At 40.6% G+C, this 144,179-nt stretch overlaps 1 protein-coding gene and 1 long non-coding RNA gene across 6 annotated transcripts; both read right to left on the bottom strand.

Moving 5' to 3' along the window:
- Positions 1-70,522: 70,522 nt before the first annotated feature.
- SAMD5 (sterile alpha motif domain containing 5) lies at positions 70,523-127,757 on the bottom strand. Its single transcript, XM_025422520.3, has 2 exons — positions 127,094-127,757; positions 70,523-75,479 (listed from the first exon to the last, which is right to left on the bottom strand). The coding sequence occupies exons 1-2, from the start codon at positions 127,538-127,540 to the stop codon at positions 75,417-75,419; spliced, it is 510 nt and encodes a 169-aa protein (XP_025278305.1). The 5' UTR covers positions 127,541-127,757; the 3' UTR covers positions 70,523-75,416.
- An 8,675-nt stretch (positions 127,758-136,432) lies between these two features.
- Positions 136,433-142,678, bottom strand: LOC112644272 (uncharacterized). Of its 5 annotated transcripts, XR_007412661.1 has the most exons (6): positions 142,459-142,614; positions 141,934-142,053; positions 141,386-141,486; positions 140,834-140,973; positions 140,273-140,330; positions 136,433-136,966 (listed from the first exon to the last, which is right to left on the bottom strand). It is a non-coding gene; the product is annotated as an uncharacterized LOC112644272 (long non-coding RNA). The 5 variants fall into 5 exon arrangements; XR_003126263.2 differs by lacking the exon at positions 142,459-142,614 and adding an exon at positions 142,621-142,678 and having other exon boundaries at positions 140,273-140,973; XR_003126264.2 differs by having other exon boundaries at positions 140,273-140,973.
- Between the last annotated feature and the right edge of the window lie 1,501 nt (positions 142,679-144,179).

Genomic DNA, 144,179 nt, shown 5'->3' with positions numbered 1-144,179 from the left:
AGTCTCATGATTTGCCTCTTCTCTTTTATCCCTAAATATACACAATTTTTGTCAGTCAAACCTCAGTAAAGCTGGAAAAAAGGAAAACTATATGCCCCTTGCCTTATCTCTCTAGTTTTACCTCTTCTTGCCCTTCTCCATTCTATCTTGAGCTCTATTTTCACTTCATATCACTTCATAGGTTTCTCCTCCTCCCTTATTTCTGGGATTCCTGCCACTTACTTATTCCTAGACCATACATCCCATCACTACCTTCTTCACTTGGTCAACTCCTATTCATCCCTCAAGCCCCAGATCATGTTACTTCCTGGAAGCCTCCTCCTCTTATATATTCCAAAAGCATCTTACCCTCACTCTCATCTCCTATATTTACATAGACTATATGCATTCCACATTTGTCTCATTCCCTATTGGCCTGCCAAGTCCCTGGAAAACATTATGTATTTAATAAACGTTCGCTAACTCAAAGTCTGAACTTGGGATCCTTTTCTTCCTATATAATAGTTACTAAATCCTATGCAAGTTACCTAACTACATCGAAATTCCAGTATCCTTTTAGTAAAACAGGATAATAACACCTATCTCACAAGGTTACACTGAAGGTTAAAGAGCTCACATACGCAGAACACTTGGCACAGAGCTTGACATGGATAATGATCCTATTGTTCTCCAAACTGATGACCCAAGGGTCAGTTCTGGCCTGGTAGATGTATTTCATTAAGCTCAAACTGTTATTTAACTTTGAATGGTTTCATATAAAAGCTTGAAGTTTTACTTTATTATGAAACAAGTCTAAGAGCTGACAGCCCTGGGTCTGTATTTCTCATGTGACATTCAGCCAGGGCCAATAAAACACCGCCCCTTCCTGAACAAAACACAGGGTTCAGTTTGCCACAGGCCTCACTAATCCTTATGATCTTATCCCTGACCTGCTTCTCAGCTTAAGATCATCTGTGCATAAGACCTTTTCAGCACAAAATTATGGAAAACACTTTGAGATGAAAAATACTAGCACACATGTACAAGATTATACCTTGTATACTGGAATTCAATGCAACTGGCTCTCTTTCTCCAGATGGTATACATGTTTAAGCTGCAGTAAATTTATAAACATTTTCAGCTATAGAAAAATTCTCTGATTCTAACCTGGGGGAGGGGGGTCAGCATTATCAACTCAAGCAGAGCAAGGGACAATGTTCCTTTTGTTTCAGAAACAGACTGTATGAACTTAGAGAAATGAACCTGGAGAGTGCTTCTTTGAAAACAATTTCCAAACCAGCTTCCACAGGTGGTGCTGACTGGCAAGCTGACCTTGCATAGCCCAGGGGAGCTGGCCTTTGCTCAATTTCTTAAAAGAAAGATGTCAGGCCCAGTGAGCCCCAAGGGGGAGATCAGTGTTCCTCCTTGCACTTGCCATCAGCAGCGAGTGGCATTTCTTCAAATCATCCAGGCATCCTGTTGTGTGGGGTGGGGGTGAGGGGTGCCCCAGCCTAGCAGCCCACAGAGCCTCTGATTGTGGCATCTCCTTCTGAAAGTCCTGGGACGCTGGTGTTCCATACCATATGAAGGGTGCTTCCCATGTGGTCTCTGATGTTTGGTTTTGTTGTGTCTCTTCACAGAGTACAGAAACCTGTGTGAGCAGCCTGATCTCAGCTTCTCTGCAGATCAAACTACACCCAGCATGCTTCAGTAACAAGCTCAAAATTCAGGATTGCTGGTCAACGCTAATTCTGACTCTGATCCTAATTTATGATTTGACCAAGGGCTAATCAAGGGGTTTTTTTTGAATCCCCTTTCTCTTTGAGGTTTTGGACAATTCCTGAGTTAAAATACATGATTCACATACACGCAAATGTATGCACATAAGAGGGTTTATAAACACACGCACTATAAAATCATGCTTTAGCTATAATCTAGGTGAATGTAAGGATTAGGAAGCACAGTGGCCTTGAAAAAAGCAATGGATGTATTTGATAATATTTCCACCAAAAAATTAAGAAATGTATTTATCGTTCTGACCAAGTTCTAAAACTCCCTAAGTCTTGAAGAGATACTGAGGCTATCTAGAAAAAAAATCTTCTCCTTCAAAAATCTCCTTCACAGACTCATAGTTGAGGGTGCACAGAAGCATTAACTTTATAAATAAAACACATTAGATCAATAAAGAAATGTTAATAATAAGAATGAATCTAATTTATTCTAAAGACTTCAAAATATTTCCTAAAGAATGCGAGTGAAATGTCTTTGTCCACTAATCTCTAATGCTTCTTGGAATATAGTACCCCACTCCCCTCTCATCGCTCCCAAACAAAGACACATTAAGGGAAGTCTTAATCTCAAAAGGGCGCAATTCCAAGTCTCCTTGTCTCCTCTGGGTTTAAAAAAACAGTTTTCTAATAGGAGCAGCATTTCAGGAGCAAAGACTTCTGGGTTTGGTGTCTACATTTTACAGTCAATAAGAAATATTGTTTATAATTTCACGGAAGGTAAAACATTTCACCAAGGGCAAACATTCATCACGCAATGAATCAACATCCAGTCACCTTTATCCCCATTCACATGCAAATAATGTCCCAATTTTCCTACTTGTCATTATATGTGACATTTAAACCGAGCTACTTTGGACCTACAACACTAGTTAACCCCAGGCAAGTTAAGATCCCAAACAAACCCCTGCTAATACATCAGGCACTCATAATCTTTTTCTTTCTTTCCTTTTAGCAAAGCCTGCCAAAAAAGTATATCAAATACTGTGTGACAAAATGCTTCAGAGTATATGCTTTACCCACGCAGAAACACACAACTTAAAATTGCTTCTTATTGGTAAGATAAGTCACAAGTCTAATGGATTTGGGATGATCTTCCAATTGGAGATTTTATTCTCTTCCCTAGAAATGTTCCCCCACTGTAAGAGAAGTAAAATTCAAGTCAGGGCAAGTGGTCTTTTCAAAACTATATCAAAGTCAAATGAAGGATTGGAATAACAACTACATAGTTGGATAAAATTTGCTTCTTTACTGTGTTTTTTAGTTGATCTTGTCCTCATTACCTTAAATAATTAAGAAACAAAATCTATCTACAAAATTAAAAGGGCTGTAAAAGACTCATCTAATTACCAAGCAAATATTTAATTCCTTTTAAAAGATGGATGGAATGCTGAAGCCCATGAAAATATATTTAGAAAAAATATATCAAGTATAGAGAAAAATATAGTGTATATACAAAGTATAGAACATATATTAAAATATCAAATATATAGGGTATATTTGAGTTAACTATAAACAAAAAATGCATTCTTAATTTTTAAAAACGGCATTAAGAAATGGAATGAGGGACGCCTGGGTGGCTCAGTGGTTGAGCGTCTGCCTTTGGCCCAGGGCATGATCCTGGGGTCTTGGGATCGAGTTCCGCATCGGGCTTCCTGCAGGGAGCCTGCTTCTCCCTCTGCCTATGTCTCTGTCTCTCTCGCTGTGTCCCTCATGGATAAATAAATAAAATCTTTAAAAAAAAAAGAAAAGAAATGGAATGAACAGTCTTTTCCATGTACCAATAATTTTCAGGAGCTCTCAATATATTACAGTTTAAACTATTACTCAGGCTTTGTTGCCTATACTCCTCAAGTATAATTATGTCACTTGAACATTTTGCTGACTACCTTTCACTGAGCACCTTTCACTTAAAATGCCTCTATTCCATACTTTCTATAAAGATGTTTTCTGGTCATTTGATTATGCATCCTCCCTCCAGCACCTGCTGCCCTATTTAAATCACCTGGTTTTATGTTTTTATGTCCTGGTCCCGTGCAAACAGAAAACTGTGATCTTCTGCTACAGAAGCATATGGATATTTTTGCTGAATACATACTATTTACTCATGAACACTGCACGAGTTATTATATTCTTTTCTTTCCCCATTTGTAGGCTCTAGTTCATGGGTAGAATTATCCATTGGTCTCATGTCTTATAAAAAAGCACACAGACTTGTTATGGCTTATGTGGCACCAGTGGTGACAAAGTTTGTGATCCCACACCCTCAAGCTATTTCTCAGTTAACCACAAATCTGGTATAGCTAATTATATGGAGGGAACAACATGTGTTCATTTGTCCCTTCATGAAACCTAGGATCTTTTCTTTAGTCCAGCTACATTATTCTCTCTTTTGACAGCTTAAAAAAAAAACAAAAACAAATATTTGAGAATCTATGAAAACCCTATTCTCAAGGGTACGAGTCTGAACAGACCTCTTTCCCTGTACACACAACAAAATTTAGCATTCAATTTAGGGCAAGTGTCATCATAGATGTTGCGCTGTTTGACGTCATCCTGAAATCCCACACAGGTCCCATTGCAAAAGACCATTTAAGCAACTTCAGGTTGCTGCAAGTCTGGCAGCAACGTTGTACTTCAGCCACCAAGGCTCTGGGTAAATGCCATCAAATAAAATGGGATGGTGTCTTCGACACTGTAGGAAAATGGAATGTTATGATGGTGGGAAGATTTTATTATTGTTTTTATCCCCTCTATTCCAACTGGAGGGATCTAGGAGACTAGGAATATCTCTGGAATCTGAATAAAGCTTGTGAAGATTGAGTTCTGGGTTTAGAACGAAAGCTCCTCCTCTTGCCCAACCCACTTCGGGGGCCCTCCCTGCTGACCTAGGTCCTGAAAGCAAAGTCAACTCCACAGGCAAAACTAGTGCTAACGATGAAAAACTGCTTCCATGATCAGTTTCCTGACTTAGCAGGCTTGCACTCACTGGTGTAAAGTGAGGGTCTCGGAAAGAAAGAGGAATGACAGAAATCTGACCCTTCCCTGCACTCTCATCTTCGGCCAGATTTCCCCGTCACGGCTTCATTTCTCACACCAAGCAATTCCGTCCTTCCAAAGTATTCTTGAGCTTAGCCAGGGATGAAGCACAGAGCACTGCATGCAAAATATAAATCCCCTGCATGTGCACTAAATATCTCAGTCTCCTTAAAAAGGTGAGCAAATGATTATTCACGTGTCCCTCGACATAAGGATTTGCAATATCAAATAGAATGTCAAAGCAGAGAGCGTGAAATAGGTAGGAGACAGCTAAGTGTTCTTCACAGAATAATGAATACATTTGTTATGACGTCACGATGCGTTTACTTGCTAAGTTTCCTGTATCTGGGCAAGTAATAAAGATCTTCACAGAGTTGGGTACACCTAAGTGGTATGTGCTTTCTGTTTCTCTTCAACGACTCAGTCTGGGGTGACAAAAGTGCAGATGGCAACCAGCTAACCCCTGGGATGCTGCTCACAATAGCGCTGAGCTCCTCCACTCCTAAACGGCCAAGAGAGGTGGCCCTGGGGGAAGCAGGTTTCGACCTTCAACTGAAATGTTTTACAGAATTAGCTCTGAGGTTTTGCCAGCCTCAGTTTGGGATCATTTATAGTAAGACTGGGGTTGCAGAGCTATTAGAAAGAAAAGAGAAAGTCAGTTTCTTTGCTCTCACATTGATGTCTCAATAAAACACGGCTTTGTTTTTCTTATCTGTAAAATGAAAGGGTTGGGCTGCATGACCACGGCCTTGGTGCTGGTAGACGCCTCTCAGACAGAATGTCTTTCAGGGAACATGCAAGACAGGACCTTGCGGCTTGAATGTAAAGGTCACGTCTTAAAAACGCAGTGCATGAATCAGGTAATTTTGCCATTGAAGAAGTGACTTAATAACCTTGAGCATTGCCATGATCACATTGCCATCTAACTTGGACTTTAAAAGACTTTTGGAATCATCTAGGTTAAGTCTCCCATTTCACAGCTGAGGAATCTGAGGCCCAGAGAGGTGACATTCCTACTAATAAGGCCTTTCTTCAGGGCCTTTTCACAGCTCACATATAGAGTTAAGTGCACCAAGAAGGACAATGAGTAGCATGAGAAAAGCTGCAAACTAAAATCTTTTGTCAGCTCTTTAAAGCGAGAGGGTTTAAAAACAAATGAATTTTTTTTAATCAAGAAATAATTACAAGTGCCACATACATTCTTACAGTGGGCTGCTATCTAGCTCATTATTTTCCTACAAAGAAGAAGAAAAAACATTGTGCGATGTGTGTGTAATAACCTCATTGTTCACGTTACAGAAAACAAAAAGGAAAGTTTTAACAAAAGGTATAATTCATTATTTCCGAATCCATACGAATTAAAACAACAATAAAATAGGAAAATAAATCAAACATCTTCATGTTAGACTGTCACTATTAGAATAAAAAACAAGTATCCTAAGAATATGACTTTCTTCTCAGCATCTTAAAACTGAATTAAGTGAAAAATAATTTTAGTAAACATATCATGAATTCAAACTCCAGTGAAACAAATAAGAATTTTACTGCAAAACTCTAAAACTTATTCAAAGTTAATAGGTAAGATGAATAGATTCTGTATTGCAAACCTCCCATCAAACACTATAAATGTAACCACAAAAGTCTTGCAACAGCATGCAGGAAAGAATACCAAAGAAAGCTCACAGCAGGGTTTTGAGACAGCTGGATGTTAATCATGTACAAAACTCTTAAAAATTTAGGATCTGAATCATCATTTTAAAACACACACACACTCTTTATAGACATTTTGAAATTTTATGATGAGAGTCTAATCATCCAACCATTAAATTTTTGAGCAAAAAATTTTAAAAAGGCAGGGAGAGGAAAAGTGTTAGAGAGTTTGCATAAGGAAATAACCAAGTTGGAGAAGCAGCCTGACATGTGGAAGTCCCAAAATCTGTTCCAAAGCATACTTCTCTCCTGAACACTGACTGTACTTTACCATGTCTAGAAGGTCCACCTTCCCAATGGGGGTGACTTGCTTGATCACACTCATTGAACACATTCACTGCAGCCAGGGTCAGCTCTAGCAACAATCCAGGGGATTGTATCATGTGCTGCTACTGCCTATTTTCATGGGAAAATGTGGGAAAGGAAATTCTTGGGGGGAATCTCCCAATGTTGGGCCTCCAAGTTTGAACCAAATAGGTTAGCTGTAAGAGCTGAGCATTGAGCAGGCTGTTCCAAGCAGAAAACTTGAGAGCTCATGTTAAAAATCAAGATTTCCCAGATGCTTTGTCCAAAAATACTCATCTATCACTGTCCGGCTATTATTAATGTCTACTGGATGTTAAAGCAGGCTTACAGAGGATTAAGGAGCCCAAACTTAGTATTACACAATTTTTAAGTTTCAACAGGAGTTCAATGAATCTTCAAAGGGATATTTGAGGAGTTGGGGAAGCAGAACAAGAGAAGCTAACATTAAATTAAAAAATACTTAATTGCTAAGCAACAAGATAAGCATCTGAGTGATCTTCTTAAAGACAAAGTCCCCAGGTCTAACTTTGGAGGTCATGGCCCTGATAGAAAATTTTGCAAAGCCGGTGGCCATTTGGCTCAGCAACTTTTCTAGGTGATCTTCCACTTTGGTATTAAGGAAATAACATCCTAAAAGTCCATTTCTTGTATAATAAGAATACTTCCCACTGAACCTGTTTTAAAGGGGAAGAACAAAATTATACTGGTTTATTTGGGTAAATGTTTAAGTTAAATGTGTTTTTCTTTAATTTGTGAGGAAGACTTTAGCATTTTAAAAATTTATTTATTTATTTATTTATTTATTTTTATTTATTTATTTGAGAAACAGAGAGGCAGAGACACAGGAAGAGGGAGAAGCAGGCTCCATGCAGGGAACCCGATGCAGGACTCGATCCCAGGTCTCCAGGATCACGCCCTGGGCTGAAGGTGGCACTAAACCGCTGAGCCACCTGGGCTCCCTGACTTTAGCATTTTAAACATATGTTAGGGTTCCTCCTTGAAACTTGGCTAGATTTTGCAGAGCTCTGCTTCATTTTACATTTATCATGTCTTACCATTAAGCCTTTTTAGCTGTAATATGTGTGGTCTCCACCCAACAATTCAGATTGCAAGCTCTTCTTTTCCCCATCTCTACCTTATGAAAGAACCTACAATATTCTTGGCCTTTACTATCAAGCAGCAACCTTTCCTAATAAAAATAAATCAGTAAGTAACTATCTCAACTGGAAGTTGTCCCTGTTTCTAAATGGTTATTAAAGATTACCTAATACCGTAACAAAACAAAACAAACAAAAAAAAGCAATGAATGGAACAATGAGAGTGTGTGAAGAAGCAATCATATGTAAAAAAAAACAATCATGGGTACCCAAAATTGGAAATAAATGTAAAAGTAAATAATTGCAGTCAGTTCTGAAGACACAGAATACATGGAAGGAGAGAGATGAATTTGAGATTTAATTCTGGCCCTACCATTTTACAGCTTTATGACTGTGGGCAAGTCATCTCACTTTCTTCCATTTGTGAAAAGGGGATGAGGATATTCACTTGCCTCGTTAAACATTTCTAATTGTAAAAATATTCAAATACATAAAATAGGATAGTATAATGAATACTATAAACTCATCATCCAGAATCAACAACTTTCTAAATAACACACTTGCTTCACCTATTTCTTCCCTCCTGGAATATCGTAAAAGCTCCTGACATTGTAGTTTGTTTTTATCTGTGTATACTTTAGCATGCCTTGATTAAAAATATGGAAACTTTCTTATAGACCCACATAAAATTAATAATTCCTTTACAATTATTATATATTAAAACTACAATTCAAATATCTTTGTCTCAAAATTTACTTTTATAGTTAGGGGGAGAAAAAGATTACCTATACTTAACTTTTTAGGGTATGGGCTGCCAATCCAAACAGAATGGATGTTCAAACTGATAAATCTCTGAATAACTATTATCTCGTGATGTTCCAAGAGTGAACATATATAAATCCTTCCAAAGAAAGATGCAAAGAAAACATTCACAAGCACATTTTTCAACCCTTCTTAGTCAGAAAGAAGGTAGCTGAGAGGGAATGCAAGCCTTATGCTAGCCTCTACTATGCCCTAGAGGAAGCACAACAAGCCAGGAGGCCTCTGGTTTACAGAATTTGGAAGAGGCTGTAGCACCCCACCTTGCTCAAGGAGCCCACTAAGATGAAGATGAGTCACGGATAACTCCCCTAGGGCCCCCAGAACAGAAGCTCCATTCTTCCTGACTAGTGTGGGCATACTTTTGAAATGTACAGGAAGCCTAGGGAGAAACAGGTCTTACTGAAAATGCCATTCACACTCATAAATATATACATTGGCTGTATGGAATAAAACTTTAATATCCCTATCTTGAAAATACATGTGTTTTCATAGACTCACATACTGGATAGTGTTCAGCATTTTTAAAATTAGAAACTTCATTAATTGCTCTTTTGTATTCTGTTAATAATTCATGTAACTACAGTATGATACTTAGAATCGTAACCACCTTAGAGTTAGAAATTCTGGCTTCCCGGCATGGATTCCAACACTATAAAACTTCAAAAAAAGGTTAGAAACTGAATAACTTTCATTTGCCAAGTACTTGCAATTTACATCTCAAATAATTAACTTTGTCTCGTTTATCTTTACAGCCAGAATACAAAGCACCCTGCCTGCACAGAACTTGTCCACGTCAGTGGATGTTTACATATTTGTGCTAACCACTCTATCCTACTGGGAAAAATCAGCTGGTATTTGGTCTGACACCAATAAATTAATAACCATATTTTAAACCATTGTTCTATCAAATCATCAGATAAAAAAATTTACTAATATATTTGTTTTCTATCAAGATGCATATACAAGTAACACAAAATAAATTTAACAGCACTATCCCTGAATTCTAGAAGGTCACCATCTAAAGCAGAACATACTAAAGTTGACAGTCTCATGAAGAATAAATGTGCATATAATTTACTTCATAATAGGCTATAAAAATGTCTGACATCAAGGACTGAAGCACCCCATATTTATTTGCCCAAAGATGACTTGGCCAACCTGCTCCCTTGGGCCCACATGTCGCAAAATAATGCTGCACAGCTTAAGAGAAGCCCTGCTGGGCAGAGCTAAATTTTAAACCAAGCTTGGGAGACAGGTGAACACCAACACCAACACATATCAGGCACTCATGTCTCACATTCCTAATCAAGTTTTTCAAAGAAATTCCCTGTGGCTGTGATTTATAGAATGGATGAAGAAAATGTAATTATGCTACTTTAAAACAAAATCAAATTGCCAAAGTCTATGTCTAGGCAGAAAAATATCTTTATGTAATTCCTTTGAAGCCTTTGGTGAACAAATGGAAAAATTTCAGTAGTGTAGATAAATGGACTAATGTTCCTAACTGACATATAATAAGTTACATGTGCTATAACCATCCTGTGTCTTAGCAAGAAGCAAAGCATTTTCAGAAAGTCATTTTTTAAAACAGCATCAAAAGTGATTTTTTTCTTTGCTTTACACCATTTTTTTTTTTCAAATATCTGGTGGAAAGAGAGAGAGACAGCATATGAGCAAGCAGGTATAAATGGTAATGCTTTTCTCTGTAGTCCCCATTACCATTACTAAATGTAATTGAATGTATTAGCAGGTCTCTGTAGGAATGTGATATGCTAACACACTCTAATTTTCATTAGTTTCTCAAAACTGTCATGTGAGGAATTTAAAATATGTGCATGAGAGAAATTAATAATGACTGGTACTGAACAAAAGTATTAAACTGGCTTAAGAGAGAAAAAAAAAAAGAACTTGCCTATGAAAAGGAAGACACTTAAATCATCCACAGGAAAGCCTCCTGATGACGGGCCACCATTCATTTTTCTGAAACAGCTGCACTGCTAAAGAGTGATAATGAACCAAGAAGTCTTCATGTCCCCATCATGGTGAACAACCACCCCCTTCCCTTTTTTTTTTTTTCTTTCACACGGTTAGATTTAGGAGACCTAAAAATGTTGATGAGATTAAGGGCTTCTCTTTGTTTTTTCAAAATGAAAATGTCTACAAACCTGAGTGGTTCTTCACTTAGCCTGCATTTCTGTTTAAGAAGATAATCAATGAAAAAACCACCTCTGCTAAGGTGTTAATACCTGAGCATTTTGGTGAGTTGCAAGATGGCAGCCACCTTCTGGTCCTTCATCTCTTATAACTAACAAGCACATTAGGATTTAAGTAGGCTTATAGGCAGTGTTTCATTCTATCCCTGAAATGACCCCAAGGGAGATAGGTGGGTATTATCCACTGTATAGGTAGGAAAGCTGTGGTTCTGAGACATTAAGTCATACCTGCCCATGATGACATAGGTTCAACAGGGATCTGGAGCTGAAATGTGTTTACTCCATTCTGTGTAAGGTTTATGGAGAGCCTTTTATGTCCCAGACTCTATGGCCTTGAGCTGAACACAGCGGGACACCCCTCCTCCTTCCCAGACTCCCACTGTTACAGCTGTGGGATTTCCCTTCCGTTTAAGATGAGGACGGCCTGGCAGATGGAGCCCTGTTGCCTGGAGAGTCTTGTCTGGCCCCAGACAATGGTGGCTGTCCAGGGCTTGGGCTGCTCTTTGCCAGATGAACCATGGGCTTCCAGCAACCAGATTTCAACCTACTGCTCAACCACTTCTCTCTTCTCACATGGCTAGAGGATTATTGCCTAGGATGAGTATCTCTAAGCTATATTTCTCTATTCACCCAAGACAGTGTTGTGGTTGTTGTTGTTGGTGGTGGTGATGGTGTGTGTGTGTGTGTGTGTGTGTGTTCTTCACTTAATCCATTGTTTGGCTTGAATTAAAGGTATATTTGAAATTAATCTGCTGACCATAGCATAACATTAGGTAGCAGCAGGAGACCATGGGTCCCAGAGGTTGTTCATCAAGAATTTACATCATACTGTGAACAATAGTATTTAATTTTTTTAATAATACTTAATATTTGGTAGTGGTCTGCCATATGACTGATACTTTCTGAGGATTATTAGGTATAGAAAATTTAAATAGCTTGAGAAGCTAGATCTTCACCCGGGTCTATCAGACCCTAGAGCCCAAACAACCACTGGGCAGCATCACCCTCAGCCACCATGTCAAGCCTTGGCCATAAAAGTAAACAAAATTGATAAAAAGTGAGAGACACAGGAATATCATGACAAGGTATCTTATTTTTTTTTATAATCTAGGCCAGCTGACATTAAAAAAATGAGAGCATTTTGTAATTTCATTCCTATAGTTTCCATGCAAGTATCTTGACCACATCCTCATACCAATGAAGAACTCAGGAGATATTCTAATTTTTCAACTTTTGATGATAGATATCAAATTTCTCAAGTCTTGATTTTAAAGATGTCGTCTCTATTTGCTTAAAACATAACCAAAAGCATCCTGAAGAGGCACATTTCTTGGTGTTCAAGGGAGTTAAATCTTACTTTTTATTATAAACATTTTCTTACATTCTCATAACTCCTCGGCTTTTCTAGATACACCCATCATGCTATCCTCTTCTCAGAATACCCAGAGCACAGATGCAGCCACCTGCTGGGCACCTTACCAGCCTTCTTCCTGTCTTCTAACAATGTATGGACGTGTCATTTTTCCCAACTAAACACCAAACTTCAGACAACAAAGACTTTATTCTATGCATCTGTGTGCCCAGACCTATTCCAGTGGCAGGTACATGGTAGGCAATAAAATTAGTCTTGGTTGAATTAATTACTATATGAGTAAAAGCATACATAGAATCTACTGTAATAATATTGCCAAAAATAAGTTTGTGTAACAAAGGACCCCAACCCAGTGGCTTGCAAGGTCAAACATTTATTCTCGTGCTCATAGATCTGCATAGCTGAGCAGATCTGAGTGGGCTTCAGGTTGCAGGTCAGCTGGGCTTGGCCTCAGGCAGGTTGGCTCTGCTCTGCTCCATATGTATTCATTCTAGGTCCCAGACTGAAGGGGCAGTGGCTATGTGGGCATCCTCTTTTCGTGGTAGATCATTAGTGCGTGAAAGGCAAGTCAGAGTGCAAGCACATTTAAGGCCTCTGCTTACGTTAGGTCTCTAAATACTCCACTGGTTAAGGCCAATCACATAAGCCCAAATTAATGGGGTGGGAAGCACACACCACCCACAGGGAGTGCAGCTGGGTCAGCAGTGGGGGGTGGGGAGGGCACAGGGTGGGTTTATTTGCTAACAATCTTCAAAACCATCACAACTATAAAATAATCTCAAAGTCAAAATGGATTGAAGCAGAATTAAGACTAAAAGTTTAGGAGCTGCAACTAGAAATTACTTTATAAGAATATAAGGACATCAAAGTAGGTTCCATCCTAGTTCAAATTCCAACCTCACACCTCACTTTTCTCATATGTAAAACCAAGGATATGAATAGGTCCTACTTCACAAAATTGTTAGGAAGACTGATAAAATAATCTACATAAAATGTGCTAGCATAGTATCCCAAACACCAAGAAATACCCATTTTTGGTACATTTTAACACACATTTGATAAATGTTCAGATGATGATGGTGGTGGTGGTATTAATGGAGTGAGGAGGAGAATGGTGACAATCACAAAAAAATTCAGTTATTCCTTAATGAACTACATTTAAATTTCAACAATTTAGGATATTTATACAAACCAACCAAACATAACTATGTACATGGTTGTCTTTGCCAAAATTCTCAATATAATACGTGGGGAGTACTGTAAAATATTTTGGCTCCTAAATTAGTTCTGTGTGTCTCTCCATTTGGCTACTCCCACTCTATTTCTGAGCTGCCTTCTTTCCAAGGTCCTATGCATCCCGCTGTGGGGTTTAGCTCCTTTTCTTTATTTTATCCTTTTTTTATTTCATACTCATTCAATTTACTACATGAAACCATTTCTCTCACTTTCCTTTTCATATCTTTCCTACATAACCTCCCCTCTGGCAAAGCTAAAAAGATGCCAAACTTATTTTTTCTACATTTACTTCTATTTAGAATTAATTCAACAATATCATATTTGTATCATGTGGTAGAAGACCTAAGTCTAGTTAGGAAAGAAATCCATCTTCTTAAAATACATCTAACCAAGGGGCGCCTGGTTAAGCTTCTGACTCTTGATAGCTCAGGTTGAGATTCTCTCTATCCCCCGCTCCTCTTTTTTTTTTTTTAAAGATTTTATTTATTTATTCATGAGACAGAGAGAGAGGCAGAGACATAGAGGGAGAAGCAGGCTCCTCACAGAGAGTCCAATGTGGGACTCGATCCCTGGACCCCGGGATCATGCCCTGAGTCAAAGGCAGATGCTTAACCACTAAGCCACCCAGGCATCCCTCCCCCACTCACTTTCAAAAAAAAATACTTATAATCCAATAGACGAGATAAAACTTCAGTGATTCCAAAAAATGAAAGAATGGAAATGCAGTATATCCACACAATGGAATATTAGTGAGCTATATATAGAGGAATGAAATACTGATTTAGACTACGACATAGATAGCCCTTGAAAACATTATGCCAAGTGAAAGAAACACATCATAAAAAAACATATATTGATCTAAAAGACCCTTCTAGTCAATGTCTAGAATAGGCAAATCTCAGAGAGAAAAAGTAGAACAGTAGTTGCCAAGCACTGGCAGGGATGGGAGTTGGGGAGAAAGGGGAGTGAATGCTAATAGACACAGGGTTTATTTATGAGGTGATAAAAATGTGCCAGGATTGATTGTGATGGTGGTTACACAACTCTGGATATACTAATAATTATTGAACTGTATAGTTTAAATGTTTGAATTGTACGGTATGGATTAGAACTTAAACTTTCTTTAAGAAGGAAAATGGACACAGTTTTTTGCACACACAAAAAAGAAAATTCGTGAAAGGAATGGAGGAATTAGAATAAAAAGCAGATCTTGCTGTAAGGCTATAAAAAAATCATTATCTGAAAATTGTTAATTATATATAAATTGCCAGATCAAGTTCAGTGCTTTGCATAGAGGCCTTGCATGTTGGCCTCCAGGGGAAATTATTTCCACACCAATACCAGTATTTTCCTTTTCTTGGGAAAATAGCAGTTGTCAGCCTATGGGGGGGTATATGCTTCCTCCCTAAGGCTACCTCCACAAAATGCCAGATTGCACTATGTGAGCAGAAGATGTCCCCAGTCACTCCCACTCCATTCAGCAACCAGCAAAGCTAATAATGTCGCTGGCTATTTTGCCCTGGGTGACAAAGGAATAAGAAACTATAGGCCTGAGGCCAGGAAACCTCACAGAGAAGTGATAGCGGATGGTGCCAGCTGGAATTGCCCATCTTTTCAAACCAAGTAGCATGTAACTCTGGTGAAAGTCTATCTACAATAATTACCACAGTTTTATTTATTTTTTTTAAGGTTTTATTTATTTATTTATTTATTTATTTATTTATTTATTTATTTGAGACACAGAGAGAGGCAGAGACATAGGCAGAGGGAGAAGCAGGCTCCCTGCCAGGATCCCGGCGCAGGACCCCAAGATCATGACCTGAGCAGAAGGCAGACACACAACCACTGAGCCACCCAGGTACCCCTTAATTACCACAGTTTTAAAGTAAGCAATAGGGCACTTTGCCTCAAAAATGCTGTATTTGGCACTTTTTGGAAGAAACTTCATGTAGCCTTAATAAGATGGATGCTTATTTTTCTTAAGGATTTATTTACTTAGAAAGAGAGCATGAACCAGTGTGAGTGGGGGGAGCGGCAGAAGGGAGAGGGGGAGAGAGAGAGAGCATCTCAAGCTGACTCTGCACTGAGCACAGAGCCCAACAAGGGGCTTGCCCACCACCCCAAGATCGTGACCCCAGCTGAAATCAAGAGTCCAACGCTGACTAACTGAGCCACTCAGGCACCCCAAGATGGTCTCTTTTTGTATATTTTTTTATTGGAGTTCAATTTGCCAACATATAGCATAACACCCAGTGCTCATCCTGTCAAGTGCCCCCTTAGTGCCCATCACCCTATCCCCCCACCCACCTCCTCTTCCACTACCCCTTGTTCGTTTCCCAGAGTTAGGAGTCTCTCATGTTCTGTCCCCCTTACTGATATTTCCCACTCATTTTCTCTCCTTTCCCCTTTAATCCCTTTCACTATTTTTTATATTTCCCAAATGAATAAAACCATCTAATGATTGTCCTTCTCCGGTTGACTTACTTCACTCAGCATAATACCCTCCAGTACCATCCATGTCGAAGCAAATGGTGGATATTCGTCGTTTCTAATGGCTAATATTCCATTGTATACATAGACCACAGCTTCTTTATCCATTCTTCTGTCAATGAACACCGAGGCTCCTTCCACAGTTTGGCTATTGTGGACATTGCTGCTATAAACATTGGGATGCAGATGTCTTTCACTGCATCTGAATCTTTGGGGTAAATCCCCAGCAGTGCAATTGCTGGGTCGTAGGGCAGCTCTATTTTTAACTCTTGAGGAACCTCCACACAGTTTTCCAGAGTGGCTGCACCAGTTCACATTCCCACCAACAGTGCAAGAGGGTTCCCCTTTCTCCACATCCTCTCCAACATTTGTGGTTTCCTGTCCTGTTAATTCCTGTCTTGTAAATTTCACTGGTGTGAGGTGGTATCTCGTAAGATGGTCTCTTTCAAAAAGGGCATCATAAAACCAGGAGTTCCTGTACTTTTGTCATTTCATTCAATTTCCTGCTTCATCCAAGGGTTACATATGAACACTGGGTTTTTATTCTTTTCATTCCACAGTACCTGTGGTGTAGAAAGTACTTACTAGGTATTAGAAGAATGAAGGAGGAGGAAGGTTAAAATGGTGGGATAGGAAGAGTGTAAAAGACGGAAGAATTTATGTTAACTATAAGACATTTTAATTAGTATTAAACATGCTATTAAAATTTTAAAGCATGATGGTCCCATAGGGGAACTAATCTAATATCTGTCACAGCATCCATTTGCAAAGAATATTATTTCTAGGCCTATTATTTTTAAAACAACTTTAGCCATTCACACACTTGCAAATTCTATTACTCAGTACCAAGTGAGAAGTGAACAACTAGCCCAAAACAGTCTGTTGAAACTGGACACTTGCCACACCTGCAGTCTGAATCCTCCTGACCCTTTGATTCCTCTTTTATAATGAATAGGTAGAAAACGGGGGCAATTTTACCTTAAGAAAACCCCAGGATCATGATTCACTAAAAACCCTTCAGTGGATGGGACTTGGACATTGGTATTTCAGAGCACATCATTGCTCATGGTAAAAATGGAGGAGAGGTGGCATAGAGAGGAGATTCTTGATGTACCCCCATGAAGAAACCATGTAGTCAGAAACAGGGATAACAGTCCACACAAAGCAAAAGTAGAAAACACCAGGATACAGAGCAAATGCTAACAACTGTCATTATCATGATGAACACCATAGTTCATGTTGGCTCTGACCATCAAAAAATATGGGATCATATGTTGCCCCTGTCCTAGATATACTTTTACTACTCTTCACTTCTATTCACTTTAAAATCAACTGGAACCTCAAACCTTCCTCATACTTGCTGCTAAATTATATCCTCTGTCTTGCACATATATGACTGGTTTTAATAAACTAAATGCAAGGCTTTTCATCTATTCCCATTAAATTTCATCCTATTGGACTTCCTTGTCATTCTACCCCTTTGAGACCCAATTAGAGTCCGATTTTGCCTTTCATCACATTAATATTTTCCCTAGTTTCATATTCAGGAATATGATCATCACCCATATCTTTATCTTCACCCAAGAAATTTATAAAATGAAAAACATGAGAAGCAGAGGCAAAAGCTCTGTGACATTCCACTGGAGAATGCACTCCAGAATGTCATCAATAGAATAATGAGCACCATTGAGTATGTCATTCAATCATTAATGAACCCAATCAAAGATGTTATCAGTTTTCCACCTATTCTCCAAAGAGAGTTCTGAGTTCTATGGGCTACAGGGGGCCAGAGAGCAAAGGGAGGGTGCTCTCTCCTTTCCCTAAGCCAACTCTGTCTTTCTTCTCTTTTTCTTGCATATTGCATTTTCTCATGATCTTCTGTTTGAAAAAAAAAATCTTCCATGTTCAAATGAACCTTTGAAAATCAATGATTTAGATCAAATTTCTCTATTTCCTATAAGTACATCATGAGATCCTTTGACAAACATCTTTTGAAATTCAGATAGATTGTACTGACCTTCCCTCACTAGCATTCCTGTAATCCTACCATAAAAGCAAATAATCTTAGCAAATCCGTGTTCATTCCTAATCATCCACTGCTTTTCCTTTTCCTTTTTCAATTCTCAAAATACGTTTGTTTAAGAAACTATCTTATAGTGGGCTGGAAGGAGAGCTAAGCTTATTATTCTTGAAAATGAGTGCCATACTCGCTAAATGACAGAACTTTAGAAATTATCACTTTTCCCCACAAATCCTTAGAAATGATCAATAATGGTCTATAAATTGGATTTACATTTGTTCTGTATGTTAAAGTGTAATTAATTCATACCAAGGAATTAGAGTCATTTAAAGGAACCAAAAGCTCTCTTCTAAACTTATATTTGGAACTTTTTTCTCCCTTACCTAAGGTTTGTGAGTAGATTCAAGAAATTCTATCGACATTCAGGAAACAAACAACAAGCAAGTCTATCAGCAATATCTCCTGGTCCTCAATATTTTCCTTCATAAAGAACTGTATGTTTTCACCGACTACACGTATTTTTTCTAGGCTTCTCATTTAGTATTCAGCAACTATTTTGAACAAATCCTAGACATTAGGATATGGTGGCTACTACTATTAACCCTTCTGCACTTATCAAAGATGTAGAACAATGACCTGGTGGCAAGGGACATCTGTACAGAAAAGAAGTAAAACAGATGAATGTGGATAGTGGCTTTAAAACTCTAATAAAATTTCATTTTTGCCAATAGCTTGCTTTCATTTGAGCCAAATTTCATTCAGGTATGAGGCTGGCAATACTTTAGGCTGTCATCCAAATACAAAGAAATTTTCACGCAGATTTACTAGATAGCACTGCAAAAATCTAGACCGGGCATCATAAAGAGCACAGGAAAAAGGAAGGATAATTATGTAAAGCCAACATTTGAATGCATTGTGTGTGGCTGGCAGGCTTCTCCTGACTCACATTAATATTCACATCGGGCACTGTTTAATGATGCCATTCAGAATGGGGATATGGAGCAGGAAGAGGTATAGAGGCAATCAAAAAATAATTTATTGCAATAGAAATATTCCTCCTTTTGAAGCATCATTTTAAAAAGAGGCATTTTTCCCTGTCCCTAATTTTACTAAAAAGATTCTCTTCCCTGTCAAACCCCCAAGGATTCTTTATGAGAAATATAAATTGGTATGATAAAAAATTCCTACACAAAATGTATATCACTCAGGTGACATACTACACAGATCCTTTCAAATCATCAAACCGTGTTAAACATAAGCAAGAGCCTTTGGTTGGTCATAAGGTGCATTTCTAAATGTTGTCATCCAGTTTATCCAGGTAACTTTTGAAGGCTAAAAGAAAAAGAAATCCCCCTGCTATTTTCTGTACTCCAAATCAGTCCAATATTGATAATTAAAATTACATCCAAGAATGAAAAATCTTTAGGTTATTTCCAACATTAAATTTCAAGTTGAAGTCTCTCCTCCTCAGGTAAATATTTCCTGACCGTTCTAAGTCCATTGCCTTTATACCATTAGTAAAAGGAAGAAGTTCCATACATAACTTAAAATGCCTTTAGTAGAAATCCAGAGAAGGAAGAGGAAGACCAAATGGAATTACAACAAAACAAGAACAGCAACTCACATTTTTCAGTGCAAGTTATGTACCAAACCCTCTGCTAAGTGCTTTACATGCATTATTTTTTTTTTATTCCCCCAAAGGACTTTATGAGGTAGGTGCCATTATTATTCCTGTTCTAAAAATCTGGAAACTGAAAGGGCAATTTTCCAAGGTTAGATAGCTTATCTAAAATGCATAAAAGCAACACTAATTTAAAAAGCTAAATCTATGTCAGAATAATTAATAAGGAGGTGGGACAATTATGAATGAAAATCCTCAGAAGACATCCAGTAACTCTTGGTTGAGTAGAAATACTTCCAGGGCACCTGGGTGGCTCAGTGGTTGAGCATCTGCCTCTGGCTCAGGTCGTGATCCCAGGGTCCTGGGATCAAGTGTGACTTCAGACTCCCTATGGGGAGCCTGCTTCTCCTCCTGCCTGTGTCTCTGCCTCTCTCTGTGTGTCTCTTATGAATAAATAAATAAATAAAATCTTTAAAAAGGAAAATACTTCCTAGAATAAAAAGAAGCAATTGAAATTTGAGAGGCTGGATAGTACCTCTATCAATAGGAAGATATTGGACTACAAGTAACAAAACAATTGCAGTAGCTTCAGTAAACATGGGTTTCATTTTCTTAAATGTAGGAAAACATCTTGAGAGAGTTGGTTGCTGATATTGTTCAATGTTAAGGCCAATGACAGTGCAGTCCTCTTGGCTATCTCCCTGTGGTAACAATAGAGCTGCTGCAACTCCAGCCATCACATCACAAAGAGGGTGCTGTTAAATATGTCTGAAAGCGAAAGATTTCCCAAAACCGCTACCGTTTTCCTAGTCAGAAGACTTCAGGTCTCAGGTCAGAGCTAAGTCACATGGTTACTTTTAACTGTAAAACAGGCTAGGGAATATAAACAGGGTTGTGGTGAATGGTTTGACCATTTGTGACCATCTGGAGCTGAGTACCCTGCTGCCTGTAACTGAAGTGGGGTTCCATGAGCAAGTTGGGACCGGATTTGGGGTCCCTTTGGTTGGTCACCATGCCTTAGGGAATATGCAAATGTTTTTAGTAAAGAACCAAGAGTAAACATTTCAAACTTTGAAGGCCACATATAATCTTTGCCACGTGTCCATCTTCGTTTTTGTTTTTTAAATCTAAAAATCAGCTATGAGCAAGGCTGTAGTTTGTCAGAGGTTTGGGATAAGGCTCCGTATATGAAGAAACTCTAAGTAGGTAAGGCTGTTTATGTGTCTTAACATTTACCTCTATGTTTAATTTTATTTTCTCATAAGAATTAAGACTGGGGGAATCCCTGGGTGGCTCAGTGGTAATTTAGCGCCTGCCTTTGGCCCAGCGCGTGATCCTGGAGTCCCGGGATCAAGTCCCACATCAGGCTCCCTGCATGGAGCCTGCTTCTCCCTCTGCCTGTGTCTCTGCCTCTCTCTCTCTCTCTGTGTGACTATCATAAATTAAAAAAAAAAAAAAAAAAAAAAAAAAAAAGACTGGGAGTTAGGGAAAACAGATTCTCAGACTAATAAATAATTTAATAAATAAATCTCTTAATTAATCACTAAGGCAAGTTATTTCAATAACTCCCCTATTAAATTTAGTTCTTTCAGCCAGGCTGAGTGAAAGGAAAGTTCTTTCTGCAGAGTGAAAGAAAGGATAATTTGATGAGCCACAAGCCCCTTTCAGCTTTAATACTGAGTGATTTGAACCTCAGGAAAGCATAGACAGGAAAACAGCAGCACTTATGGGAATGACTAAAAGCCCAAACAGTGGCCACACTGCATCCTTGGCAACCACAGAGTATCAGCGACTTGAGCCTATAGTCCTAGGAAATGCCTAGTCCTGGGCAGGAGGGGTAGTCAACAACAGTCATGTGGACCCTCCAGCCCTCACCTAAAAGCCTCGCCAATGGAATAACTGGTCTGGAAAGAAGTTACCCACCTCTCTTGGTCTCCCTACTTGATCTTCGCTCTAATTGTCCTTCAATACCACCCCACCCCCGTCGCCACAATGACTAGATGTCCAGCCAGAGGAGAACTGCCCTAAACAGGCAGTTTTTAATTAAAACAACAAACCAACAAACAAAACCCCCAAAACCTAATTAGTTAAAAAAATCCAGCTCTTCTTGAATTCTTTCCATAATCTTCTCCGTTTGCTTTAACATAAATATAATGTTTTTAATTACTTCACATTAAGCAAAACTGATGCTCCAGGAAGATGAGCCATGGTTCCCGTGGCCTGTGTTCCCAGAGAACTTCCATGCATTCTGGGGGGGTGGGGGGTGGGGAGGCATGCACAGCCCAGCCAGGACTCACTGCTGGGCCTGCTGGCCAAGCTCCACATTTAGGTTTCTTAAGAGCCTAACTGGGTTTAGACTTTCTCCCTTTGATTTCAGAATTATAGAAATTTGGAATGTAAAATAAGTATACTCAGGAAAGAAATACAATAAAAAACAAATGTATATGCCCTTGGTTAAATTATAGTCTAATTGAAACATCTTAACTGGCATTGACCATTTGCCAATTCTTCATTTCTTTAATGTGTTCAATCTTACTTAAATTTAATGGCCCTTTGAGATCTTAAATTTTCAGATACACTGGGCATAGTGCAGTTAGAGTTACAATGAGCATAAGCTTATTTTTTCACAATATGCTCTGTTTTGAGGAAGAACTATTCCAAGTAGCTGCTGAGTTATATTATTTTCTTCATTGAAAAATGTTCTAACAGAAAAATATATCATGGAAATGGCAAAGATAATACCAGATTATTCTCTCTACCCTGTTTCTTCCTATTCCACCTTTTACAATGCTAATTTAATATTTGCTACAGTTCAATAGCATAGCAGATGTCCTCAAACATGGGCAAATGATTTTTGTGTCAAAGTCCTTCAGTATTCAAATGATTTTTAACATTAATTTGTCCTATGTGGCTAACTATTCATTAATCCTATTGTGTTTGAGGACTTATTGGAATAAGCAATAAGAGTAGTAGGCATGTTCTGGAGTCTATGTAATTCATAAGGGACCCCTCTTGATTGCATCCTGACCCCTCTCTCTACATCCACACACACAGCTGTCATGTTTGTAAACCATAAGCTCACAAACCTGGGCAACTAATTAAACCAGACCAGCCTGTCCACTCAAGAATGTGAGATTGTGACCAAGTGATCATATTCATTTCTAGGTTAGTCTCCCAAACAAGAGATGTTACTGGGTCACTTTCCTGCTATATGGCCTCAGATGTGAAGAAAGCCAATCTACACCAGGGAGGAGAAAGAGAAAAACATTCCTGGTGCCTTCAACAATTCACTTTTCCTTATTTCTTGGATAAAGATTTAAAAACCTTTCCCTAGGACTCCTTATCTCCAGCCTCCCTCCGCCCCCCCCCCTTTAAACCCAAGTACATAAGAAACCTATTTCAGTAGCCTGGAATATAATATCCTGTGTGATGACTCTTGATCCATCTTTACAGCCTTTTTGCTAATGGGCTCCCCCCCAACATACACAGACCCACAAACACATGCAAACACAGAAATATACATGGTTCCTTCTTCTAACTTTGTATCCCCTTGAATTCCCCACTCACACACATAGTCCCAATGTCCAAATCTTACCCATCTTTAACAAAGTGTACTCGTTGTCTTCATGTCAGGACACATGAGAAATGATGCTATTTGCACGGCCCATGAGGCGAACAGAGCCACTGGTGACCTCTGGCTGGCCACTTCCCCCAGCCAGCTGATGGCTAAGAGGATGGTGGCTTAGTTCAGCAGCATCCTATCCCCAGCACGCCAGTAAGGAATCCCCGCTGCAGGAACACAGTCTCCTTCATGGAGCCTCTCTGGGTCCTGCTGGAAGAACCTTATGGCTCCTACGACATTTAATACTTCTGCCTTGAAGCTGAATTAATTATGCCTGTGTCTCATTTCCCCCATACTGTGAATTCCTTGCAGGTGGAATTCCTGCCCAGGCTTTGCCCATAATTTGTGCAGAGGAAATCCTGTGAACTGTGCTCTTCGTTCTGAGAGCAGAGCTAAGTAGAGAAGTGGTCAAAGTTGGTGGCGAAGGTGTCCTACAGGGGGAAGGCTCAGGCTGGAATTTGGGGGGGCATTACATGTGCAGAAGGGCCATGAAAGACACAGACAAGGGAAAGAGCAAGCGAACGGTGCAGGATGGTGCTCTGATTTGCTTAAGTGGAAGAAGGAAGGAATGAGATCCATGGGGCTGCCTGGAGAAGAGGAAGACCTGCGCCCTTGCTCTTCGCAGTCAGGGTTATAATGGTTCCAAGGACGAAACACCCATATTCCACTGATTTTGATGAAATGCTTTATACGTCATATACAATCTGTAACAGCTCAAATGGTAATAATGTATCACTAGACCATTACCAGCAAACAACACAGTTGAAGCTTCCCTCTGTCTACTAGGACTCCACCAGTCCTTGTGTAATAGATTTACCAGGCACATCTGCAGGGACCCATGGACCCCTAAGGACCTGGGCGTCAGTCATTTAAGGGTGATCGCCACTAGACGGCATCTTCCTTTGTCAGGCAGCCAAACTCCACTGTGGAAGGAAGGCCTCTGTAGACACAGGGTCACAATGACTCTGTGAGTGTTGAGTCCAAACACTCTTGAGACCCCCTTCTACATCCTGATGCTGCCAACAGGCTTCTCCTGACCATTGGCTGTTGTTTCTTCAAGTTCTGAAGTGGCAATTCTCACTCTTAGAAATCACAGTTAAGCATAAATGGTACAAATGCCCCCCTCCGGTTCATTTATTTAGAGACAGTGATCAAGGATCTCTTCTTGAATTAATTTTTGATTTTGGGAATAGCAAGGAACATCTTAACTATCTCCTTAGGAGTAAAACATGTGCCATGTACAGAGGTCAGGAAAGTTTCTCTCCAAATCAAAGTGTGTGCTTCTTTTCCATCAGGCTATCAGAACTGAATAACTCCGTGCATTTCCTTTTTTAGCCTGGCTCCTAGGAAGTTCAGATATAAACTCAGCATTCATTGAAGTACTTCATTTCAAGTCCATGGTGTTACCCTATCATTTCTTTTTTCACTTTAGATTTCCTATTTCTTTTGAATAAGGATGGAGAGGGTGTTATTTCTGAATGGTTTGAAAGTCTATCTCTCATTTTATTATTCTTCCTGCTAAGACTTTCAACTTCCCAGGTAGAGACACATTCTCCTCAAAAGATGAAGTAACTTAAAAACATCAGTGAACCATCAGAATGTACCAAAGGGACACAATCCTACAAAGAGATGAATCCCATAGGCAGATATGTGTTGTTCAAATGACCTAGTAAAAAATGCAATGCTCCTAAAAACAAGCTTGGATGGTTTCTTTAAATATCCTTTCTATACTCAGGAGATGGCCAGGTACTCTGGGGCGGGGGGGGGGGGGGGGGGGGGCGTGACCCACCTTGGCCAAGGGAGTAACGGGTTCCAAGCTTCAGGAGAAACTAAGGCTGACCAGATAATGGGCTCTTATTAAGGACTGAGCCTTAGCAGAACCCATTGTCTCCTCACACCTGGCTGTTTGGGGTGGACCATCTCCCTGAGTCTCTGACCTCACCTTACTTGGTGTGTTCAGTTTCCAATAATTTGCTTTACATTGACTTCTGATATCTTAGCCACTGATTTCAAAACTCTTGTAGGTCTGGCTGGCTTCCGAGCTGGCTACCCAGCCTATGCCCAGCCTATGCCCAGAGCTCCACAGCCCCGCCTCCCACCACTGGGTCTAAAGTGTTACCAGGTGTCCCTCCCGGGGCGCCCCCAGCACTCAGCTATTTCTCCACCTTCAGGCTTAAACCAAGGCCAGTTTCTCTTCTCATTCTACCTTCAGCTAGACTTGGAGGTCACAGCACTTCGGCTGTATCTTCTCGATCTGTGTGCTCCTAACATCCAGCAGTTCCCAGCATATTCAGAGCACTCAGATGTCTCTGTTATATCAGTTTCCTTACCTATAAAACAGAGATGGTAGGACTATAGTGAGGACTAAATCAGTTAAAATGTCAAAAGTGTCCTGGCATATTCTAAGCATTCAATAAAACTAAACCATTATTAGGCACTCAATAAATGTTGAATGAAAGACGCAATAAATATAGATATAATGACAAAATCAGTATTGAAAGTTAAATGATAGGACACCTGGGTGGCTCAGTGGTTGAGCATCTGCCTTTGGCTCAGGCCGTGATCCTGGGATCCCCGGGATCAAGTCCCGCATCGGGCTCCCCATGGGGAGCCTGCTTCTCCCTCTGCCTCTCTGTGTCTCTTATGAATAAATGAATGAACGAATAAATAAACAAAATCTAAAAAGGAAAAGAAAGTTAAATGACTCACTTGCCCAGTAACTTTTATCTTTTAAACATTCTCACATTGAATTTATACCAACAAACCTGTGTGGTGGTTAAGGGATAGCAGTACTGTACTGTTATGTAAAAGGCGCATGCCTGTCACAGAGCGAACTGGAATGCCACCAGAAGTGTGGACTCTATAGAAGGCAGTGGCCAAATTCCCTTTCTCCCAGCCCTGTGCTCTTTCTTAGAATCCAGGCCTGTGTGATAAGTTTTACATGTGACACAGTGGAGAAAGTGACCCCCATAAGCTAATGTAACCCAGCATTTGTTTCCAGCATCTGCCAGAGCAATTTCAATTAGCTTCCAGAATAGACACTGCCATGTAGCTGATGCAGCAATTTCCATTTAAAGCACTATGGGGCAATTTCATTTCATAAAGCTATCCCTGCAGCTTAGATTCGAGAGTATGCCACATTTGCGAAGAGGAAAATGACATAATTATGTTCTAAGTTGAGTTTATAAGTCACAAACCAATTCCAAAGGCCAATGAATCAGAAAAGTTGCTTTTCCTGGGCATCTCTGCAGTCATTTGGGAACCAGCGGCCCGGCCACCAGGGCAGAGCACACAACCTGCCTAAGAGATCCTACTCTTCATGAAGCTCTTGAGTACTTTCCACTTGCTCTTCAAGGCATACTATTAATTTTTCTTAATACCTCTTTGGGTTTCCATAAGCCTGTGCAAATCTCCCATCCAGAGGATAGCATCTTTTTGTAGCAGGTGTAAGATTCACCCAGAGAAAGACCATCTGCAAACCCCTCCTATAACAGAAAGATCAACATGTAGAGAAGAGCCTCAACCAGGCACATCCTCATAGCTGAAATTCTTGGGCAAGACACTTTTATATCTTGATTTCAACCTGCTCTGTCCAACTAGAATGTATATATGTATGTATATATGTATTATTTTTAAAAGATTTTATTTATTTGTTCCTGAGAGACACACAGAGAGAGGCAAAGACACAGGCAAAGGGAAAAGCAGGCTCCCTGCAGGGAGCCCGATGCTGGAATCGATCCCAGGACCCTGGGATCATGACCTGAGCCGAAGGCCGATGCTCAACCGTGGAGCCACCCAGGCATCCCATAGAATGTATTTATTAAGACCAGAACAAGGGGAAAAATTATCTGAACCGGAGATTACTCCCTCTCATCTGACTTATTGTGAAAAAAACAAGTGACTAGAATTAGGAAAAGTCAATGTGGCCACTGCTGCCACCTACCAGAAGGATCGTAGTGACCACAGGATCCCCAGGAAAGGAGGGAAGAGGTGGGAAGCATTTATTGAGCAACTACTATATGCCAGACCTTATGCTTCCAGTATCCTCTCATTCACTTTTCACATGGCTTCCCATTCCATCAAGGCAGATACAACTAGTTAAACTTTTACAGATGAGGATACTGAGCCTCAGAAAGGTTAAGGCAAAAGGCTAGAGATATACAGCCTACCAAGCTGTAGAGTCTGAATTTAACTCTGCCTTGCGACCAACTTCCTGGGCCCCCTCCAGCATTTTCTCTTAACAGCATAAAAGCCAAGATGAAAGTCATGACCTCTGGTCCAGAATAGTAAAGTTACAGTGAAGATATTGTTTATGTCTTTGGTATATTTCAAACTGTGGTTTAACATAATTTACTTATTAAAACAATACTCATGCATACATTTTGGCTTATAAAAAATATGACTCATGCCAGCCAATTTTTTCATATCACTCAGTTAAGGAAGGTATGTTTATACTAACACTCACTTCAGGCATATTTCAAGGAACTAAACATTTATTTTGCTAGTATAGTATGCACAGCAAATTCTTCAGCTATTTCCGGAGGGCTTTTAGAAACAAGTTCACAGTCATGAATAAAATAGTGGGTACTTTTCCCCTCAAATAAATAAAATCCCAGTTTTTCTTAATTTTACTAATTTTAGATATAAATAAAAATCAATACTTTTTCCCAAGTTATAGAAAATAGATGCCAAAAGGCATGAGAAAAACATTACCTGTGATCTATTTTTAAGTTAATAAATATTTAAAGGTACATGTTTATTAAATCTCATCTTAAAATCAGACCTATAATCTATTCACCTGGTGTTAATAGAGCCTAATTTTAAATTTCAACAAGCTTTTAAAAAACAGAAATATAAATTGTAAAATCAGGGCTAGTGTCTCATAGGCTTTGTTTGCCTGTGTTGGTATTTTAAATTTTAAATATACTATTCTGCATGTATTCTTTCTTCTGCTTAGCTTTTGCTTTTCTCTTTTCTTTTTTTTATGGATTTTATATATTTGTTTTAGAGGGAAAGAGTGCGCGCGTGAACGTGCACACAAGTGGGGGGAGGGGCAGATGGAGAGGAAGAGGGAGAAATCCTCAAGCAGACTCCCCACTGAGCCCCGAGCCCAAAGCCAGCTGAATCCCTGAGATCATGACCTGAGCCAAAATCAAGAGTTGGCCACTTTCCTAACTGAGCAACCCATTGCCCCCCTGCCCCCGGCTTTTTTCTTTTCAATTTCAGTGTATTTTTTTTTACAGTAAAATGCAAAAATCAGGAATGAGCACTTGATGAGTCTTTACCTGTGTACACTCTCATTTACTCAGTCTCCAAGTTGGCACAGAACAAACTTACAACATGCCAGAAAGTTCTCTCGTGTCCCTGTCTACATGATACTACCCTATAATCCTGGCTAATCACTTTTCAGCTTCGAAAACCATAGATTCGGGGGATCCCTGGGTGGCGCAGGAGTTTAGCACCTGCCTTTGGCCCAGGGCGCGATTCTGGAGACCCGGGATCAAATCCCACGTCGGGCTCCCGGTGCATGGAGCCTGCTTCTCCCTCTGCCTATGTCTCTGCCTCTCTCTCTCTCTCTCTCTCTCTCTCTGTGTGACTATCATAAATAAATAAAAATTAAAAAAAAAAAAAGAAAAGAAAACCATAGATTCTTCTTGTGTCTTCTTCATCTTCATAGAAACGGGGCCATAGGCAGGTCCCTTGCTCCTCGTGTCTGGCTTCTTGGACTCAGCAGAGAGTTCCTGCGATTATTCCCTGTTGTTGCCTGAATCAGTAGTTCCTCCTTTGATCCCAGGACCATTTTATGGGCCATCTCCTTGGTCTCAGATGCCAGCTACTTGCTAAACTGGCCCTCCCATCCTGTGGAGCTCGGTCAATGCCATCTCCTCCAGCTCCAGTTTTTTTTTTTTTTTTTTTTTTTATCTTCCCAGGCAAAATTAGCAGTTCCTCTTCTGCTTATGGCTTCTCTCAAGCATGCTTGAGCCTGCTTCAGGTGGCGTGGTGGCCCCATTCCACACAGCCGTCCTGGGAGCAGGACAGGGACAAGATGGATGGGCTCTCAGTGGATGAGTGTAAACAGGTGCGGCCAGGGACGACCGACTGAGAAAAATGTTTCATTTGGCAAAGACCTGTTTTCACGGTGTTCCTTCTCCTTCCTCTCTGCCACCAACTTTTTCTCTGCTATCTCCATCCCTCGCCTTCCTCTAGCTCTTCTTTCTCCAGTCTTACTCCTTACAGCTCCCCTGCACCCCTGCCTGTTTCTCTTAATCTCCTTCTCCTTGCTTTCTTTACCTTGGATGCTCCCTTTTTCTTTTCTTACGTAAATTAAACTATGTGAAACACATTTCATGGATTATCAGGCTACTGAGTTCCCATAATTTATTTTAAAAAGATTTTACTTATTTGCTTGAAATAGAGAGAGAGCCCAAGCATGAGTTAGGAGAGGATCACAGGGAGAAGCAGATTTCCCACTAAGCAAGGAGCCCGATGTGGGGCTCCATCGCAGGACCCTGAGATCATGACCTGAGCCAAAGGCAGATGCTTAACTGACTGGGCCACCAGGCGCCCCTATTTTTTATTATTTTTAATTTTCTTTCTTCTTCTTTTCTAACTTCAATATGGAGGGAAAGCTGTAGATTCACAAGAGAGGACGCATTAACTAGATGCACTCCCCATGCACTTCCTGGCCACTTTAGGGCATGCAAGCATGTAGGGAGCAGATTACATGACATAGTGAACTTTCACTTTTTTTTTAAGATTTTATTTATTTATTCATGAGAGAGAGAGAGAGAGAGAGAGAGAGGCCGAGACACAGGCAGAGGGAAAAGCAAGCTCCGCACAGGGAGCCCGATGTGGGACTCGATCCCAGGTCTCCAGGATCAGGCCCTGGGCTGAAGGCAGGCGCTAAACTGCTGAGTGAGCCACCCAGGCTGCCCCATAGTGAACTTCCAAGAAAAAAAGGAGACTTTAAATGCAATGACTTCATTAAAGAGAAAAGAAAGAGCACTGAATCCTGTCACTGGCTCAGCCCTACAACACGTGTAGGAGGAAGAAAGAAATCAGATGACATGGTGTAACTTGGTATATTTTGTAAATGAGACAATAGCTCAGAGAGAAGCAGTGACTCATTCAATATCACACAGCAGATTCCTCTCTTCTCCAGCAGTTTTACTGAGGCCAAGTCTAGCACTGTTCCTATCACCAAAATAAAGGAGGTTCAGGAGCAGGATTTGACAGGGAAAGAAACTCAGAAAGAGCAATTCAAGAAGTAGAAGTTAGAATAAAACACTATTGAAAGAGGAGTTAGGAAAGTAGTGTGAGGCCAGATTACTAAGGATGTCCATGCCAACTAATGAAGTGTAAGCTTGATCCTTGAGAAGCAGTAATGAAGTTAAGGTTGTTGTTGTTGTTGTTGTTGTTGTTGTTGTTTTTAATCCAATAATGTATAAGGTTTAAACACTATTTGAGGCCCCAGGTTAATCTGGCAGTGGTAGACACGGTGGCTTATTGAGCCGTCGTGTTTGAGTTCTTCAGGTCTCAGAATGGTAGCAAGCCCACAGCCCCTGCCATCAGTCACCACACAGATACCACGTGACCTCCCCTTAATGGCTAGAGCTGGGTACTTGACCCAGAATTAGTCCACCTAGTGCTGGACAGCACTTAGGTGATGGTCCAACCAACTAAACCAGTACTACCCTTGCTTTGTGAGAGTTTGACCTTGAAACAAACAATGATAGATAAGCAACTGGTGGTAGGAGTAAAAGCCAAAAGGTAGATATAGAAAAACAGAATCAGAGAGAGGAGTGAACTACATCAGGGGCCAGCTTTAGCAGGTACCTGTTCTGCTGAGGTGGCGGGAAGACAGAAATTCCAGCCATCTTAGAACTCTGATGAGGAGTATCTTTTCCCCAGGTGACATTTCAGCTCCATGGGACTCAACTCTATGACTGGTCCTAGGGTTCTGGGTGACCATGGATCCTTACAATCAGAATGTACTACTTTCGGGTGACTTCAGGGGGTCTCTGTTCTTCTTAACTAAAGTTTTCGACCAGCAGTCAGAATATCTGGCTCAATTTCAAATCTTCAGAGGAGTCCAAAGCACCCTTCCCATCTGACACTGAAAACCCCCACTGGATGTCACAGCAGCTGTCCCTCACTCTCCCTGGTTATTTCTGACCTGCTTCCAATTTCATTCTTTGTCTCTTCTCTCACTTCCCATCTAGGAGAGTGTATCTAGACATTCCCAGAACTAGACTTAACTTTTTTTTTTTTTTTAACATTTGAGAGAGAGAGGGAGAAAAAAGGAGAGAGAGAAGCAGACTCTCCACTGAGCAGGGAGCTTGATGTGGGGCTCGATCTCAGGATCCCAAGATCACAAAGGCAGATGCTGAGCCCACTGAGCCACCCAGGTACCCATAGCTTAACTTGTTATAAAGAACTCTAGCTTTTGGGATGCCTGGGTGGCTCATCGATTAAACATCTGCCTTCGGATCAAGTCCCACATCAGGCTCCCTGCATGGAGCCTGCTTCTCCCTCTGCCTATTTCTCTGCCTCTCTCTCTCTGTCTCCCATGAATAAATAAATAAAATATTTTAAAATTTAAAAAAAAGAACTCTAGCTTTTACTGACCCCCACTAGTTCTTCCTGACTCAGTTGTCTCCAGTAGGTCATCCATCTCAGACCATCCTTCTGGGCCCAACCCAAAGTCAAACCTTCTGCAACAATGAAGGAAACGAAAGCCAAACACTCACTGGAAGGACCGATTCCAGAACACTGGTCTGTCTTTTAAGATGGAGGCTGATAATGATGTTCTCAGAGAGTATGTAAAGGTCTGATTAAAAGGACCAGTAGGTGATTTGAATTTCAAAGACATCCTGATGTTCTTTGACATGTCCAGCAAGTGTCTCACTCGTAGTAAACTACTGGTAATGATACAAATTTCAATTCCATGCCTGAATACAATTTTGTAGGAAATATATTGTACAACAGATGGTGGTGGGGAGTGAGACAGCTAGGAATCATATCCCTGGAGGTCTGCTTACACACAACATCGCCTGGCACGAAAATTGCTCCCAGGAGGGTAGTCATTGCACCAAAGCCAGTCATGTCTTGAATAAAGTCTCTGTTTAAAGGGGACATTTTCCTCCTATTTTTACTCCAATGGGGTAGCTAGGAATAATAAAAGTTGAGACGGGCTAAACGCTGCAGGTAAATTATCCATTTCCTTCCTTTCCCTGTGTGTTGATCAGCCAGCCCAAATATTTTTCACATATAAATGTAAATGGAAACCTGAACACGCACAATGTAAAGTGTGTAACAAGAGGTATGTGCCCAGCATGGAAAGTATCTCATAAGTGAGAAAATTATGTTCACCGTTTACAAAGCACAGCATACAACATAATGTGGGATCTTCATGCTTTGTTGATGGCTAGTCTCCCAGCTGTTTAATGAAAGCAACAAAAGCCACAAGTTGTGTTGACTTGAACTGGACTGTTAGGAAAATTAAACCCAGGTGTACCAAAGAAAATGTTTTATATGAGTAACTGTTTTCTCTGACCTACCAAATATGTTCTTCTTTTTGCAACCCAATAGATATGTTAAAGTCCTTTAAAGAGTGTATTAGTTTGCTAGGGCTGCCATAACAAAGCAGCACAGACTGAGTGGCTTAACTGAGATTTACTGTCTCATAGTTCTGGAGGCTAGAAGGCCAAGATCAAGGTGTTGATGGTGTTGGTTCCTTCTGCAGGCTGTGAGGGAGGGCTCTGTTTCTGTCCTCTCTCCTTGGATTGTAGATGGCCATCTTCACGTTCATGTGACATTCTCCCTGTATGTGTGTCCAGTCTCCAAATTTCCCCTTTTTATAAGGATACCAGTCATATTACAATGGGCCTACCCTAAGGACACTTCATTTTAATTTGATTACCTCTGTAAACCTCTATTTCCAAATAAGGTCACATTCAGAGGTATTGGGGTTAGGACTTCAGCATATGAATTTGGGGGGAATGTTGTGAAACCCATAATGAGAGGCTTAAAAAATAATAGCTGTTAAAGGTAGCTCTCACCCGTTTGATATAGGAAAAAAGCTTCCTTTAAAAAGTAACTGCTCTTTTTAAAAGGAATTTCAAAATTCTATCAGGGTTAATAAGAATCATTCTAAAGACTAAAATGCAGTGTCAACATATGCCTCTCATGCCATACACAGTTTTGTGATGGAGGACCCACCTTGGGCCATCAAGCCTGCCTTATCACACTCATGGCTTTTTGGTCTTGGTTTGATAAGTCCAGGGGCATTATTAAATCTTCAACATTGCCATAACAAAATGAGGAAATGGAGTAGGAATCCAAGAAAAACAAACAAAAAAGATCACTTTACAGCATGTCAGAATTAAAAGGAGCCACCAAAGCCACCTGACCCAACCTTTTACTCATTTCTTGAGTTCATACCAAAGACTCATCCAGTCTGTGCCAGGCAGCAAACCCACCCTAGAGGACGTCCATCCTCCTCTGAAGAGCTAGGAGGTAGAAACTTCTTTCATATATTCAGCAAAGCGGATCATAATTCTTTCTATGAGACCAAACAATCTAATTCCTTTTTCACATGACAATACCCCAAGTATTTGAAGCTTGTGATTCATTCAGACATTCAACAAGTATTTGCTGTGTATGTACTATGTGGTAGATGCAGCCTTAGACCAATTAGAGTCTTCTCTATAATAAACATTCTTGTACCTCAAACATCCCTCCTGGGAAAAAAAATTTAATTTTATTCCCTTTACCATTTTGTTCAAAAGAGGATTTTTTTTCCTTCTAAAGTATGTTTGCCCAGAACCAATCTTGATAATTTTTTTTGGGGGGGGGGATTCAATTCATCATTCTATCTTAGATTGTTTCTTGATAAACTTGCAAAATGTTGCAATCTAATTATAAAATCTGTTGAATTTAAGAAGACATAAAGGGATAAATGGTTGATTGTAATGGAATTTTAACAGATTTTCAAAAATGAGTTAATATTTTTTAAAACATCCCTCATGTCCACCCTGTTTTCTATAAATTGCTCTATTAAGAAAAAAATCTGACAAACATTTCTATTTCAAGTAGCTTACATGATTCTTTGGTTTTCAGAATAGGATTAAAAAAGCACAAAGATTATTTTCCAATTCTTCACCATCCATTCCTACCAATATATTTTATAAAGTTAAAAATGCTGCTAAAAACAGCAACAAGAGCAAGACACTGACCTAACACAGAAAGTGACAAGACAGTGTCAGAGAAATCTTAGATGTGGAAATGCAACCAGATCATATTTTAGCAGTCAAGGCTCCGACTTCATCCCACACAAGATATAAATCACTGACCACAGTTTAAAGCTTGTGCAAAAGGGGCAGCCCGAGTGGTTCAGCGGTTTAGCGCCTGCCTTCAGCCCAGAGACCTGATCCTGGAGACCCGGAATCGAGTCCCACATCGGGCTCCCTGCATGGAGCCTGCTTCTCCCTCTGCCTGTGTCTCTGCCTCTCTCTCTCTCTCTCTCTCTGTGCCTCTCATGAAAAAATAAATAAAATCTTTAAAAATAAATAAAATAAAAATAAAGCTGCAAAAGTTCTTCTGGCCAAACATATTAAGCTCCCCATTATTTATTTGTTTGTTTGTTTGTTTGTTTGTTTGAATAACTACCCTACTCTCCATGCTCCAGTCTTCCAATAAGGTAGAGCCTAGTATTTTCCTAACATCAGCACATGTGGACAAAAGTTATTCTAGACCTACATGGGAAGCTCTCCTCAAGGCAATCATGTACTAGGTGAATTCATTCGGTTAATCTGCCAACCTCACAAATTCCATGATGCTGAAGCTTAATTAAGTCAATGTGTCAGGATCAAAAGAATTCTCCCAACCAAGCTGAGTAAAGGATCCTTGGCACTTCAAGGAAAGATGAGTCAAAACTAGTTCCCTTTTTGAAAACCAGAATTGAAATTGGATCCCCATCTAATACTGCTGGCACAGTCTCCTGTGTTTCAAAACTCCCCAAACCTGCCAACTGTCTCTCCCCTCTTCTTGAAAATAATTTTGTAATTACATAGCACTTAACCTAACAGAGAAACTATCTCCTGGCTCAGATGTACGTGGTAGGGGGCAAAGGGCATACTGCCATCACAATCTCCTATAAAGAGCTGAATAATTTTGTTGTCTTTTAAAACTATATTCGTCATGAATTGCCAGGTATTTATAGTAGGACAAACTACAGGTAATATTAAAAAGTGATCTAAGCGGTAATGTAAGGCATAAGTTGAGATGCAGAAATTTAAGCATCATGTATTAAAAAACCAGTGAGTCCATATTAACTGTTCATTTTAATCCAGCCACTATGGAAAATGAAGGCCTAACAATATCTATGCAGTCTCAGAAGCTACTGTTCAGCTTTCCATTTCTGCATAAACACGGGAAAATCTAAACTCCCCCCTCTCAGCAACATAGTTTATCATATCAAATGGGTCTGCTCCATTCATAAATACGCTAAGTGTCAATTGACCTGAAATCTTCGTACAACAGCTTAGTGGAAATATACTGGCCAGGGAATTGGGAAACCAGAATCCCAAACCTGGCTTATCACATGACTAGTTTTGTGACCCAGCAAGTCACACACTCCTGTGGGGCCCCAAAAGTACTAAACAGAGGCACCCAGCCATGCAGGTATGAGAAAGTACATTATTCCCTCAGCTCAATCTTCATATTCTTGTCAGTTTCTAACTAGAGCAATTTTGAAACATCAATTCCTATGTCGTTGTTTTTTTTAATTGTACTGAGAACATTTAACATGAGTTCTATCCTCTTAACAAAGTTTTAAGCGTACAGTACACTATTCTTGACTATAGTTATGATGTTGTACAACAGATCTCTAGAATTTCTTCATTTTGCATGACTAAAATTTTATACCCATCATTTACCAGCTGCCATGTCCCCCTTTGTCCAGCTCCAGCAAGAACCTCTCTAATCTCTGCTTTCATGAGTATGGGACGGTTCTAGATACCACACAGGAGTGGAATCATGTGACTTTTGACCTTCTGAGATCCGCTCAGTTCACCTAGTAGAATGTCCTCCAACTTCATTCATTTTGTCATATACTGTAGGATTTCCCCCCTTTATAAGGCTGAATAATACTCGGCCTTATGTATATACCACATCTTGTTTATTTATCCAGCCACTGATGGACACTAAAGTTGTTTCCATATCTTAGCCCTTGTGAATAATGTGGCAATGAACACGGGAGTACAGATCTTTGAGATCTTGATTCTGATTCCTGTGGTTTTTATAGTCAGGATTGCCTTCAGGGAATGCCTGACACTAATAAAAAAGACAGGCTAAAACCAGAAATCTAATGAACAATATCCCTATGTTTGTCAATATAAACTTATAGTAACATCTATGTATAGACCTCCATGCACAGAAGAATGATTGTATACAGTGCCAAAAATATTACACTTGCCTGGGTCATGTATCAGTAAGCCTAAAATTATGCTGACAAAAGACTCTGTTTTATTAATAACCTGTGATCTTCTCCTCCCTAAAACTCAATTTAATTTCTGTTGTAATCACCTAGAAATCACTTCAGTTAACATATCTGATGTAATTCCCTAGGAAGAAACATAAGATCAGTTCCTTTTTTAAAGAATGTGAATCTTGAACTTTTGCAGTCTTATCTTTCAATTTCATCTTTACCTTTATGTGACTTTAAAATTATAGCACCGTAACTTGTTTCATACTTAGAAAATGTATTTCCATTACATGCATTTTTGTTGATGCTTATCAGCTTCAAATAATGTAGCCTCGTTCCCAGTTGGTCTGCTGAATCACATGCTTTCAGAGCCTCCCACAGCCCCAGTCACACCATTTTGTTTCGGTATCCGTGGCCAAATATTTCTCTCTTCTCTTCCTCTATTTTAAATTACCTAACAATTACCTTATTCTGGAACTACTCTTATTCCATTGGGTGAGGTGTGTGTGTGTGTGTGTGTGTGTGTGTGTGTGTGATTATGCTTCTTTCCACAAGAATCCCCTCAAACATAGTAAAGGCACACTTCCCAAATATGACTTAATTGACTATCTCCATAAATAATATTTTAAAGAAAACAAGTTAGCATAATTAAAAAAGAAAACCTACAGAATTAATGGTACTGACTCAGCCCCATCACCCTTTCCAGTCCAGAAGTTAAGGGGAAAAAAAAAAAGAGAGAGAGCGAGCATTGCAGCCTTTAGCCTGTCCATTCTCAAATGGGTATGAAAGAGATTTCCTAAGTGAGAGATTTTTACCAGTTTTCAGGCTGTTATGTAGCTCTCAATCTGTGCTAAGACATTTTAAAAATGCAAAATACATTTGTGTCTTTTACAAAGTAAGACAGCACAAATGAAATGAAATGAGGTGCTGCAATTTGATGCGAGCAAATTCGGGCAGCTGCTGCTGGGCTAACGAGATTGGAGGTTATCTTCTAGCTCTGCTGAGTCTTCAGCCTCTTCCTTTAGGATAATTGAGCGCTAATTCAAGGGAAGGAGGCAATGGACCAAGATAGTTTTCATAAAATATGAACACTCCCTAGCACATGTTCCTTCTGGCAGCTGCTTCTTCGTGAAAATTCTGAAATGCATAATCACATTCACGGTGGAGTTAGCTGTGTCAAATCTACCGGTCGACCAGCAACGGACCATGATTAATCCTTTAGTACCATGTGAGACCAGGATAACAGTAATGCAAGACAAAATAATGCTTTGGCTTAATTATTTAATTTTTTAAAAATTGTATATCTTCGTCCTGAGTTTTCTGATTCATGATGGGGATTGAGGATTATAATCTAAGGTACATTTATGTTCATAAAATGTGGACAAGTTTTCAGTTGTGGCGGTTGGGAGCATGTCTGCAGATGTACTGAAGTTCTAACTCTCTACAACAGAATTAAACAGACACATGTCCAGTGGGATTTTTTTTAAATAATAAATTATAGGTTATGGTTGAATGCAAATCTTAAACTGAAGTAAGTTCTTACCTGAGGTAGAGAAGTTGTTCTCGATATAAAAAAATAATAATAATAACCTGATTAGCTAAACATCTGAATGAAACAGTCACGTGCAGGCTGACAGAAGATTTCCAATTTAGGGCGTTGAGCGTATGTATGACATTATAAAACTATGATCTGTAAATTCATACGGCAGAAACCTGATGGATTTCCCGATGTGTTTATTTTTGGATACTCATTTCCTAATGAACTGCTGCCAGCTTGCTAGCTACATCACAATGATCCAGAATAAGAGTTGGATCTCAAACAAGAAATCCTGTCGGAGGAGCACGTAAATTCAATCTCATCTGTTTTGGGGTCAGCTCGTGCATTCCACATGAAACCTAGGGAAAGCTAATCGATCTGTCGGTTTTTCACGTTATGTTTGTCACACAAATAAAATGATCTTCACAGCCAGAAAAACCCACATCTATTTTTCGAAAATTCAGGTCTTATGAATAGCTTGTTCTGAGTTTTAGCATTTCACCTTTATTGCTTGGTGCACTATTTACACAGTCAAGAACAGAGCTGCTATGGTAGTATTTGATATCCTTAAGGAATTCTGATTTGGAGGAGCCTCACCTCACCTCTGCCCTCATCCACAAGAATCCATAATTTGTTCTCACACTTTCTGCTTTCTCCAAGTCTCTCAAAGGTGTCCTATTACCATCCCACAGAACATAGAGATCCTGTGATCAAGTCTTGACAAGCTCCGTCTCATTAGTGCCTTTTCTAATCATCAGGGGTGACAACCCATGATAAATCATGTCAAAACATAGGATTCTAAATGAGGAGAGGAAAAGTGGGGAAAAGTAATGTACTCCAAGAATAGATATGTTTATTCATCTAATTTTGAAATTAAAGAGAAAGACAAACCTGAGGGCAAGGAGTGCTTTGAGCTAAATGGGGGTTGTGGAGGGAAGAAGAGGTGGAGTAGAGGAATTCTAAATGAAACTCTCCCCAAAAGAAGGAAATGGGGGGGGGCAATCATTTCTCAGTTCTGTTTAGTTACTTCCTTTATCTATCAAGGAATTGAGACTGTGTCTGAATCCACAAGAAGAAGAAAGAAAGAAAGAAAGAAAGAAAGAAAGAAAGAAAGAAAGAGAGAGAGAGAGAGAGAGAGAGAGAGAGAAAGAAAGAAGAAAGAAAGAAAGAAAGAAAGAAAAAGAAAGAAAGAAAGAAAGAAAGAAAGAAAGAAAGAAAGAAAGAAAGAAAGAAAGAAAGAAAGAAAAAAGAAAGAAAGAAAAGTTTGGCATCTGAAACTATAGACTCTTAGTTCATTCCCATGCAGGAACACGCTGACTCACAGATGAACTCTGCAAAGCAGGGTTGGAGTGAAAGCAGAGAGAGCTACAAAGGAGGGATCATGGAGAATCACTGCAAAACTCATTACAGTCCACTGCTAGATGGAGCATCCAAGAGGGGCTGTGCCCTCGGGCTCTCTCCATTGTAAGGGAGCTTCTCAAGGGTCCCAGAGGTGACTCTGCAGCACCACTTCTGGCCACACTGTGATAGGGAGAGTCCACATCCTTGGGTCATTTTACTCCCACTCTCTGCTAATAGGGGTGGCTCTCCTTTGGAGAAATAGAGGACTTCAGGGAAACCCAGGCACGGGGAAGGATCAGAGATCCTCTGGGTTCAGCCTCACAGGTCAGGCCAGTCCAGTAAGATACATGGAAATAAGGCCTGTCAATGAATGACTGAAAGAAATAGCCAAAGGCCCAGCTTGATGTACGTGGTGGGATTTTCAGTTTTACCAAGCAGTCAGGCAAAGATGTGCTCATTTTTACAAATTTTCTGTGACGAGAAGAAACTGACTGAAATGTGATCTGAGGATAGGTCTGGTTCCCATCGCCTCAGATGCTTACTCAGGAAGAAAACAACTGAACTGAATGTTGAAGCATCAAAGATGTTCACAAGAAAGTATTTGGATTGGTTCTTTTTCCCCCAAACTATTTCGCTAGTCAAAATACTAGGTTTAATCTGGGGGAAAAAAAGAGAATTAAAGAAATGAAAATAATGCATTTCTCCTCCACTTCTGACAAACACGAGAGCTAGATTAGACTAGAATTTATGCTTTGCTTTAATAATTAAAATTGAACTGACAGATTAACTTCCATTCTTATAGCTCTTGAAGCCTTATCTTGTTGCAATTTTTAAATTGTTTTGGCAAGTAAAACTCTCTGGAACATATCACAACATGTTCTGTCTCCTCCATCTTAAAAAATGAATCTGTCTTAATCCTTTTAGCCTCCTTCACTGTCTTCTTCCATTCAAACCCATGCTTCTTTCAAGAAATCTGTATTTTCTCCTTCCCATTCACTCTCTACCAATAGCAATTTGGCATTCTTTGGCATGACTCCATCAAGGTCAACAAGGTCTTAGCCTTGCCCAAGCCAAGAGATACCTAGACTCATTTGTCACGTTGTCCACTTGCTCTTTGGAACTCCTATCTTGTCTTCTATGACACTACTCACTGTGGTCCTCCTCCCACTCCACTGATCATACCTCCTCCATGTTCAGTACTAACAACCATCCTTCTGTTCTCCCTCTAATGGTCTTTGTTCCCCAGAGGTCCATTCTCAACTCTTGTCTCTTAATATGCACACTCATATTGGTGAGTTCAAATGGGTCCATAGCCTCAACTACTGTCCAGAGCCTTTTCCTCCCTCCCAGCCTTCTCCATCTTATGTGCTTGCAACATACCTTCAAGACACAAGACAATACAGATGCAGTGAAAGACCGAGACACCTGCACCCCAATATTTATAGCAGCAATGTCCATAATAGCCAAAGTGTGGAAGGAGCCTCGGTGTCCATTGAAAGATGAATGGATAAAGAAGATGTGGTCTATATGTACAATGGAATATTAGTCATCAGAAAGGACAAATACCCACCATTTCCTTTGACATGGATGGAACTGGAGGGTATTATGCTGAATGAAGTAAGTCAATCAGAGAAGGACAAACATTATATGCTTTCACTCATAGGGGAATATAAAAAATAGTGAAAGGGATTAAAGGGGAAAGGAGAGAAAATGAGTGGGAAATATCAGAGAGGGTGACAAAACATGAAGGACTCCTAACTTTGGGAAACAAACAAGGGGTGGAAGGGGAGGAGGGCGGGGGGATGGGGTGACTGGGTGACGGGCACTGAGGGGAGCACTTGATGGGATGAGCCCTGGGTGCTATACTATATGTTGGCAAATCGAACTCCAATAAAAATTATACAAAAAAAAAAGACATAAGACATGTATAAGTATTGAACACATAACGAATGCACCATAAGTACCAACTGATGAGTGAATGTATACATCTGATGTACAGAAGTGTTCTTAACTCTACTTAGGGGGCCAAGGGCTGGGTTGCTGATGGAGGAGCCTGGATAACATTCTTTCAAATGAAGTATCTCAGAGCTACCCTGGAAGTCAGTATCATCATCATTATCCTCTTTTTAATCTATGCAGACACTAATGGCTGAATGATTAAAATTCAGGTCTTTCTGACTGTAAAATTGATGTTGTGTTCTGCTCTATTTTATTGGCCCACACAAAAAAAGAGTGGGGAGAGAGAATCATTCTCCTCACTTTTCAAAAGAATATCCTGTAGCTTTGTCTCCTCAAGGACTCTATTAGTGAGGTGATGAGGTTGCGCTGAAGGGCTTGGCATAATCCAGCCAAAGTAATATGGCTCCGGAAAGGAGCCAGCTACCAGAAGGACTGGCCAAGTACGGCTGAGGTGCTGGGTGATCTGTAGGGGAGAGAGAAGGTGGTTCTATCTCAGCACTACTTAGGTGACCAGATGGCAGAACAGTTCAGCCATGCCCAGAGAAGAAAGTCACTTCTACACTTACTAGACAATCACTTCCTGGGGGTTCCCAAAAATCACCACAGAAGGACTTGTTCAGGGGACCTGAGTCCTACATGAGTTTGAAGCAAGACGCAGGAAGAAAGAGTTTGACACACAAAATTTTGCCTTGGAAAACAGGGGCTCTCAAACAGGTCATGAAATTTATATGACTAGAAATATTGGTATAATTTTCTTGCTTTATTGAAATAAATAAATCATGTTTTAGAATGTGATGACTCTTCTCTTTTGAACTAAAATGTTTAATTTTGTAAGTACACTTTCCAGAATGGTGAGAGGAAATGCATCTGAAAAGCCATTAAGATTTTATCAAACGTTATCAATTCATGACACAGAAGTGTGTCACATACGTGAGTGAGAAGGATAACCTGAAATAATTACAAATAGATTTTTGTTCACAGCAAACCCACAACAAGCTCTCTTAATAAATAGTCTCCTTTTACTGTAAAGTTGAATAAATGAAAGGGATTAATTCATGGTCTGAAAGCACATCTCAGCAGTGCTCAAGGGACAGTATCTCAACAGACATCTGGAGAAGCCACTGATTAATTAATAGATTAATTAATCAGACAGCTGTACTCTTAGGAGAGAACTTAATTGTTTGGATTAATAACCCTACTAATTAATCCTAAAAATCAACAACCTTACAGTTGAGAGAATGCTGATTTTGTAAAGACCCATCTGTATGATAAATATCCTTCTACCATACTTACCAGCTAACTAGAAAGTGGCATCCAGGATGCTAAGTGACATCCGAGATCCAAGTGATTTTTCAGTTGGGTCACCTCTCTCATCCCTTTACTGCCACTTCCTCATCCACCTCCACCATCACAACCCAGCCCTTATGGCATGAAGGGGAAAGTCGTCAGATGGTATTTATTTGCAATTTGAAGAATGTGGTACCAAAATGTAAGTTATTTCCCAGAAATAAGGCTCTGAATAAACTGAAAGAAAGATCACCACCAGCTGGTATGACTGGTCCACATGACATTTTTCAAAATGAAATAAAGGCAGACAGACCCTTCTTCCATAGAACCTAGCAGATAAAGCAGAAGTGTATCGATATTAGTAAATGGCATGTTTGGCAATTAAATAGAAAATTTATACTTGTAAAGAAATATTATTTTCTGTAATGTAAGCGACCATAGTAAATCCAAATGATGTTTATAAATCATTCTTGTAACTTTAAGGAGTTTTGGGTAGCAGCTCATTAATAATTGGGGAAAGAGAAACACTGGAGTGTTTGATAACTCATTATTCAAATGGAATTTTTAAGTGACATTCTTCGCTGCAAATAATTCCATTTCTCTGGAAAATTTATGTTTAGAAAATAGACATTAGTCTTCAATTACCATTTGCATACATGCACAAACCAAAATTTTGCCAGGGTATCAATTATTGCCACAATTAAATACCAGTAATTTAAAAAATACACAACCAGAAATAGACCTTTTAATCAATTTTTTCAAAGCATATGAAGTTTAAAAACTTGAAAATATTTTAGAAGAAAGTTTATAGTACTAAACGTACTGAAATAAAGACACAGTCATGAACCAATAAAATCTAACTACATGAGGCACCCGGGTGGCTCAGTTGGTTAAGTGTCTGCTTTGGTTCCCATCGTGATCCCAAGGTCTTGGGATAGAGCCCCATGTCTGGCTCCCTGCTCAGTGGGAAGCCCGTTTCTCCCTCTTCCTTTGTCCCTCCCCCCATTCATGCTCTCTTTCTCTCTCAAATAAATAAATAAAACCTTTAAAAAATAAAAATTAAAAAATCCAACTACGTTATGACATACTGTTTGACAAAATAGAGGAGCCACTTTAAAAAAATCATAGAGAAATAAATCTAATACATAATCTTAGCAAGAAGGAGAAGGTTAACGAAGATATGAGAAATACAAAAATAATCTGGTTCCTTAAATAACTTTTAGTTACTTTTACATGGCTTTGAATATCTTACCTAACTGGCAATCTGGCAGACATGGAAGACAGCTGCATACACAATGTAAACAGGATATATTCCAAATATATTTTCCTTCATTATCCCTGGCCAGCTAAAGCTATATTGCTTATATAGCTTATATTGCTATAAGCCTATATCACATTCATCTGTGTCATGATAATAAAATAATAAGAATACTGAGCTAGGTAAAGGGCAGTTGTCATTTTCTGGCTAAGATAATAAGTGCGCAGAGTATGGATGAATTGCCCACAAATTAAGATTTAGTAGTGAAGCCCCCCACTATAAGATGGGTGGGAAGTGGGGGACACCTAGCCCAAAGCACATTTATTCTAAGGGAGGCAGAACAGCAAGGGGATAAAGGCTGTGCTGGAGATCTGCTTTAGAGTCTGGACCCCATTGACCAAGTCTCTAATCTAAGCTGCAAACAGTTAAGTGGGGGAACAATTGTACCTACCTCTTGTGAGCAGTAAGTTATTTCTTGCATATAAAGCTTTTCGCGCTGTGCTAATAATACTAATACTTATTATTACCATATTATGAAAAGCAGGTTTCACAGTGTGTGTAAGCATTCCAAATATATTGGGACTATTTTAAGGGGCTGCTGAAGAGGGAGTGAGTCTCAGAGTTAGATCCACTCTCAAGATGACATTACTCAATGGTCTTCACAGGTAGAGCAAGTTCTGAGGCAGTTAATGAAAATTATTCTACCGTATAAAATTAATAGCTCCACCAAGCTTTTCTTCTGTAGCTTAAGGCAAACAGAATAAGTTCTGTTTCCCTGCTGGGAGTGGAGAAGAAATGTACCAAGCTGGGTAAATATTCTGGAAGACAGAACTGTCACATTTAAGGTACACATGTCACCAACTCCTAAGGAAAACATAGCCGAACACTTAACAAAAGCACCTCGAAGTTACTTCTGTTTCCCTCTGAGGCTTCAGGAGGTGTTTCAAGCTCTTGAATTACCTGAACACCATCGGACTGAACCCCAATTTGCCTCGCGTGGCCAAAGTTGGGAGATGCATCAGGTGGTGACCACTTCTGATTCATCAATTGTTAGTCGAGAGAGTTTACGATTGTCTGTCCAGAGATAAGACTACGCGTAGTCTGGATGGGCTCTGAACTCCCCCTATGCCATCCTCCCACCCAGTATCTCTCTGCTTTTACTATTAAAAAGAACCGGTCATCATAATAATGCTACAAAATCTATTTAATTGTATGCCTTGAAGTGGAAATGGCTATTTATCAATACCTGTTTTTTTTTTTTTTTAACATACTGGATTAGACAAAAACTTGTAAAATTAACTCGGTCTCAATTATCTCTTCTGCTCAGAACTTGGCATAATTAAAGTCAATGGCATTATCCGTACACGTCATTATAATCTCATTTTATCTTCAATCTTCTCTGCCACCAAACCTTTTATAGGAGCTGTTAATAAAAAGGAAAAGAGGCTACTGCGTTTTCCTCTTTCTGCTCTTACCTAACCTCCGATGGAGTCTTAACAAGCAAAGAAATGAGCAAAAATGAGCAAGCGGGGAAGAAAAAGGATCAAAGTGCTCAGACAATGCACAAACTAATTAAAGATAGGAAATGGAAGCACTCAGGTTTGCACTTTACTCTTTTGCTCCTGTTGCTTTTTACTTTCCTGTCCTGGGAACCGGTTTGCATAAAGACAAAGTAGACCTACAGTGGATGCATTCTCTTGGACTTGAGTCTTGGAGAAGGAAAGTAAATGCAAGAAATGCTTACGGAGAAGAGAGCACAGTGGGGTCCAACGTCTATGCATGATTTTGCAGTTTTAATTCCTTTGAAATCCATGTTCAAGTCATATTGGTGTCTGTGAAAAACCTTCAGATCCAGGCAGCCTGAAAAATGCTGCATTTAACCCCACTGCAAATGCCTGGTACCCAAAATCTCCACGCAAAGCCAGAGCATTAGCTACCATTTCAAACACATTAACTATGAAGAATATACCACGTGAGTTGACCAAACATTTTATAGTGCTAATATTGGCTCTGTTAAATTGGTAATTTTAAAAAAGATTTTACTTATTTATTTGAGAGAGAGAGAGAGCGATCACAAGCAGGGGGAGAAGCAGACTTCCACTGATCAGGGAGCCCAATGTGGAACTTGATCCTCAGACCCTGGGATCATGAGCTGGGCAAATGGCAGACGCTTAACCAACTGAGCCACCCAGGTGCCCAAATTGGTCATTTTTTGCATACGAGGCCTTCCTTGGTCCCTCAGTCTAAAGGAGGTTCCCTACCTCTTCTCCTTCATCTCCCTGTCCTTTTGCTTCAGTGAATCAATCATGCATTTATTTAAATATTTATTCATATGTTATCTGCCTCTCCACAAGACTGTACGCTCTGTTAGGGCAGGGAAGCCAGGTCTGTTGTTTGCCACTATAAATCTGGGTATTTCTCAGCATGATAGTGCAAAGGCTGTCAATATTCAATAAAATGAATGAATGAATGAATGACAAATGCATGGGTGCTAAATTCAGTCCTGGGCACTTAATGTCTGATGTGACCTAGTAAAGTTGCTCTCCTCTAACACAGCTTCTGTTCCCTGGCACATGGACACAAACACAAAACACTGCAAACACTTACTCACCACTGTAGATAGAATCCCAGGGCTCCACTACATAATCTTTTTAAAAACCAACCCTCCAGGTCACATGATATTGAAGGTCTCATCTACCTCTGCCTGAAGGAGTTTCAAGATCTCAACACTGGCTAGGTGTTACAGATCCTGAACACGGTGTGAGAAACATAAATCATGCTAACAGCTATGACAGCCATCCCCGAATGTCTACTCAATGTCAGATACTCTTGTTCCTTAAAGAAACTTTCAATATGGATATTATTATCTCGAAAAGAAAACTGAAGGGAGGGACACCTGGGTGGCTCAGTGGTTGAGCATCTGCCTTCGGCTCAAGGCATGTGATCTCGGGGTCCAGGGACCGAGTCCCAGATCAGGTCCCCCACAGGGAGCCTACTTCTCCCTCTGCCTGTGTCTCTGCCTCTCTCTGTGTCTCTCATGAATAAATAAATAAAATATTTAAAGAAATAAAGCTGAAGTGATAAGTTGTGTTCGCTCTACTCACTATAGGTCAGCAATCTTGGACCTGAGTGACGGCAAGGACTTTGTGAGTCAGAGAAGTGGGACCCAAAGTGTTTGAGGACCAAGGAGAATGGTGATAGGCATGAATGATTGGGTAGGGGCAGAGTAAGGAAAGCTCTAGAAATACAGATGGGCCTCTGCATTTGTACAGGGTGGGGTGGGGGAGCATTTTCCCTTTAAACAAGAGGTAAACACAGCAACCAGAGGAGAGATTAAACTTTTATCAGCCAAGATTGGGCTTTGTTTAGGAAATACCTGGACATGTTGGACATCTCCTTGAATATGACAGGTGAGTCTCTCCAGGACCTAAAGAGAAAGGAAGGCTCTAGTACTTTCCAGTCCTAATTCTGACCTGCTTTTCCCAATGGCCCTATGGCTGACTTACTTCGGGCAGAGAGAAATCAAAGAGACCTTTTAGACAGAAGACCCCTTCTCAGAAGTAGCTCAGGGATTCTGAGCTTCACATGCTTGGAGCACAGGCTGCCCCAGGAAGAAAGGGGAACCTATAATTGTGGGTGCTACATGGTTGTCACAGCTTGTCATTTTCCAAAAATGTCACAATGATCTTAATATCCTTATTCCAAGTACAATAAGCCAAATTAGTGGCAATCTGCCATTTCTAAGTTAATAAAAATCCTCATTTCAAAGGAAAACTGAGCAATGCATGGTGTATGACTGAAGTTAATGTGCACTAGAATGCTGATCCTTATGTTGCAAGTCAGAAAATGTAAGCTGGCATAAGGAAAAGTTGAAAACTTGGCTTAAAGTGTCACTCGATGCGGTCAAAAATACTTTTTTTAAGATTTATTTATTTATTTGAGAGAAGGGTCAGGGGCAAAGAGAGAAAAAGAGAGAGAGAATCCTCAAGCAGACTTGCCCCTGAGCACAGAGCCTGACACAGGGCTCAATCCCAGGACCCTGAGATCATGACCTGAGTCGAAATCATGAGTTAGCTCCTCAACCAACTAGGCCACCCAGGTGCCACAAGAAAACATTCCTTAATTTTGTCCCTGGTAAACAAGAAATGGAAAGAAAGAAAGGAAACTGAAATCCAGCAGTGACTGACCCCTCCTGTCGGGTGCGACCCCCTTCAATTCAGCAAACACTCGCTGAGTGCTGATAGGTGCAGGACCACGCCAGGCATGGGAGCGTCACAGGACAGTCAGGTACTTCATTCCCCGAAGGAGCTCATATTCTACTGGAATTACACCATCTTCGAGGAATGCTAAAGAAATAACATTTGTCCCAGTTTGTATGTGGAAACAGCTAGGGACCGTTTAAGAGATAAATACAATCTCTCTTTCCTGGAAAAACCCAGAGAAATATTTAGGACCATTAAACCATCACGATTCTGGCTCTGACTTCAAATAAACAGGATAAATAAACCCTCCCTTCTCTGCACTTCTAATTTAGCAAAGCCTTTATACACCCTCTAAGAGCAAGTGAATTTCATATTTGCATCTTATTCGAAATGTGCTGGCATTTTGCTAGATGTTTTAACTGCAGTTTGGCAGCTCTGAAACATCTATTTGCAGATATAAAGCAATATCGGCTCAGTGTGTCTAATTCTGGGCCCATATACACATACATATGTATGCACATATTTAGAATATCTATGATGCATATATTAGTGCTGGGATTAGGCACAGATAGAAGCCAGAGACATGCCAAGACAGTATCAAATAATAGTACTAGATCTCATTTGTTGAGCGCCAACTGTGTGTTAGGTCAGACACTTGCATTTATATCATATTAATTCTCAGAGCACTAATAACAGTTATTAACACTTACTGAACACTTTCCATGTGCTAGGCTTTTATCTATTTACTATGTATGGGACTGCTGAATCACTCTGCTGTGCACCTTCTGAAACTAATATAATATTGTATGTTAACTATCCTTCAATAATAAAAAAATTTTTAAAGATATACATTATCATCACCTCAAAGATTCCCCTCATATCCCCTCCAATTCTCCATGTGACAGGCTTTATTTTAAGAACTTTTTTTATGTGTCAGCTCCTTTAAAGCTCCGATGGCCCCCAGTTGTAGCAGAGCTGGGATTCTCACCCAGGTAGCTAGGCATTCAAGTCCAGACTTGTAACTGCTACACTTTAGTGCTTTTCTAAGAAGGGTCATAGATGCCCCATGTACAGATGGGAACACTGAGATAGGCAGTGGAGAGGCTCACAGAGCCAGCAAATGGCCAAAGTGGATTTGAACCCAGGACATCTTGCTCCAGCTCCCAATCTTTTATGTCTCAGGACATAATGGCCATTTGATATCGGTGTCCTTGGCATATATGAAAAAGGAAAGGTTGGTATTTGAAAAGCAAAGGGGGATAAAAGTCGAAATGCTCATAGTATGAAGTGGGTGTTCTGAAAGTCCATCCAGATCAACAGGCCATGTATATTACTATCCAAACTTTTGAAAGTGAAATGGGCGCAGTTAATAATGCCAAGACAACAGGCACAAAACAGGAGGTATGGTCATGCAATAGGGCTCTGATAAAAATCACACCTATATTTTCATGAAATTACTTAGCAATTGAATAAAAAGACACATGGGGGAAAATATACACCATTTTCTTTAAGTTAAATGATCCTTACAAGTAACAAAAGTATATTACCTAGGAATATTAATAATATTACCTTGAAAAAATGATGTTTAGGAGTCCTCCGGAATCTATTCCATTCACATCATAGAGCAAGAAACACATCTTATGGGCAGCCTGGGTGGCTCAGCGATTTAGTGCTGCCTTCAGCCCAGGACCTGATCCTGGAGACCTGGGATCAGGTCCCATGTCGGGCTCCCTGCATGGAGCCTGCTTCTCCCTCTGCCTGTGTCTCTGCCTCTCTCTCTCTCTCTCTCTCTCTGTGTGTCTCTCATGAATAAATAAATAAAATCTTTAAAACACACACACACATTTTATTCAGGGAACTGAAATGACTGCATGAAACCAGGCAGTATTATTCATATTGCATATTTATCTAAAATGCTTGAAAACAAATTAGAGACATATATCTACGTTTCAGGCCCCTACCAAGATTCGTTAATTAGTACACAGTGATTTCTCTTAAGAATAAAAAAGAGGGAAATTTAAAGCAACTCTATCCTGGTCTTTGTTTCTCCTCCTTCTGTGCCTACTGCCTCACATTCTTGTGTGATAGATCTTAATTCCTTTGCTTCCATTTTGTAAACCCATGTAGGAGTTAGTATCTCTCATCCTAAGAAGTCTACATAGTAGGTTTCAATTCAAAGAGTAGAAACAGCAGATCCATATTCACTTTGACAAATGCAAAGCTTCACATATGGAAAGTTTCCAGGCTGTAGAACATCCTTCAAGGAAATGAATCCCCACAATCCAGCTCTATTTGTTATTAAGCACTTAGAGATGAAGCAGAGGAGGGGGCCTAAGTTCTAGGAGCTTAAAAAATACCAAAGTAATTGCTCTGGCAGACTGGGAAGGGCAAACTCTGTCGGACAGTGGAAGAGAGAGCCCAGAATTGGAGAAATCCTACAACTCCTGAAAGACTGCAAAAGGAAAAGTAACTTTATGGCAAATTCAGTGGCCTGCAGGTGTATCCCTGTGGGTATATTAATATATTCATTATGACCTGAGTACAGATCTCTGAAATAAATAATTATTTTACAAACTGTTAGATGTATCATACTGGTTCCTTTTCTGAACAGTACATCTTAAAGTGTTATTGAAAAAATATTTTTAGGGACGCCAGGGTGGCTCAGTGGTTCAGAGTCTGCCTTCGGCTCAGGGCATGATCCCCAGGTGCTGGGATCAAGTCCCGCATGGGGCTCCCCACGGGGAGACTGCTTCTCCCTCTGCCCATGTCTCTTTCTCTCTCTGTGTCTCTCTTGAATCAATCCATCAATCAATCAATCTAAAAAAAAAGAAAAAAGAAAATAACATTTTTAGAATATCTTAAGAATTTTATAGTTGTTGGGGCACCTGGACAGCTCAGTTGATTATACGGCTGACTCTTGGTTTTGGCTCTAGTCCTGGTCTCGGGGTCGTGGGATCGAGCCCTATGTCAGGCTCCTTGCTCAGCGTGGAGTCTGCTTGAGATTATCTCTTTCTGCCCCTCCCCCTGCTCGTGTGAGCTCTCTCTCTCTCTCTCTCCCTCTCCGTCTATCGAATAAATAAATAAATATTTAAGAAAATAGAATTTTATAGTTATCGCAAGTGCTGGGGATATAGCACTGAAAAGGTCATGGGTCTTCCCCTTTCGAAGCTTACAATCTAGCAGGGAAGACAAAGATTTTAAACAAGTCAACGCACAAATAAAAAATACTCTAAAATTCTGTAACCAAATCTAATAAGAAAATCACATTGTTTTACTGGCATTCACTTTACAATCAACTTTACAGGGAAGCAGCTGTTTTCTTCCAAGATAAAATAACATATAAAACCATAGATGAGGAGCAGTGGAATTAACGTTAACATAATTTATGTACTAATAACTGTTTACTGGTTCCCATAATTCCAGAATTTTTCTTATAGCAAATCAGGGAAAGAGAAAGGCAAGGAGCAAGAAAAATGGGGGAATGTTAATATATTTCTTCATTTCAGCCCTTACTTCATTAATTGGCCTTTATTTTATTTTTGCTGCTCTTTTTTCGCACTCCCCGTGTGGTTATATTTATATCAGTGTTATATAAATTAAAATAGCTAATACTTTTACCCCCATTATTATCACAAAGTAGGGAGGAAACAATGATTTAAAGCAAAGCCATCTAGGCCATAAAGATGTGCTTAAAGAAAGACCAGGGTAACGTTGATGAGTTTAAATGCAGAGTGCCTGAACTCGGGCAGAAATGTTTCAGTCTCTCCATCCCACAATCGCTCTGTAAATACCCACAGAGCTATTTAACATTGACATGAACACAGATATTTCTTCTCTGGTTTCTTTCCCTTGTGGAAGACATGGCATCTTTATTAAATATCGAAGAGTGAAATTTCATAAAATTTGGTATTTTCGAATGTATGTACACAGAGTTTCCCCCCACCCTTTTAAAATAAGTAAAATATTTGTTTCCAAAGCTTTCCAAATACACCCATCTTGACAAATTGGTTTGTGATGATATGAGACTAGGCAGTTTGCCCATAATTGAAGACATTTTGCCAACAAGTCAGAGGCTGCCAGGAGAAGCAGTGACAGTGCTCTGAATATGAGCGGATGATCCCTGTGTAAATATAGAGGCTTTCTGCCCTTTCCAAAGCAATGATTCAAGCCCCTATGATTGGCAGATACCTTAATTAATCATGGCGCCATGTGATGGCCATCCTTAAGGACAACTGCTATTTCGGCTCTGAGCTAATATTCACTTCACCCTATTCTTTGATGTGACCCATTTCTTTTTGTCACAGCCGCATCGTTCTGAACTGAGACACCAAGAAAATTTGATTTAAATTACAACCCTTATCTTTTTGCGGTCTTTCCAGCAGGATTTATGTCAACACTGAATTTTTACTTTTTCACTTAGCTGTTTTTAGCATTCATGGTGTGAACATATGTACATATTTTCTCTCTCAACCTGAGATGGCATTAGGATTTAAGAAAATCAAAGTTCTTTAGAAATTCATAGAGACCCAAAATTAGAATCCTTTAAATGACAAAGAAATGGCACATTCTTAATCCTGTATATGGGGCTGGTTCTCCCTGCAAAGACCGGAGTAAACTGCTACTCTTTTGGAACATTTTTTTCAGGCCATTAGAGAGTGATTTCTTATGCTAGAGTAGTAATTTATTAAATGAATTCCTAGTGGTCTGAGAATTAATGCACCCACTAAACAGGAGTACCTTGGTGCCTCCTCATTAGTAGTTCTTGCCTGTTCCATAAAGTTTCTAAGAGGCTGTAGTGAGCCCATCACAGCCCTTAAGAGCAAAATCTTATTCTCTTCGGTGAGATTAATTATTGACTTTGGGGGCATGTTTTCTGACTTAACAATCACCGGAAAAAGGTTCATGCTATAACTCTATCAGCCTTATCCCTCCCCACCTCCATTCCCTCAGATAATATTTACAGCACCATTTGGAGTTAACTCTATAGCTTTTCATTTGAAACCATCAATGTTTAAAAATCCTCTAGGGGCCTCCATCTCTCTCCATTAATAGATCCTCCATGTAGTTGCCATGACATTCTCCAGATTCTTATATCATTATCAATGGTTCTCAACCTTTTGTCTGCACCAGTACACCTCCGATAATTAAGAGTGGCCATTCAAGTGGCTGGGGCATTGGAAGTTGGGGGCAAAGCATATAGAGTGAACACGGAGGGGTGCAATTTTTAGAAGCCCCTAAATCCCCCCAAACACTTGCAATATAACCATACATTTTGGATCCTTAATATATTAAAAACCACTGATTGGTTATATCTACTTTTACCAACAGCTACTTTTGTGAAATCAATAATGATTTTCTCTCAAGCTCCTTCTTTCTCTCACGTTTTCTTTCTTTTCTTTTTAAAAATATTTTATTTATTCATGAGAGACACAGAGAGAGAGGCAGAGACACAGGCAGAAGGACAAGCAGGCTCCCTGCAGGGAGCCAGATGTGGGACTTGATCCCAGGATCCCAGGATCATGCCCTGAACTGAATGCAGATGCTCAACCATTGAGCCACCCAGGCATCCTTTATTTTTCTTTTCTTTCTTTTTTTTTTTTTTTTAAGATTTATTTATTTGAGAGAGAAAGAGAGAAAGCATGAAGGGGTGGGAGGAGCAGAGGGAGAGGAAGAGAGAATCTCAGACTCTTCGCTGAGGTAGAGTCCATCGCGGCCAGATCTTGAGACCCTGAGATCATGACCTGAGCTGAAACCAAGAATCAGTTGTTTAACTGCCTGAGCCACCCAGGCGCCCCTCTGTCACGTTTTCTAATAAAAGTTTTATAGCTGATATCAAATCTGCCAAGGAAAACACACAAGTTACATTTTGCTAGGCACTTGCAGAACTAATCTAATTAGTGGCCTGAAACACTCTAAAGCAAATTATGTGTTCACATTTACTTGTTCCAAGAGGGTATATATTACACTAACAAAATATGTATATCATTGTAATGTATATACTAATTCATCAGTGATATGATGTTATGTAGAAGCAGGGGGACGAATGCTACCCAAAGCCACTGTCCCACACTGCCTGGCAGGATCCCTCATTACCCCAAAATGAGAAAGGCCAGGAACGGGCCAGAGAAGTGGTGGTGAGGCCGGAGCAGCCCTGACTGGGCTGGAAAAGCAGGTGGTGGACATGGGCTCAGGGCAGTTTCAGTGTAAGTGAGCACTGGCCAGGACTAGTGCTATGGTCTTTGGCATTCTAGAACAAGAACAGGAGTGGCAAAGGATTAAAGAAACAGTAGATCAAACTGGAGAGATTAAAGAATCCCTTTATCAATATAACAGTAAAGACAAATGACAGTTCTTTGAGAAAAAAAGGAAATGCTTCGTTAAGAATATCTGAATGGGGGTGCCTGGGTGTCTGCCTTCGGCTCAGGTCATGATCTCAAGGTCTGGGGATAGAGTCCCCTGCCAGGTTCCCTGCTCAGCTGCTTCTACCTTCTCCATCTGCTTCTACCTCTGTGATCTCTCTCTCTCTCTCAAATAAAAAAAAAATAAATTCTTAAAAAAGAAAAGAATGAATGGTGGTTATGAACACTATAAATGGGTATGAAACACTTTAGGGGTTTTTTTGGTGAGCTCTGTTTTAGTGATCATGGAAGCAATACATCTCAGTGCTAATAGTCATCAATAAAAGAAAACTAATAAAAATGTCTATAATCATACAAATCAGAGATTAGAAATGTTAACATACTGCTATTTGACTTCCAATGTTTTCCTACATGTATAGATTGCCTGTATATCTTTACTAAAGTTATATACTCTTTGAAGTATCTTAGAGTGTTTTGAAGACTTCTGGAAGAATATTCAAGAGACTTATTTTTCATTTGTCTAAAGAATTAACTAGGTTTTTTTCCCCGCTAATATATTTCTTCCAGGTAAATGGCTATTTTTTGTGTTTATTTTAATTCCACTTTTTTACACAATTATCAGGTAATTCATTCTAGGGCAAGAGAACCTTCCATAAATTTCTCCTGCTCTTCATTTTATCACCCTATGGTGCAGAATGGCAATAGGTTATGAACTAGTTTATGAGCACTTTTTCATTTCAGTATAGAGCTGATGGTTCCTGCATAAAAATTACCTGTAACCTTCTGGATCTATCTTTCAAGTAGTTATGCATATCATTTAATATGCTGGCCCAGGCATATTAGAGTCATCTAAATATATGGATTGTGTGTGTCAGCTCTTTCTCATAAATAATAATGTTGTACTTTCTCAAAACAATTGGCTGTCATGATGACAACTGGTTGTAGGAAAAACAAAGAGAGTTTCTTGCCATGGATCCTTAATAGGTTTTAAATAATAAAAATTAGAATGTGGTAAACTCAAAAGCATAGCAATTACATTTCCCTTGTTGAGATTATAATCCGAATTCTCACATTAATTCCATGCTGTGTGTTTAAATTCTAGTTCACTGAGCCTTGCTGATTAGACCAGAGACATCTTGTAGTATTTCTTTCAATATCTAGCTAACTACGGTATTGGATTTAGCAACTATTCCCTTCAGAGCCCCTATGTGGCATCTGGAGAAACAGCTGCTCAGTTTCATTTTGGAGGAACAGTCATGTAATGAAATGTTTATGTCTAAAACTAGATATGGATTTTATACATCCTGTTCCTATTTCATGAATGGCTATGTTACTTTAAGAAATCATTAAGTATTTTAATGTTTAGTCATACTTCTCTTGCATAACAAGATTTTCCCAGAGGCCAATGGCCACCCAGATCCCAACCACCCCAAAGGCCTGAAGCAAGTGTGTTTTCTGGCATCTGCAAAGGTCCCATGGCAGTTGCACGTCAGCACAGGCAGGCAGGCCCCTATGGACCCTCTTCACATGAACAGGTGCTGTTAATGCTGCGCCTCTGGACGCAGTGCTGATCCAACCTGAAGCCTCACTCCCAGTCCAGGGCTTCTTCTGTGCCTTAGAAATTCAAGGAGGTGTTTTCAACGATTTTTAAAAATTAAAACCACATGCTTGCAATGCAAACTGGAGAGAGGAAAAGCCAAAACAATTACTGTGCTTGCTTCCTGCTTTTCATTCAGTCAAGAGGGATACCTAAAGCTCCTCTCCATTCTAGAGCTTCAAAGCTTCTCTGCTGCTCGAAGTTCTGCAGGTGACCGTGGACCGGGCAACTTTCCCAAAGCCCGGTACCAACTTTGGAAGCACAGCCGATTTGGATTGTGACTCTTTTTACAAACATATTTATATTAGCTCCACCTAAACATAAAGGTCACTTTAGAAAAATACAAAATTTTAGAGATAAAACTAGTTTTGGCAAAGCCAGCAATGAGGACCTATCTCAGGCACCGTCTTCTGAGTCCATTAACTTACCTGCCAGGGCACTGGTCCTTTCCACCTTACACTGAAAGGTGTCCCTCCCTCTGCCCAAGGTGGATGTTTCCCCTCCACCTATTCTTGGACCCCAGCCACCCCTTGTCAGGAGCCCTGTCCCTGGATGATCTGCTCACTCTCTTTCTTGCACTGGATCTTCAACCACTCTCGTGGACTCCTCAACTGATCCAAATCTGACCTACCTTCAAAACAAAATCCACAAACCTCTCCACCCATCTGTCACCTTCTCCAGCTATAGCTACTCCAGCTCCCTCCCTTCCACAGCCGACATTTTCTTTTCTTTTCTTTTTTCTTTTTTTTTTTTTTTTTAGTTACAACAGCCAACATTTTCTTAAAGGCTGACAATACTTGCTTTCTATTTCTTTCACCTTCCACCCAATCCTCAAACCCATGGCATTTCTTCTCTCCAGAGGCTTTCCATGTCATGGGGCTTAATCTAGGGATATTCTTCATTTCTTACCTTCCTTTGACCTTACTGTATCACTTGATACTGTCAAATATTCTTTTTCATAGATTTGTCTTTTCTTCTTCTTTTTTTTTAAGATGTTATATATTTATTTGACAGAAAGAGAGAGAGCACAAGCAGAGGGAGTGACAGGGAGAGGGGGAGGGAGAGGCAGGCTCCCTGTTGAACAAGGAGCCCCATGCAGAGCTTGATCCCAGGACCCTGGGGTCATGATCTGTGCCGAAAGCAGACACTTAACCGACTAAGCCACCCAGGCACCCCTCTCCTGTTTTTGATGAATGTCTTCTCTTGGATTTTTCCTCCTACCTTCTGAAAGCTCCTATTCTTCACCCATCACATAAATGTTCATTGAATGAATAAGTTCTGTCACTCATCTTTTCCTCTTTTCTCTCTGCACACTATCCCCGGACCATCTTATCCATTCCTGTGGCTTTAATTTGCACATGGTGATTGCCCCCAAATATTTTTACCTCCTGAACAGATCATTCCCCCAAAGTGCAGCCATATAGCCCACTTCTAACCAAACATCTCACCATGAAGACCTCAAACTCAATATGGCCAAAATGGAGCTCATCACTTTCCTTTCCTAGCAAACAAATTCCTTCTCTTATGCACCATTCATGAATGAATGCACCCTTCATGGAGCTGATTGCCAATCCCTCCCATTCCTTCATCCCACATCCATTAATAACCGGGAGTCAGTGATGGGGAGTCATATTACTTTCCAGGGTACACTCTGTCTAAACCGAGTTACCTCTTCTCTCTTGCAGTTCTTATCCTCAGGCAGCCTGCTTGGAGGGAGAGGGGAAAGAAACTGTTCTTTTCCTTGACTAGAGAATGGCAAGAGGTAGATTAAAATAAAAAGCCTCAGTGGAGATTTACCCCCAAGATGGCACCACTTTTCTGCCTGTTGCTATGATTAGAAAGCCATATGCAGACCAAAAATGATCAGTATGCCACTTTCTTCCTTCTAGATCTAGATGAGAATTAAAATTAAAAAAAATCATAGATTTGCTGCAAAAAAATATGCCAGGTACTTTATTTTTTTTAAGATTTATTTATTTACTTGAGAGAGAGAGAGAGATAGCATGAGAGAGAGAGAGAGAGAGATTGAGAACGAACATGTATAAAGCATGGGGGGAGGGACAGAGGTAGAAGCAGACTCCCGCAGAGCAGGGAGCCTGGTGCAGGGCTCCATCCCAGGACCCTAGCATCGCGACCTGAACCAAAGGCAGATGCTTAACCAACTGAGCCACCCAGGCTCCCTTTGCCAGGTACTTCAAAAAGCAGAAAAATTGAATGTAAGAATTTGCCAGAAACTTGACTGCAAAGAAAAAAATAATACAAAATTGGATATTTTTTATGAACATCTAGATCTGTGCTAATATATTACCACTAGCTACAAAAATCTATTAAAATTAAAATTAATTTAATTTAATGTAATTTAAAATAGCATTCTTTGGTTGCACTAGCCACATTCCAAATGTTCAATAGTCACAAATGTAGTGGCAATTATACTGGACAGTGCAAAATCAAACATTTCTATCACTGCAGAAAGTGTGCTAAGTGGTGATGCTGGTCTAGACAAATATAATTAGAGAAATGAGACTGGTAAAAATTGTAAAGGGAGGTAGGATATAATGAGGAGAGGAGGCCAGTGGGGATCTGCAGTAAACAGAGCTGCACATTTGGCCTTTATGGTTTAAGAGGAGGTACTCAGCACAAGGAGGAGGAGGTCTTGGGAAAGCTCATGAAATCACAGGATAACAGTGTTCAGTAGAACTTAAATGTGATTAGCTCTGATGCCAGCACCCACTGGTTCATCCTCAGATAACTTCACTACCCTCTTCAAAGACCAGAGTAGCAGTTGTCACTACTGGGGTCCAGGCACTCAGAAGAGTGGCTATTGGTTTTGAATGTATGGATAATCTGCTGACAAGTATACCTAAGGAGGCAGTGTGTGTGGGTGATTGGCAATTTTATGCATGAGGCTCTTCTATCATAGCCAGAATATCATGGATTTGCATCCTGGTGTGTCTTCATAAGAGAAAGAGAAAGTAGTAGTAAGCACTGAGTGGTCCACACCTATATTTCATTAGAAATGCAATCTCCATGATGGCAGGATTTAGGTCTAGTTCTTCCTAGCACTTAGAACAGTGTCTGGCACAAGTAAGGATTCCATGCATATCTGTCACATGAAGATACTCTGGGCATGAAAATTCCATCAGTCATATACCTTAAGAAAAAAAAACTTAGTTCCCCCTAACTACCGAGTCAGCCATGAAGAAAATAGAAGACAACAACACACTCATGTTCATTGTGGATGTCAAGGCCAATAAGCACCAGATCAAACAGGCTATGAAGAAGCTCTATGACATTGATGTGGCCAAGTATAACACCTTGATCAGGCCTGATGGGGAGAAGAAAGCATATGTCTGACTGGCTCTTGACTATGATGCTTTGGATGTTGCCAACAAAATTGGGATCATCTAAATTGAGTCCAGCTGGCTATACTTCTAAATATAAATTTTTTCACCAAAAAAGAAAAAAAAGGTTGTATAATGCCCAGTCTATAAAATTAAGTATGTCCTCTTAGTATAATTTAAGAATCAGAGGCCTATTTCCAAGCTATGAGAGATGTGTCTTCCCTCTTATTCACCTACTCATCCTAGACTCCAGAACCACCAGCCAATGTCCCTTGTGCCACAAAACACCATGAAATTCTACCCCTTTAGGCCTTTGGTCATGTGGGCTCCCCCATCTGGGAACCCCTCCCTCCTTCAGGCCACTGCCAGCCCCCAATAATCACAATCCACCTATCTTTGAAGACTGTTCACCAACATTCTATACATATTCTCTTTACTTCTGCCGTGAGTACTAGGGATTTGGTCAACACTAGTGTCATTGTGTTTTGACAGAGCTTGAGTTCTCTGCACATCCTTTTCCTCCTACACATGGTAAATCTTCTGTTCATTTCTCCTTGGGTGCTCTTGGAACCCAGTACAGTACCTGCAGGGAACTGTCCAATAATTTCTTCTCAAACTGGATCATTTAGGAGTTTGTTGTGCCTCGGTCCATCACACAGACTTAATAGAATGAAACATGAAAATGAATTACGATGACAAAACTATTTATTGGGCATTTGCTGTATGCAAAGCACTGCACAAACAGTTCATATAATCCTCAAATAGGTGAGGCAACTTGCCCAAGGCCACATGATTTGGGTAGCAGAAAGCAATTCAAACTCTTATCCAACTCCTTCCTTTCCACTGATGCACTGTGTTATCATCTGTAATAAGTAAGGGCTGGTTTGTTTCACTTTGCAAACACTATTCTTGATGCTATGTATAAGATATGAATGATTGTTACTCACAAATAGCTTTAAATCTCTGCCATATGTTTCCCTATGATTATTAACTCCCAAACTTTTGGCAGCATTTTTACTGCAAAATGTGGGCTACAACCTATTAATATTTTATCATTTGCCATGTGTACTATAACCAACTTTACCATCGTAGAAAACATTAGACTAAATTTTTTTATAACTAGATAATTATTTTCAAGTAATGCAAACAATAAACTCATCCTTTATTATCAACATTTATTCTTATATAATTTTTTAGAACTGACATGGTTTAAAAGTTTCCTTAGTATATCCAAGATGAGCAAAGAAGAATGTTACCCAGAGCAGGTTACCCTCATTCCTTAAGAGCATTCTTTGGGAAACTGAAATGGAAATGTGCATCATGTATCTGTTGCTCAGTATTATATACTATTTATGAAGCCACACAAATTATGTATAAACAGACCCAAAACATTATACTAACAACACAACGAAGCAGCAGAGTACAAAAATAATTAAACCATGGCGCGCCTGGGTAGCTCAGTCTGCTAAGTGTCTGACTGTTGATTTCAGCTCAGGTCATGATCTCAGGGTGGTGAGATCAAGCCCCATGTCCAGCTCCATACTGGCCATAAAGACTGCTTGGGATTCTCTCTCTCCCTCTGCCTTTTCCCCAACCCATTCACACATTCTCTCTCTCTCTCTCTCTCTCTCTCTCTCAAAAAAAAAAAAAAAGAAGAAGAAAAGGAAAGAAAAGAGAAAAGAAAAGAAAAGAAAAGAAAAGAAATTAAACCTTAAGCAACTATTAATTAGGACCAAAAGAGCCAAAGGTCCCAGGTCCTGGGATCAAGTCCCACACCAAGATCCCTGCTCAGTGGGGAGTCTGCTTATCCCTCTCCTTTTGTCCCTCCCCCAGCTCCTGCTTTCTCTCTTGCTCTCTGTCAAATAAATAAATAAAATCTTCAAAAGATCCAGAGGAAAGATTTTAAAAACTTGGGTGCCTGGCTGGCTCAGTCAGTAGAGTATGAGACTCTAGATCAGGATTGTAAGTTTGAGCCCCATGTTGGGTGTAAAGATTATTTAAAATTAAAATTTTAAAGAAAATTTATAAAGCAGACAGGTAATGAATGTCTGACAGGCATGGCTCTTTCTTGCTCTTTCTTATTCTCTCATTTGTATACAAAATTACTCCAAGGCAGCCCGGGTGGCTCAGTGGTTTAGTGCCTCCTTCAGCCCAGGGCCTGATCCTGGAAACCAGGATCGAGTCCCACACCGGACTGCCTGCTTGGAGCCTGCTTTTCCCTCTGCCTGTGTTTCTGCCTCTCTCTCTCTCTCTCTCTCTCTCTCTCTCTCTTTGTCTCTCATGAATAAATAAAATCTTAAAAAAATAAAATAAAATAAAATTACTCCATGAAGAAGGCTTTGTACAAGTGCTTCAACTTCTCCTAAATTTATGATATAGCCAATGGCTTTGGCTTATTCCTAACACTGCATTTAGCATATCTGTTGTTCTGGTAGATTGGACTTCTGTAATAGTGTACTCCACACTAGAATATAGCCCTCATTGGTTTATTTTTTTTCTAATTATTAGTTGAGATTACACTACGGTTTATGATACAAAAAAACACTAACCACTCGATTTACATATATATTTAGTTGTTACATGCTTGTTTTTTAACCCATTCATCAAAATTACATAAAACGTGGCTATTTTCTGTACTGGAAATGGCTACTTTGCTTTATATCAAAGACATCTCTGGAGATTTTAAATATAAGTACAGATTTAATTTTTCATTCAAAAATCACTTTTCTGCCAACTCTTTCCTCACACCTCTCAAATCCAGGAAATTGCCAAGATTTTCAGAAAATATATTTACTTATTCTTGGAATGCACTTGGAAGGAGATTAAAGTATGGGAAAATAAAAGCATATGAATAGGACTTGTGGGCTAAAAGAGATATAGTCAATTCTTTTTGTTGTCAGTTCCAAGAAAGAGAGAGGAAAAACATGGAAGGAAGGGAGGACAGGAGGGAGCAGGGAGGGGCTCCATAATTTGAGGCAGCAATTCTCATGTTTCTCAAAGCTATACCTTCATCAATTATATTTATCAAATTATTCAATGCATTTTTTGTCTTAACACATTTATAAGTATTACCCTATTTTGTATTTGGTGAAGGCAATAAAATAATATTCCAAAGGGAAGAGTTCTAATGCAGATGATGGGATTTTATTCTGATAAGACTGTTAAAAGTTATGGTTTATTATGTATCCAACTGGATGGTTATGATTTTTCAAAGTACAGAAGATATTGTCTCACCCAGAGGTCTACTAAAAAAAAATCTGGCCACGAAATTACTTCAGTTTAGTCATCATGGAGAATATTTCCAGGCAGTAGGAAGTATTGGGCATTGGTATAAAGCTGTCAACTGGTTTTTATTTATTTATTTATTTTTAAAAAATTTTATTTATTTATTCATGATAGACATAGAGAGAGAGAGAAAGAGGCAGAGACACAGGCAGAGGGAGAAGCAGGCTCCATGCCGGTAGCCCAATGTGGGACTTGATCCTGGGTCTCCAGGATCACACCCTGGGCCAAAGGCAGGCACCAAACTGCTGAGCCACCCAGGGGTTCCCCTCAACTGGTTTTTATAATTAAGAAAAAAACTTTAAAAATCATCAATCACTGAAGACAAAACAGGGAGAATCAATTTGTGTAACAGAAATTGACTGGGGGTGGGGGTGGAGAGTTCAAAAATTCCAAAATGTTAATTTTACTCTTGGAATCTATAAGGCAATTTCAAATGGCAAGGTAATACTCTTTAGAGACTAGCAGAAGAGAAAGGAATATAAAATCAGTGGGATAAAAATTAGCTTCTATTTCAAGTACCTAGTCTATGCAATATGCAGTAGCTATAATATTGTCTACCTCTAGGGGATCCCTGGGTGGCTCAGTGGTTCAGCGCCTGCCTTTGGCCCAGGGTGTGATCCTGGAGTCCCGGGATCGAGTCCCACGTTGGGCTCCCGGCATGGAGCCTGCTTCTCCCTCCTCCTGTGTCTCTTTCTCTCTCTCTGTCTCTCTCTCATTAATAAATAAATCAATCTTAAAAAAAAAAAAAAAAAAAAAAAACAGAACAAAACAAAAAAAGAAATAGTAAAAAAAAAATATTGTCTACCTCTTACAGGTATAAGGACACCTAGGATAACAGAGGTGAAGTGAACTTATAAAGTATCTATACGCTGAGCCTTAGATCCTTAACTGTAAAATGGAGTAGTAACAGTAATGACTTTACTGGGTTATTATGAGGCTTAAATTAAATTTGTGTAGAACTTGCTCTGATTTGTGAATGTATTTGGTATTTTTTTTCTTAATCAAGGTCACCTAGTAGTGGGGAGTTTTTAGAGTTTCTTCCGGTCTCAAGGCCTCACCCTCTTTCTGCTTTACTACACATACTCTGAGCACAAGGAATGGGAGACTAAACTCCTGAAGACATTTAGCAACTTCCAATACCTTAACAGGATTCCAATATTTAAAGGCCAAATAATAAGTTTTTAGATGTCACTTGGAATTCTAGTTATAAGAGTCTCTCTTACCCTAACACACTACTGAGAATAAACTCCTGCTTCTAACAGTGGGCAGCTATACCGGTGCTCTGTAATCAGACATTGTTATTAAAGATCAAAATACCCAATACATGTATGTGTGCATCCATGCTTATGCGTGAGCATGTGTGCGCACACACGCACACACACACACACACTCACACAATGGAATATTACACAGCCATAAAAATGAGATCTTGACATCTGCAACAATATGAATAGCCCTAGAGGCTGTTATGCTAAATGAGATAAATCATATTGAGAAAGACAAAGACCATATGATTTCACTCTTATGTAGAATCTAAAAAACAAAACAAATGAATAAACAAATGAAAAGCAGAATCAGGCCTATAAATACAGAGAACAAACTGATGGTTGCCAGAGGGATGAGGGTAGCGGATGCGCAAAATGGCTGAAGGGACGGTGAGAGATTCAGGCTTCCAGTTACAGAATAAATGAGTCACAGGAATAAAGGCACAGCATAAGGAATATAGTTAATGATACTGTAATACTGTTATATGGTGACAGATGGTAGTCACACTTGTGGTGAGCACTGCATACATATAGAGCAAGTGAATCACTATGTTGAATCACATGAAGCTAATGTAACACTGTGTGTCAACTATACTCATCTATAATTTTTTTAAATTAAAATACCAAAATAAATTATTATTGTTTCTTGGGCAAGGTGCTAAATTCTATAAAATGATATTTAAATCATTACTGAAGAACTTTTCACAAGCCAGGGACCTCCATGAGATATGGAATACAGTGAGCCAAGTATTACCAATATGTAATATGTGCCTATGGGATAAATCATGCCAGAGACCCACCGGAGAATAATGTTAACACAGACTCACCTACAAAGAGATACAAAAGAAATTCTTATTCTGAGTCCAAGGTGTTTAAAGACAAAATTACTACTACATAATTATCGATAAAGTAGAAGGACAGAAAGTAAAATGAGATGGGTGGTCACAATTCCCTTGTAACTTGACAGCCAAGTGTATTTCATGGACTTGAATGCACGCATTTTTACATTCAAACATGTGAAACCAGGGTGGAGAACAATAGGCAGAGAACTACAGTTGATTTTGACTGACAGCTAGTGATACAGTTGCCATGTGTGCACATGTGCAAGTGTGGCTGCCACTCCCGGTGGCATGACTGCCGAGCTGCAAGGCCACATTTCAGCTAACAAACCACTCAACGGCCATTTGAAGAAAGAATGAGTTCCTGTCTGAAAACCTGTGGATGACTTCAGATGAGATCAAGAAAATGCCAGCATCCAAACTCCTAAAATGGTTTGGATGAGATATAGAGATGATGAGGCACTCCGAGACTGTGTCATTAACAGGGCTTCTGCTGGCCAGATGGTGACATCTTGGGTACAACAGCAGTAGGGATGGGAGGGACCTGAATGGAAAGTGATTCAGAAGACTCTGCCTACAGAAAGTCATAGGATTACCTCACATTAACTTCGTGTAATCTTCATGTATGCCTGAGTGATAAATCAGACATATAAATATGTCTAAGATACTCCTTTTGAGAAGTTGAAAAAAAAGAATCCTAATTGAAAACCATGTTGTTTAAGAGGTAAACTGGAACCATTCCTCTTGCTCACCAGTGGTCTTGCCCTCTAGTGTCTCTTAGACTTGATGGAACACAATCTACTTCATACCTTCTTCCCCTGGTCTGCTGACCTCTCAAACACCCTCTCTTAGGAGAAACACTACTCTTGTCCATCTGCCCTCTCCTACTTCTTCATTTGTGATTCTTATATTTGGTCCCATATTGAATCTGGCCCCATAAAACATAAATGCAGGTTAAGAGAATAGGCTTGGGGTACCTGGGTGGCTCATTTGGTTAAGCATCTGCCTTTGGCTCCGGTCAGGATCCCAGGGTCCTGAAACTGAGCTCCATGCTCTGCAGGGAGCCTGCTTCTCCCTCTTTCCCTGCCCCTCACCTCACCCCTGCACATGTTATCTCTCTTTCCCTCTCTCAAATAAGTAAATAAAATCTTTAAGAAAATGAAAGAGGACAGGCTTAAAGTTACACTGTTGAGAGTAAAATTCCAGCTTCCCTAAATAATGGCTGCATGGCCTTGGGCCAATTAACAAATCCCATCTTCACCCCAGCTTCCTCATCTGTAGAATGGGAAGAATGATGGCTTCTTCCTTTCAGGGTTGTTTCAAAGATGAAACGAGAAAATACATGTAAAGTGCACATGTCCTGAGCACACATTAAATCACATTAAATGTCCTTTTAAGTGTTGGCAACTCTCTTTTTAATATTGTTTTGCAATTCATTCAGGAATGTAACCTTTTTTCTAATGTATCTTGAAAACATTTCAAGCTCATGAGTCACAAGCCTCTCCCGTGTCCCATCCCTGCTCCCTCCAACCTGCTCAAACTGCATAGCTGACATATATGGGAAGAACTCCTGTTCTCCAACACAAGACTCTTTATGGGTTATCTTACTTGTTAGCATGTTCAATTTCCACAAGACTTCTTCGAGGAGGCATTATCAACCTCACTTTTCTGATGGTGAAACGGACTGGAAAGGATTTAGGAACCTATCTCAGGTCACAAAGCCAGGTGCTGGGGTTTGGGCTCTGCATTCCAGATTTTGAGTCAAAAACATTCATGTTCTTCCCTCCCTTCCACATAATGCATGTGTATCAGCAGAAGTAAAGAAAGACAAGGCACGTGATCACCACATGCTTATCAGTTTCCTCTTATGTCAAGCAATCATGGCAACACTCGGCAGCTCTGTGGGATTCAAACCCAGGTCTGAACACCCTGGACTCACACTTCTTAATTTCTCTGCTCTTTTTTTGCTTTTGCATTGGTTAGAAATTATTCTTATAAGAATAATAGTATATAAGAATATTCTTATATGGAATTATTCTTTTAAGAAGAAATAATTAGTTCCTGGAACAAAACCACGGATTCACACATTTATATTAAAAATATCTAAGAGCGAGTGTGTCTAAAATGCAATCTAAGAGAGAAAATGTTTGTGTAGGGAGGAATTATGTTTGTATTTTGTCTGGCAGCATACCATACACTAGAATGTATGCCATAAATACGTTAATCATTTGATTAGTTTTAATTGCAAGAATTGATTGCTATTTTATTAGCTTTAATTGCAAGAATAGATGATATCCCTCTCTCAATTCAGATTAGGAAAATATGGCCAAAAGAAAATTGTAATTCAAATAAGTGCCATTTTAGGATTTTCGTGTGCCTTCACAAATTACATTTAATACATTCCTGTAAAAGACAGCCTACATGAGTATGTAGAATTTTATTTTATAAATTATTTGCATGTACAGTTTTACACAAAGGACAACAGGAGAGTCAGAGGAGCTGAATAACAATAAAACCACGTCCCAAGGTGAACTTCTGATCAAGAGAAATCTGGTTTGCAGGGTTTTGAGGTGAAAGGCATGCTCTCCTCCAAACACAAAGGCCACAATTGTTCCTCCAGGTTCTCGGAGAGCAGGAAACACCCTGCTAGAACCAACTCACACAACTGCAGGGCTCCATTTCCTTAGGCACTCAAGAAAGTTCATTTAGTCCTTCACTCATTCGACAATATTACCCGGTGCCTGCAACGCACCAGAAAATGCACCAGGAATGAGGCAGGGACTCGGCGAGGAGCCACATTAGTGGGGGCAAGCCAAATGGGCTCACAGCCTTGTGCAAATCATAGTAGAAACCAGATCGCATCACTCTGTGACTGTCTTCTGGAGAACGTGACCCCCACGGGAGGGTCTAGGCAATGCTGTGCACTGGACACTTGCACAGACCGGAGAGCAGCAAAGATGTTAAAGTATGCGACTGGACAGGCCCTTGCCAGGAAAACCAAGCCTGCCTGGAGGGCTTCTGATTTATTGGGTAGACTTTAGAAAAAATTAAATGTATATTCTTCACTCAAAATGGCTGTCTTTGTCAATGTGGTTGTGTAGATTGATTAATTTCCAAAATGAAGTTGAAGTTAAATTGATTGAGCTCAACGGATGTAAAAGAATGCATGCTGCATATATACAGTTTGCCACCAGTGCTCATTATTCAACCAAGAAACAAAGGACATTGCACAGACATCCTGTTAAGGGTGCATGGATATATTTTAAAGTGGATGAGGTTGGCCAAAAAAGTGTCCATAATTGCATGAATACACTCTGTCCTCAGGGTAACTCTGGGAGGGAGAAAGGTAAGTTTTTCATTTAAAATTGTTCAAGAGTCCTCTTTTAAATTAAAAAATCCTCAGTGGAGCAGCATATGGCCAGGAATGAGACAAGAAGGTATTCATTTTCCAGATTCAGATGAAAGACTTTAAAAGCTGCTTTATGTGAAGTGATTTTATTAATGATATAAACCATCCCATTCTTTATCAAACACTCCTTTCTTGGGATCTCTACTTCATACATGCAACTCTCCACTTTAAAAAAAAAAATACATTTGGTGCTGCCTGCCAGTATCATTGATTTTGCTAAATATGCTTGCTAGATCATGGAAGACTTGAAGCATAAGATTTTAGAGCTGAAAGATGAGGCTTTCATGCCGTGATGTTGGCTCCTGCAGAGCCTGGGGGCTGATTGGAGTCTCAGGGTATGAACAAGTATTCTGAGGCTGTGTCTCAAAAATCACGGCTCTAACTTGAAATTAAGGCCAGCCTAGAAAGATGGGTCTCTTTTGAAGATGCCACAGATCCTTTTCGGTTATTTTCTAGAATCTGAGAGAAAACACCAGGATTTAGGGGCACCTGGGTGGCTCAGTCAGTTAAGCATCTGCCTTCAGCCTAGGTTGTGACCTCAGGGTCCCAGGATAGAGTCCTGCATCTGGCTCCCTGCCCAGCGGGGAGTCTGCTTCTCCCTCTCTCTCTGCTCATACTCTCACTCTCTCTCTCAAATAAATAAAATCTTAAAAAAAAAAAAAAAAAAAAAGCAAAAGCTGGGATTTAGAGGGTCTGGGAGAACAACGGTCTGTCATAGCCCAGTGTGTGATTGCAGGCGTGTCACAAATTCTTGGCCCCTCGATGCCTTAACTACACAGTTTCTGAATCAGATTATGCTATCCCAGCCAGGGTAGCTTTTCACTTCTAAAATCCTAATTCTATGTATTTCTTCCTAATATTTACTCTATATCTTTCTTGCTTTAAATTTACTTTCTTCTCACTTTGAATTCGGTGGGAATAAAAACAGCCATTCGTCATCACCAAACATATACATGATACCATTTATGCAGAACCCATAACACTCCTACAAAACTTTTTGGAATGAGGGATCCCTGGGTGGCGCAGCGGTTTAGCGCCTGCCTTTGGCCCAGGGCGCGATCCTGGAGACCCGGGATCGAATCCCACGTCGGGCTCCCTGTGCATGGAGCCTGCTTCTCCCTCTGCCTATGTCTCTGCCTCTCTCTCTCTCTCTCTGTGTGAATATCATAAATAAATAAATAAAATTTAAAAAAAAAAACAAAAAAAAAAAAACAAAACTTTTTGGAATGAATGTTTTGGGGCTGCCTAGCCTGTGCTAATTATTGCAGTAAGATCTATATGTCTTGGGCAGCCCGGGTGGCTCAGCGGTTTAGCGCCGCCTTCAGCCCAGGGTGTGATCCTAGAGACTCGGAATCGAGTCCCACGTCAGGCTCCCTGCATGGAGCCTGCTTCTCCCTCTGTCTGTGTCTCTGCCTCTCTCTCTCTCTCTCTCTCTCTGTCTCTCATGAATAAATAAATAAAATCTTAAAAAAAAAATCTATGTCTTTATTCCATTTGCTCCAGGTCCTGGAGCCAGAAAGCAGTGAGGCAGGATCTGAATCCAGTAGTCTGGATCAAATGAGTCCTGAGATGCCGCATTTCTGTAGAAAAATCACAACCACCTTCAGGTGATGGATATTCAAGGCTGTGGGAGCCAGAGCAGAAACTCGACACGTGGCCCTGCCCACCCACCACCTACCATGTCCCACTGCCTCACCTCCCACTCTGGTGAGCAGTTACGGGCACAAAGTTACAGCCCATCCCCTAGGGAGTATTTTTTTTAGTGAGAAGCGGGGTGGTGGGAAAGGAGAAAGCAACAACACATACATATATAACAATCACACAAATGCATCCAAGCACACATCCTAATGATCTATTTGCATTTTGCTCAAGGAGTAGGGAGCCTTGCTTCCTCCTTTCTTTCAAGTTGGAACTCTGATTTCCCATGCTAACCATAATGCTACATTACTGTAAACATTTATGCATCGTCAATTTAAACAACACACATACTCTATGTCATTCATCAAAATGTAAAAACGATCACAAAAGAGGCCAAGGCGGAACCGCTGTGAAAGCCGTAACATTTATTGAAGAGCGGACATATGTTTGCAAATCACAGCGCTGCATGGGCATACAATCCGTGGTTCATAATGCCATTCCAAGTGAGCTTTAAATAGAGCCTTCTCAGTTCCTTTTAAAAACAATTAAGAAAGTGGGGGAAAAGTGTCAGTTGCAATTCCATTTACAAAAAAATAAAAAATAAACTGCAGCGTTTATTTAGAATGAATCTGTGCTCGGCTACTTGCAGGTACACAGATTGGTTATTTGGACCTACGCACACATTCCCGTAAGGTAGAACTTTTCCGTGAATAATGGCTTTAGGAACCCAGAGTATCTCAGAATATTGTCAAGCTTAGAGAACATGACAACAGGAACAGAATTTCTACCATTTGTCCCAATTACTACACATCACTTTGCCCTCAAGATATTCAATTCAGCATTTTATTTTTGGAGTAATAAAGGAAAAAATCATCTGACAAAGGGCATGACACAGAATGCATCTATAAAAGACACTTCTCATCTTAAATTTGAAAAGCTGACTTACTTCCTTTTGTTCCAGTGGAAGAAATTTTGGCCAAATTGTAAAATAAAACAAAACAAAATAAAACAACCACATCACCCAGTTCTTAATGTGGAATGAAACTTCCCATTTTCCTCTAAAAGTCATCTTTTAACAGCAATAATAAAAAACAAAATTTCACTGCCAGGCATTTAAACAATTTAAAGGAAAATATCTGTTGGGAAGCCAAAAATAAAAAAAGTTATGTTATTTATTTTTCTGAACTACTTTTTTTTTTTTTTCCTTTCATGGATATATCTAAAACAATGATCATGGAGTAGAAATTTGATTTTATATCTTTGGAGATTCCTACTATGAAGCTAAAGAGTATTTTTCCTTTTTGTTGGGGGGGCGGGGGAAGAGTATTTTTCCAATCAAAGAAACTGCAAGTGTAAAACATCTGATGTAGGACTATCTGATGGCCACTGGGATTGCTAAGAGAAAAATTAAAAATTCTAAAAGAGAAAACCTGGCTGATTTGCTTTGCTCTGCACAACATATTTTGTTTAATACATTTCTTACACCTTTATTCAAAGCACAAGCTGTCAGCTGACTTCTGAGCATTCCCTGAACTTGATTGGCCCTTGATCTGAATACAGAATTGGCAATTTCAGGTCAGGCTCTTGCTCATTTCTTGTATACATCTCTGGACATTATATTTTACTCTTTCTCCTTTATTTACTTTGAATTCAGAAATCTCCTACCTGAACATGATGTTTTGATATGTAATTTAATATTACATGTAAAAATTTATATAAATCAAATATTTCATCTAAAAATGCAATTTTATTTAACCTCTTGTTTTTTTTTTTTTTTTTTATTCTCCAATGCCCACACAAGGAACCTGTTTACAGTGCTCAGACTCTTCACACTGCAGAGAACAATCCAGATAAGCTCATCTCAGTTTTCTGGCAGGTGCTTCCTAGGCAATGGTACATCTGGCTTTTCTTCACATAGAAAAGTTCGCTGATCCACCATCATCTGCTTGGTATCTTGGCTGGATTTATCCCAGAAGAATCTATGGGGGAATGCCCACTTGCACTCCTAATTTGTAAATCACAGTCATAAAATCAAAGGAAAATGCACATATACTATCCACTAATTCGTATACCAAACTTACATATCTAAAGCTATAAAAAAGAAGACAGTTGAAGAAATACCTTCATATGTATCTATGTGACCATTTCCTCAGCCTTGAGAAGTGCTGGCCTTACACATTTGCTCATTGTTTTTAAAAATCACATTCCTTTCATTCAATCAATAAACATTTAGTTCACTCCTGCTGTGAGTGGCCACTGTAACCTTTCTATTCCTTTCTAAAAGAAAGCAAAGGGGCTTTATTTAGTGGGTTTAAGGCAGCAGTAAGAACATGTCAATTTATGCTTGAGTTTTTCTAGTCAGTTTTAAGGTGATCTCTTTCATGTAAGAGGAAAGAAGGAAGGTCCCAATAAAGAAAGGAGGGAGGAAGGCACTTAGCACTTACTATGTGTCAAGCACAAGGCCAAGAACTCTGAGGCTGTTTGATGCAGAACTATAGCAGTTATTTATTTTTCTCGTCTTATGGAGAAGTATAAAAGGCTTTTGATGAGTTCAACAACTGTTCAAGACACCACTCCCCATGCTACACTATAGCTTATGTTCTAAACAGATTCACCACCTGAAGAGGCAATCAAAATGATTCCAAAATTTGAATGAAGATCCGAGGAACTCCAAAGTCAAAACTCAAGGCTTACTGTCTATATTGTTGATTTCACAATACCAAGATGCTGGAAATTTCTCGAGATTGAGAAACCACTTGAATACAGCTATTCTAATTTGCTTCAATTCCTTTGGTGGGAAGGAGCCCTTGCATTCCCCTGAACCAAGAAATATTTTATGTAAACAAAATCTTTCTTTCTTCATCCCCCAGCACTCTGTTATAAGATGAACAGAACAAAAATTTTGCTATACCCCTCCAACTTCCTCAATGTTATGAAGTAAAAAGTCTCTAATTAATGTCTCTTAATGTTCTAGGAAATACAAATCAAGATACTCCTCTAGCTCTGATAATATATTTGTCCCTTAGCTATTTCCTTTATCTATGAAAGATATCATGATTTAAAAATGTAAAAATGCTACCAAAGTTACTCATCATAAGAGTAATTACCTTCAGATACAATCCATGGCAAGACTACTTCCTTTCTTTTACATTCTAACTCTTACCTGACCTTGATGTAATGGAAAAGAATCAAGGGGTTCCTTTCACACTTCTCTGCTTAAAGCTTTCTCTCTCTGGCTTTAGGTAAGGAGTCTTTCAGGTCCATTGGCTATTTCACCATTTTAGATTGTGATTCTTAATTTAGGTAGAAGATCATTATTTTCAAATTCCAATAGCAGACACCAAGAGATTTAAATTCAGCCAATTACACTGAGGTTAGACATTACACAAATAGAAAATAAAACCTGAAATCACCAGAGTCCCCTTTTTTTGGTTGCAGTGGATTGCATTATAATGCCAGTGGTGAAAATAATAGATTTTTCAGATAGTGGGTCCTTTCTAGCAACAGTTCAACAAATGCATGTAAATGCACATCTGTGAAATAAATCTGCCACAGATGCTGCACCTGGAAATGAGGTCTTGAACAGGAAGCCATTTATTATCACAATAAATTATATCTGTAATCTATCCAGACCTCCCACTCCTTAAGAAAAATCTAGCTTGGAAATTTGAAAGACTGGTTCACTTGGAAAAAAAAAATGATGAAAGGTTGATTGGAGTTTAATCCTTACTTATCTGCAAACTACACGTAGTTTAAAGGACAACTTATACATGCTTTCAAGCTTAATTTCCTTGCGTTTGCATTTAAGAATGAGACTGATTTTACAGTGTCTAAATTAATCTCTAGAAGTAGATAAACTATGTAAACCTCAGATTTTTAGAGCAGGATTGTGATAAAATTGCCCTTGGAGACCTTAACTGCTCACCTAGGGACCAGCATGCACCAGGAAGAAAATGAATGTAAATTGCTTCTCCTTAGAGTTTCCTACACTGGAGCATCACAATGCTGATGTAAACTTAAACAGATCCTGTGTACTTCCAAGTAGTGCAGGAAAGACTCTGTAACAGGACTGTGCTCATGGGCTTTCAGAAGCTGCCTGCCCCGGGAGCCTGTGACATACCTGGGTCTTCTTTGATAATTTCCTTTAAGTTTTTGATCCCATAAACAGGGCTCTATTTTAAAAAATATTTTATTTAAATTCAATTTGCCAACATATAGTATAACACCCAATGCTCATCCCATCAAGTGACAGGCTGTGTTTTCTAAGCAGAAAAACAAACAAACAAACAAACAAAAAAAAAAAAAACAAAAAAAAAACACCCTACCTGCATCCAAAGGCAAGAAGAGTAAGAATTAGAAATCCACCAGATCTGTTGTGACTTCCTTTCCCCACTCTATTCCACCCTCCTTTTGGGCTGTGGTCCTGCAGGATCCGTAATGCCCACTGCCATTGCTTACCTCCCCGCCCCCCCAAGCCTGACATCAGAAGCCTGGGGGTGAGGTGGGATGAGGCACAGCACTGGCCACAGCAGTTCCCAGGGAGCAAGGAAAACGAACTATCACATTCCACAGCTGTTCCTGCTCAGTGTCTGTGAGAGCAAGACACTGTTCCTGGTCCTAATGCTAGGTTAACCTTCAGCCAGGTTAAATAAAAAATGAGAAGTCAGAAAAAACTGTTTGCCATTAGTGATGTTCCTCAGTTCATCAGCTTTATGATCCTACCGATAGACAAAATAACAATGAAAAGCACCTTAAAATAAGAATTCCGTCACCAAACCATTCTATATAGAATTAGATAAAATACCTCAACCCATAAGAACATGGTCCTCTATGAAGTGAAAAAAAAAGGATGTTAAAATATAAAACTAAAGCTACTAATTCTCAAGTTAAAGGCTCATATGGAAATAACGTAATGATGAGCTCATGCCAGAAACCTGCTTTTGTCTTATATGACACTTAAACTTAGTTATCACCCAAATGCCTCAGCCAACCTCATTTATTTTTATCAAGAATTCAGAGAATGGAGGGGAGAATCCCCAAAATAGGCAGGAGACCTGATCTCAAAACCTAACTCAGGACTTCTTTATGTATGATGGTTCACTGCCTCATTTCTAGCTATCATAAGTTAGTTACCCAGCATACTAAGTTGATTATTCCAGATTTTTTCCAAGCAAAAAGTTAAGCTGATGAGTATTTCCAGGGTCATCATCCATTTCCCTTTTTGAAAGAAGGTTCTAAATATGCCCATTTCCAGTCTTCAGGCACCTCATGATCCTCCACGAGTTCTCAAAAATGATATCTAGCGGTTCTGTGATGACTTCGGCCAATTCATTAAGTACTCTAGGATGCCAGCCATTGGTACCTGTGGATTTGAACATATCGGGGTTATTGAGGTTCTCCTTTACCCATTCTTCCCCTAGTCCATCATGGATTCCTGCTTTTTTTTTTAAGTAAACTTGACGCCCATTGTTGTGCTTGAACTCACAACCCTGAGATCAAGAGTCACATGTTCTACCAACTGCTACTTCTATCTGTAAGTCACTGTTGTCCCTTTTGAGTTACCACAGGAATTTCAAAAAAATAGCTTTAAGTCTCTGCTTTTTGTTTATCAATTTTCTCTTGGAAGCAACTAAATGAAAAAAATGTGTTTTATTTTTCTCAAGCCTACGTCTTGTTTTAAAATGTTTCGTTCTTTTTTCCTTTTGTGTTTCTTGTAAGAATATGAAAGTTAAAAAATTTATTTTTCAAGATTTTATTTATTCATGAAAGACACAGTAAGAAGCAGAGACATAGGCAGAGGGAGAAGCAGGCTCCCTATAGGGAGCCTCATGTGGGATTTGATGCAAGGACCCTGGGATCAGGACCTGAGCCAAAGGCAGAGGCTCAACCAGGTGCTCCATAAAAAAAAATAATAATAATAATAATAATGAAAGTATACCTTGCAACAGCTTGTCTCCCTAAATCACACCACTCCCTACAATTGAGCATCCTTAGTAACAGAACAACGGTCAACACACTTGGAGACATTTAAAGGCCACCTATCTCGTGTTCAGAGGGTACAGATCTATTCAACTTGTATCTGCAGTGCTAATTCCAAAAGCACTTTCTGAAATAAAAAAGACTCCAAATCATCTTTAATCTGAATCATTTGTATGCATAAACAGTAGCTTTTTCACATAAGCACATAAAAAGCATAGTTGTGTAGGAGCTGGAAGAGAGGAAGAAGGATTTCTTCTGAAGCGGCACCCTTGTAGAATTCATCTGTTGTGGTGTGGTCACCTGTGCCGATGTTCTGGGATTGCTATTACACTAATTATCACCGAGCTCTGATAGGTGTTGACAGTTTTAACCCTTTCATTGTCACAGTGATTCCTCAGAAACGGAAAGCCAGCCACAGATTACAGTTTCCTGCCCATATGTTGCCGTATGCCCCAAATCCCATGACAGATCGAGACTAGACAGAGGGGAGGAAGAAAGAGAGAGCGCAAAGGAAGAAGGAGGACACCTGAGTCTTCTGTGTGATTTCTATCTGACAGGCAAACTGTGCCACTTGGATTCAACTGTGTACTGGTTTCATTTTGTTTTTCAACTCGGAAAGCTTTTGGTAAAGGTTGAATCAATTTTGGTGTCTTTTGTTTTGTTTTTCTAGTTTCCATCTCTATAGCCTTACCCCCAATTTCCTCTCTTAAAGCTGTGATAAGCAAAAAAAAAAAAAAAAAAAGTCATGTTGCAGACATCATTAAATGACTCTTTTAAAAATAATTCTGCACATTTCTCTAGGGTACAACAATTTGTTTTAGCACATGCCATTTCACCCCTGCTCAAATAGCCACCTGCTGATGGCAATATGTTAACTAATATGTCATTATTAATTAGTTTGGGTAATATCATCCAAGAACTGCATCTAAATGGAAAGAAAGTGTTACCATCTATCCTCAGGAAGTTTCTTTCTCCAGGGAATCAAGCTCTTTCTGGGCCCTTTTATTTTTTTTCTATATTACTAATACCATACTACTAATTAATATATTCAAATAGTCACTCAAATAAATTCATATCTAAGCCAATGCCTCTATTAAAATCACCTCCTGTCATGAACTATGAAAGAGCAACGTTCATTCTGTCTTGACAAACTAAGTTTTTTTCGGGGGGAATGAGGGGAGATTCTGTAGAGGGAAGCCACCCTAGTATAAAGTAGGCAAGACTATTTGTTTTTTTAAGATTTATTACTTATTTGAGAGAGACAGAGAGGGCATATGAGCAGGGGGAGAGGCAAAGGGAGAGGGAGGAAGAGAATCCCAAGCAGACTCCACACTGAGCACAAAGCCTGATGCAGGGCTCGATCCCATGAACCTGAGATCATGACCTGAGCCATAATCAAGAGTCAGATGCTTTAACCAACTGAGCTACCCAGGCACCCCAGGACAGTCTGGTTTTTAATGCTGTAATAGGTGAATGAATGAAAAGGCATTCCACCAAGAACCGTAATGACTATACACCGCGAGAGAACGCATTTCAAACAGAAAAAGCATAAAGAGCCTCAGGTTACAGCATTAGGAGTTTCTGAGATGGCAGGAGGACCACAGCTAGGATCAAGGAAGAGTCACAAAGGGAAGGAAGATTCTCGGAAGTCTGCCCATGCCAGATACAGCTCTGGCTCAAGTCAGAATGATGGTCTCACCTACCTTGAAAGGTCATTTTTATTCTAGGAAGCTCTGAAAGTAAAGAAAATGCCTTTGGACAGGTTATCACCAGCAAACACAGACACCCTCCATATTAAACTCCTCTAAAGATGTGGACTATGGAATCATTCACAAATCTCACATCAAGCTGACAGCCTCCGAAACCTCCTGTGCCTTTGGTTCAACAAAAACAAATCATATTCATTAAACAAGCCCAGCCTTGCATTTTGCTATTTTTCGTTCTTTGGGGGAGAAGGTAGGAGGCAGACAAGCAGGATTTCTGCAGTTGGGTCATGGAGAGTTTCAAGATGTGAGAGAGTCACAGAGAGCAGTAATTAGCCGAGCACATGTTGCTTCATGATCGCAAGGAAACATCACTAATTTCCCTGTTACAAACATGGCTTCATGCTCTGGCAGCTGACATGCAAAGTGACATCCTTGCTTCTGCTCCTGATAGATCCCACTCTTCATGTGGAGTAGAAATGAACAGATTTTTAAAATTCTGGCCAGTTGTAAGGAGAAAACCGCAGTAAGTCAGTCTTATGGGCAGACAGGCAATGCCAGTCTGGCCTCATTTCACAGAGTTGCTCTCCCCCCTGCACATTTTTCATATTTCCTTTTCCCCCTAAGTTACATGGCATATGCCTACCAAGAAAGAAGCTCTTTCTTCCCTCCACCAAGAAAAATAATAATCTGTTTATATGTATTTATAGGCTTCTTTGGATACGGTACTAGGTTGACAAAAAAATCATACATAGAATTGTCTCAACTCTGGTCCTTTCTCAAAGATCATGAAAGCCAACCTCAGGTATAAGAAACAGCAGGTTATAGTTTTGGTTCTATTAGTGCTCTTTGGAGTTTTGCTATTTTTAAGGATGATCTGTGAAAAAATGAATGTCAGTGGTTTGTTTGTAATGTGCCAAATTATATGTCCCTATTTCTAGGGAAACACTGCTAAAAAAAAAAGTTTCTACCCTAGTTGGGCTAATTCTTCCCCAACCTGCCTTTGATCAAGACCACTCTCAATCAGAGTTCTTACATTAGGCCCACACAACAAACCTAATTCTTGAACTGAACTGTGAATTTCCCGGTTTTACTTGTTCTAGGCTATTATGGGGAATGGGAGAGATGGGGGAGGGGGAGTCTTTCATTTCACAGATACTTGGCAATTCTAATCTATGTTAGAGTTCCAATCTGAGAAACAGAGAGAGGCAGCAAAAGTTATTTAATGAATAAAGATACTATTGTCCTGTGGTTAAAAAGATTTATGAGATTACATTTTTTTCTCAGTTGATTATTCTGAGTTTTAACTGATTTGAAGTCTGTTTCTCTTTTTAGCTGGTGATTTTCCCCCCTAATTAAAGATAATCAGAGTTATATGGAGGCTACTCCATTTAAAAATCATTTCTCTATTATGTTATTATTCTAAAGGATATAGCTCTATTACAGACTTAGAACCAACAGACCGAAAATCTCTATATTGGTTGCTGGATAAACACACAAAGTGTATATAAATAACTGATGTAATTCCTGACAACGAGGTGGTGAGGGTGGGGACAACTCTCAGGAAAAAATTAAGATTCAGTACAGATACTACCTTCTCTCCTTCTGGATGACACAAGGGGTGCAAAGCTGAATCTTTGGGTGGTCGGGTGACAAGATAAAGGTGTTTTGTTTTGTTTTTTTACATCATGATTTTCTCAAGCTAAGTTTACCAACATTCAGCTACATCACATTGCTTCTCATTTGGGAACCAAGGATGGTTAGAATTTGCTTAGAGAGAGGGGCTTAAATACAGCCTCATTTTAACTGTAAACTCCTCCAAGGGCAGAAAATCACATTTCATATTTCTTTTTATCTCCAGCAGGAACATATATATACACATATACACATATACACGCGTGTGTGTGTGTGTGTGTGTGTGTGTGTGTATATATATATAAAATGTCACACATGCTACTACTGCCAATTGATTGAATCATCCACAGTATAATTTTTATGTATAATTTCTCAGTAAACTAAGTTCCTATTGGAATATATTAGTCTAGCAAGTCAGCATCCATGCCCTTTTTCTGCTAGAGGAGTCTTACAGGGCAGATTTCCCAGGGATTCAGTCCAAGACTAAAAAATGTTTGATCTACTCCAGAATGATCTACGTATATTTCCTTTTTCTGCCTTTAAACACAAACACCCAAATGCTACATAAACTTCTGTACAGTTATCCTTTCTGTCTTCATCTGTGGTGTGTCTTTGCAAGGTACTGACTGACTACCCACCCAGTCTCCGGAAAAAATTAAGCGGGATAGAAGAAACCGCACTGCTTCTCACTACCTCCTCTGGACCCACATGGGTTCTCAACTTCACTTGGGGCTTTTGTGCAGGTTTTCAGCAAATGGAAAGGACACCAGAGATGCTGGAAATGTTTTTACCCGCTTATTATTCAGCAAACTCTCAAGAACAAACTCAGAGGTTAAAAGACAAAAGCCTCTTTGTTTATACTATCCTCAGGGCATTCACCGATTTTATAATTTCTCCAACAGAAGAGCTATGAAAACTCCAGCTTTCTTAAAAGCACTTGGTTATGTTCATCACTGAATATTCTGAATATGCTAAATTCCCACACACTGAGCCCAGCCCTCAGGGGGCTGTGGTCCGCTGCCCACCGAGTGGTAGCAAGTTCCAGGAGAGCAGGTTCAGAGGCCCTGGACGCCCTCACCGCCTAGAGTGAGAGCCACATCTTATCTCTACCAGGAAGAAATTATCAAGATTTAACTCCTGGGAATTCTGTATTGTTCTTGCAATAATTTTATAATAATTAACAGCTGTCACAACATGAAGCTGGGGGTAGGTCACTGCACTCTGAAGGAAACATGGTAGCCGGAGGGGACAGTGTTTTTAAGAACAAAGAGGGAGCTTGAGCATATTTACAGACTGCGTGGAAGGATTCCATGGAGAGAGACCAAATGCCAGAAGACAAAAGGATAATTATGGATCAGAATTATTATGTGGGATAAGAGTAGATCCCCCAGGGGAGGGATTAGTCTTAAAGGGAAGAGGGGTCATTCCTCATCAGAAATAGGGGGAAAAACAGATGGGCAAAGATGCCAGTACATTCTGAAGGGAAGGACACAAAGGGAGGGAGCAAGCGTGCACACAGCTTACTAGCTCTTGGGAAGGGCCAAGTGGAGGCTCTGAGGAGCTGGGGGTAAGAGGGGCAAGGGTAGGGTTTTCAGCTGAGGGGAGAAGTCTGCAACAGCCATCGAGGGAACCTGGACATGAGATCAGCCTTACAGGTGCCCAAGGACAGACTCTATGGAATTATAGCAAAATGGGCCCTTAGAGGTTTTGTTTATGCTTCAAAGCCTCCAACTACCACCCAAAATCGTGATCAAGACACAGGCCTAGAAATGAGTTCTACAAATCCAGAACAGAAATGATGAAAATGTTAGAAAGTGCTGAATATCAGTGTTCTGGCCTCCGGCACAGCTCTTCAAAACATACACGGTGGGTCTTTTGATGAAAGTCCTGTTGGTGAGGGTCTCAGTTCCAGCGGGCTGGTATAGCAGAACACCAGCGACTGGTTGGTTCATAAATGAAAGATATTTATTTCTCACACTTCTGGAAGCTGGGAAGTGCAAGATCAAGGCGGCCAGAGAGTGTCTGTTGAAGGCCCTCTTCTTGGTTCACAGCCACCATCTTCTCACCGTGCCCTCACATGGCAGATGGGGTGAGGGAGCTTGCTGGGGTACCTTTTATAAAGGCACCCGTCCCATCCTAGTGCTTTACCCTCATCAATCATCTCCCAAAGGCCCCACCTCCAAATACCATCATACTGGGGATCAGGTTTCAACCTAGGACTTTTAGAGAACACGTGCAGTCTACAGAAAAGTCTGTCTCTAACGAAACTCATGTGCTACTTACTCACTGAAGGATTCTCATCTCTCTCTCTCTCTCATCTACCATGTCATAGTAAAGCCATCTATTATTATCTACTAATGGTCTGAGGACACCATTAGCACTAATCCACTAACCCTTATTACAATTATCACCGATATAATTGCCCCTAACACTATGTTTATAGTAAATACTATGAGTATTATTTTAAAGATTTTATTTATTTATTTATGGGCGACACAGAGAGAGAGGCCGAGACATATGCAGAGGCAGAAGCAGGTTCCCTGCGGGGCGCGCCCAATGTGGGACACGATCCCAGGACCCCGGGTTCACGCCCTGAGCCAAAGGCAGACACTCAACCACAGAGCCACCCAGGTGCTCCAATACTATGATTATTATTACCTCCTTGTCCTGGCAACTGGGAGCAACTACTATTTATTCAGTGACCTTCCCCTGTGCCAGGCACTGTGCTGAGAACATCGTGTCTTTATGCATGATCTCCCTTACTTCTCACCATAAGCCAATGTAATGGCTAACATGCATCCAGTTTCATAAATGAGGAATCTGAGGCTTTAACGTGTAGATAACCTGGCAGAGTCAAAGGGCTAATCAGTGGCAGATAGGGTCTGTCCAACAGCACAGCCTCCCCTTACAAAAGTGTGTCTGAACTCCCATCAGTTTCGATTGAGAATGTATAATAAATGAGCAGCGTTCCCCAAAGTTCACATCCCTTAGAAGGTGAACTTAGAAATGAGGCCTCTGCCGAAGGTTGAGGTTCTTGAGATAAAATCATCCTGGATTAGGGTGGGCCCTGAATCCAATCACTGTGTCCTCATGAGGACAGTACACAGAGAGACCTACAGAGAGGGGAAGTTCATGTGAAGACAGAGGCAGAGAACAGAGACATGCAGCCTTAACCAAGTCATGCTCAGACCCCTCTGAAAAGGGAAGGAGCAGAGGATTCTCTCCTAGAGGCTTTGCAGGGAGCATGGCCCCACCAAGACCTCGACGTCAGACTTCTGGACTCCAGAAAAATGAGAATAAATTTCTGTTGTTTTAAGCCATTCAGTTTGTGGCACTTTGTCACAGCAGCTCTCAGAAACTAATACCTTTCACAGAAATATAGAACTTCTCAAATGCTCTTAGGAATATTTTTAATCACTTCATTGTTTTTGGCATTACATGCGAATGTGACCTTAGGCAAAAGGTGTTTTTATTCAGAAATATTAAATATTGTGCATAATGCTTACTTAGATATTATATTTAATGTCATTTATAATATATAAGGAAAATTTTGCTTCTTCAAATTAAATAAATTATGTAAAGTATTTAATTATGTAAGAAAAAACTGATATAAAAATACATTAAAAACTATACACAGTGTTTAGACATGGACTCTGTGTATATTAAAAAGCAGACTGAGGCTTAACCATTTGTTACAGCATCAAAAATACAAAATAATCAGAATTTGAAATGATTGCTTTTCTTCTGTTTAATGTCCAAGGTTTATTTATTATTTATTTGAATAGTTATGATTTGCTTTAAGTCACAAGATAAGAGAAGTTCCAGTGGCTATTTGCAAGTATTTCTCTATAAATCACATACTATATTTGTGAATATTTTTATTTCAAGTTCAAATTGACCATATTTTTGTTTTGATAAGTGATTGATGAATGAGAATTTAATGTGCAAGGTAAGCATATTTGATCCCTACAAGGTTTTCACTTTAAAGAGGAAAATATTTAAATAATTTTCATTGATACATTTAAAGACATATAGTAAAACAATAGTTATTCCCAACCTAGGAAACTTTTTTGACTCCTCCGGCAGCTCAGAACTCTACAGCTGGAAAATACTGCAATATTCTACATTAGCAGTTCTCAAACATTTGCTTCCAGGATCCATTTGCATTTTTAAAAGCCATTGAGGGTTCCAAAGAGCTTTTGTTTATGTGGGTTATAACTACTGATATTTATTGTACTTGAAATCACAACTAAGGAATGTTTAAAATATTTAATAAAAACAGTAAATGCATTACATGTTAACCTAAATAAGATTTTTAGGAAAAATGCATTCCTCTCCCTCCAAATTAATAAGAAGAATGGCATTATTTTACATTTTTGGATATTTCTTTAATGGCTAGTTTAATGGAGTGCTGGGGTCTCACATCTTCCACATCTGATCTGTGGCAATACTTTTTTTTAGGTGAGGTGGCTAAGTAAAATCTAGCCTCACATAGATGTGTCATTGAAAAAGGAAGATTATTTTCATAGTTTTAGATAGATAATTGTAGGTATTATTCATGATGAGATGCCAAAACTTGACAATAGGCAGCTGTCAACCAGTATCTTAACAGTCCCAGTGTGAAATCTGAAACCACATCAATGACCTTTTCATAATGTCTACTATATTAAAATCACTGGTGTATTTTCTGTGAATGGATCTCTTCCCATATATGATTTTCCCACATCATGCATTTCATCATTTGGAAAATGGCAGAACAGTTCCTGGGCTATGCAGATCTTCCAAATATTAACATATATCATTATTCAATACCAAAAAAGGAAATTTGTTCATGTCACCACCCATATCATCAAAAAAGCCTTCAAGTCCTGGGAAACTGTCAATCTCACTGTGACCAATACAGGTTTTAGAAAACGGAATTTTTACTTGAATATTCAAATTTTATCATCAACGACAAATATGCCTTGTTCAATATCAATGAGCTATCTCCTAAATATCCAAGTCTAAATACCATGGTTTGTTTCTCGGTTACTCTTTCAACTGAAAATGATGTTCCATGAAGAAAGCAGCCAGTTGAGCTAGCAACTCCCAACAACAGCAGGTGTGGTTTGCAGAGACAAGGTTCATGGATACTTCCATTTGCAAAGGAAGTCTTTATGGGTCTGCAGGGGGGAGAAAAGAAATCTCCTACTCTCTACGTTCTTGGCTGAGAAACCTCCTGTAATGAGAGACTAACAAGAGAAAAACAAATTTAATTTAATTTTGTGTGTATGAAGGCCCCAAAGATACGAGGGCCAAAGATGCAACAAAAGCAGGTAGCTTTTATACCTTTTAGACAAAGAAACAGTAAATGTAAAGAATGGACAAAGCTAAGAGAGGTTTAGGCTTAGGGTAGAAACTTAGTAAAGAAGTAACAAGGTTTGTTTATGGAGTCTCTTGGCCCTGAACTCCCTATCTCTGGTGATAAGAACGGCTCCTTTCCTCCTGGCACTGAGAGGGGACCATTCACATGGAGATTTATTTTCTGCTTTCAGAGAGACAAAGGAAGTCAGAGCATCCTTTTTGCATAAACCATTTCTTATGGAACTTTAATTCAAAGTAATCAGTTTGCCAAAGTGGTACTATTTGGGGGCACCCTGCCATCAAAAGGTTCTCCTTTGCTTACAGAGAATATTTTTTAAAATGTACACAGAGATTGTGATTTAATAAATTTACTAATTTATATTGCTTCATCAAAGACATTTTAAGGAAAATGGCTTTGTGGAGGGGGCATGTATAGGTAAGGAATACAATAAACCCTAATAAATGGCAAAGATTGTCACAGTGTTGCTAGGAAATAATTATTACCTTGTAGACTCACACTTTGAGAACCAGTGCTCAATCACACTTCCAGATGCAAGAGGCAAGGTAGAGATCACAAAATCAACACCAGCAAAACTGTGACCAACTTTATCAGTCCAGAATATAATTCTGCCCTTTGAAATAAAAGCTCCTTCCTAGTAATTGTTCTGTATTTACCCTTCCGGCTCCCCATTTGCCTTAGCCCCATGAAACTGGAAAGTCTGGAGCCTTCCTGCCATGAAAGCAAGTTGACTTTCCTCTCCAGTCTGGTGAGAGAGATTGCAAAGATAGCTGGTCGGAGGGGGTGGGGGTGTCTCTAAGGGACTGTGCCTGCCAACTTTCACAAGAGCTTTTGAAGTGACTTGGGCAATTCTGAACACAGCCAGCCCGCCGCATCAAAATAATTGTGGTCTCCTGGCATCCCACCCAGCTTCCCGAACACTGAAGCATGGCCTCCACTGGGCCTTGACCTCACCTGCCAAATTGGAATGAGCAGGGAAGCAAGGCAACTGTCATAATCCTCTTTAGCAATTCCTCGAAAAGCTTATTTGTATGTTTAGTGGCAGCCAGAATGAAGGACTATCCAGGGCATCTGTGCTGTTTGCTATTGCTCTACTTCTTCTATGGGTTTGGCAAGGGAAAAGAGGGACATTCTCAAATGTCCCACAAAGGCCACATGCTCTGATGCCATCATTCAGAGTCTCCATGACCATCAGCCAATTGCTTTAAAGGAACAGTATTTATAAAGTCATCTGAATAATGCTCAAGCTGCTGGTCTTGTCCAAATTAACTTGGAAGACACATATAAATGGGTTACCCAAAGCAGCAAAATATTTAACAGGACTGAGTTCCATCATACACTGAAAGTCTTTACCACAACATACTTGCTACTATGAAGTGATGGTTCCAGGTTTGGGGAAAAAGCCCAGATCAAATGACCTCACAGTTACAGTACAAGGTAGCCTAATGTCACTTTGTCCAGAGTAAGCCCAGAGGGCCGTGTGTGTTTATGTGTGTGCATGTGTGTGTGTGTGTGATGCTGAAGGATAGGGATGAAGGATGGGAAACACATGAGGGTATACTACCTCAAACCAAACCAGCCAACCCTCCAGGTATTCCTCAATAGCCATCCATCTCCTTCTTCTGGAAAGAAGTGAAATCCTCTGGGGGTGAGGGTGGGAGAGGGGTTGCGGAAGGGGAAGGGAGGGTGAGAACTAGTGTAGGAGCAGAGATCCAGGCTCAGAATCTGAAATGAAACCACAGGTTTACGGCTTCCTGGATGGGAAGCCTTGGGCACATAACCTAATCAGTCTGTGCTTCAGTCTCCCATCTATAAAATGGGAACAACAGTAATACCTGCATCTCAGACTGCTGTTATGAGCATTAAACAAGCTAATATTTTACGACTATTTTAGAACAGTATCTGGCATAGGTAAGCCCATATCAGCATCTGGGTGTTTTTCTAACATCTACCCCTTTTATAAGGGCAGGAAATTCTGTTTTGTCGTTCCATCACTGAGTGATATAAACCCACCCCTAAAGAGGCACAGATACTTAGGCACATCTTCAGAAAAAAAACAAACAAACAAACAAAAAAAACAGAAGGATGTGCGGTGGCATTAAGTTAGTCATCCACAAATGTTATTAGAATAAATCATGAATAATGTGTATGCTTTAAGCACTGTCTAGCCATTAACTTTTAAATATTTCATTTAGCTTTGTGAAGCATGCCCTATAGAACATAACTACCTCAGTAGTAGTTCTTAGCTTGTTCAAGCATAAAGACCTCTTTAATTATTTTAAAAACACAGTAACATCCTTCCACATACACACACACATACACACACAGGGCATGTGAATAAAAAAGAATAATTTTACTGGAATATCTTTCTTATTTTCCCAATGCCCTTTGATTGAGAAAAAATATTGCTTATTTAAAAGTGACCAAGGGATCCCTGGGTGGCGCAGCGGTTTGGCGCCTGCCTTTGTCCCAGGGCGCGATCCTGGAGACCCGGGATCGAATCCCACGTCGGGCTCCCGGTGCATGGAGCCTGCTTCTCCCTCTGCCTGTGTCTCTGCCTCTCTCTCTGTGACTATCATAAATAAATAAAAAAAAAAAAAAAAAAAAAGTGACCAAAAATTTAAGAATGCTTTCAAATACATTTAAACAAAATGTATTGTTTACATAGAGATCCACTGAGAATGTGTAGTACCCAAAGAGGTCCCAAGACTCTTGTATTAATTCCTCAAGGGTCTGCGTTCCTTGGATCAGGAGCCACTTTGAATCATCAGAAAGTAAAATCACATTCTTGAAAACATCCAAACATATTAAAATGAAAATTGGTTAGCCAAATGATAGTCAAACCCCAGAAACCCAACTTTGATGTCACATGGGTGGTCTTTACCTTCTCGCCTTGGTTAGCCTACACCAGGCAAGACTCTCCAGCAGTGTTTCAAGAAGCAAAAGGGCAACTTTTTTTTTTTTTTTTATGTCTTAAATCAGAAGGGCTTGCCTTACTCTGTGCACAATCTTCCAAAATTGGGCCTCACAATGTTTCATTGTTTACTCCTTCAGGAATCCAACCCACTGCAGCAAAGACGTGAGACGGAGAAACAGATAATCCCATGTAGTTTCTGCAGGAACTGTGCCTGTTTCCAGAGATAATAGAAAGGACCCAAATTTCCTGGAACTAATACAGTTCCATGGAAACATCCCCAAGCAAAAACACAGAGGCTCAATGGACTGGATGTTGCTCAGAAAATTCAAAAGCAGGATAACGAGGGATTTTAGAACTCCCCCTTCTCCTTTTGCTGACGAGAGTTTCCCCCTGCATGACCTGGAATGCAAGCCCGAAAGCTGAATTTTGTCCCCCAGTTAAAGCAGTATTTGAAACAGTCATATACATCTGCTGAGATCATGGTTAGGGGCAACTTCTTTTCTTGTGTGCTTCTCATTTTCTTTGAGGCCAACTGGAAAATAACCTTTCACATTGCTGCATTTTACTCTCCTTTTAAAGGAGGAGTTGTTTTTATTTTAGGACATAATGTGCAAAATCATGCTATTTAACACTACATTATATTCACAGATCATGAAAGTTAAATAAAGACACCTTGCTGATTTCTTAATATAGATTCAGCTAAGATTAGTTATGCATCTGCCACCTTAACATTCAGATTGGGGGGAAAAGCCTTAGTTAAAAATCACACTTGCATTGTAAGTGCTTAGATTTTCATGGTTCATTTAAGAGCATCACAATCAAGAATTTAATTATGTCAAAAAAAGAATGGTGTCTTCTTAACAGGCAAGATTACATCCCCCTCTACTTCTCCCCCCCCACCCCCCAAATGGATCATTTTCCTTAACCTCTATGGACTTATTTTCTGACCTATGAAATAGGGCATTTGGCTAGATGATTTTAAGATAGCCTCTGGTTCTATCATGCTTTGGATTTTAAGATTTCTAAAGAACAGACTGACGAGGAGGTAAAGAGGAAACAGAGCTAACAGGCTATGGGGAACCTGGCCAATTTGATTCCTAAACAAGGTGATATTTTCCATGATACCAGAAAAACGTCCCACACACATAGTCAGCGGACCGAACCCAGGATAAAGGGCAACAGGGTGCCACAGAACACAGAGACACCCAAGCTTTAACTCTGCTTTATCACTTAAACATTTGCCTCCCAATATGCTATTCCACAAATCATCGAATCCCAAAAAAGCCCCACAGATTCCTTCCAACCAAAACCTGTACGTGATGGCATCAGGGTGGACTGAGAACTAATAACAAGACGTTCATCTGGGGGGAAGGGAAGGGTCTTCTTTTGGGATCAGCAAATCTAACAATAACTTCCAGGCTGTGTAACAAAGTGTTTATGCCTTGCAAGTTTCTATAAATGCACAGTATAATCCTTTCCACTGCTGAATTACTTAAATAATTCACTCTGGTGGCGGACAGTGTTCTGATGGGGTCGATTAAATGAAGGTCTAACCGGTGAGGAGTCCTGTTCCCCCATCAAACAGAGCCTGAGACAAAGGCTTGCGTGCATGTAGTTTATTTGGGAATGTGATTCCGGAGAGCAGAAGTAAGGGCCTGGGAAAGGGAACTCAGGAAAGGAAAGCCAACAGGAGGATTCATCCTGGAGCCGGCCACTTAGGTTCAATCCTGCAATAGAAATGCGTCTCAGAACCCTGCATGTAAGAGAAGGAAGAGGAAAATGTTTATCCCTCAGAGTTTATTGCCCATTTGTGGAGGTTTGCCTCGTGGGTGTTAATTTCTCTGCAATTCCTGTTTGCACATGTGAGTCCTCAGTCAGCTCCCACAGGAGTGCATGACAAAACAGAGGAAGCCCTAAACATAAAGCAAGAATCACAGGCTTCAGCCAATGAGCTGTCAGGCTGCACCCACGTGTTGCTAGTGGAAGACTGAGGAGAACTGCTGGCTTAGCACTGGCTGCAATATGAAACTGAGGCCAAGATAATGTGAAGTGGCATACACCAGCACCAGGCAAGTGTATCAGTCAGGTTGGGCCAGTTATGCCATAGTAACAAATAGCCCCACAGCAGCAAAGGTTTATTTGTCAGTCACGCCACAAACCCAGTGTGGGGCTGCTACGGTTCCGTGCTATTTTCTTAGCTTGCAGGACCAAAGCTGACCACACCGTCTCCATCAGGAACACGGCCAGTCACTGTGACTTGAGAGGAAAGGTTAAATTTGTGAACCATGCACAGGTCTGTAAAGCTTTTGCCTGGAAGAGACCTTTCTTTGACCAAAACATGCCCCAGGCCTATGCTCAGTTCAGAGGGATGCAGTATGTGATACTCCTGTGGGGCAATGCAGGAAGGCTGATTCAGAGCAGAGTAATACAATCTCTCATTCTATGCTTTCATTTTCATGGGCGAAAAGCCAGGGGTAGGAGGAACAAATCACTTCAGGGACCCCTGTGCAAATGCTTTTACCGTACCATCTTTTCTTTGAGCATAAGACCAGCCAGTATTTAGAAATATTAGGTCCCAGTTAAAGCAAGTAGATCTTTTGCCAATGAGAGAGAGAGAGAAGAAAAAAAGAGGATGGGTGATTCCTTAGGGGGAAGCGTTGGAAATCTTTGACTTCTTATGCCATACGTTTTTTCAATTTATAGATGTTGAGGTGAGTCAGCTCTCGGAAATCACAAATGAAGTGACTTCTGAGCAGGTTAATGATAGAGCTGGGACCAGGCTTCCATTTTCCATATTCCATTCCAGGGCAAAGCTGATAAGAAACATTACAGTTCTAACTTTATATTCAAATTACCTGAAAACTATATATTTTACAGAAATTTTTTTTTCAAATTTAACAGCCTAGCATACACAAATGAAACAAGTTTAAATAGCTTTGTCTTGTCAGGCAAAGTCCAACGTACTTTATTAATAAGTATTAGTGTGAATAAGCTTATCTTACGTCCAGAACACTTATTTACCAGCCTGCTGACCAGAGATGTCAAGTTGTCTGCATACAATTAAGAAGCTTCAGAATTTTGTTAGATGAAAAGCCCAAGAGGGAAAGGGTTAGGCTGGCTTCACTGAAATAAATGGAGCCATATTTGGGAAAGAAAAATGGAACCTCCAGGTCTTCACCTAACTTGATTCACATCACAAGCCAATGAGGAAAGGGTGGCAAACCACTGCCTTCCTGTATTTATTCAGTCAAAGTTCACTCAGTGCCCACTACAGGCCCGGCACAGGTCTAGCCACTGGCCTAGAAAATCTGAGGCAGCCAGTGTCACACCCCCCCTCACAGAGTGTGCACTTCAGGGAGGGGGAAGGGAATGCAGAGGATGGACAGTTAGACATGCAAATGACCAAGATAATTTCAAATTACGACATGTCTGTAAATATAGTAAAGCTGACATGGTAGTAAGAGGTGGGGTGCCAAGCTATAAAGGATGTTCTCTGCGAGCAGGCAATATGTAAGAAAATTATGAAATCTTTGAAGTAAAATCACAACATGGTTTTTAGAAGTAGTTAGCAGCGGCATCCCGTAAGGGCTATTTTTACTCTATTAAGATCCTTGAATGAATTTTACCTTCTGTGCTCTCTCTCCATTTCCCATTCCCCACCAAATCTCTCACTTAATTGGCCATTACTATTTTTTTTTTCTGGATGTATTTATTAAATGCAATTTTATGATTATAGTTTTTAATTTAAAAAATCAAGCAAGTGAGCTTTTTATATGCCCATTACCTAAATTAAATTGCTTTTTAAGTATTTTCTGTATATCACAAAGCCTTTGAAAGAATATTCATCATCTTTCCTCACAAACCCCAGCCACTTCCTTCCCTTACCCGCATTTAATTCTTGTTACAGAAAGATTTCTTACCTTTTTAAAACTGTAGCTGGGAAAAATACAGGTTCCGCTAAACAAAAACTTCCTTTCTAATCTCTCCTGGGCAAAATGCATACAGGACACAGAATTCTAAGAAGGACTCCGATGACCCATGCCTTTGCCCAATGCCCTCCCTTCCAAGTATGAGTAGACCCTGTGAATATGTGAGAGGTCACTCCCATGATTAGGTTACATTATAAGACAAAAGGCAGATGCTTCGGGTTGGCCTAATCTAATCCTCATGTTTTCAAAGCAGAGTGTTTTTCCTGGCTAGAAGACAGGAAGTCAGAGAGATTGAGAGCACATGAAGGCCCCAACCCACTACCACTGGCTTGAAGATGGAGAGGCTACCTGAGAAGAACTGCAGTTAACCTCTCAATGTAGAGTGGCCCACGCTTAAGGGCCAACAAAAAAGACGGGGACCTGCGATCTACAGCTGCAAGGAACTGGGATCTCTCGTCAATTAATTAAGTTTAGAAACAGATTGTTGCCCAGATCTTCCAGATGAGAGCCCAGGGTGGCTGCTATCTTGACTGGCCTTATAAGATCCTGAATAGAGAACCCAGTCCGGCTTGCCCAGAACACTGAGCTACAGAACTCTAAGATAATACAGGAATGTTATTTTTAGCTTTTGGGTTTGTGGTAATTTGTCACGAAGCAATAGCAAAATGATACATGTAGCCAGATTTCTCAACTGAAGTGTTCAACCAATAAACACCTACGTAACTCTTCCAGCCTTCAGGATGTGTGAGGTTAATTCTAACGAAAGGAAGGGAATTCTCCGGGTGAAAAGGGGAGGAGGGTCAGTGATGGAAAGACAGGATCCAGAGCAGAGCAGACCAGTGGGAAACATGAGGTCATTTACCTGCTCATTTGCAGGATTACATCACCAACTACTCTCAAGGAAGGCAAGAGGTAGAGCAACTAGGATAAAGTAAAATGCACCGAGCCACAGGTGACAGGGATTTGGATACAACCAACTGATTTTCTTAGCACATGAGGTCAGGGAGGGAGGGGAGATCATGACACTGTTTATCATAACATCTCTGTCATGCCTTTATGATATTTTTCCAATTATAAATTCACATGATTACTTGCAAAGAGTTCAAAAGCATTTATGTAATGCAGCAGCAGGAAACACTGTGTTCACCTAATACTCTCTTATTTTCCTTTTTTCTTGGCACAAAGGAAGGCTATAGTGCTCAGGCTCCCCCACAAAAAGGTGGGGAGCATTTGATGGCATTCTGATCAATGGGATGAAAGTAGAAATAATAGACATCATCTCCAGGCCACACTTAAAAATATCATGAGTCAATGTCCAGTTCTCTTGTCCCTGAAGAGGCCATGTGTTGAGATGAGAGGTCACTAGATGGAGGGAGCTTGGGTCTCTGAGTCACTGGATGGAAGAAAGCCTCCACCAACATGCACTGGACTTTGCAGGAGCCAGTAATGAGTATTGATTATGTTAAGCTTTTGAGATTTGGGGGGGAAGAGATGTTTTCTTATTACTGCCTAGCTTAATTATAGAGCAGTTCCTCTATCCTGTAGGTGAATGTGGTCTCCCCTCCTCTCTCATAGCACCTTATTCTACTAGGATCACCCTTCTTCTTGCAATGACGTGAGATGCTAAAATGCCCACGTGATGAGGTGAAGGAGGTGAATGACGCAGGTGCTGTGACACAGCTTTAAGTATCTACTGACCTCCTGAAGCTCCATTAGAAGGAGGATCATCTGCTTCCAGACCGTGGCTAACCGCGGGTAACTGAAACCACAGAAAGCTAAGCCACAGATAAAGGGAAGACTATTCTCTTAACTTATCCTGAATAATACACGTATATTTTCTCATTTGATTCGATTTAACTGGTTTAGACAGAGTCTCTTTATCTTTGACTTTTTCTTAATTTGGTACAACACTCAAGCATCACACAAGAATGTTAACACAGGAATTTGAATATCATATTTAATTACTGTAGCAAGAAATTCGTATTTTGACACATCTGATATTTACACTGGATGATTTCTGTCTTACATAAAACTATAATGAGGAGCATATAAATCCTGATCTTTTGTATATATACTGTATATATATATATGTGTATACACATACATAAATTTACAGATATACTATAATTATTAATGATAGGGAAAATGGAATAACAATAGAAACAATGACAAACTCCTTGCAATGCCAACTGGAAGTGAGCTCATCCTTAAAGACGTCTTGGTCTCCCATGGCTCCCACCCCCACCCCATCGGAAGACAGGCCTACCTCTCTGATCTTTACAGCCTAATTTAAGCAGCGTCAACCTGGAACAAGGATGTTTAAAATGAATACAAGCATTTATTTAGCAGGGAGAAGGACTCACAATAAGGAGCAAAAATCATCTTACTGAACATTCAGGAAAGTGTTAACTATTTATAAACCAGGAAGCAGATGCAAACACACCAGACTATCCAACCCAATCACCCATTTCTCTACTTACTTGAAATGAATTTCAAAAGACCTAGGAAGTGACAGAGGGCTAATACATATTCTTTAATGTACAAGATTATAATTAACCTAACGTCTGTTTCAAATTTACTATTATCTATTAAAGAATAAATAATTTTACAGCCCTCTAATATAGTTCTTAAGCTTTAAATCACTGACCATAACTAATAAGCAGCTTAATAGCAAGAATACCCTAAATAGAACCACAGACTGCAATTTCACTGAACATAAATCATCATCATTTTTAATGCAAAGGCAACAGCAAATCTCTGTAATTACTGGGTGCATTTTGAATCACTTTTATTATTACTGCACTGGCCCCATTAAAAATCCAAAACACTGAACTGCATGGAATATAAAACTGGAATTATGATACCCTACAAACTCTAATTGAAATCCATAAATTTTCTACTGGTATTCAGAATTATTTTGTTGCCAAAGAATTTCAGCTATTCAGAATTACCTTTGAAAGCCTTTGCTTTATCTGGAGCAATAAGTAAGAGAATTTTATACTGCAAATTTGGGGAGTCGGTTCTGAAGCAAAACTATGTGGATGGTTTCTTATTCATTCAGGATTTTACATTTCTCAAGCAAACCATAACATATAAGAAGAAAAAAACAGAAAAATAAAATAGAATATACCCTCCACAAAACATATTAATTAGTGCATCCCTTCCTGAATCACTGCCACACCTACCTTCAGCTAATGAAACTCTCACCCAGTGGGACAATGGGGATTATGACAGACCCTGCAACATCAGCATTAATCTCCTTACTAAACACGACAAAGGCATGTCATTAAATTCATGAAGGGGTAATAATGGCAACATTATTTGTGTGCATATGAGAGAAATGAACACTGAATGGACCATAAGCCATCGTGAGGGGTGAAAATACTAAAATACTATGCACGTAACTTTCCATGCAAGGTTAAGAGCTAATGATATAATAACTGCCTCTTCCATATATTCCATACACACTGGAGATCATGTGAATGTACGTATGTAGATAGCGTTTTTTACTATTTACATCACCTGGCCAAGCACATAGTGCAATCATCCTATTAAAATCAAATCTTCTATATATTGACTCTTACTAATTTGCCTGATGTCCACAATAGAGGTTACAGCCCTGCAAAGCCAACAATTTTCTTATAACAAGGTTGGGCCACCACAGGGAGTCTTTGTGCAAATTATATGCCTTATAATTTCCTATTCACAGTATGCTGGGATCTTAAGGGCCTTAATCTCCTTTAAGTATCTGAATTTTAAATATATCTTTTCCATTACCTTTAAAAAGAGAAGATTTCGCTCCTTTGAACATCCTATCCCACTCTGCATGTGTGCTTCTATTTTACACTCTACAGGGCTGCCTCTGCTGCTCCTCCTCACTCATATCTACACCTGACTTAAGTTCTGTCCCTGTTATAGATGCTCAGATCACCCCACCCTAAAGAATTCATTCTCCTTAAAGTTTTTTTTTTTTTTATTTTTCAAGTTATTTCCACACCCAACATGGGCTTGAACTCACAACCCATGAACAGGAGTCACATGCTCTACCGACTGAGCCAGTCAGATGCCTGCCATTCTCCTTATTCTAAACTCTTTGTTCATTTAACAGTCCTTATCCCCCATCTTTGCTGCTGGAAGCTCTCTTTTAACTTATGCATTTAATAGTTTACAAATTTGTTTTTCCTTATCAATTATAAGGTTCATCAAGAGAGACCATATCTTTATGTCAAAGTATTAAAAAAAATTGTCCATAATCCTAACTCTTTAACACTCGCATAATTTCAGAACTGAGTGTCCTTTCTCAAGTTATTTAGATCTAACTATTGTGTATTCTGGTCATTATACCCAATTTGGCTCCAGAGAAATCAAACACACAAATGCCAACACAGAGATTCAGATAGTGACTTTTTTAAAAATTAAAGTTTTCTCGCTTTCATATAAATTCAATTAACGTCTTTAAATCAGAATTTGCTCCATTAAAACTTTCCCCAGTGCAGTCTTGTCTGCCATGAGCTCTCATTTGAAACTGTAAAAAACGTTTCTAGATGTTAAAACGTATGCATGTGTTTGAGCAAAGCCATGCAAGCAAGCAAGGGCAAATTATACCTTTCAATGGAGAAAAAAAATTTTGCAGCCAGAAGGAATGTGACTTCAAATCTTGCTTTTGTCATTCTAAGACCCTAGGACACTGTTCAAAAACAAGAAGGGAGGGGCCTCTAGGTGGCTCAGTGCTTGAGTGTCTCCCTTTGGCTCAGGGCATGATCCCAGGGTTCTGGGATGGAGAACTCCAGTATGGGCCTCCCTGCAGGGAGCCTGCTTCTTCCTCGGCCTATGTCTCTCTGCCTCTCTCTCTCTGTCTGTCATGAATAAATACATAAATAAATCTAAAAACAAAAATAAAACCAACACTGAGACAGGAGAGCAGGGTTAGAAGACAGTGACCAATGATTCTCACACCTGCTGGGGGGGTCATCGGCAGGGGGCAGTTCCTGTTGCTTATCCTCATCAGCCACTCAGCAAGCTCCTTCTAACTGTTTCCAAGTCTGAGATTCCTTGTGAAATTCTGCCTCAAAAAACAGATCTATGGAAACAAACAAAAAAACCCCACAACTGAGAACTCTAGTGTTTTCACCTCTGACATGCATGTCTGCAAATGCTCTCATTTTACATAGCAGAAAACAGTCTGGAAAAGTCAAGGGCTCATCCGACTGCGTATTCCACCTGTAGTCCTTCTCCTCCCTTCTGGGTGTAACAGGCCATCTCCACAGCAGGAGGTGAGCTGCCCCTCGAGTCCCTTGCTGCAATCTGCGCCAAAAACTTGCACTCGGGCCTTGTGATGGTGAATTAATTCTATGTATCAACTTGGCTTGAGTATGGCGCCCAAGTTTTTGGTCAAAAAACAGTCTAGATGTTACTGTGAAGATATTTTTTTATACGTGATTAACATTTAAATCAGATTTTCAAAAAAAATTTTTAAAAATAAATAAATCAGATTTTCAATAAAGCAGATTATCCTGCATAATGTGGGTGGGACTTATCCAATCAGTTGAAGGCCTAAACAGCAAAGACTGAAGAGGAAAGGAGGGAGGAATTCTATCTCTGGACAGTCAAAACCTCAATATCACCTCTTCCCTGAGCCTCCAGCCTGCTGGTCTTCCCTGCAGATTTTAGACTTGCCAGCCCCATAATGTGTAAGCCAATTTCTTAAAATCAGCTAATCAATATCTCTCTCTCTCCACACACTCCTACCCCATCCTATTGGTTCTGTTTCTGTAATACAAGGCTCTTCTTCCGGCTGGATTTGTTGTGACTACCTCACAGTCTTTTGCCACCACTGATGTTCATGAGAATCCTGTTGGTCTATCTTCCCATCTCAGTCTGCAAGCTTGTTTGATCTCTTAAATGCCCTGTTTGATCAAAGGCATGTCTACATTGAAGTTGAAGCCTCAGGGCTTCTTACCTGGACTTTTCCCAGGCCATTTACCTCACTGTGTACTCTGTTCCTTAAACAGGGCTCCCTCGATTTTATAAGCTTCATCTCTATAAGACCCGGCTCCACCACTGGGCTCAGGGGATTGATGTGATCTCCTTCACTGGAGTCTGAACTATGAATGTGACACACCTGCTTCTAACAGAGCTGCTAGATTCCTTCACTGCACAAGGCCTGACTATTCCTGGGGCCAGGCTCTATTGCAGGTACCTATAGCATGGAGAATAAGATAAGGCCACTCCTTCGAATTTCAGCTCAGAAGAACTAAAGTTAACCTTTACTACCCCAAATCCTAGAAGTAACTATAATAAAAAGGCCTCTTCAGTGGGAGGCATTGCTAAATATTTGAAAATTGGCTCTCTGGATGGGTAGGTGGGGGATGTATGCACATATACATGTTCATATATTTATTATAAATTTTACTGATATAAAGGATGCGTAACACACACTTGCCAAAAATGTTAATAAATGTATAATACCCCTTATTGTGAATTCCATATCTCCAACCGATTCCAACAGAGTGTTTTTGTTGATTCGGGCTGAACTCTTTTATTAGAAGCCAACCTATAGGAGAATGAGATTGTGACATGAATGTTGGTTGATATGCTTGTTCACACTAACAAGCAAGATGAAAATGGACACAAGTGTCCTTTTAGTGTAAGTTCCACTCAGTGTGACACTCATCGATGCCTGCCGAGCACCAGGCATCTGGCTTTGGGCTGAAGAGATGGAGAAGACATGGGCTTGCCTTCACATTTTAAAGAACTGAGAAGACTTAAAATAGCAATTATCCTGCTAATAATCTAAGATTACAATGACCTAGTGCAATTTCAGGTGGAATATTTTAAATGCCTAGCCAAATTCACTTGTACAATTTATATAATCATAACTAATAGGACTTTAGTGTAGATTTCACATGTGGATTGAACTTTATTCACATAAACAAGATTATTTTTCTAAGACCTTTGAATGAATCGAGCATTTTAGCACCTAAAGGTCCTCTTTGATCTCTAAAATTGAAAAGGGATGATGGAAGGAAGGAAAAGAGAAAGAAGGAAAGAAAGGAAGAAAGAAAAAAAAAGAAGAGAAAAGAGACAAAGAAACTAGTATTTTTAAATCTTTCAAAGTTTAAATGTCTGAGATCATTGAAATATATACTCTGGTTTTCTTACATAGACTTCTAAAGCCAGAAGGGATCTACAGTAGGAGAAGAAAAAGGCCTCTGTTTTATAAACAGAGCACTATTTAATATGCTGTAGTCAAGACAGTTTATAATTTTAAAGAAGACTAATTCTACATGAAAGTAGGCCAAGTTCAGAGGTTAACTTGGATTAACTGGGATCTGTGTACCATGACTCTGTAGTCCTCAGAATAACAGATTAAGACATCATACAGCAGAAACTGCAAAGAAGGCTGATTATGCAAAATGCCCAGGGCTCAGGACCCAGAGCCTGCCACTTCTCCCAGAGTTTGGGAGCCACTGGGCTGGCCCACATCTCACTAAGACCTCACCTCCGCCCAAACGCTTTGCACGCCTACTCTCTTCCTTTCAGTTGGTCATTCTCAGCATTTACAGCAAGTCCTTTGTCTGCAAGGTCTGCATCGCACTGGTTGTTCTGCTTATTAAATTAATTATGCAATCCTCAATAATATCCACAAAGATCTTAAAACAAAACAGAAACAAAACCACAAGCCAGTTGTGGCTGAGGAGGCAGGGGCTGGGGCTCCATGGCATGCGTCTAAGACGCCAGCTATAGGAAGGAGTTGGTGGGCCCCAGAGGGCACCAGGGCTGCTCCACTCTGTACTTCCCTACAGAAAGGAAATGAGAGCTGACATGACCTATCACTTCGAAAGAGCTGTCTGCACCTGCCTCCTGCATACTGCACACTGCCTTTGCTCCCAGGTAAATGCCAACAAGACAACCGTGTGTGTGTGCACGTGCATGCACGTGCACGTGGCCAGGTAAGGACTGTATCACCAAAAAACGTTCCCCGCTCATATGAATGTGATTCCTACCCATGTCACCACTGTGTATAATTAATATTCTAAGGTTAATTATTACTAAAGAGAACTCTAAAATACAAACAACAAATATTTCCTTTCCTGCAGCAAAACTTCTTCATATGCTTGAGAATTCTATCTGTAGTTTTTCTGAGCAGAATCTAAATATCAGAAAAATATCTCCCCCATATATGTAAAAACTAATCCACTTTAAAGCAAAAAAAAAAAAAGACCACAATAAGAAAAAATGCTGAAAATCCCAAAGCTCTATCCATATTTTTAAATGTCCTCTCAACCCATTTCTAACTAATAAACCCTTTTAACTAACTATTTGTTGAAACAGGCAAGATAAACTGCATTTCAGCTACCATGTGCATTGTATGATTTGGGCCAACGCTGAAAGAATGAGTTTATGACAATATGCAAACAGCCTCATATTGCAAAGTATTGCTAAGTGCTCAATTCAGTTTTATTGGATACTTTAAAATATTCTAAAATGAGCATTAGTACTAGCAAAATAAGTGGTATGGAAAGCATTAATAGTAATTTACTCAAGGTAGAGACAGAGAAGGCAGAAAGTATGAAAGGTCCAAGAAAATCATTATTGATTAATTTATTCGGCATTTTCTATGAATGCTATGATCTTTATACAAAACTCTTGTCAGGCTTCCTATAAATTTCCACAGTTAAGCAATAATGGCATCCACACATTCTATCTTGACACAAAGAAATGACTTATTTGTATGTACACCTCATAAGTTAGACAGTTAAAGTTTATATCATTAAGAGATTAAATGTTCAATTCTAGAAGATAAATCCACCTAAATTAGATTTGAATTGGTATTCATCCAATTATTGGATTAAGGCCAAGGAAAGTACTCTTGAATATTACTGGGGTATACACAGAATAAAAAGTACACTTTAGGGATACCTGGGTGGCTCAGTTAGTTAAGCGTCTGCCTTCAACTCAGGTCATAATCCCAGGGATCAAGCCCTGCATTGGGCTCCTCACTAAGCAGGGAGCCTGCTTCTCCCTCTCTCTCTGCCTGTTGCTTCCCTGCTTGTGCTCTCTCTCCCTCTGTCAAATAAGTAAATAAATAAAATCTTTTTTAAAAAAGTACCCTTTATTTGATAAGGCTACAAGAATAGTTAAGATATTTTTTAAGCAACCTGGAATATATGATTGACCTGAGAAAAATTATTTCTTCAATTTGCATAAATGTAACTGCCAAAGACTAACACTTTGCTACAGTTCTATAGCTAACATGCCTGTAAACAGATCAACCATTTATCTTTAATAATACCCAACACTGAATATATATTAGTTAACTTACTGAGCACTTACTATGTAGTAAGCACTGTACATTTTCTCATTTAATCCTCCTGTGAGGCAGAAGATATTTTATCTTTGATTTATAGATAAGTAAAGAGTGGCAGAGAAAGGTAAAGCTGCTTGCCTAAAGTCATACAGAGCAAAAGTGATGGTGTCAGGGGCATCTGACCTGAGAGCCTGAGATCCCATCAACCATACCTGTTTAGTTGGTTATTCTCTAGCACATATCATACAACTATGCTATGGATTTGTGCTCATCATTTCCCAAACTCACTTCATACTAGTATAAAATAGACTGCTCCTGGATTGGGTAGAGACTGGGGTCTTCAGAAGGGACCACTTTTCCTAGGCAACAATCTAGTTTCATCAACTTCTGAGCAAACAGCTCCCTTTAAGTCTTAGATTCTAGCTCAGATTCCAACCATCTGCAATCCACATTGACTTAAAACCCAATGTCGTAACTTCCTGCCAGGTGATATAGCACGAAATTAACTCCCTAGGTGAGTGTTATAGACTGAATTGTGTCCCCTCCAAAATTAATAGGTTGAGATCCTAAGACCCCAGCACCTCAGAATGTGACTGTATTGGAGAAAAGGCTTTTAAATAGGTACTTACGGTAAAATAAGGTCATATGGGTGGGTCCTAATACAGTATGTGTAGTGTCCTTATAAGAAGAAGAAATTAAGAGATTAGGCCACGGCCGCACAGACTGAAGGGCAACCCTGTGTGTACAGAGCAAGAAAATGTTCATCCATAACCGAGGAGAGAGACCTCAAGAAATCAAATCTGCTCATACCCTGATGTCAGACTTCTAGCCTCCAGAACTGCAAGAAAATACACTTCTGTTGCTTATGCTACCTAGACTATGGAGTTTGGGAATGGCAGCCCTAGCAAACAAATATGGTTAGCAAGTCAATCCACACTCAACCTTTGCAGGATACCCTGTTCTTGGGTACATGCTTTTGATCAATAAAAACAGGAAAACTGATTACCATTGGAGCCATGTATCAAAGTTTTAAAACCAAAGCCAGAAGATGGTAGGTTGGGTGGGACACAATAAATGGGGTATCTGTGGAAAAAGAGATTAGAAACTCCTGAGGAGAGAATGGGAAAGAATTCTAAGAAAAGTCAAAGTATACAGGAGCTTTGTTTAAAAAAAGTAGGTTTAAGTAATTCTCCAGGTCAAACATTTCTGACAGGTCTGAGTGGAGCAAATGCTAAACTCTAGGACTACAGGAAAGTTTCTCAACAACTCATCCCAACCCTATGCTTCACCCTACACCGTACTTCACCTACACCCCCACTACCACCACCCACAGTGGGCCACTAGCCAATCCATATAATGTACTTTCTTTACTCTGGGACTTGCTTTGCTGTCTCCTGCCATCATTCATTCAACAAATGCTTCCAGCAAGGGCTGAATACAGGGAAGTTTATAAAAATAGACAAGATCCTTGTAGAACTCGGTGCAGTTCCCTTAGCATCCAGTTCTGAGTCTACCATGTGGCTCTGCCTAGTGAAATCCTACTGATCCTCCCATTCCAGCTGTTCTCCAAAGTTTCTCCAAACCCCCAATCAAAATGAAGTCTTCTCGTTGGTGCTCCCATAGAATTGTTTATACCTCACTTTAGCATTCACATATTAAAATGTTATGTATCCTTACCTAATTACATATTTTATTATGTATGGATTTGTAAATGTATTTGTATGTGTGCACACATGTGGCTAGATGCAGATACTGAAACTGTATAAAGATCTCCCTCCAGATGATAAATTCCATTAGGACACAATTATACTTTAGCTTTCAATACCCTACATAACACCTATCCTTTGGGGTCAATAAGAATTTGCTGAACGTCATTAATAATATTAATCAAGAATAATCAGTAATATGCTAAGGTGTAGAACTAAACAAAAATATGAAACTCATCAAATCTAAGCCTAAACTTTTTTTTTTTTTAAGATTTTATTTATTTGAGAGAGAGAGAGAGAACCCAAGCCATGCGGAGCAGCAGAGGGAGAGTGAGAAGCAGATTCCCTACTGAGTAGGGAGCCGGACTCAGGGCTCGATCCCAGGACAAAGGGATCATGACCTGAGCTGAAAACAGATGCTTAACCAATTGAGCCACCCAGACACCCCTAAGTCTAAACATTTCTAAGTTTACAATGTTTTCTCTGCAAAACACTGTCCCCCATTCCCTCTGCAATTGTGTTTTTCAGCAGAATTGCAACAAGCCTATATCATCACGCTTGAACTCTGCCCTAGGAATTCATTTCTAGCAGGCCATTTGAAAAGTGTGGTAGGTAGGTGACACAAATGAAAAGTCAAGCAGCAGCCAGGTTCAGTCTCAGTGGTATATCCAAGGATAATGGCCAGAAGGTTGGACCTGTATCTGTTTGTTGGGAACTTTTTAAAAAATTTTATTTATTTATTCATGAGACACACACAGAGAGAGGCAGAGACATAGGCAGAGAGAGAAGCAGGCTCCACGCAGGGAGCCCGATGGGGGACTCGATCCTGGGACTCCAGGATCACGCCCTGGGCTGAAGGCAGGCATTTAACCGCTAAGCCACCCAGGTGTCCCTGCTTGTTGGGAACTTAAGATTGGTTTAGAGATTGATGTCCTATCACCATCATAAAACCATCTAGCTTTCCAGAAGGCATGCTGGCTTTCTTCACGGTATTTCTTTCTACCTGTAGATAAGCATATCAACAGACGGATCCTGCCAAGAAGCAGAATTTGTGGAGCACATTCAGGAACACTGACAGTAACCAGTGCTTCTAACACAGGCTGGCAGATGTTTCTGTCTTCATCAGACTGTGACACAGGCATTGACTGATTTTGCCTCCATAGGAACCAACCACCATGGTTCACACCTCAATTAAAATCTTAACGGCAAAAAATAAAAAAAATAAAAAAATAAAATAAAATAAAATCTTAACGGCTCTCCTTAGGAGGTTGATGTCTGTGGTTTAAGTTTGACCTTTCCTCTGTGCCTAACAACAATACCAAGTCATAAATGGGAAAAAGTTAGCATCATATCCTTTGGAACCTCTAGCTACCTGTACTTTATAGAGCAATTGATTAAGAGATCAAATGCTATTTATACAGATTCAGGGGGCTTTTTTAGGTTGATTTTTTTCCTTCAGTTTTAGTGTTCCATGGACTTTAAAAAAACTGTATCCCCACTCCCAAATAGACCAAACTGATAGCCAACTTGCCTCCAACACACATAGGGTGCAGCCATATCATCGCCTCCTCCATAAAATCCTTCTCCTCTCCAGATTAGATGTCTATTCCACAGATTCCCATAAGAGGCTCCCACGCCTACTCACGCTACTTATCACAGTCAACGCATTGTAATCCCCTACTGAGTGGTCTGTTTCCACAACAAAATTCCTGAGGGCAAAGGCTGAGTCTTATTCTTCAAGGGAATTCCAGCACTCAACATACTGTCTGACATTAGAGAGTGCTCAAAAACAAACAAAAAACTTTGGATGAATGCAAATATGATTTTAGGCGATGATACAAGTAAACATCAATGCTGAAGTAAACTAGTAACATTCATCTAAGTTCTCAGTTTAGGTCACCAACAGCACGGGGGCTCTGACATCTCAGCCTGCTCTTACACGCAGGAGCCAAAATAACGTCAACACCATCACACAGAAGATCATTTGAGTACTTAAGCAAACTCTGGGAGTTTTTCTAAGCCCTTTATGCATACTATTTAATTAATGCTTCACAAAAAAATTCAACCAAGATCTATAGGATTGGTATCTCATTTTACAGATAAGGAAAATAAAGCACTAATAAGTGAAACAACTTATTCGAGGCCACTCAGGGAGCACAGCATTATTAGAGATTGCCAAAGGTTTGAAAATTCCATTTGAAATCATTTTCTGAACACCTACTGTATGTTCGTCTAGAATTTCATAGCGTGTTTTAGATGGGTTTGTTGACATAATTTGCACAGTGATTTGCCATTTTTTATCTCCGTGGCTCAATGAGTTTTGACAAATGTATATACTCAGGTAACCATAACCAAATCAAGATATGTAACATTCCCATCTTAAAAATTTTCCACCTGCCCTTCCGCCATCAGTACCCTCTCTCTAGCCTAGTCCTATAACTGGACTCATACCCTATGTGTTCTTTTGTGTCTAGCTTCTTTCATTTTGTGTAATGCTTTGGAGGTTTATCTACATTAGGTAAGAATCAGTTATTTGTTCCTTTTTTTTTTTCCTCAGTAGTATTTCATAATATGGATATATGCAATCTATTTTTTCCATTCACAAGTAGATGGAGGTTTGAATCATTTCCAGTTTGTGGCTGTTTTAAGTAAAACTGCTATGTATATACACATCAAGTCTTTGTTTTGTTTTTAAAGTTTTATTTATTCATGAGAGAGAGAGAGAGAGAGAGAGAGAAAGAGAGGCAGAGACACAGGCAGAAGCAGCAGGCTCCCCAAGGGGAGCTCGATGTGGGACTTGATCCTGGGCCTCCAAGATCACTCCCTGGGCTTAAGGCGGCCTTAAACTGCTGAGCCACCCGGGCTGCCCCACATCAAGTCTTTGTAGCAACATCTATTTTAGTGTCTCTCAGGTAGACAGCTATGAGTGGGGCAGTTTGGTTGCCTCGTAAGTTTACTTTCACCTCTATAAGAGGGTATCAAACTGTTTGGTTCCAAAGTGGTTGGATAATCCTGCACCCACACCAGAAACGTGTGTGTTCCACTTGCTTTATATTCTTAACAGTACTTGTTTTTTTTTTTTTAACAATTTTTTTAAAGATTTTATTTATTTATGAGAGAGAGAGAGAGAGAGGGAGAGACACAGGCGGAGGGAGAAACGGGCTCCATGCTGGAAGCCCGACATGGGACTCGATCCCGGAACCCCAGGATCACGCCCTGGGCCAAAGGCAGGCACTAAACCGCTGAGCCACCCAGGGATCCCCCAGTACTTGGTTTTAACAGGTTTTCTAATTCTAGCACTTCTAATGCTATCTCATTGTGGTTTTATTTTATTTTTTTAAGATTTTATTTATTTATTCACTAGAGACACAGAGGGGGAGAGAGAGAGAGAGGGAGAGAGAGGCAGAGACACAGGCAGAGGGAGAAGCAGGGTCCACGCAGGGATCCTGATGTGGGACTTGATCCCGGGACTCCAGGATCACACCCTGGGCCGAAGGCAGGCACTAAACCGCTGAGCCACCCAGGGATCCCCCTCATTGTGGTTTTAATTTACAGTTCTCTAATGACTAATGACATTGAGTGTCACTTGCACAACTGAAATCCATGTATCTTCTTTAAGGTCCAAATGTTTGTCCATTTTCCTCTTGAACTGTTTATCTTATTAGTAAATTGTAAGAGTTCTTTATATATTTTAGTTACCAGTTCTTTATCAGACACATACTTCAGCAAATTCTTTTTCCCAGTGTCTGGGTTAAGCTTTTATTTCCTTAACAATATAATTTAAATGTATCCTCTAACAATATAACTTTTAAATAAACTTTATTTTTCAAAACAGTTTTAAATTTAATTGGGCACTACAGAAGATTCTCTTATAATCCCCCCCACCTAGTTTTCCCTATTATCATCTAACATTAGTAGGGTATACTTCTTTATAATTCATAGCCATTTTTTAAGGTTCTATCTGGCAGTTTCAACATCCCTGCCCTTACTGGGTCTAGTTCTAGCGACTGATTTTTCTCTTGGTGGTTTTTTTTTTTTTCCTTTTCCTTTTGCATGTCTTGTAAATTTTTTTATTAAATGCAAAACACCGTATGTAAATGAATAGCCAAGACTGAGGTAAACCAAGTTGACTTCTGGAATGGGTATATCTCCTCTGCTGTCAGGCTATTTTTGTGAGTGGCTGAGTCAAAATAAAAGTAGTTGCAGTAGCTTTGTATTTTGTGCTTGCTATAGTAACCTTCAGTTCAGCAAAGGCCAGGAATGCCTCTAGCAGTGGATTCCAGTCACCTTGTATTTACTGTGAAGCCTGGTGTGATGGTGTGATGGAGGGTTTGTCTCAGTGTTCCTCTTCCACACTTACATCACAGAGGAGGCCTCTGTCGCCACCCATGTCCTTTCTGCAGCTTTAGATTGTTATTCCATGCAAGTCTCATAGTCAAGCCAAAGAGGTTTTCTTTATTCTGCTGTAGTCTCTGTTTCTGGTAGACCTTGTGGATCTGAGCTTCAGCAGTAAGGTTTTCTCAGCACTCCTACCTCTTTCAAGCATGAATGACAGCCAATCTCTACCTAGTATTGTTGGGTGGTGTTGGGTTCAAGGCTGCCCCTCACTGTGTATACCAGTTCAGGTCCCAGGCACAAGTGATTTCCCACCCCTCTCCTGGTCCAGGTAGGATTTATCTAGTGTCAATGCAGGGTGCAAGAGCATATTATCCCAACAGCTGCCAAACTTTGTCTGGATCCAGGTATTTGGGCAGGTTTCTTGCCCACCCCCTGTCTGTGACAGCCTCTGTGTCCAAAGAAGTTCTGGGACACTAGTGGACTCTGTGCCTACCTCCCAAAGGTAGTAGTCATCACATGTCAGCCTGTGCCACTGAGGGGCTCTCTCTGACTTCCTCTTCCACTTCTAATCTCTCAGGATCATCTAATAGAGGCCTGTGGTAAAGAGCTGACAAAGGGGTCCAGATCCTCTTTATGTCTAAGGAACCCGAAAATTTGAAATTATTATGCCAACCCATCCTTGGCCTTTAAAAATTCACAAAAATTTTTGTTGTTTTCCTTATATTTGCTTTAATGATTGTTAACCCTCCATCACTTGGGCTCAGCCAAAGACAAAATAATGATATGTCCCTTCTCTCCTTGGAACTTGGAACACCTGGCTGCTTTTAGACCTCAGGTCTCTGATGAAATAAAAAAAAAAAAAGGGCAGGATATTGTAGGTTATCCATTCTTTTCTCAAGGTTAAAGTGGGAGCAATGTCTTCTTTTGGGGGGGAGCAATGTCTTCTTATGGCTTTTGACACCCTATGTAAACAGAGAATTATAGAGTTCAAAATCATTCAAAACAATGATCTATAGGAATTATTGATTCTACAGAACATTACAGTATAACCAAATACTTTCTCATTATTTTGAAACTCCCCTTTCCTTTCTTTCCAACACAACAAAGCCACTGTTTAGCATGTGACTCTTTGGTTCACACTCAGATGATCTAAAGATAACCTAGACATCCCCACTAAAACACACATGATGTTCATAGATATAACATTGGGCTCAGTCTTATTGGATCTATATACTATGGTGAATAATTCTTCAGAACAGGCTTACTCCTCCCTTTCACAATTAAGGCCTAGAAGGGAACATGTTTCCCAGGTTTATATTTGCTAGTCACTGAATTTCAAATATTTATTCTTAATTTTAATAGCAAAATATGACCATCCATGTAATAAGGGGACACTTATTACAAAGGGTTAAGTAGATTTTTTTTTACACAAACAAATCAAGACTTACATGCCAAAGATGTATCTTTAAAACTACTTTTTGTTGGGAGACTATGCTTATTACAACAGTAGAACCACCTATGGGGATCAAGATATTAATGAACCATTTCCCCCCTGGAAATGCCTAATTCTAAGAAAACTAGCCTTATCATTTTCTAATCACATTTTTGTTTTATTTTTCATTTGATTAGAATGTGGCACTAAAAATGGGACTACACGCTAGCCAACTCATCTACCAGAATGACTTTCAACTGTTTCCAAATCTTACCTCACAAACACCAAATGTACCATCATGGATATTTAAAAAAAGAAAACCTGCTGAAGGCTAAAAAAGCAACTCCAATTAACTTCTAGACATATTCTGAGTAAGAAAAGAATCATTCAGTTAAATGCCTCATGCACATATTATTCTCTCTTGATTCTAAAAGGAATCATTTCATATCATGCCCATTTCATGATTGGATTGTTTCTTTGCTGTTGAGTTTAATAAGTTTAATAAGTATCTTGGATACTAGCCCTTTATCTGACATGTCATTTGCAAATATCTTCTCCCATTCTGTAGGTTGTCTTTTAGTTTTGTTGACTGTTTCTTTTGCTGTGCAGAAGCTTCTTATCTTGATGAAGTCCCAATAGTTCGTTTTTTATTTTGTTTCTCTTGCCTCCATGGATGTATCTCGCAAGAAATTACTGTGGCCAAGTTCAAAAAGGGTGTTGAACAGAAATCTCACATAGGAAGACATAGACATGGCCAAGAAGCACATGAGAAAATGCTCCATGTCACTTGCCATCAGGGAAATACAAATCAAAACCACAATGAGATACCACCTCACACCAGTGAGAATGGGGAAAATTAACAAGACAGGAAACAATAAATGTTGGAAAGGATGTGGAGAAAGGGGAACCCTCTTCCACTGTTGGTGGGAATGTGAACTGGTGCAGCCACTCTGGAAAACTGTGTGGAGGTTCCTCAAAGAGTTAAAAAATAGAGCTGCCCTACGACCCAGCAATTGCACTGCTGGGGATTTACCCCAAAGATACAGATGCAATGAAACACCGGGACACCTGCACCCCAATGTTTCTAGCAGCAATGTCCACAATAGCCAAACTGTGGAAGGAGCCTCGGTGTCCATCGAAAGATGAATGGATAAAGAAGATGTGGTCTATGTATACAATGGAATATTCCTCAGCCATTAGAAACGACAAATATTCACCATTTGCTTTGATGTGGATGGAACTGGAGGGTATTATGCTGAGTGAAATAAGTCAATCAGAGAAGGACAAACATTATATGGTCTCATTCATTTGGGGGATATAAAAAATAGTGAAAGGGGATAAAGGGGAAAGGAGAAAAAATGAGTGGGAAATATCAGAAAGGGAGACAGAACATGAGAGACTCCTAACTCTGGGAAACAAACTAGGGGTGGTAGAAGGGGAGGTGGGTGGGGGTGACTGGGTGATGGGCACTGAGGGGGGCACTTGATGGGATGAGCACTGGGTATTATTCTATATGCTGGAAAATTGAATACCAATAAAAAAATAAATTAAAAAAAATAAAAATAAATAAATAAAAGGAAGAAAGCCTTAGATCTTAAGAAGTTATCATAAACTGAAATTGCAAGGTCTTAAGTTATCAATAAACTAAAATTGAAAAGCTGAACAAAAGAGAACCAATATTTGTTTGCACTTGGTAACACAGTGGCAATCACACAGAGTTAATGGTTGCTAATCACTTTGTCATCTTGTAATAGAATACGGGACAAGACATCAGATGCTCAAGTTTAACAAGAACTTTTTTTTACCAAACTGGTATGATTTAATCTACATGTATCTTTCTTTCGAGGTCCCTTCTGTTGATGATTATTTGTGATATGTGTTGAAAGACTGAATGAATTCTTTTTGACTTAAATCAAATATAAAATATGGATTCATTCTAGCATAATGTTTTGGAAATCTAAACTAATTAGCATGCTGTTAAATTAAAATAAACATAAAAATCTCAAGACATACCCACTCCTTACTCCACACCTGTTTTTCACCAACTGAAAGGGTATTTTCCCCCTAAAGCAAGGGTTTATTTTTTTTTTAAGATATTATTAGACAAGACACGCAGAGAGAGAGGCAGAGACATAGGCAGAGGGAGAAGCAGGCTCCCCTCAAGGAGCCCGATGTGGGACTTGATCCCAGGACCTGGGATCACAACCTGAGCCAAAGGCAGGCGCTCAACCACTGAGCCACCCAGGAGTCCCCCTCCAAACAAAGCAAGGTTTTAGGCAGAATGGCACAGTAATGATGATCATGGGCTCTGGGGGCAGCACACCAGGTTTCGAAAGAAGATGTGCTAATTGTGTGACTTTGGACAAGTTACGTAAGTGCTTTAGGCCTCATTTACTTCCTCTATAAAACAAGCATGACAAAAACATTACCACAGAGGCTTATAACAAGGGCTTAATGAAATACCAAGGTAAAGCACTCAACAAATAAGAAATATCGACCATGATCAGTTATTACTATTCTGCATATTTCTTTTTTTTTTGTTGTTATTCTGCATATTTCAAAGCTGTATGTCCTTACATTCTATCTAAAAGTTACCAACAGCAAGAAGTTCATCCTAACTTGTGGAAGTCTGACTGAAAAAGTAAATCTAGGTAGGATGGAAGATTACATTTTAGCTTTCTAAACTCCACAAGGAGAATGAGGGAGGAGGTTCACATAAGAAGAGAAGTCTCCTCCAGATGTGAGGGGTAGAATAAAAATATCTGGAACTAATGACCATATGATTGGATTAATAATAAATCTAAGTTTCACAATTAATGAAATGAAAGGACAATGAAAAAGTTTTCCTAATACGGATTGAGTTCACTACCCTAGGAGCTCTTAGCTCTTTCAGTTTTCCTGCTTCCAAAAGAACATCACTCTCCTTTGCTCACAGATCATTTTTATTATAATTTAGCATGATTATCCCAAAACAGTAATAATGAAGGTGACAAAGAATGTCATATTTACTGTCAGAGAGAGGGGCTGGCATGGTTCTGTAGTCAAAGCATGTTACTGTCCCGATATTTTTTTTTCTTTTTTTTTTTGTCCCGATATTTTAATAACCAATCAGAAAAAGATCAGAGGATTCAGTTCACCACCACTTTCAAGGTAAGTATACCAATATAAGGGGTCATATTAACAGAGATAAATACACCGGCCCAAATTGCTGTGCCAAGAAGTGGTAGTAAAAACTCTGATTTAAAATGACACAGCAATAAAACCCAAAGTTAATGCCACCAACCTAACTCCAAGTCTCTACTACCTCTGTAATGAAGTGGATCTCAAAAGAGTGAAATTACTTTGCATACCCTCTGGCACAGCTCTAATCTATAATGGGTGCAATATGCGTATCTTGAATTTTCTCTTATAGAAGCCTAATCAAGCCAGGGATATAGTGGCTTTGTGTGATCCCAGATAGCACCTAATACCCTCTTTCCTTTGGATGCCTTATAAATGACAGTGACTGGAGCACCAACCTTGGATGCAATTAACAGCTTATCAAATTATCAATTTTTTTCTTTCGCATTTAGGTAGAGCTACTTTTCACTTTAACAGGATACCAGGATACTGTACGAAGCAAGTCTTCAGATTGTGTGGCAGTTCTTTATGTAAAATGTTTTCTCTTCATAGGGATTATCTATAGCTCTATTACTTTCTGGCCATGACAATACTGCTACTACTTAATGCAGCAGTACTTTTGTCAATCAAGAATTTCCCAGAGGACCGTTTCATAACATAGCAGTGCTCCAGCCTCTGTTGATACATGGTTACTTTAAAGTGGCTACGTCATTATGCCTGACTGATGGCTGGCTTGGGAAGCACTGGGTGCATCCATTTCTGCAAACCCAGCTGAATTCAGCGCCTGATAGCGGTTATTTTCTCCAGAAACATAACATTCCCGTACCCTACTATTGACTCTTACCCTTCAATGACCTTTTTAAAAAGTCCTTCTCTTTGACCTGTCAAGGAATGTTTAAATGTAAATCAAGGGCTTGTTACAATATTTTTCATTGCATCTTCCAATTCTATCTTTGTTACACATTGAGCTGTTGTTTCCATGTAAAGTCAAAGATTCAAATTAAGATGAACTCCACATCAAGTTCTTTCTTGAGGGTTTTCAATTTAACATGTCATCTGGCAATCAGCCTTCATTTGTTTTTGTTCTACTAAAAGGTCTGGTTAAGGGGGAGGGTGGGAAGGGAGTAGGTGCCTTGTGGGGGTGTTGGGTGGCCAGTGAGTGGACAAAAGAGAAAACTCTTCAAAAACAACAAAATCAACGGGGATTCGAGTTAAAGCCCACCCTCCTCGGAGTCTCCGCCCTGTGGCTCAAACACAAAATATCTGCACAAGCCAGAAAACTAAGTAGATACCCACAACCCTGTGGCTGTGGCCTTTTGAGCTGCAAGGCTGGGTGCTAGACCCACCTCTCACCACTGTGAGGCCTCCTGTGCTTAGGGAGCCAAAGACCTCAACTTCCACCACAAAGTCCAGGGTAATAATGCATGACAATAACTGTCAGAGGTTACCAAGCTGAAGGTCAATGCCAAACACTGCTCACGAAAGAAAAGCTATGCAATGTAAATGAATGTCATCATAGCTGGGAGTAAGAGGACTTGATTCCTCCTCTCAAACTGGTTGCTTCAGAAGACATCGCTTCATTATTTATTTCATCTCTGTGATGCAAGGATGGTTTAAGGTCAGAAAATCTGTTAACGCAACACTGCATCGTGACATTAGGCCCAGTAAGAGAAGTGCTCTCAATTACTTTTAAGTTCTAAAGATATTTACTAGAATCGATACCCATTCCCAATAAAAATTCCCACAAAATTAGAAAAATGAACATGATTGTTTCACATCAAGAGGAGTAACTTAGATGAGAGCCAGTGGCAGAAAAACAGCAAAATACTTGCAGTGTTTCCACTAAAATTTGGAATAAGAGAAGAAAGACCTTGTAATTCCTGTAAAGCACGTGATACAACTATCAAGTGTGTTTGATTACACAGAACATTAGAGTTTTACCTTATATCATGTGCCACAATACATTTTAGATGCATAAGAGAGCAAAATGTAGAAAGGAAATAAACAAAAAAGAGTAACGGAAGACATAAGTAAATATGAACTGATTTTGGACTAGAGAAAGGGATTTCTAAGGATGACGGTGATTACAAAACTAGAGATTAACTCTATTTCTCTCTTTTTTTAAAAAAAAAGGTAAAACCTAAAAACCAAATGATAAATTGAGCCAAATATTCTTGACAGTGATAGCAGGCAAACAGATTACGTCTGTTGTGGTGATTTAAAGAGCTTTTTGGACTTCTAAAAAGAACACTTAGCCTCAACAGAGTGGTGAGGATATGAACTAACAATGTAGGACAAGGCTTTCATAGTGAGAACTTCATCATCATAAGGTTAAGAAGTAGGAAATAAATCCATTTTATAGATGAGACAACTCAGGTTTAGAAAGATTAAATAACTTGTCCAAGTAAATGATAAAAAATAATTCAAATTCAATTCCACCTGAGCTTGTACCTTCTATATTCCTCCAGGCTGAAAGAAATTGCTAAAACTATTGATAAAGTAGAATACAGAAGAGTTTTAAAATTTGGTACATACGAAAAAAAAACCCACAAAATTCTAAGATAAACCACATTCTGAGATAAATCTCTGCAACCTCTATGCAATTATGATTACTTTATTTAATACATAAAGAGCTCTTAAAAAGCAACTGGGAGTAGTCTGAGACCAACAGGCAAGTACCATGAATTGACAATACAGAATTAAAAATATTAAAAGCCACAAATACAAAGTTATGTAGCCCAGTAATCTAAGAAATCTAAATCAAAGAATGATTGAAATACTGTTTTTCTCAAACATGACATTTTCAAATGATAAAAAATTATAATAATCAATAATAATATGGCTAAGGTTTCAACCCAATAAGAAATGATTAGAAATTAAATTAGGATGCTAAACTAAGATAGACTACGTCTTAGTATTAAAATCATTTTTCGGGACGCCTGGGTGGCTCAGCAGTTGAGCATCTGCCTCTTGGTCAGGGCGTGATCCTGGAGTCCCAGGATCGAGTCCCACATCAGGCTCCCTGCATGGAGCCTGCTTCTCCCTCTGCCTGTGTCTCTGCCTCTGTGTCTTTCATGAATAAATAAATAAAATATTAAAAAATATTTTTAAATCATTTTTCAAATAATACCTGAGACATAGGAACTGCCTTCCCTTTATTCGTTCACAGTGGCCTAGGAGATTTGTGCACACGTACAAAACAAATATTCTTACATATAAATTATTTTTAAAGAAATACACTGCAGTATTAGAAATTGTAATGTAGACAATTTTAAACTTCTAGATCTGCTTCAATGTTCTCCAAGTTTCCTCAATTCCGTATGAATAATTTTCCATCAGAAAAGTTTTGAAAACTTTAGGACAAACACGACTTATCCACTATCAGTAAGACTACCTTAAATCTGTAAAGTTGTTTTAGAATTTACAAAACAACCTAATAAGTATTATCCCATTTCACACCTACTACCACCCTGTGAGAGAGAGGCCAGCACCACTTTACAGAAGAAATGGCTTCTCTTAAACTAAAATGACCACACTTCTTTATGTCTTCCAGGGTAGGGCAGAGGACAGGCTTCACCCTAGTTGCAGGCAATTCTAAGGTCCCTAAACAAAATAAACTTTTTAATTATAAACATGCTCTACAGACAGTTCTAAACAACGTGAGTGGTAAAACACTCCTTCCTAAATATCTCTGGTCTAAGTGGTACTTGCTGCAGTTACTGCTGAGTTTTAATGGTATGTGCATTCACTTCCAATTAGCATCTTGTTATTACCTGTCCTTTTAATAAGCGCTGTGTTCTGCGTGAGTGTTACCAGACAACTCCTGGTTCTACAGTTGGCACCAACCCACGACTTGGTTTACAAGAGTCCTTTCCTAGAATAAGTTTGTAAAAGTTGTCTCATCTTTCTTACGGTATGAAGATATATTCCTTAACAGTAGGTTTGAAATAAACAATGATAGAAATATGATTTGGAAAACCAAAGAAACGAAACTTAAAGTACTTAATTCTATTATTTCTTTGTGACCACTCTGAGTTTTTGTGTTGAAAATTCAAAAACAGTAAGACAGCACAAACTGCAAAGTTTAATACCATAATTTGGTTAAGTACGAATTTTATGTCATAGATAAAATATGTTTACTAGGTTTGAATACTTTAAAATTAAAATGAATTCCTTGTTTAATTGTTAATTGCTTTAAAACGAAAGAAGAAATCAAGGAAAAAGTTACTGTGTATCATCCCATGATTGTGACTTACGATAATTCTGTCAAGTAGAAGGAGGGTACTAGAAAGTTCTATACTCTGACACCTCTAGTCTTGTTGTAAAGTTATAAGTTCTAGGGACAACATCTTAAAACTTGGAACCACCGTTCGTTATGATTTGGGTAAACAAAAAATACATACCAATGTTTTCCTTATCTTTTGGACATGTTCCAAATGATGTAGGTCTTATTCTGTTTGTATTTATGCTTTTATGGAAACCTAACAGTCAGGTTTTTACAGCTCATCAGACCATTTATTTCAATTAGCAGCAGTAATGAAATCTCTTTAAACTATTAGATGTCACTTAGTCCCTACATAAGACAGATTGTATCCTTAATGCTTTCTGGCATGATCCACAATTGTTTATCCTTAATAGTTTTTATATTGACTAAAAACGAGAATTTCCTTCCTATCCCTCCCAGGCCCCCCAAGTCCAAATCAGTGGGTGATCTGAAATATCATTTTTTCATAAAACTTAGAAAATAACTGTTAAAAACCTGTCAACTCAAGTTCAGGCAGTAGTAATAATAAGCCAAGGCCTCGGTGCTTGTTCTAACCCTACACAGGCTGTAACCTTCGGAGGCTAGACCCATCGTGGTTCCTGGGGTATTTTCCCTTGCTATGGGCAATGTTCTTCCAAATACCTCAGGATATCCTTATCTATTTCAAGGACCAGCCCTGGTCAAGTCCATGTCATCTGACTCACCTTACTTTAAGAAAATTCATCTCAAAAAATACTCTACTCCCAGTGAACTGGGACCACAGCAATTATATAATCTAAAAAGAAGAACATTTTTATCAAAAACTTAATTCTTCTTTTTTTTTTTTTTTTTTGTCATAACGTGCCTTAGACAACTACCTAAAATCATACAAAGTTCATAAGGGCATTCTTAACACTGGTGTCCTTACCTTTAACATCTTCTTTGCACTCAAGAATGAGAGGGGAAATGACAACTCTGACTTCTCTAAGATTTGAGAAGACAAGCATATAGCAGAGCTTTTCTAAGAACAGCAGGACAAGTAAAGGAAAAGCTATACGAACACTAGGAGAATATCCAAATCCAGATTAACCCTTCGAGGGCTGCATTTACTAATATCTATGCAGGGTTTACTTAACTCCTCCCCTCTATGGCCACAAGCACCTACCTTTACACTAATTATCTATCAGAAGAGTCCCTGACTAGCGGCCTTGAGCTCTTTGCAACTATGTACGGAATTGACGTTCGTGTTTTACAAAGCTTTGTTGAGGCATTCCATACTTAAGACTTGGATACACAGAAAGAGCATATTTTTAAAGGTTTCAAAAGTAGGAAAAGGATTATAAATATCATAAAATTTAAAACCACTTTAGAAGTCATACCAAGAAAAAAATACTCATTTTGTTGTCAGATTCTGTCTTCTTTTTCATACTTTCTTGACTGTCACTACTCAAAATTGTCAAATTTCATTCTAAATCACTTTAGGTGTTTACCCCAAACCCGATCCACCTCAAGAGAATGAAGCCTTGCCACCACTGCTTATGTTCTAGTGTTCTGTAGGCCCTAGAGCTTCAGAAATGTTTTGAGTAACAGAAACGCTGTGATCTACCAAGTAACTGATTTGAAGATTATAACCTAATTTTGAAAGTCTAAATTCCAAAGTGCTTATATTTTTAAAAATTATTTTCATTATTGTATCCTCAGGCAAGATATGACTGGGCAACATTAGTAGTAAAAATCTGCCACTAATTACCAAATACCTCTCTTGTCAGGAACAAAACCTGAGCCAATGGACTTTTCTGTACAAAGCTGACGTAAGACCACTATAATGGAGGCCGGAATAAGCTGAGCAAGATTAGCTATGTCCTATTAGGATCTAACATAGGTGAGCACTCACCACGAGCCAGGCTATGCATCTGGCCAAGGCTATTTGCTCAGTGCCTCCATATGCACCAAGCAAGGCCACCAGTATACCTTCATTGTCCCACCTCCAGGAGGTGTATCAACTCTCCAGTCTATGTCATGATTTAGCTCACAGGGTTCTTGATCACCTTTGCCTTCCACTGGTCCATTACATTGATGAGATTATGCTGCTTGGACCTAGTGAACAAGTAGCAAGTACTCTAGACTTAAAGCTAAGAAATTTGCATATCAGAAGGCAAGACCTCTGACTCAAATTGAGGGGCCTTTTACCTCAATGGAATTTTCAGGAGCCCTGGGGTGGGGGGAAATATTGAGATATCCTTTCTTAAGTGAGGGTAAGTTGTTGCATCTGGCCCCTCCTAAAACCAAAAAAGAAGCACAACCCCTACATGGGACTCTTTGGACTTTGGAGGCAAACTATTCCTCACTGGGAGGTGCTACCCTAAACTATTTACCAAGACACTAGAAAAGCTACTAGTTTTGAGTTCAGCCCAGAACAAGAGAAGGCTCTGTTTCAGCTGTGCTGCCACTTGGGCCACTTGTTCCGACAGATACAGAGATGGCCTTTGGAGGTTTCGGTGGCCCCTACAGGTAAATCACAGTGCAGGCCCTTAGGATTTTGGAGGAAGATCCTAGGAACACCTTAACTCTGAACTTGTAGCTTTAAACTGTGCGAGAATCAGTTTCTGTTGTTTTATAGACCTACTCTGTGGTACTTTATGACAGCAGCCCTAGGGACCTGATAGAAATTATACCTCATCTAATCTCCACAAGAACCTTACATAAAGCAGTCGCTAGCACTGTCCACTTTTTGCAGGAGGCCGAGGTGACCCAGCACGGAGCAGAGCTGGGACCTGACCTCTGCAGTCTGGTTCTGAGCCTGAGCTCTCAACCACCGCAGCCCGGTGTGGGCAGAGAGGACCCCCGGCTGCACAGCGCTCTCCCCCCGGGTGAGCTCCACGAGCCACCCTCATGCACAGGAAGCGTGCTGGCCTCGTGTGAGAGCCTGGCCCCTTTCTGCCCACAGCACACTGCTGCTGAGCCCAGGTTTGGAGCGTGGGAAGAGCAAGTGACGGCTAGTGTGTGATTGGATGGCTGCCGGCGATGCCCACGAATACCTGGTATTTCACGATGATGGATTGATTTCGTTTCATGGCAGCCAGCCCACAAGCAGGGCCTAGACTTGCACGCCCCCGATGATGAGCACCTTCTGAAATTTTGCACTCCGGTCCTGGCTATGCTCCAGAAGTCTGCTTTTTGTTTTGTTTTGAAGATTTTATTTATTTGACAGAGATCACAAGTAGGGGGAGCGGAAGAGGAAGAGGGAGAAACACTCCCCATCGAGCAGGGAGCTGAGCTCAAGGTAGACACCGAATGGACTGAGCCCCCCACGTGCCCCCGAGGTCTGCTTTGTAAATGACCTGCCCAACTAGCATTTTTTTTAAAACATTTTATTTATTTATTTATGAGACACAGAGAGAAAGAGGCAGAGACATAGGCAGAGGGAGGAGAAGCAGGCTCCATGCAAGGAGCCCGATGCGGCACTCGAGCCCGGGCATCCAGGATCATGCCATGGGCCAAAGGCAGACGCTCAACTGCTGAGCTACACAGGTGTCCCCCAACTAGCATTTTAATTCCCAGTTCCTCTTCGGTAGTACTTGACGAATAAACATACTTCGATTTTAAATGTCATCACTGATAATCTTCATTCATGTTTTGACTGAAGCTGATCTTTTTTTTTTGACATTTGAAACAAACACAAACACAAAATTCACCAACCCTTGGCATTTGTGGAAACAACACTCAACTGTTTTGTTTGTTTCTTTCAAAAAGTAGACTGCCACATGCGGTACCTCATTTGTATGTGTCCAGGGTCTTGGAAGCTTGACTACCCTACTTTCTCCTACAAATGGACCTTGTGAGCTTGTTTGGAGGATCTAGCAGAGGAATACAGCTATTCGTATACCCTTGACCAAAGAATGGTCCTCCTCTACTGGGGAAGGTCACCCTCTTAGACCGAGTGCACAGCTTTGGGAGAGACGCACATGGAAGGGGTAAGGGGACACTCACCTTGCCTTCCAGATCAACTGAATCAACCCCGATGATCAATAGGGTGACAAATTGGGGATCCCTGGGTGGCTCAGGGGTTTGGCACCTGCCTTTGGCCCAGGGCACCTTCCTGGAGTCCCCGGATCAAGTCCCGCGTCGGGCTCCCGGCATGGAGCCTGCTTCTCCCTCTGCCTGTGTCTCTGCCTCTCTCTCTCTACATCTATTGTAACTAAATAAATAAAATCTTAAAAAAGAGAAATAGGGTGACAAATTGTGGAAGGAGCCTCGGTGTCCATCGCAAGATGAATGGATAAAGAAGAAGTGGTCTATGTATACAATGGAATATTACTCGGCCATCAGAAAGGGCGAATACCCACCATTTGCTTCGACGTGGATGGAACTGGTGGGTATTATGCTGAGTGAAGTTAAGTCAATCGGAAAAGAACAAACATTATATGGTCTCATTCATTTGGGGAATATAAAAAATAGTGAAAGGGAATAAAGGGGAAAGGAGAAAAAAATGAGTGGGAAATATCAGAAAGGGAGACAGAGCATGAAAGACTCCTAACTGGGAAACAAACAAGGGGTGGTGGAAAGGAAGGTGGGTGGGGGGATGGGGTGACTGGGTGTTGGGCACCGAGGGGGCACTTGACGGGATGAGCACTGGATGTTATGCTATATGTTGGCAAATTGAACTCCAATAAAAAATATACAAAAAGAGACAAACAAGTGTCTGAAAAGAATGAACCAACAAGATAAAATGTCAGAGACAAACGTAAATTCCACAAGTTTACAATAACAGGAGCTGGAAAAACCTAGCCTGACAACAGCATGTGTAATAAATCTGTAGTATTTAGTTGTCTATAAGCTCAGGATGAACTACCTCTGAGACACAGCCTCCCGAGATAGCCATGATGGCATCAGGCTGATGCATATGAATGCAATATCTAGATCAGGGGAGGAGATCCCTTTTTCCTATTCTGTACTCTCAGAAGACAACTGGATTATGCTCTTGATTTACTAGGAGTAACTGGTTTTTTTTAGGAGTAATATCTAGTAGCAGTAATAATTTTTTATTTAGCATTTTATCATTTATAAGTTTTCTGTGTGCAATATTTTATTTGCCCTAAATAGAAACTTCACTTCCCTGCAAAAAAAAAAAAAAAAGGGTGACAAGTGTCACAGCCAGATCACCTTCACATCCTACATTCAACTGTTATGTGGTACCACCACTGCACATCAGATACTGGGTTAGGCCCTGCACGTACACATCCATTGATTATAAGCAGGAACCGTGTCTATCTGGTTCACTGCAGTAACCCCAGGGCCTAGCTGTTGAAGAAGGTCAGGGAGGGAACGTGACTACCCAATGACCCAAGAGCTGGACTCCAGCCATCAGAGGCTCCTCGCCTCTTCCCCTGTTCTTGGAATGAATGCTACTCCCACTGTTCCCACATTGGGAGGACTTCAAGAACTCAGCCTTGAGAGAGGAACATGTCACTGAGATCATCTGAATGATATACATGACTTTACCCTGTTAAAACCTCTATAGAAACCTTTACAATTCAGGCAGGCAGGTGCAGAGAGCTACTCACTGTGTAGCCTCCCAAGACAAGCCTCACATGTCAGGTCCCTTGCTCATCAAACCCGCCACCAATCTGGCCTGGTCCACCCGCTCTGGTCCTTCTCTCCCCTCTGTGTATGGGGGCCAGCTTCCAATTTCACCTAAGGGACTCTGAGGGTATGAACCAACACTGGTACAAGGTCCACGTGTCATGCTCCTTCAGCAGACAGATGGGCAGATGGATGGACAGCCGGCTGGCTAAGTCCACATGTTGGAAACTCTCTGGAAAGTAAACTATAAAGAGGCTGAGGAAAGTCATCTCCTCCCGGCCCTTTCCTTCCACCATGGTCCAATCAGGGACTAAACACAGAGAAGCCTAGAAGGATCTTCATTTGCCTAGGCAGAGGTTTCCTTGAGGATGTTGATTTGAGTTGGGAAAATTGAACTTCGCTGGCTTCCAATCTATCCCTGGTAACCCCATGGAGGCAGAGGAATGTGGGGGAGGGAGATCTGTTGTCATTTCAGCTCTGCCAGGACCCAAAGCAAAACTCCAAAGTTACCTTCCCTAACCTCTGTCTCTCTAAATACTTCTATATCCTCACCCTGGCCCTCACGCCACCTCTGTCTCCATATTCCTTCATCCCCAGCCGTGTCTCTGGAGCATCCATTAGCAGACCTACTACCCTGGGAGTTTTGTTACATAATTAAATTCACGGTGTTGAGGTATGAATGAAGCCTAACGCCCTTACAGCATTATTTATTTATTTATTTATTTATTTATTTATTTATTATTAAATAAGTTTCTACTAACTCAGTTTTAACTGGTAATGTATGGCAGGCACATACGTTTCAAGTGAAGAAGTCGAGAAGCCTGCCCCATCTTCTCCGCCACCCCCCCCCACCCCCCCAATCCCCCACCCCCCCCTCCACCCCCGGGGCCTGCTTTCCTCTCTTCCAGGCCAGCGGCCCAACAGAGACCCTTCGGAGCCCATGCCCTTCCCACCTGCCGCACCGCACTTCCTAGCGCTGCCAAACCACACACACAGGACTTGAGCAAATCTCAGGCAGAGCCTGCAACCTGCACCAGGTACACACTAATGATGATGGCACCTTCTACAGACGTGTAGTTACGTACATCCTATAAGAACTGCTGTGTGCGGTTTACGTTTAGGCACAGCCGTATGCACCAGGTCATAGCAACCAGTATTTATGAACACAGCCTTCTCCATAAACCTCTAAACCCTCCACTCCCCCCCCACACTAGTATCAGATGGTCAAACAGAGAAATGAGGACTCCTCCATGTGACCCCCACCTCGCCCATCCTTCCTCTGCTCTCTCACCCTGGAGAAGGCACCCCTCCCCCACTAGCAGCAAATCCACCTTCTCCTTCCAGTGCTTCAGGTACAATTCCCTCCCACTTCCTCCAAGACCTTGACCTGTGGGATGTCCCCTTTCTCGGGCTCCCTACCACCAACACTTAGACATGTTCCAGTTCCTCTCATCCTTAAAAAAAAAAAAAAAAACCACATAACTCCACAAAACCTTTCCCTTGCCTTAGTCTCCCGTCCCCTCCAGCTGTAGCCACAGTTGTCTTCTCAGCCAAACCTCATTAGAAAGTTGTCAGTGATACATCCAGACGGTGGAATGTGTTTCAGCGCTAAAGAGAAATGAGCTGTCAAGCCATGAGGTGACATGGGGGAACCTTAAATGCACACTGCTAAGTGAAAGAAGCTGATCCAAAAGAACTACATACCGGATGCTTCCAACTGTAGGATGTTCTAGAGAAAACTATCGAAACAGGAAAAAGATTAGTGGTTGCCAGGGGTTCTAGGGAGGAGGAACACGAGAGGATTTTTAAGGGAATGAAAATATTCTGTATGTTTATACCTGAAGGTAACATCTTTCTCCCCAAATGTGCTCTTCTTTTGAGTCCCTTACCTCGTCAGAGAATAGCATCATAATCATAACCCAGACATCTGCACGTCATCTCGACCTTTCTCCTTGCACCCCGGGCATCCACACTGTCATCCATTCCACCTCTCAGTTACCCCCACTGCTCCACCCCCACGGCCACACAGTCCAGGCCACCAGCAAATCCCTCCTGACTCTGCAACAACCTAGCTGTTCACCCTGCCCCTGGTCAGGATCCATCAACAGCCCCCCTCTCAAGATACACTCCAAATTCCTAAATATGAGTTCAAAGCCATCCAGGACCAGCCACTGCCTGTCTCTCCATCTCTTGCCTTTCCCTCCAGGCATTCTGTGCTTCAGCCAGACTTAATCCCCTTAAATTCCCGTTGCCCCATTGCATGCTCAATTCCCTGGGATCTTGGCCTTTGCACGTACTGTTCTGTCTAGAATATTCTTCCCCTTAGGATCCTGCTCTTCCTCAGTCCAAACCCTCCCAAACTTCAGTTCTCTGACCAAATGCCAAGTTCTAGAAAGCCTGCCCTGACCCACCTCCCTGCAAATGCAGTTGGATGCACCTGTCCATGGCATCATGTACTCCCCACCAGAGCAATCATCACACTTTAGCATTACTGTTCATTCCATTTTATGTCTTCCCTGCTTCACCTCAAGTTCCTGGAGGGCAGGGCTTCTGCAACTGGCCAAGCAGAGTAATCTAGAGCCTAGAGGCTGGAAGGGAAGCCAGGTGAAGTACTGAGATAGTATGTATACAGTTGTATCTAATCCCTACCCCATGAAAACATTGCCCATCCCACTAATCACAGCAGTCACAGAAGCTAAATACAGGACAGAAAAGGGACTCATCCAATCGCTTTTTGATTGCAAGCAGTGTTCTTTCCAAGCTCCTGTTTTCTAAAGCTGCAGACCTGCTTTGGAAAACAAAGAACTTACTTTGAACTTAGCTTTTAATTACTGTCTTTGGAAAGCAAAGCAAAACTTACCTTTTACTTACACTGTAATTCATCTAAGAAGGAAAGGTGGCAGCAGCTGGTAAGATGAACCCAGAACAGCAGCACAGTACCCCAAACTTTAACTGTTCCTGAAGCAAATCCTATAATCCTAAGGTCCTTTCTGGTGATTCTTGGGAAAATTCTTCAATTTACTTTCCTCTGTAAAGATTTGCTATTCCCGCCTTGACCATCCATGGTATAAACCTGCTTTCAAGCCATCTACTATTCTCGCCAAAATACAAAAACAAAACAAAACAAAAAAACCACCATCCACAAAAAAACCACAGGGATCAAGGATGCAAATGGCCATAAATGAAATGCGAGGCTCCCTCGAATAAGGAGAATCCCAAAAGCACTTAATGAACACCTGCTCATTCTGATCATGACACAGCCACGGAGCCTCGAGACACTATAATGTGGATCCTATTTTACAGAAAAGTCCTAGTGCTGTCTGCCCAGGAACAAGCTGCGTCAGAAGACAATTCTTAAATAATTTAAAACCCAAAACTGTAGAGGCAACGCACACAGAAGCAACAAATCCAGAATGACCAACGTGATCTGGCTCTACACACCTGCGTGCGTTAAAATTATGTTCCAGTTCTGACTGCAGGCTTTTCTTGTAACAAATATATAAAAGTACAGGAAAAGAACTTTTTTTACAGTTCAGTTTGTCATCTCTATTTTTTTGGCCCCCAGGCGGAGCGTCAGTGGAGGTACGAAAACACTTCTGCCCCCACTTTATTCTTTCATCAAGTCAAGAACCAGAATTAAATGTGTACGGAAAGCAAATGGGATGTACCTTCGTTACCAAACGTTGTTATGGGATTTATACAGGAGTTGGCGGAAAGAATCACGTAGACGGAAAATAAGCAGTATTATGACACAAGGTGAAATTTGCACTTGCTCAAATATTACACATTGATCTGAGCAGGAGGGTACAGTCTGAGGCCGACACCCACACATTTCATGTCCATACAAGAATCTTTCTCGGCTTCTAAGTTTGATATCTGTGCCTGTGTTAAGTACCAGGCCCAAACGTGACGCTTCCTGCACTCAGCTCTCCTCTCCAGCCCACCGTGGCCTCTGCCCTCTTGCCTGGACACAGCCCTGTTCCTGAAGGATAAGCAAGCCCTGGTGACACACCTTGTTCTCTGTATCTCCTCCTGCCCAGGCCTTGACCTGTGCCCTCACCCTGTGCCCACGCGCTCACATCTTCTCCACCCGCACCCAAGTCACTTCCCGCGATGTACATCACAGGGGTCGGGCCGCCTTGAGCTCCTGTGGCCTGCTATCTCCAGGAACGCACCTTCAGGGGTCCAACCCGTCTATCCACGCCAGCCTTAACTAACTCCACCTGCCTGCTTTTCCCAGGAAAAGCACGCTTTCCTCTCTATTCTCCTGCCGGAGGCACACATCAGTAACCCAGAGCGGGTAACCGGAATATGTGCTTAATTTGAGGCCAACCGTCCTTCAGACCTGCCCTATTTATTTTCATAAGACACATTTATACTCCCAAGCAGGTTACCCAAATTGCCTCTCTCTCTCTTACAAGATAACATGCGGATAATATGAAACCCTTCATTTTCATCTATCTTACCCACTTTTTACCAAGTTTTTGCTTGCCTTTCCTTAAATCCGGACATTATGACCTTTACTTAAGAATATAAAGCAAATCAAGTGACGCAAAACTTTGAGATGATCCATGTTTCTGGGTTCGGGAGCTGTGGGGACAGCTGCCCCCCGACCCCCATCCCCAGCTGCAGCTTCTTTGCCACCGTTTCCCTCTGGGCTTCTCTATAGGATTTCCAGCTGGGAGGGAGGAGGGGGCTCCTTTCCCTGGGTAACAAGGAGCAGGCTTGGGGACTGCCTATACTGCCTACTTTTCCCTTTGAAGACAGGACCCTCTACCCGGATGCATCCAGAAACCCAAACTGGGCAGAGTCAGCTGGAGGGCGAGCTTTTGTATGAAAAGCAGACTTTCTGTTGCTTATTTATTCCTTGCCCAGGTCCGTAGTTCAGCCTTCCTCACAGAGCAGTTGCCATAACCCCTGGGCTCCTTCTGTGGCTTCCGCCCCAGGGAATTCCTCTCTGGCCACTGAACATCTCACTTCTTTGGGCTGTGCTCTCTGTTTCCAAACGTGAGTCGACTCAGACTTTCCAGAACTCACAGCTGTACCTGCTTCGTCTCATCTGGATTAACAGTAAACCCAACTGGTGCCCCAGCAAAGACCCGGGCAGGAGACCCTTACTGGCCCCATTATCTCCAGCGTCTTTAGCACTGATCACCTCCCTGCACTTAAGTCGAAGAAACTCCTCCCAAGTGGACATGGGATGTCCCCCCAGGATGTCCAGGTCAGTGGTTCACTTTCCAAATCTGCGGCAGGGCAGGGCAGGGATTCGACTCCAGGGAACTGAGAGCAACAGGGCGTGGATTTCTAGAGTTGGCCAATTTCCCTTTTGGAAGTTTCTCAGAAAGCCAGGGAAGAGAACAAGAAAAAAGAGAGCGGGGTGGTATTCCCCACCCGGGCCCCCTTCGGACCTGAACCCCGCTGGGCAGGGCATGTGGACCGGCCTCTGCTCGCGAGGCAGCGCCGCGCTCGGGTTCCCGGCAGGTGAGCTCGGGAGCCTAGGCGGGGGCTCGGTCCTGGTTTAGAACCGACACCTGGGAGTGGGGACCGCGTCTTGGCGACCGCAGGTGACACCAGCAAGCAAGGATTGAAGAGCGAATACAGAAGGGGCAGAGAAGAGGACCTCCGGTGCCCGAGGCACCCTTGCCCCCCGTGGTCGCTGGAAGGGGCGCGGCGCCTGGCCGTGCCCCCCGCGCCCCGCGCCCCGCGCGCCGCCGCTTACCTTGCGGGAGTACGGGGGCTTGCTCAGGTGGATGCCGTCGCGGACCAGCTTATCCCTGATCATGATCTTCAGCTTCAGTTTGGGGTAGCTCACCAGCTCCCTGCTGCGGGGGTCCCCGCGGGGGCCCGGGGCCGCGCCGCCGCACGGCTCCCCCCGGCGGCCGGAGGGCACGGCGACCGCGGGCGGCGGCGGCGGCGGCGGCGGCGGCGGCTGCGGCTCGAGCGTGAAGTAGAGGCCGGCGGCGGCGGCGTCCTGCTCCCGCAGCCGGCGCACGGCCTCCAGGATGCGGCGGCGGTGCGCGGGCGCCAGCACCCCGATGGCGTCCAGGTCCGGGTCCCCGATCTGCTTGCACACCTCCAGGTCGTCGTAGCCGTTATCCACGAAGGCCTCGGCGTACTGCGGGAGCTGCAGCGCTCTCAGCCACTCGTAAACTATGTTGGTGCACATGGTGGGACCGCAGCCCCGCCGCGGCACCAGTTCTCGGAACTTTGGAGCCTCTCCTCCGAGGGGACGGGGAATGGCCAAGTTTTCCGCGGAGAGGCCAGGCGAGGGCCGGCGCCCGGAGGCCCCGGGGAGCGCGAGGACGGAGAAGCGTAAGGGCGGCAAAGTGAATCCCCCGCAGCCGGGAGCTCGCAGGCGCCGGCGGCCGGCCGATCCGCTCCGCGCCGCCCCTGGATGCGCCGCCGCCGCCGCCGCGGGGAGGGAGGGGGCGGGGAGGGGCGCGGCGGGCGGGGCGGGGGCGGGGGCGGGGCCGGCTCAGCCGCGGGACTCGCGCGGGTCAGCGGCGCGCGGGGCCGCCCCGGAGTGTGCTGGGCCGGGACCCGCCGGGAGCCGCGCGCCGCATGGTCCCCGCGAGCGCGAGTCGCTGCGGTCCTCGGGGCGGGGCGGGGCGGGGCGGGGGGGCTCCGGAGCCGCGGGGCTCAGGCGGCTACCTCGGGGCGCTCCGTGCGGCTCTCTCTAACCCGCTTTCCCCGGCCCGTGGAAGGAGGTCTGCGCGCGCCCTTCCTCCCCAGCCGCCCCGGCTTCGGCCCGCGAGGCCACTGCGAGGCCAGTGTCGGGGGGCGGCGGGGACCCGGGGCCCGGGGGGGGGGGGGGGGAGGCGCGTCCGGCCCGCGCTGCCCGGGGCGCTCGAAGGAGCTGCTGCTGCTGCTGCTGCCCGGCTCTGCCTTCCCGGGCCCCCGAGTCTGCGAAAGTTGGGGACGGGGTCGTAGCTCCCGCCGCGCTGGGCGCGTTCCTCGCGGCCCCCTGCCCCGCCGGGCTCCGCCGTGGCGTCCGGGCCACCCCCGGGTTCCGCTCGAGCGCCGGGCGGCGGTGCAGGGTGGCTGCCGGCGCCCCGTCCTGGAGCCTGCGGAGCGGAGCTCGCCGCTGCCCGGGGTCGCGGGGACGCGGGGACGCCAGCCCGGCCGGGCCTCTGCGCGCGCGGCCCTGCCCTCCGGGGAGCGGAGTCGGTCGAGCTTCCCGGTCTTGCTCAGCGCCGGGGCGAACGCCTGGGCGTGGGGGCGCGGGCGGCAGGTGCACCAGACCCAGAGCCTCGCCTACATCTCCGTGTCATCCGACCGCGTCCCCTCTTCCCGGGGCTTAGAGAATTTGCGTCCAGGTACTTGGTGGAGCAAGTTCACGGTCCTCCCGGTCTTCGCAGAAGGGCGATTCAACTTCCCACCTGGGCTATTTCAGGACCTACGCCGGGCGCCGGTGGGGAGCGCCAGCCGCGAGCCCCGGACCTCGGAGACGGACGACTGGTGATTTCAGACTCGTTTCCAGAACTGCGCATTTGGCTTTTTTTTTTTTTTTTGGCAAAGGGGCGGGGGGGGGGGGTCCTCTTTCCCTAAATCAGAAGAGCTTAACCCCTTTAGGGACACAGACCCCTTAAAGAACCAAACAACTGCTTTCACCCTTTTTTCCCCCCAGCAAAACACCCGACGCAGGGGCACCCAAAAATGTTCCCTACAATTTGGGGGGGTTGCAGAGGAAGGGTGTCTGGTTCCCAAGCTCAGGCACTAGCGGTTCCCACGTTAAGAACAGCGAGCTGCCTGGAAGAACCTGCCAGAAGGGAACCTGTTGCGGAGTGGGAGGGGATGGGCGCGAGGGGCGGTCGGGCTACCTGTGGGCCCCCGCCCCCGCCCCCCGCCGGGCCGTCAGGGCCACTCCTTCCCGAGCCCAAGCTCCGGGTGCGCTTCTCCTGGGCGCTGGGATGCTAGGAGCACCCAGCCCTCTCCGCCCGGCGCTGCCGCCGCCTCTCCCAGGCCAAAGCAGACTCACAGTGTCCCCTTGCGGTCGCGCAGGCGAATTTTAAGGCGTTGTCCAAATATTTTATTCACCGTAGGAAAGTGAGCTGAATCAAAGCTTTATAGTAGTTCCCTGCGCCCCTTTTAAATCACAAATGTTGCATCACGTTTATCTTTACACCCCGCCGCTCTTTCATAAGGACCTTAGACTTTTAGGAGGAAAATATTTCAGCAGCCTGATTTATGCTGCTGAAGACCTAGATTATAGGAGATACTTATTTGGAACTCACTGTATGTCAGGCATCTACCTATGGGTGCGTCTCCATGTCTCTAAGTAATATTATATCCAGTATCTTACAGAAGAAGAAATTGAGGAAGCAGAACACTAATCTGCTCCCCTACCCCCTCCCAGATGTCACTGTTCACGGTGGAGCAAGGGTTAGAACTCTGGAGGGATAAATTCAGCTCCTGTCTCCTAGCTGCTAACCTTCCCAGGCACTCACTGTATGCTGGAGGAAGCAGTGGGACTGTTTGTAAGAAGGGAGTCCCTCTTTTGAGACTAGGAAGCTTAAAACTCCAGGACTTTATCATTGTGGGGTTTTTCCTTTTTTAAAGATTTTATTTATTTATTTGACAGAGACAGAATGTGCACAAGCAGGGGGAGGGACAGAGGGAGAAGCAGTCTCCCCGCTGAGCAGGGAGACCAATGAGGGGCTTGATCCCAGGACCCTAGGATCAGGACCAGAGCAGGAGGCAGATCCTTACTTAACTGAATGAGCCACCCAGGAACCCCCGTTGCAGACTTTTTCTTTCCCACATTGTGAGGAAAGTCCAACAGGGCTGCTTAGCAGTTCTTTGCTTGCTTATACACAGCCTTTCCCCTATGGGAGCTTAGACATTCACCTTGTCTCATTAATCCTCTGTGAAGGCAGCAGGTATTTTTATTTCCATTTTATAATTAGTGAAACTGGTTTAGGGGAAGATAAATGACTGGCCCAAGGTCATACAGTAAATCAGGACGGAGACAAGAACAAACCTGCAGCGTCAAACTGTCTCCCCAACAGGCAGCAGTGATTCTCCTTTATTTATGTGCAAAGTCACCATCCAATTAGGAAATAAAGCATTCTGGTGCTCTCTTTGGAAGGGATGCCTTTTATAAATTAATCAATTGTTAATCAGTCATAAATAAAACTTACTGTTACCTCTAGAGAAAACCTGCTCTCTGGAGACTTGTGAACTGTAGAGATGCTTTTTCTAGATATCCTACTTGTCTCCTACATTTGCTTACATCTTTTATGTGTGAACCCTCAGGCTTCTATCTTTCTACTGCTTGCCATAGCATAGCGAACCTAAGCAGATTTAGTTCTGGAGGCTACGGCATGTAACTTCAAATGCGGAGATTTTATAGCCTAAGTGTGTCTCTACCCATGGCAAAGTCCAAAGTAAAACTGGCAGGAATGATTGGCTAACTTTAAGATTTGGAAATAGGATTTGAGAGGTAGGAGGCCCTTCAAGATTATTTCAAACATCCACATTTACTAACCTAAGTTCACACAGCTAGCTCGTGACAGAACCAGGGCAACAGCCAGATCCGTTTCCTCATCTGCTCCTTGCAATGTGCTATATTACTTCATTTTTTCTGTAAGTGCTTGGCTGCTGTCAAAATCATTCATTTACTCATCAAATGTTTATTCTGTAGGCATTCCAGTGCCAGTCACTGAGGTAGAAAAGAGAAGAGTTTTCTTCATGAATTGGAACTGGAGAAATTTCAGCATTTTAACTATGTAGAGAATAAATGGATAGGGATTTTTTAATGTATTAGTTCATGAATTAGGAAGATTACAAAGGTGATATTTTCTAATATCTTTAATTAATTATCCAAATTCTTTGAATCATAACATTAGCCAAAATCTGAAATTAAACTATATTTCACATCCAGACAAAAATGCACTTAAACAAAACAAGTGGCCATTATGCTCTTAGGCATAGCCTTAGAACAAATTAATTTACTCAACACACACTGTCAAGTACCTATAATTTTACAAGTACTTCTGAGTGGTATTGCTTTATTAGAGTTTTTTTTCTTACATAAAAATGTATGTAACATTTATCATTCTGTTTATTATTTAATATGTTTGGGGCCAGATTTATTTATTTGTTCACTCATTTATTGCAGAAAGAACTTCTTGCCTAATGAAAATCAAGGAAAAGTAGGCTGTGAAAAAAGTTTCTTTTTAGGCACCATTTTAGAATTGTTTTGTACTGGTCATACCTCTGGCAAAATGCCTTACTGGTGCTCTCAGTTAATCAATGAATGATAATTATATTCAGGTTTTAAATTGTAAATATCAATAAACAGCTTTTCCACTTTGCTCCAACTCCATAACTTAAGGATATAGAGTGAAAAATAATTTGTTTTGAAATTTTCTTGGTGCCACATAAGGTTTCATAGCATTTTATTTCAAAGATAAATGTTCTCACACAGGGTGTGTAAAAATTAAATTCCATTAACATCTATTAAATGTCAGTCCCTAGGGTGTCTAGCCTTGTAAAAGTCAAGTATATATAATATTAATCTCAAAATGCAGAATATGTTTCACCTCTCCCTAATTCTGAGCTAAAAAGCCTCTAGAAGGAACATATGCCATCGGGAGAAATGAGAACAATACACTTGAGTGATGTAACGGGCAATCTGTGCTCCAGTGGCTGGGAGAGAGGCGTTGGGTTGGCAACTACAGTAGCGGCAGGCTGGGTGGAGGCGTCTGTTAAAATGTCTGAGCTGTATACATTATACTTGTGTGTGACAACACATATATGCAAGAAGGAGAGACAAGGAGCAGTAGGGAGTCGCAGCAGGATACCATTAGATGATTCATTTCTATTATAACAGGACTTTCTTTAAGGAAGGAACAAAGGGTAAAAAAAAAAAAAAAGATGTTCAAGAACTCAGAGACCAGAAGGTCACTAACAGAAAGCTAGCCAAACAAGATGCTAATAGTGATCTACAATAAAATGAGATTCATTCTTAAAAATTCTTATCCTCTTATCTCTGGTAATCCCCAAACGGTCTATTTTTTTTTTAATGCACCCACAAAGAAGGGGAAAGTATTAGTCCAGTGTTTCCGAAGATAAAAATGATTGGTGGAGTATTTTGTTAAATAATAATAGGCAGCTCTTAGGACTCTCTCTCTTTTTTTTTTTAAATCTGTCAGCAAAATACCTTAAACTTAGATTGTATAATCTCATACAAATGAAATTATATTGATGAAAGCTATTTCAGACAAGTGCAAGTTATTTATGTAATCACAACAATGAAATCCCTCAATTTATGACCAGGTGTACAAATTTAATAAATATTAGTTGTTCCCATCTAACAGTTGACTTCAATTCAGGAGTTAGGACAAACAATTTGATGCAGATTACTTCCTGAGGTCTATTTGGCTCCAGATGGCTTAGGGGGTTGTAGGTCATCTCTTTTGAAGCAAAGTAATTTCATGTTTTCTGTTTTGTTTTTTTTGTTTTTTTTTGTAAATCTTTGTTCCTTCTTATTTGATTTAAATTTGCTGTTGAGGGACACCTAGCTGGCTCAGTGGATATACCACAAGACTCTTGATCTTGGGGTTATGAATTTGAGCCCTATGTCAAATATAGAGATTACTGAAAAATAAAATATATTTTTTTTAATTTTGCAATTGGAAGATATATTCTAAAACTCTTAAATCCGTAACTTACAAGAAAGTGGCACATAATTAGAACTTCTTATCACTTTTCCAGCTTTGGAGATAGGTAGTGTGCATTGCAGTTTTGAAACTCTGACTTTTGAGACCACTTTTGACATACGTATGAAATCTCAGACTTTATGTGTCAACATAAAACCTGGGTGGAGCATCAGATCCTTAGAATAGCAAAGCCCCATTCCTTTTTTTTTTTTTTTTAATTTTTTATTTATTTATGATAGTCACAGAGAGAGAGAGAGAGAGAGGCAGAGACACAGGCAGAGGGAGAAGCAGGCTCCATGCACCGGGAGTCCGACGTGGGACTCGATCCCGGGTCTCCAGGATCGTGCCCCGGGCCAAAGGCAGGCGCCAAACCGCTGCGCCACCCAGGGATCCCGCAAAGCCCCATTCCTAAAAGGATAGTTGACAAACCCAGGTGTAGTAGATGTCCTGACTACATCTTTAAAACTTTTCAGTTTATCAGTTTTACCAAAGTCTAATTTCGGATTTTCTCTAGGGGTTGTTCAGCTATCTTATCTGAGTGAGCCCAGACCCTCTTGGATGGTCATGGTCTTGGCAGTATGCTCTTACCAAGGGTGTTCTGACTTCAGAGAGCTTGCTAGTGACATGGGCAAGGAAAGGGGGTCTTCAGGAACCTGCCCAGAAAAAATATAAATTATACATTCTTTATATTGTACACCAGGACAAATTCAAGTTGAAGTTCACATTACCTAAGTTTTAAAAGAACTATTAACCAAGTATTGAATCTAAAAAAACAAAAAAAAAACAAAAATAACCCTCAGTATCATAATGTAGTAAGTCCAGGAAGTAGCTATTATCCCTAAAAGTTGAGGTAAACCAAGAAACGAGGTTGGGATTATGAGAATACAGACACTTGGAGGAGGAGCCCTGCTGAGCTGGGACCTAGAATCCTGAGAAACCTGTGCTGCTTGATTGGTTAGGAGAAAGGCAAGCTGCCTGATTGGTTATGAGAAAAGACCCTGTGAGCTAGAATCAGACCTTTGAGGAAAGGGCACCCTCTCTCTGGTGCAGGTACACCAGGAGTTCAAAGGAGGCCCCACAGAGAAGAGGTTTCTGGGGTGGGTTGGTGACTGGCTGAAGCAGAAACCTCAGACAGGTTTCTAGGAGTTTAGAAAGTTAGAAACTGAATCCTACCCTTATTGGATGAAAAACTATTGTGGGGGACCCTGACAGGAAGACAGAACACAGCAGAAGACTGCAAGTCCTTCCTTCTTTTTCCTGCCTTGCAGTCTACTTTTAACCCACTGTTAACCAAAACTCAACAGGGAGCCTGCTGATACATCAGAAATGTGGTACACTGAGTCCCAGTGCCAGCATCTCAAAGTGCAGGATAAAATGGTAGGTGGAGAAATGAGAAAAAAATCATCAGCACAACCCCAATCGAGGGAGATTTGCAATATCCGGCAAATCTCATGTTTATTTACCCTTCAGTTTAGCAATCCTGCTTTTATGAATCTGTCCCCCAAATAATACTAGTGAAAAAAAAATGTTCTTAATTAAGTATGGATAAGACCACCCATCACAGTACTGCTTGTATTAGCTAAATACTGGAAGCAGTCCAAATGTCCAATCAATAAGGAACTGATGGAATAAGATATGGAAGAAGTTAACACAATGAAGTAGTTGGCAACTGTTAAAAGGAATGAAGACTATCTTCACCCACTAGCATGGAGTGATCTCCAGGATATCACTATTTGAAAAAAAAAAAAAAAAAGGCAAGCTGGAGGAAGATGCTTACAGCATACTCCTCTTTATTTAAGGAAGAGGAGTCATGAATATATGCCCTATAATTTTTGAAATGATTACCCAAAAAGAAATGGATGGAAATGGTGGAAGGGATGGGGACAGGACTTAGACTTTAAATAATTTTGTTTCATGGATTTGGCTGTGAAACCATGAAACATAAGCATAAAATAAAAATAAATTTTAAAATGTAATCTCCCCAAATTAGAAATAAAATGAAATTGGGGCGCCCAGGTGGCCCAGTGGTTAAGTGTCTGCCTGCAGCCCAGGGTGTGATCCTGGAGACCTGAGATCAAGTCCCACATCGGGCTCCCTGCATGGAGCCTGCTTCTCCGTCTGCCTCTCTCCCTGTGTCTCTCATGAATAAATAAAAAAATAAAAAATAAATAAAATGAAATTGTTTTGTAGTAGCATAACTACATAGACAGGAGCTATCCAGGAGTCTTTTAAAAGTAGTAATTTGACCATACATGTCTGATGGGATTGCCCGGAGGAAAAAAGAAAAACAGCAACAGATAGTAAACTGTTTTCAATTATGAGACTGTTGATGGTAGTATTTGAGTTATTACACAGAGATTATTATGTGTATAATGTGGCATAAATCAAATGAGTAATGTTGGTGTTGAGATCCAATATTTCTGGCACAACTGAAAGGAGACAGAGTTATCAGATCAATGAATTTTTTTTTAAAAAGAACTCTATAGTCCTAAATTTTAATCTACAATGTCAATATGAATTCATAATGTATTTTATCTTAAAAGAAAGGCAAAAAATCCCGCAAAAGAACAAAAACATTTCTTAGCTCTCCAAAATGTTTTTTTTTTTTTAAATTGACTCTATAGTAATGAGATCTTAGCACCCAAACTCTGTTTCTCTAATACTGTTTCTCACTAAAAGGAACTATGATTCTTTAAAGAAATATCTGGAAAACAACAAAATAAAAACAAAAGGCAACAACAACAAGAAAGCCTGATTCCAGATTTAGGAAAGGAAATGATTCAGATTATCTGGAGAGTTTTTTCATACCAGAAGGGCAAAGTATCTGCCAAAGACTGCTAGACATGCCAAAGGACACAGGAACTAAGTGAAATAAGCTCCCATCAGACAAAGATGGAATAATTTGAGCATTATCAATCATGATCATAAGTGTAATGAATTGAAACTGATCAAATATGTTTAAATTCGTAAGTTCCTATGATATTTTAGTAAACCCCTAATTGGTAGCTTTTAGAGGATGTTAGAGAACCACTTCATTATTTTAAAAACTAGTACATAAAGGGAATGAATTTAGCACTTTTCCTTCTTTTCCTATAGGATCTGTACCTCAAGAAACAAAATAACTGATAGGGAGAAGTTTCTTCGTAGAGCATCCCAGCTTAGAAAATTTAGAATATTACTAATGTAACTACCAATAAAGTAAGGTATTTACCAGTGAATCTCAAAGGTTCCCTGAGACTCGTTCAGGGGCACCAAAATTCAGTATTATTTTCATGGCAATATGAAGACATTATTGGCCTTTTTCACTGTCTTAATATCTATATTGATGGTATCAAAAGTGACAGCAAAACTATTGATACCTCAGCACCCACCTATCATGGCAGTGGCACCAACTCTACTACTTTTTTTTTTCTTTATTAAAGGTATTTATTCACAGCATGCTTGATTCTGTGACAAGCAGGCCTGTGCCCTGCTCATTCTGGGTTAAAAGGGCAGTGTGTTCTGTGGACATGTGCCTGCAGCTCTATCTCTTAAACTCCACCTGTGTGTACACCTTGGTGATGTCATGGTACCTGCCCTCAGGGGGCTGGTAACTGGAGATTGGTAGTGTGTAATCTGGCCCTTCTGTTTCAAAGGGGAACAAGTTGGGGTCCCGCTTGGTAGCCTCCTAATGTAGCTCTGGGGATATGAGTTCCAGCCCCTGCAGAGCTTCCTGCTGGGACTCAAGCATAGATGTGATGGCATCCTTCTCCTTTGCGTGCTCTTGATGCTTGCACAGGGACCACTTCTTGAGAAGCAGAGCTCTCCGCTCACTCTCCTCAAAGGGAAGCTCCACGTTAGACCACTGTCTTGTTTTATCCAAGAGCTTCACAGGTGTAATAAAAGCAGCCCTCTGGTGGCTGCTTCATTGCATTCTCTACTACCACACACTGCAAGAAAAAAAATAAGCCATTTTCATCTAAGAATTTCTTAATGAAGCAGCAAAAATTATTAATTGTATTAAATCTTGACCTCAAGGTACTTAAAAAGTTATTCCATGTAATAAAATGGGAAACACTCATTAAGCACTTAGGCTCAATAATATCTCTGATGTGCTTCATTGCATTCTCTACTACCACACACTGCAAGAAAAAAAATAAGCCATTTTCATCTAAGAATTTCTTAATGAAGCAGCAAAAATTATTAATTGTATTAAATCTTGACCTCAAGGTACTTAAAAAGTTATTCCATGTAATAAAATGGGAAACACTCATTAAGCACTTAGGCTCAATAATATCTCTGATGGTCATCTCCTTGAAAACCACTTGTGTGATTGTTTGAGTTACCAGCTGAACTAGCCACTTTCTTCATGGAACACAATTTTTACTTTAAGGAATGACAAGTGGTTGTCAAAACAATGACTCTGTTGCCTATTGTAAGATTCAAGTTTTCCAATAAAAATTTAAATTTGGGAAACTTGAATTTGCCACCATAAGTTTGCCTGCTTCCCAATACTTACAGGCTTTTAAAAAATAACATTGATGGTTATTAATGAATTTTTTGATATTTAACAATGAAATATGTCCACATTTGGAAGATCTACATATATCAGTGACTCAGTATTTTTCAAATATGTCACAATCATGCGTGGTAAGAGATCTATGCAAAGAACAAGATAAACCAATGGATTTTAATATAGCAGAATATTAAAAGCCCATTAAATGGTTTCAGATTTCACATTGTAACTAACCTTTAGAAAACAGCCATTTGTCAAGTTTTTGTATAGTATCCAAGAATATCTACAATTATCTGAAAGGTATATTAAAATAATCCTTTGACTTCCAACAACACATCTTTGTGAATGTTAGATTTTTTTAATGTACTTCAACTAAAGCAACATATTGCAACAGATTGAATACAGAAGCAGATAGAAAACTCTTGTCATCTATTTTATTAAACTTAGACATTAAAGAGATTTGTAAAAATGAAAAACATTGTTTCCTTTCTTATGAGCTTTTTATTTTGGAAAATATAACTATTTCTCATGAAATTATGTTACTTGTGCTAACAGGTAAGAACTTATTATTGTTAGTTTAAGTAAATATTTTAAAGTTTTCTTAACTTTAATTTCTAACGTGAAATAGCAGTAGATAAAATCCACATAAACAGATGATCTGTAATGTCAGAGGCTGACAACATCACTAAAAAAGGTGACACTCAGATATTACTATTACTTCCTACTAGAAGTAGACACTATCTGTGAAGTACTCTTGCCAAAAGTAATATGGAGCCTGATACTGATCAGAGCTTTACATCTAGTGATTATTAAGAAATGCAACAGATGAAAATGTGATAAATGCAATCAGCAAAATTCAACTGAGGGAGACTCTGCAGACAAAACTCACCAGTTTCCTTGAATAAAAATGTTGGGGGTAGGTTTGGTGTGGGGAGAGGAATTGAGAGGGAGAAAGAGAAGACTTTGACAAGAGAAATAAGAAGTAGATCAACCAATTTTAAAATATGGACTTCTTTTCTGGAACCTGATTCAGGCAAGCACAGTTAAATACTGTTACATGAAAATGAGAAAAATGTGAACACTGACTAAATTGATATTAAGAAATTACTGATAATTTTTAGGTATGATATTCATATTGTAGTTATATGTGTTTTCCTTTTTTTAAGTGTAGACATTCTATAGATTGAAAATTTTAGAAATAAAATGATATTAAGCCTGGGATTTGCTTCAAAATAATCTGGAGAGGTAAGAGTTGATAATATATGAAATAAGACTAGCCATGGGTTCATTGTTGATGCTAGGTGATAGTAAATTTGGCTCATTATATTCTTTACTATGTTACATTTATTTAAATGTCCATAATAACAAATACACAGTCCATATAAACTTCACATTCTTCCTGTAGGGTGACCTACAACCCTGCAGACAGACACAAGATGGCCTATTGTAATTAAAACACAACACTTATATTCCTCAGAGGGTGAGATTGATGGTCACAGAGATCAGAGATCCCAAATACTATGTCAAGGTCAGATTTGCAGAGGGCCAGAACCAGAATTGCTGAAAGGAGCTCTATATACAGTTCATGTTCTGTGTACAAGTAGGGCAGAACTAGAACTTAAAAATTAGAAAGATATTTTATGACATTATTTTATTTGTCATTTAATCTTTCTTAAGTGCTCTCATGTATCAAGCATCATTCTAAGCTTGGAGAAATAGCTGTGCCCAAGAGCTACAGAGTTTCCATCCTCATGAAGCTTAAATCAGTAGTCTGTATTTCAGATGAAGGTAAATAATATGAAGAAAAATATAGGAAAGAAGAAAAAAATATCCTGAAATACTTGGAGGACAGAGTGTTAAGGGCACCACAAATGCAAAGGTACTGAGGCAGCTCCAAGCATACTGCATTTGGGGAAGCAAGAAGGTGTGTGTACCAGAGCAAAGTCAAAGTGTGGGAGAGTGGTGGCCATTGAGTAGGGAGGGAGATAGGACCAGTCACCAAAAGGATGTTGGAGCTTTTTTCAAACGTGGTAGAGAGCAACTGGAGGGTTCTGAGGGGAACTTGAGCTGATTAGTAATTTATCAGGACTCCTCTGACTGCTCCATGGAGTAGAGACCCCAGGGACCAAGATCAGAGGAAGTGAGGCCACCCAAGAAGCTTCTTCAGGGGGTCCTAGACCACTATTGTGGTACACATGGTGCAAAGTGTTCAGACTCTGTGATGTACTAGTGGTACTTGGTGGATGTGGACTGTGAAAAAAAGGAACCAAGGTGGACTCCTACATTTTTGGCATGAGCAACGAAGAGAATGAGTTGCCACATTCTGAAATGAAGAAGATGGAGAGCAGTGCATTGGGAGTGGGGGTGAAGAGGAAGTAGGACTCTTCATCCGGACACTTGGAGTTTCAGATGCCTAATGCATGTCAGTGGAGTTGTCAAGGAGTGAGGGGGTTGTAGCTAGGGCACAACAGTGGGAAAGAAATGCAAAGGGGCCATTTCAGCATGTAGTTGGTATTTAAAGTCCTCAAAAGAAGTAAGGTTGGATTAAGGAGAGCCAAGGATCAAAATGCAGGGCATCCCAACATGGAGAATCAAAAGGACTCTAAGAAGCCACAGCAGGGAAGCAGAAGGAGAAGCCAGTGAGGTGGGGATCTAGGAGCTGTGAATAAAGCCATTGCAAGAAGGGAATAAGCGATCCACTGTCGCTGAGGGATCCAGAGACATGGGAACCAACACTAACCTCAGATCTGGAGGCCAGTTTCTGGCCTTGTTGGGAACAGTCTTGACCATAATGGGCTCTGTAAAGACCGAGGAAAGAAAGCAGAGGTGGCCATAGAAACAAGCACTTCAGGGGTGTGAGTGTAAGGGATCTGATAAATGGGGCGAGGACCAGAGAAGGATACCTACTAAAGGAAGTCTTATTTAGTGACAGGAGAAATTGGTAGATGCAGGGCTATGGAGAAAGTGATCTAGCAAGAGGGGAAGCAGGTGGTGCAAGAACAGAGCCCTTGGGTGGCTGGGAGAGGAAGGAGTCCAGGGCTTGGAGGATCCAGCCTTGGGCAGGAGCCCAGCTGGTTCCCCTGCTTTGTGACAGGTCCAAAAGCAGCGTCTGTGGGGACAGACACAGGGAGGTGAGGGTGTTTGGTGATGAGAGGATGTGAGAGTTCTATTCTGACTCTGACCAAAGGCAAGGTCATCTGATGAGAAAGGGGAGGAAGGCAGGGGAAGTGAGAAATGGTGTAGACTCAGTCATGCTAGAGTGTGGGAGCATGCATTGACTGGAGAAATATGGCAGGCATACAGGCAATCTTGGGGCGATGTTTGAGGCTGACGGTCATAAATGTAATGAGACCAGTAAACAGGATTGTGTGTTCTCCTTCAGCGGCGTCGAGATGCTCAGGTGCAGGTGCAGAGCTTGAGGAGGGTATGCTTTGACCAGACCTTGGCATAGAGAAAAATACAGAGTAAAATGGGATGGGATTTACATGTAAGAAATGAGAAACTGGAACAATCAAACTTAACAATTTGACAGTCGTTCTGTTATCTGGTATAAAGCAAAGAAAGAATTGATCTAGCTAATCAAAGGAACTGACTAATAAAAAAAAACTTTGTAATATAGGATTATACATTTTTAATGGATTAGTATGAATAAAATACCTGCTGCAATCATACTGGCAACCTTCTTGATTCAGAAGGCAATGTGGTAACTTGGGGTTATAAATATGAGCATCAATTACTGTATTAGTAAAAGAAGTATTAGTCTTGTTTTTAGATAAGGGAAAGATGATTATACTTGATAGGATTCCAGATAACCCAACTTACATTCTAATTGAAATTCCTTAATATAACCTACCACCCTAAAAATGCCGCAGGAAAGGAAATCACAGGACTCAAAAATCTTTTTCCAGGGCCTGAGATTAGTGGTGGAGAGGAGTAAAGACGATTTACAAGTCACTGTGAACACAGAGAGACATAAATTTCAGGCACAAAGGAAATAAAAGAAATGAGCACCAAAGCTATATGAAAGGAAGAGTTTCTTCTTTAAATTTTATTGCATTAATTTAATTCTATACCTAGAAATAGTGAAAATGACTTAAGGCAATTTTTTTCTTTCCAGAAAATTCTGATAGATTATGCTTTGATAGGTAGAAGGGGAATAACTTATAAAAAAAATACCATGAAAGATTTATAAAATAGAAAAGCTATAACATAGACTTTTTCCAAAGACACTGAAATTTAGGATCTTTGGAAAAACTATATTCTCCAACAAGTTCTATGAGATTAATGGAGAAAGTGTTTAAATTCTTTTTGACAAAAATCTTAGCGTGTCCATTAAAAAATGGAAAGTCTCTGAGAAGACAACTAGATGATAAATAAGAATACAACAATAAATTATGTTACCTTGCAGGAATTTATGTCTCTATATCTTCTAGTTCCTATGGAATTTCAGGCAAGGGCAGATTTCTCTGAAGCAAGTGGTGTCGATGTCAGCCTGTGCTAGAAACACAGCACTCTGCCTTTCTTTAAAACACACAGAAAAAAAAAAAAAAAAACTTTTTTTCCCATACTTTCAAAGGAACTCTTATGTGCTATTATAAAACAAGGAATTAGTGAATGGCTTTATTAAAAAAACTACAGAGTAATCTATAAGCCAAATATTTTAACATGACGTCCTTTAGTAAAGTTCTATTTTCCCTGTAATAATATTGCATTCCAAATTCCCCTTTTATATAGATATCTCAAATGTACAATAGTTAAGACAAAAGGAAGTTCAAAATAGTCTGTAGATAAGTAGGAAAAAATGTCATGTTTCTTAATATTAGTAAAAAATTAATTAGCTTGATCAAAGATACCAGCCCCTGCTTGGTCTCACTTTGAGCCTACTGCCCTGCCATACAGGACACTGGTCCCTCCTCTCCTCCATACCTCCTGTGGCTTTGGAACACTGCATTGATTCCCTTCCCACTGGTAATGCTGCCTCACTGAGCCTCTCCTCTGGCCCATTTGGCAGATATTCTTCCCTGATGCTAAATAAACCTGTGTCCCATCGCCCAGTCCATAGACATCTATCCCACACAATTCACTGACCCTCAACTCCATCTCTGAATGATCTCTTTTGCTTTAAATCCAAAGTTCTAGATTCCTCTGAAGGACAAGTGCTCATAATGGCTCAGTACCAATTAAATTGATCTTTCATTCCATCTGCTACAAATAGAATCATCTTTCTTTGCAAATTTGTTCTTTGTCCTCTGTTCTTGTTTTGTTTGTTTGTTTGTTTGTTTTTAAAGATTTTATTTATTTATTCAGGAGACACACACTGAAAGAGGCAGAGGGAGAAGCAGGCTCTCAGAGGGAACTCAATCCCAGGACCCAGGATCACACCCTGAGCCAAAGGCAGATGCTTAACCGACTGAGCCACCTGGGTGTCCCCTCTGTTCTCTGTTTCTTTGAGTCAACAGCCTTGTACTAAGTGCCCCTATGCCAGGTGTGGTGAAAAGTCCTCTGGACATAAAAGATACTACCCTGGAGGCCATGCTGCACCAAGGTAAACGCTGATGTTAACATGATGAATAAGTGCTGGGCTGATGATGAGAATGAAGAGCTGCAGTGCCTGGCCAGTTCGAAGCTGGGCAGCTGGACCGCAGTCATAGGTGATGATGAACTACCTGATTTGTGGTTTTAGGCTGGATACATAGACAATAAAGTGAAGAATCAGCTGGAAAATGACCAGTATTAGCTCACCAAGTAAATAAAATGTCAAGTATAACACCTATACTATATATTGCTCTTCCTTTTATGTATAAAAGCCTTCACACCTTGCTGGGGGCAGGGCACGGATTGATTCAAACATTCAGCAATTCTACTCGAATGTTCGTATCCCCAAAAAACTCTCACAATGGTCTATAAGTATGTTCATTACAATGTTATTTGTGATGGGAGCAATCTGTTATTCATACGGAGTGGGGGAAAGGTTAAAAACATGGTAGGTGCTCGGCATATAATGGAAACACAAAATACGGAAGTAGAGATGCCACCCTCCCTTTCAGAATGGAAGGCACTCTTGAGAAGTGGGGGCAGGAAGAGGCATCTCTAACAGGGTCTTAGGACAGAAACAGTGGGGAGAGGAAGCCTGCTATGCTCCCAATTTACCTCTGATTTGAACAGGATTTGTTCAGAGGCTAGGTAGAGATAAGTCTGAGACCCAAAGATCTTTAGATCTGAAGCTAGGAATTGACTTGAGAAGGTCGAAATATGTCTTCCCATTAACCACTAAATCTTGTCATTGCAGACTCAGCTCTCTGGGAAGGCCTTGCCCATAACCCCACCCTCCCCAAAGGGTTTTATTATGTATCCCTGATCAGAGCATTTATCACCCACCCAGGACTGGAATTTCTGGGCAAGTGGTATATACAACGGTTACGCCTCTGAGCTTTTGGTTACACTGCCTGATTTCTTGTCCTGATCCTGAATCTCTATGGTTACACGGCCTCGAGTAAGTTACTGAACCTCTTGACACCATGGGATTTCCTTTTTAAAATGAGATAACACTTGTAGTACCTATTTCATCGGGCTGCTACAGAATTAAATTAGATAAATCAGATAAGTGCTTAGACTAGCATTTGGCACCTAGTAAGAGTTCCATAAAT

The sequence above is a fragment of the Canis lupus genome, chromosome 1 (genome assembly GCF_003254725.2).
Source record: "Canis lupus dingo isolate Sandy chromosome 1, ASM325472v2, whole genome shotgun sequence".
Taxonomy (NCBI): Eukaryota; Metazoa; Chordata; class Mammalia; order Carnivora; family Canidae; genus Canis; species Canis lupus.
This window is presented reverse-complemented; position numbering and strand designations above follow the sequence as displayed.

Bases quoted from the DNA above. Each gene is read 5' to 3' on its own strand.
- SAMD5 (XM_025422520.3), bottom strand. From the start codon at position 127,540: ATGTGCACCAACATAGTTTACGAGTGGCTGAGAGCGCTGCAGCTCCCG. The intron at 75,480-127,093 runs GTAAGCGGCGGC...TCAAATCCACAG, and splicing joins AGCCCCCGTACTCCCGCAAG to GTACCAATGGCTGGCATCCT.